Source organism: Vicugna pacos, chromosome 4, assembly GCF_048564905.1.
Source record: "Vicugna pacos chromosome 4, VicPac4, whole genome shotgun sequence".
Lineage (NCBI taxonomy): Eukaryota > Metazoa > Chordata > Mammalia > Artiodactyla > Camelidae > Vicugna > Vicugna pacos.
The window spans coordinates 30,514,504-30,658,682 of NC_132990.1; the positions used below are offsets into that span (position 1 = coordinate 30,514,504).

A 144,179-nucleotide genomic window follows, 5' to 3' on the forward strand; every position below is an offset into this window, starting at 1 on the left:
GGATACTTTGGTCCCATTTAAATCAGTTGCTTATCTAAAGCAGGTTGCTGATGGCAGAACTCCAAGCAAATTTCACACTTGCAATTCTCTCAGTGGATTATAATAACTTGTCACAACAATATCCATTATAAAGGTCACTTTATGCTTTTCTTTTGTAATATGACCTTGTTACTGGGCTGAGGCTTTGCATGCAGTAAGAGAAGATTGGCTCTTAAGAATTGAAGTCATCAATAAGTTTGATCTTACGGTCTTGGAAACCTTGGGGTGACTTAGTTTAATTGGGAAAGAGATGCTGCTGACATAAATCGAAACAAACTTATGAGAGGCAAGTCATTAAAATAACCCAAGAGCTTATATCCACAAACAAAAGTATCTCGGGAAAAATAATTCTGCACTAAAAGGTAATAAACATTTGAGATAACTTGAAAAAAAAAACAGAAATGGCAGAAACACTTGTCCAAAAGATAGAACTGGCAAATGAGTTTATTAAGGAAAAAAATGGTGGAGAAATCAACTACAGAATAGAAACTAAGATTGAAATAAAGATAAAAATATAAGTGGTCATTTTCTTTTTCTCAACCGTCTTTATTAATCTTTCTTATTTGGTGTATAGAATCTACATTGCAGCTGACTTTCAGATAACATTACTGAGAGTAATAACATGGCATACACATCTCTGGGCAAGACTGTTTACCCAGTGGACTTAATAAAAGTGAATAGTGGGTGATAATAGTATGGTAGAGATAATACAAAGGATATTTAACCAGATGACCAGGAGAACTGGATTGTAATACCAATTTTTCCACTAGCTAACTGTTCTATAATGTGTGAATCACTCAGTGTATACATATTGATGGTATATATATCTTACATATATGTACTGGTATATGTGTATATATGCATATACACATACATGATATATTATAAATTTTATATATATATATATAATTGAGTCTAAAACTGCCTTGGGGTGGGTCATAATTACTAACCCAAGTACAGTTTGGAAGAAAGATATTAAAGAGACAGACCAGCTACCCTCAGACAGGATATTTCCCTTTGTGGTATAGAAGACTAATTGCGCAAGTCAGAATATTTCAGGCTTTTGGAACTGACTCATGATAGTCAAATAGCAAGCGACCAATTTATACTGAGAAATTATGAATTCAGCAATTAAAAAAATCAAACTCTCAAGAAGCCCAGAATACTTAGGCTAACTGCTCAGTGTGTTCTCTTCTCCATGAATGTCCAAATCCTCTGGGACTGCTATGTGCTTAGCTCAGAGCCAGAGTCAAGGGACCTCAATTATTTTTTAACATCAAGATTTGAAGGCCAGACACACCCATTTCCAGTCTAGCTAGGTAAAGATTAAGTGGATGCTTGTGCTAGCTGAAAAGAGTGCTCTTCTTTGGACAGGACTGGAGACAGAGATTTACTCTTTCTCTCTATTTACCCCTTCTCTAGTTTCTATGAAGACTACCACCCTTTTATTATCATAGCATATCCACTTAAAGTTGGCAGAGAGCAATGTTACTACTTAGATTAACTCTTTCTGAAGTTCTAGTTTAGTCCTGGGGACAATGTGTTGACTATCCTAATCTGTGAGTCTCCTCAGCAAAATAACTAGAAATCATCTGACAGTGAGGCACTTTGTGTGAAACATGCACCCCATGTTGTGTGCTCCTATCTCTCTTAGAGGCTTACCTTTCCCTGATCCTTTCCCTAAATTCTGAGAGTACCTCAGAGAAGCTGTGTATGCACCTACTACAGCCTTGAGTAAATGTGGACTAAAATAATCTGTTTGTCATTGATCTTGCCCTGTAATAATTTGAGGAAGCACACTATGCAAAATTCTTCATTAGTATGGGGTGACTACAGACCCCAAGGATCTGGGAGAAATTGAGTGAAAATCTGAAGCATCAAGCTCACTACCAATACTCCCCAGGAGATGCCATGGGGAAGCACTGAACTTACTCTTGGAGGATTCTGGCTTGCAGAAGATGCTGACTGGGTGTGCATGGGCTCTGGGTCTGCCATGAGGCAGGAGGAATATGCCCCAAGATCTGTTTGTGAGCTACTCTGTTGACATTAATTTGCTGCTGTGTGGAAACCTGGAGGATTCTCCACACTGCTTAGAACTAAATGGCATTAAAAACACCCTCAGGATCTTTAGTTGGGCAATGAACTTTATCTTTGATTCCGGAGGGTGGCTCTTCATTGGCACTGCTGAGCTAATTCTCTCTTGCTGCCTGACAAAGTGGAGATGAGCTTGTAGGGCCCAGAATTCCACATGCAAGGATGCATACTTCCCCAACAAGGGCAGATTGTGTTGTTATTTTATAGTCACCACAACAGCTGGAGAAAAAAAATTAGAGCATCCTCATTTCCCTTCCAGAAGTGTCTCTCGCAGCGACCTATTTGGAAGCTGTCCATGAATCTGTCGACTTCTTCCATCAGAGAATCCTCTCCAGACTTACATCCTATCACTTTCCCCATAGACTTGCTCAACTTCTTCATCAGCACACTGTAATGTCTCCTAAAGATCCCATGCTTCGTTTTTCTATTTACCATTTATCACTGCTTGAAAGATATATACACATATACATATATAATTTTTCATTATCTGGCTCCTCCAACTAGAGTGTAAGTTTCACAAGAGCAGGGACTTTAATTGTTCTATTTCCTGCTGTATTTCAAGCATCTAGAACAGAATCTGGTAGATGATCAGCATTCAACAAATATTTGTTGGAGCAAAGGATGAATCTGTTTGAGTTCCTAGTGTGGTGCAGTGATCACGATCAGCAGTTCCTGACCCTGGGTGTCCGTCAGAACCACCAGCGGGAACTTAAAAATGTATCCGATTCCATGGCTCTTCCCCAGATCTGCTAAGTCAAAATATTAAAGGGAAGACTGTGCAGAAATCTTATGTTTTTAATAAGCCTGCTGATGCTTCTGATGTGCGGTCTGGCCTAGGAACCAGGGGTCTAGGCCACAGCTCAGGAACACAGGTAGTGTGATTAGCATGTGGATGTTGAGGTCAGCCTGGATTGGACTCCCCACTTTGCCATCTACTTACTATGATAGATTACTAAATTTTCTGAGCCTCTCAACTTCCTCATACTTAGTATGGGTCAATACCAGTTTTATAAAATGCCCAAAATTTCATTTTCCTAGGGCATGGAAGAGTCCAGAAAAGGCTTGGCTTTCCCATGGGAAACATCCCATCAGGGTGCAGGTGCAGGAGTGGGACTGCAGAACATGAGCACCAGCAATGCTGTGAAGTCTTGGTGCATCAGCCCAGGGGTGGGGCATAGGTTATTGCTGAACCTCTCTGTTTAACAACATGAGAACCATGACATGGTGTCCAAATGGCTTTGGTGGTGGATGGAACTAGGTCTGAATCAGGGGCCAACATCCACAGTTCAACTATATAGACAATCCTTCTTCATCCACTACTCAGGCTACAGAATAAGGTCCTCTCCCATGCCTGCCCATGGCTGTGTCACTCAAGCTGGAACGTAATGCAAGAAATGAACATTACTTCAAGCTTAACTCACAATCCCAACATTACTTTCTCTCTCTAGTTGGAACCTTAGGAAGCATTTCACTATTTATTCCTACTTGATAGAAAATCTCTATGAAACCTGCTCAGCAGATTATTAGAGGTGCAACACTCTTGTTTAGCCAGTAATGGCAAGAGTATTAACTGTAACTAATGCATGTAGTATTAGTAAATATAATACCAGTGTAATTCCATAGCAATCCTCACATTTTTTTCTATTAAAATTTCATTAGATTTCCATGTGTCAAGACTTAGTACAGTCTCACAGGTACGTATATTATAGATAGTATTTATTTATATGAATATACTGAATAAAAAGAGTCTGGACGGCTTCCTGGTTTTTTCCTCATTATTTATCTTGTATGTTAATATCACAATTTACATTTCTGCAGTGGAATCTGAGCTGTGTCTGGTTCATTGACTTTCCAAAGGAATTGAAGGGAAATGCATTTTGAGGAAGGATAAGTGAGTACGTCCTGCCACTCACAAAGTAGACTCTAGTGGCACCTCAGTTACAGCATGGTCATTTTTTAACAAACATATTAATTGTGTCCTGTGTGGTCTGTCTTTTCTCCCACTACAGTACAGCTCAACTGCACAGAGGCACTTGGAGATACAATCTGATTTTTTTTTTAAAGTGTGTCTTGATGAGAAATTACTAGAGATCAGAAGAATACATTTCCAGTGACCCAATTTGAGATCAGCAATTAATTAACTATGCACAGAAATGTCACTTAAAGAAAAGTCTGTGTCAATATGCTGAAATTTCTTTTATAGATTTGTGGTTAACTTCTAATTATAGACTAATTATCCTCTTCATTATCACCAAGGATCTTGAGTGTTGATGCAGAATCTATAAACGATGCCAAGGAGACAAGTGTGGTGGTAATACACTCCTGTGTTGCCTAATGTACTTCCCTCACCATATGAACAAAGATAAAAGGAGGAAGGTGGTCCCCCTGTTACTTCAGGAACAGAGCTGGCAGCTTGAGAATCCTGATGTGAAAATACAGTGATGGGATTTCCAGCAACCAGGAAAATGACTCCAGTGAACTTTCTGGCTTTACTTCAAAGAGAAGTTTAAGGTGATTGATAAGAGGGAGAAAAATGGACTTTGTTTCTTGATAGCAGTTTTGAGATGAATCACTGAAGCAGCTGGCTTGGCAAAGAGAGTGTGTGTGTGTGTGTGTGTGTGTGTGAGAGAGAGAGAGAGAGAGAGAGAAAGAGAGAGAGAGAGATACAGAGAGAGAGGGCAGGGACAGAGAAATAGGAACAGAGAGAATGCCCACGTGTGTTTGAGATTTTGTCTGCCAGTGAAAGTTGGACAGAGAATACATGTGTCCTTAGAAAATGGAATGGAAGTTTCAATAGGACAGAAGACAATGTTATCACCACTGAGAAAGGATTCCATCATATTTTGTGGCTGCTTTCTAGCTACTTGTATGCTACCTTAATAGATCTAATCTCACTACTCTATAGATATACTTCTTTTTCTACAGTAAATAATACCATCATCTTCTTCTGCTCATTGGCCACAAGCTGTATTACCACTACACACCTGAAAGTCACTTCTTGTTTCATTTAAATCAACTAGAGAGACAAAGGACCCAGCCAGGTTGTATTTGACACAAGAAAGCAAAAGGCTTCAACTCCCTTAGGTTTCCCAGTCATGTATTGAAAATTCTGGAAAAGCTGGAGAGATAGACAGTCAGGTGCCACCTACCAGAATGCAAGTTTCCACGACAGCAGGGTCTTCTAAAGTCTGTTTTATGTGAGACTGTGTGCCCAATACCCAGTGCAGTGCCTTCTTTCTATTAGATGCTCAATAAATACTTTTGGAATAAATGAACTGTCCTGTTTTTGTGTCTGATGTTTCTGCTGAGTTCCGTTTTGCAAGAAACACCCTACGACAACAACAAATCTTTATTTCCTCCTTCTCTCTCTCACACACACATACACACACACGTTCACAAGGGCTATGATAGAAGAAATTTACTGTAGCTTTGTTTATCTAGAACCCACAATCATTTTCCTGCATTTTTGACAGAAAAATATATGAAGTCTTAAAAAGAATGATTACCATAATGATTTATTGAGAAGTTACAGAAGGGAGTAGCAAAAGAATCCCATCAAAAAAAAAAAAAAACACAAAGAAAAAGAAACCTGTACTCTCTTTCTCTGGATGGTCATTATTTACTCAGTTTAAAAGCAAAAACAAACAAACAAAAAACTGCACGGTAGCATTTCCATGAATGTTTGGAAATCAAAATCTTCTTGATGATGGGAGCAGGGTGATGACCAGTGCTTGGGCCACCCAGGGTATTTATAACCTGCAGTTACGTATTCTGATACAGTACCAACTCTTTCATCCCTCCTCTATTTTTCAACAATTATGAACCCATTGGCTGACATTCTGTAAATCTTCAAGGGAAATGTAGACGCATAATGTACCTGATAATGAGGAAAAGTTCCCTTAATTCTCAGGCTAATTTCAGAGCTTCCTTATTTCTCCCTATTGTTTGTTGACTTGTGTTATTTCTACAGGAATTGAAAAGCAGAAATTTTTCCATTGCAAGATAAAGGGTGAGAGTGTCTGGGGGTACAAAACAATGCTTCTTTAAGACTATGAAGTAGTGATCATAACCAGTGATTCTCCAGGTCCATAGTTCTAAGCGATACAATGCATGGTCTATTGTGAGCCTAAATGAATGATCCTTACTACTTACTCCTCTAACTCAGGTAAATGATATAAACTTTACTAGTGTTTAATAGAAAGATGCTAAATAAGTCAAGGATTTTGCCAGGAGAACCATATACAAAGTTGATAAAGTTGCCATATTTCAGATTGCACTTCTGAAGATCTGGACTTCTCTGCATCCCTGAGTTGACCAGGTTGGCTCACAAAAACAAACTCACAAGAGATATTTTACTGGGAGAATTCTAACTTCCCCTGGGCTGTCACTTGAGCCTCTGCCCTGCACATCTTCTCTCTGTCAGCAAATTCAACAGGAAGCCCAATTACAACCAGAAGGTTGCTTAGTAAGCATAAAGTCCCCTAAAGGGAAGCTAAGTATCTAATTCAAATGAGACTAGAATTTCATGTCCTCTTCTCTTTCTTTAAACTTCCCACTAACCCTAGTTGATGACTTTACATAATTCATTGAGGAATAGTAGCCATTAGGTGGGAACAACATCATCTTTCTGTCATTGACCCTGCCTCCTTACTGTCCCTGCTACTGAAGGTCAAGCTCATATTCTTCCCTATTTTCTCAAGAATGTTCCTCTTGCAGGTACCTACTCTCTCATGCATCAACAATGTCTCTCCATCCACTTGCTTATTCTCCTCAGCACACAGATGTGTTTTATCATCTCTAATCTTACACACACAAAAATCTCCATTGTCTGCATATTCCCTGCCAGCTTCTGCTCCATTTATCTGTCCCCTATTATAACCAAATTTCTTGAAAAAAGTGTCTATACACAAATGCTCTCTGTACTTCCTCACTTTACAGTCACTTGCTAACACACTGTAATCTACCTTGTGACCTAGATGTACCTTCATCTGGTCAGGGTTATCAGTTCCCATGTTGGCTAATCCATACTATACTATCTGTCTTTGCTACACTCAAACCCTTAGCATCACTTGACAGAGATGCCTCCTCCCTCCTGCTCTGGCACTCTGCCCTCTTGACTGCAGCCCACACCATACACCTGGCTGTCTTACTCCCTCACTGCCCACTCTCCTTCTGTCCCCATGGCTCCTGCTCCTTCTCTGTCTGACATCTAATGTGGCAATTCTCCAGGGCTTCATCTTGAGCTGTCCTCTTGCTTTATACATATTTTCCAGCTGTATCACAAATCACTTGACTTTAAGGACCATAAGTATGCTAATGGTTTCCATATTTATATCTCTGGCTCAGACCTGTTCCTTGAACTCCAGGCTTATATACACATCCAACTTCCAACCTGACAGCTCCACTTGGATAATTCCCAGACTTCTGAAACCTCAATGCACAAAATGTAACTCCCAATTCCTTTGTCAAAATTATTTCCTCTTCATCTCTATCATCTCCATCTCAACTGGAATGGCACCCCAACCACGCAGATACTCAAGCCAGGAGCCCTCCACCATATTTAGTCTATTTATAGATTCTTTCTATCATATTTACAAACAGATTTGACTTCCACCACCCTAGATCAGACCTTCATCAGCTCTCACCTGGGATACTGCAAAGCATATCAACCAGTCTCCCCATTTCCAGTCCTGCTCCTCTCAAATCCATTTTGCAAATAAACACAAGCACGGCAGATTTAAACATGTATCTGTTTATGTCACTGCTTGTTTTAAATTTCTAACTGCTTTCCACTACACACAAAATCAAATCAAATTCCCTCCTACTGCCTACAAGACCCTCCTTGAGCTAAAACTGCAGGGGCTCCAAACACATCTCACTATATTCTAACCGCACCACCATCTTTCAATTCTTGGACATTTTAAGCTTCTCTCTGCTTCAAGCCTTTGTACACTCTGTGCTCTTTCTCTGGGATGCTCTCCACAACAGTCTCATTCTTCACAAGGTTCTTTCTACTCATCTTTTCAGGTACTCTCAGCTAAAATGTCTGGGATCTTCCCTTAACTAACATACCCAAAGCAACCCTCTCCCCTTGCCCATTTCCTGTACACCCTATCAGCTATCTCAGCCCTTAGTTCATGACCTTAGTAATGTTTAGCACTATTTGCAATTCTTTTGACAAACATTTTAAATATGTTTGCTTGCATTGGTCTATTTCTCCCACTGGAATATAAGTGCATGAGGGAAGGAACTTTATCTGACCTGTTCGCTCACCGTTGGATTCCTCAGAAGAGTGTTTGGCACATGCAAAATTCTCCAAATGTATTTTCTTGAATTAAAAAGTGAATAAGTAATTGACTATCTCTAAATAAAGATTAGAGATGTCCCCGCATATTTACTACAATAACCATTTTTTAGTTAAGGCATTCTTGAAGGAACACAATGGAAAAAGCTGTGCAGGGGATTTGGAGTTAAAACCTAAGACTCCATTAGAGGATTTGTCCAGTTTTCCAAAGTGCTCTGGGTTTGTGTGTAGGGGTTGGGAAAGAGGCATGTAGAAACATATTTGGGAAGAAGTGGAAAAAATCACAATCCTTTAAAAAGAGGCCCACATTTTCTAGCTTAGAGAAACAACCCACAGGTACAGAGGATCTACCTTTCCTCAAAAAACTCTTATTACTGCCAGTGGTTCCTTTATTTTTCCCCTCCCCCTTTTCTCTCTCTTTCCATGTAAGTTAGTGGCCACAGAAGAAGCAATCAGACAGAGGAAACAGACGTGTCAAGTCATTTGGCCATGAGAGAAGAAAGAGCAAGCAGGTTAAGAGAATAGGAACTCAAAAGAAAACCAGCTCTAGTCTGCCAAATATTAGGTTTCTTTCTTATTTAATTCTGTATTTGCAGAAGGCAGCAAGACACAGAGGTAAAAGCATGTGCTGATGAACTGGTTTGCTGTGGCTGCTGTAACAAATCACCACAAAGCTGAAGCCGTGCAAATTTATTCTGAAAGTCAGAAGTCCAAAATGGGTCTCACTGAGCTAAAATCAAGATATTGGCAGGGCTGCCTTCCTTCTGGATGTTCCAGGGAAATATTAGTTCTTTGCCCTTTTCCAGCTTCTAGAGGCTGCTTGAACTTCTTTACTTGTGGCTACATCACTTTGACTTTGACATTGTCACATCTCCTTCTCTGACCCTGACCTTCTTATCTCCCTAAGGACCCATGTCATTACCTTGGGTCCACTCACATAATTCAGGAAAATCTCTCTATCTGAAGAGCCTTAACTTAATCACATCTACAAAGTTCCTTTTGTCATTCACAGGTTCTGGGGGTTAGAACATGGACATCTATGGGGGAACACTATTTATTCTGCCACAGCTGAGTTCCCATTTTAGTTCTGTCACTTAGATACTACTCTGTGCCACATACCTTACATATTTTTCATTTAATTCTTATAAGATCCCTGAAATAGAGGTATTTTCAACTGTATTTTATACATGAAGAACCTGTAGCTTGGCAATGTGGAGCCATTCACTTGGTCTTATGATCCTGGGTTGGTAATTCCAGCAGAGCAAAAATATAAACCCGTGTCTGGTTAGTGCCAGAGCTCATGCACCTGGCTACTGAGCTGATCGAATTTTTGCACTAACAGGTCTGGGCACATGGGAAGTGCTCAATAAATTATGAGCCATTATTATTTTTACACTTGTAAGTTCTACCTAATCTCAAACAGCTATGTGACTCCTCTGAATTTTTGATTCCTCATAGGATGATACATTGCCTTTCACTTGGCAGGTTTTTATGAAGGTCTAGTACTCCGCTAGGCACTGTCCTAGGAGTTGAAAACTGTTCTAAATGTTATTGTGCAGTTAAAACAAAACCATGAATCGGCTCAGGGTCACAAAGATACCACTAAACACTAGTTTCTATCTCTCTTTTTGTCTTTAAATTATAAACTTCTTGAGGCTTCATCTGATTTCCTGATTGTTCTGATTTATCTGTGAGTGTTTCTTTCATTGCAATTTAGCACATAGCATTGATTCCATATAACATTTGCCAGGTTGAGTTGATTTCAATGTGGATTTTATGTGACCTATGATAAGGCAATGACTTTGAATAATTCTATCCTTCTCATGGGTTGGTGGTGATTTAATTATAATCTGTTGAAGTCCAAAAATCATGTTTTCAAGAAACAACTGCACACTAAAACTGGGGTAATATCTCTCCAAAGTGACTTAACCCTGTTTTCCAATATGTGGAAAAAAATGTGTACATGTGAATATGTGGGAATGTGTAATGGGGTGGAGGATAGAAAGATGAAGGAATCCTATACTCTGGTGAAGAAATACCAGAGTAAGACAAAGGACTCTCTAAAGCTTAGCCAAGGGGTAGCTTTGAGAATCAATTACAGATGGACTCATATGTGCAAAGGAGAGGAAGACACAGTATGAATGGACCCACACATGGTTTAAATGTTCTCTGTGGTTTAGGGCAAGAGGTATTTCATCGATTTCCTATCATCCATTCTTTGACCCATTTTTACTCCCTACCCTTCTATATCACCATTTCCTTTTTTTCCTCTTTATTTCTTATTTTGCTGTATCATATTGTCCATCTAAGCACACCAAACTATAAAAATAAAATACAATAAAGATATATTGGCTCTTTTTCTTTTTTTCAAAAGGAATATCTGTAAACAAAAGTTTCTCAACTCATATTTCTAAAATAAATCTGGGCAGTAGGACCCTGATGAAGTAACTATCCAACCTCTGGTGGAGTACCCTGGCACCACTGATAGACCACTCAATAGTCTGGCACCACTTGTCAGGGACTCATTTAGATCTTGCAAATGTAATATAAAAATTTTTGTAATTTAAAGAACTGCTGGCGAAAAAGGTTATGAGATGAGCAAAGAAAGTCACACCACTGCCAGTAAGATTAGAGTAGATCAGAGCAGGAGGCTACATCGAAAAGTAGAAACTGAAATTTTTAGTATTAACAAATATCTTCTCTAAAGATGAAATTCAACGGCCATGTTTTAGGTTTTAACATTATAGCCATTAATATTAAATGACTAAGTCTGAATATATGTTACATGCCTAAGTCACAAATAATTGCTTTAATGAAACTGAAGAGAAACTAGAATGGCTCTAAGTAAAATTCCTAACGACCTGTCATTCCTTTTTCTAGTTTGTTGCATGACTAAATTCGCATAGTTCCGGGTTTAGGGAAGTAATAGATGGACATGGGGAGATCACTTGACTAGACATTAGAAGAGCTGATTTTTAGTCTGCTTTCTGCTGATAACTAATTGTGTGATCTTAGAAAGGACACTTAACCACTGTGGCTTGTTCTTTGCTAACTGAGTGGTTTAAATTATATAAATTTTAACACTCCTTCAGACTCTAAGACATTAAATATGTGTGGCCAATGTGTTTCAGAAAAGTTTTTTGCTTGTTTTAATGTGTGTTTTTTAGAACTCTTACTCTTGCAGGGTGTTAATGAGAGTTACATGGGGGAAAAAGGGTCTGTGGCTCAAACCAATGTGGGAAGTCTATAGAGTTCTAGAGTTAAGCAAAGTTAATCAGATTTCTTTACCGCAAGATATTTCTGAGCCACTGAGATAGATATATATGTGTGTGTGTGTGTGTGTGTGTGTATAAAACGCCTATAGTCATTCATTCCATCAACAACTATTTATTAAGTGCCCACTTTGTATCAGATACAAAGACACTCTGATGGGCAAAAACTGGTATAGTCTTGTCCTCATAGAGTTTACAGTCTATTACATTTATTACATAATTACACAAATAAAATATAGAATGATCATTGTAGCACTGCTTTGGAAGGTACATAATGCTATAAGCATACACAGAGGAGCTTTCCATCTGGTCAGGGAAGATCAGGAGAGAGAATGGTGCTGAGAATTGGAAGATAGGTTTAGGTGAGGAGGAAAGAAGAGATTTTCAAGCAAAAAAGAATAATACTTTTAAAGTCCCTGTGGTTGCTAGGAACATACAAGGAACTGGAAAAAAAATCCCTTAAAATAAGACGATGTAGTATACAATGTTTCTTTCATAATTTGCTCTTGAGACACTTTTTCTTTCTTTTTTCCCTCAAAAGTGCCTAATGGGAATCATGTCCCTGTAGCCGACTTTGTATAACATTTCTTTAGGGTAACGTAATATGGGCTGGCTCTGTCTCGGACCCTGCCTAAGGGGTCTTGTTTCTGGAATGCCAGTGGATCCTACTGCATGTGCCCTTGGCATGGGCCTAGAGTTGACAATTTTCCCACATTGTTTATAGGACTCCTTAGTTTCATGATGTAGAGGAGAGAATAAGATGATGAATATTCATGTGAATATGCGAATCTTTTTGTTTTTCATTTTATTTTATTTTAAAATAAAAACTATATACATTTAAGATATACAGCATGATGATTTGGTATACATATACTTACTAAGATGATTGCTACAGTCAAGCCAATGAACATATCTTCTCCTTACAAAGTTACCATTTTTTTTGTGTGTGATGAGACAACCCGAAGTGTACTCTCTTAGCAAATTTTCAGTATTCAGTGTAGTGTTAACTACAGTAATCATGCTATGTGATAGATCTCTAGACTCATTCATCCTGCAATTTGGTATCCTCTGACCAACATCTCCCCATTTCCCACACCAGTTCACCCTTTTCCACCCTTGATAACCAGCATTCTATTCTCTGCTTCTTTGCAATTGACTTTTTTAGGTTCCACATGTAAGTGAGGTGACACAGTTTTTTTTTCTCTCTGTATCTGACTTACTTCATTTAGCATAATGACTGATAAGCTTATCCATGTTGTTGCAAAAGGAAGGATCTCTTCCTTTTTCAAGGCTGAATAGTATTCCTATATATATATATTTTTTTTTCCTTTCTTTATCCACTCATTCATCAGCAGACATTTAGACTGTCTCCATATCTTGGCCACTGTGAACAATGCTGCAATGAATGTGGGAATGAAGGTATCTTTTTGATGGACTGATTTCATCTCCTTTATGTATATAACCAGAATAAGGACTGCTGGATCATATGGTAGATCTGTTTTTAGTTTTTTGAGGAACTTCTGTACTGTTTTCCATGATGACTGCACCAATTTACACTCCCACCAACAGTGTATCAGGGTTCCCTTTTCTCCACATTCTTGTCAACGCTTGTTATTTTTTTGTCTTTTTGGTAACAGCCATTCTGACAGGCATGAGGTGATATCTCACTATGATTTTAATTTGCCTTTCCCTGATAATCAGTGATATTGAGCACCTTTTTATTTACCAGTTGGCCATTTGTATGTCTTCTTTGGAAAATGTCTATTCAGTTTTTATTCTCTTTTTTTTGTCAGGTTGTGTGTTGAGTTGTATGAATTCCTTAAATACTTTGGATATTAACCCCTTATCTGATGTATGACTTGTAAATATTTTCTCAGATATGGGAGCATTTCTTAGGAGACTGTGGATAATACCAGTGAAGATTTTTACATACTTAGGGTGCTCAGTCTCTGAAACTATGAACGGGAGTGTGTGTGTAAGGGATCAGGGGAGATGAGATAAAGAGAAAAGTCTTACTTCAAAGCCTTTTCTTCTTATGTGGAGGGCAAAACACTTTCAGAGCAAACTTCTAAGGACAAACCTCTTTGTCAATTAGGAGGGAAAAAAACAATGAGAGTTTTGAAAAAGCCAAGATTCTCTTTTGAAATGGAGATATTTGCAATAATGAGGAGCTAAATAGGTCATGTCATATAAAAGGCTATCATCACTGTGGTTAGCACTGAAATAATATTATCCTTACGGGGAGGACAGCCTGAGACTGAGAACGTTTTTAGTGGCCAAAACAAATCAGAACAAAGAAACAGCTACAGTGACCCAAAAAGAGGGTTTCATTTTCTCCCATCAAAGGAAGACTAGGGGTAAAGCAGATGCTGACTTTGCTCTAGGAACCGACAATGTTTCTACAATTTTCTTTTCCTTTCCTTCATGGTCAGAAGTTGATTGTCACAGATCCAATTATTCATTTATCACATCTATATTCAAGATAGAAAAGCAAAAAAAATTTCCCAGAGATTCTTCCCCTCAAAGTCTCTTGTTGCCTTTTATTGCCTGCAATTGGATCAGATGGCTACTCTTGGCTGTAAAGGGAGGCTAAGAAAGACGGGGCAGAATAGTCAAAACTGACTTGGACCAGTCCTGATTAATCACCAGAAACTAGGCATGACATTGTTTGACCACATAGTATTCCATCAGCAAGGAAGAAGAAGGAAGATGAATGTGGAGTATGCAGATAACAGAGTTCTCCCCAAGGGGGCATTTTAAAGAGTTTGTTGTTCCCGCTACTGTTGTTATTGTATATTTTGTTTGTTTGTTTGTTTGTTTGTTTAGTCTGGTCCTGCAGAAGTTCGGAGGCTCTTATTCCAGGTCAGGGAAATATGATCAAATTATTCTTTTTGGTTGGATGTAATCTGGTTCCTGCAACAGGGAATTAAGGGCACAAGTTCCCAAACAATTCCTTTCCAATGTTCTGAGAACCCACTTCATAAATATTTCATATGGGGTTTATTACAGTATACATTCCTGTGCACCCACTCTCAGAGATTCTAATTCACTAGGTCTGTGTTTAACAGAGAACTCTGTTCATTTCATACAGAGACCATTTGGAAAACATTGGGTCTGAGGATTCTAAGAACTTAATGGGCATGTAAATCCTGCCTCCCCAACCCCACCTCCCACCAAGCTGAAATCTTTTTCTGTTGTCCCTAAGCCTCCAAGATAAGCTTGTCAGAGCCTGTCTTTGCTGTGCTGGGGGGAATAAAGAGACAGACCTGGGTCAAATTTTGAGAAAAAGCACTGTAGGGCTAAAGAACTGGAGGGGAGAGTTACACAACAGCAAGGGGGACTTGCAGAGCATCACAGCAGGAATCTGGTGCCAGAGAGCAGGCTAAGGTGATGAGAACAGCCAGGATACGTTTGTGAAATATGCACACATCCTGCAGAGATTCTCAGGAAAGCTGAGGAGTAGAATGAGGGAAAACATTGGACTTCTTGGATTAGGTGAGGATGGAAGTTTAGATTATTGCTGATTGGGCATTGAAGGAAAATGTGACCCTTGAAGGCTATAGATACCTGGACACCTGGATTATAGGAATGTTTATTAAATATGAAAAAAAGAACATGGAAAAAGCATTGAATGAGATCCCATTTTCTGAAATACACCTTCAGGGTTACCATGGAAGGCAGGCGTCACTGCACCCATGGATATTGGCGAATGATTTGGGCTTGGGTTAAGCAGATACTTACAACCACAATGCTGATAAATGGTAGAGACTGCTTTTGAGACGAGATCACTTATTCCAAATTCTTTGTTCTTCTCATGACAACATTTGCCTCTCTACCTATATATTATCTTCTGTCAGATTAAAAAGTGACACTGGTGAATTGCTGGGGTCTAAGAATTAGCTCTTCATCACTTGTGCCTGTCACTTTTTACGACTGGTTCAATTCGTGCCTGCTAATAGTGAAAGTACTTTCCCCAACCTCTTTCCCACTGTGGTCAAGCCTGTGATGGATACACTGTAAAGGATCCTGAGGGACTCTTCTGTTCATAAGGAAAAAAAGAGGGAGGTGGGAGATAATGCACGAGGAAGAGGCTCTGGGACTTCATGACCCAACAAGACCTGCAGATTATTAAACAGTTTCAAGTGACTTAACCATGACATGGAGGCTCCAGAGATCAACAGGATCATTGTCACCACTGTCCCAGTGGAGGAAGCTGAATGACTCTCTAGCTCTCAGAGAAAATGAAAGGGGAAAGGAAGCAAATAGTGTTTATTTGCCTGGGCCACTGGGCCAGCACAGCCATTGTGAATTCTTTAAGGCTTCATTCCTATAGACACGCACACACATGTTTGCTTTGCTGAACAGCAAAGAATCCCAGGACTGGATAAGATGCTCCTACAAAGAACAGGCCTGCCATTAAAAGTAAAGCACCACTAATTTCCGCTTTTACATTATATCATCTACTTACTAGCTCATTAGTCTGTTTATGTTATTTAAATAAAAGTTGTATCAAGTTTACTAGATATCAACAGCAGGTGTAACAGGCTAGGTTGTATTGTTACAGCAAAAACCCCTAAATTTCAATGGTTTATAACAACCAACGTGTTTTTCCTTCTTTAGCTATGGATCCATTGCCAGTTGGCAGTGGCCTCTGCCCCATGTCAGCCTCAGTTAGGGACCAAAGACGATGGAGGTACCACCATTGGGAATTCCACAGGTCAGTGAGAAGGGGGAAGTAGAGAATCGAGGGTGTTAAATTTCATTTCACTTACATTTTGCTGTCCAAAGAAAATCAAATGGTCTCAACTAATTTCAAGGGGTGGGGGTGGAAAGTGCAATCTTTTCTTGAGCCCAAAATGAAAGGGAAATAGTATATCAATGAGAAATAGTAATTCCTGTTACAAAAATTGATATGCTACTACCAAAAAACTAAAACAAAACCAAAAAACCTGTTGATTAATTTGATCCAACATACCACAAACAAGAAACAGCCTCAGAGTTTGTCTATTTACAGATTAAGGTTTTCTGTGGTACCAGTTCAAGCTTTAAGCCTGAAGGCAAACTTTACTAGGGACACAATATGTAAGCCACTGATCCCAGAAGTACTCTTCACAGTACCCAATACATTGGCAAATCTCCACCACCATTCATGCCTAACTTGAGCTGAGACACAAAAGATACATCAAAATGTAAAATCACTGTTTTTTAAAAAAATTGATATGTTTGAGGGCTCCCCTTAAGTTCTTCATCCCAAGCTCATATCTGAGCCCCATCCTCATCCATTCTCCACAAATGGGGCTCAATGACTCAGTGAGGCTCAAGGAAAGAGTGAGACTGCTTGTTTCATGTTATTTGATTATTTTAAGAAACTTGAGGTTTTATTAACTGTGTCTAATTCAAAATTTTCCAAACCAGAGTAGATATGTCAAATGATTTCATTAAAAGGACTGATTGACTGCTAATCCACAAGGATTATGCGCCCCATTTCTTTTTCTTCAGTCAGTGAAGGGTTTGAATGAGACTAGAGTTACAGTGAATTAGGAGATGGGATTGAGCTGTGAAGTGATGGATTAATTCACATCTCATACTCATAGTTTGAGGAGCATAAAGAAATACCTATGAAACCTACTATATAGTAGGGTTGGTTTCAAGTTGTTCTTAACCCTAGGAGGTCCAGAGGGTGGTGCCAAGAAGTTCATGAGTCCCTAGCATGAAATGCAAAATTACTGACATGCATATGTCTATTCTTCTCACAAGAAACTGTGTAGCTTTCATCAAATTCTCAAAGGGATCATGATCCATAAAGTATCGAGAATCTCAGTATGAAGATAAATAATAAAGAAGGTCTATGTTCTCCACAAACTTACATAAACATCACTAAAGGTCAGGTGCAAGTTGCTTTACATAATGGATGTGTCTCTAAAATCCACATATAAATCACACACTATTTAAGTTATGATGGCAATTATGTAAACAAAATAATCCTTCAATAAGATGATCATGGTCTATTTTATAAATTTTATATAAGTTCAAATTTTGTAACAGGGAAATACATAAGATATTTCAGATACATTGTACTTCCTAGGTAGTATCAAATTATGTGTTAAAATTCAGAGGACATAGACACATGCATGCATGCACGCATCTACACACACACAGATGCACACAGACACATTTCTTTCATGTTTCCAAACTAATAGTCACAGATATCAAGGGAACATGCTCATTGCACTATACTCCCCTTCTTCTATGACCATGCAATCCCTTACACCTCCTCTTCCCATAGTCCAGGACACTCTGACGATTTTCTCAACACTTCTTCCAATGGCAGGGTCCTCATGTTCAACACTATGACGTATGTAACAGGATGCATAAATATAGTTTAATTTCTACATGATGGAGGACAGAAATGTATGAGCCTAATTCAATAACAAATATCTGATTTCACAGGAGTCTTATCCTAGATGTAATTTTTCATTTTCCTTTAGAAGTTTAGACATAAGGACCACGGATAGCAGAAAGGACACAAGACTTACAGTCAGGAGATCTGGGTCCAATGCCTGGCTTCCATGCTTGGCTCCACTTTCTATCTGTTCAATGTGACCAAGTCACTTATCTTCTCTGAATCTGCTTCCCCATCTGTAGAATGAAAAAATAATACCTAACTAATAGTGTAAGGTTACATAAAGAGTTACTGTTAGATTAAAGAACATAATGTATGAATAATAATAAATGAACTTATTACATGGACTGGTAAGTAGACATGCTCACGTACCTAATAAACAAATGTTACTTAAATCTGATCACAGCAGGTGCATTCAACCAAAACATGGAATATTTCACATTAGGCTGGTTTCCTAGCATTTCCAATTGTGTCTAGACACAAAATGCCTGAGGAGCCTATTTTCAGAATTTCCTAAAACTTTGTCTGAGAGTTTTGAATAGCTCTCTGGGATATAGAACCAAAACAAGACAAAAGTCTTGATGGTTTACACCCCATTTGCTGTGCACAGTAATAGCCTTATGTGAAAAAAATGTTTCCCATATTGCATTAGAAAAAAAATTGAACTCATCAGTTATCTAAAATGACATACTGAAAATATGTGACATATTTCTAAAATCTTTTTTTCCAATGGCTAAGAAATTGAGGAGGCTCTGAAAGTTGCATTATGATTACCATATGATATTGGCATTTCACATGGTTCAATCTAATATGTGAGCATACTACATTATGGTTTTGAAACAGGCATTTATGATTCTAAATACTATCAAATTAACTGTGAATTTTAAAATACATCATTCTCAGCATTTTCCATAAAACTAGATGAATGGAAACTGCTTCTTCTCCCACACGTATTGATGTTAGCCTTGATCTCTGCTTCCCTCCCTTACCTTACCCACTGGTACCATGAGACTTCTATCTACAGCATGCTGCAATTACCTTCTGAAACTTCGGGTCTTATTTTCCCTTTGGCTTAAAAAAAGTTGTGGTATATTTATACAATGGAATACTACTCATCCATAAAAAAGAATGAAATAATGTCACTTGCAGCAACATGGATGGACCTGGAGATCATCATTCTAACTGAAGTAAGTCAGAAAGAGAAAGAAAAATACTGTATGCTATTACTTATATGTGGAATCTAAAAAAAAGACAAATAAACTTATTTATAAAACAGAAATAGCCTCACAGACATAGAAAACAAACTTATGGTTACCAGGGGTAGAACAGGGTGGGAAGGGATAAATTGGGAGTTCGTGATTTGGAGATACTAACTACTATATAAAAAATAGATAAACAACAAGTTTATACTGTATAGGACAGGGAACTATATCCAATATCTTGAAGTAACCTATAATGAAAAAGAGCATGAAAATAAATATATGTATATATATGTATGACTGAACTATTATGCTGTACACCAGAAACTGACACAACATTGTAAACTGACTATACTTCAATTAAAGAAAAGAATGTACTGGATCCAATCAACATGGATTTAATGGAAACTCTCAGTTGACTGAAAGTGGGATATGAAGAAACAGATGGTGGAAATATCCCAGTGTTGATAATGGGATTAGTAGAAGATCAAGATGGTAGAGGATTCTTGAGAGTTGTTGAGACCATTGTTAATATGGCCAATCATAGTTCAGCTTTCATGGGGTTTTAGGAAAAGCGAAAAAGAGTTGGTCTAATTTTGGTGTCTGACGAGCTGATTTAGAGGAATCATTGTGTAAAAGGAGAGCAAGGGACAGATCCAGTGGAAATGACAGAAAATAATGAAGACAAGAAAGGTTGCGGTCAGTGAGGTATATTTTAAATTTTCAGACCCTGATACAGAGCAATTTTGTTTGATAATGGAGTCCAAAGTATTGGTTTCTGAAATGGAGAAGGTTTAAGTGTGTTGGAGTTGAGGAAATTAAGGAACCTTGAATGGACGGTGATAGAAATGGTTACCAGCCTGGTCTGTGATGTCACTGATGAGGATGCCATTTCTCTTCTGTTTTAAAAACCCTTTAAGAGTGGCAATAAGGTTCACAATGCATAATTAACATTTTTTGGATTTAACTACCAGTTTTACTAGATTTTTTGCTCAGTATTCTTTTCCTCTAACACATATTTTCCTTTCATAGATTATCTGTTGGTTAGGGGATTGTGATAAGATAAAATAAAATTTTCTATTTTAAGGGTACAGTTCAACGGCTTTAAGTATTTTCACATTGTTGTGCATTCAACCAAAAGACAGAATGTTTCACATTAGGCTGATTTCCTAATATTTCCTGTTGGATCTAGAAACAAAATACCTCCGCTATCCAACACCACTATCCTTCTGTAGAAATTTTTCATCTTCCCCAAACTAAAACTACATACTCATTAAACAGTAAGTTCTCATTCTCCCTACCAGCAGCCCTTGGCAGCCACCATTCTACTTTTTTCTTATAAGTCTGACTCTTCTAGGTAGGCCATGTAAGTTGCATTATACAGTATTTCTTCTTTTGTGCCTGCCTTATTTCACTTAGCATAATGTCTTTAAGTTTCATGCATTTTGCAGCATATGGCAGAATTTCTTTCCCTGTTAAGATCAAATAATATTTCATTGTTAAGTACATACTGCATTTTGCTAATCCACTCATCTCATCTTTTATTTTAGTAGACACCACCTTGAAAACTTTTTTCGACAAAGGACACACAGGAGTCATATACTTCTGAATATGGATTATGCTTTAATTTTGATTCCTGTTTGAAGAATACTGAATATGAGATTCAAAACCAATGTCTTCAGATTGTTTATATATTGTTTTATCATCTTATAGCTTACTGACTTTCTGTCTCTCTTTCTGTCCCTTGGTAGGTTGCTTCTCCTTTTTTCTATGGAAGCATGTTACCTTTTTTAATTTTTGAAGCTCTACAAAGAAAAAATATAGATATAAAAATACCACTTTTCAATATGCCTTCTAGGTGAGTCATTTTCATTTAAAGATATGGGAGTGTCTTCAGCTCAGAAAACCTGTATTTCTTCCTCTCTATCTTCTATCACTCCTTCTGGGTCATTTATTAGACAGATATTGAATATCATCAATAACTTTAACATTTCCCTCAAAATTTCTGTCCCTTTGCCAAAGTTAGCTCTATATTAAGGGAGACATCTATTTTTTTCCTAATACAATTCACTATATATGAATACTTTTTTAAAATATTCTTTTATAATAATATCTTTTCTTATTTCTTGAATAAAGTATCTTATCTTCATAAATATATTAATTAGAGTTTTTTAGAGTCTTATTTTTCCTATTTTATTCATTGTTTCTGTATTTTTCTAGCTTTCTTATTTTATTATATACATTTTTTGCCTGTGTTGTTCATGTTAGATGTTTTCTTCAAAAGTCTGACAATTCTTCCTCCTTGTTCATATTTAAGAGTGAGGCACTGACAATTTAGAAAATGTTTGGTGGACTTCACTGGAGGATGCTAAGATGGTGAGCAGATTTTTTAAAGGGGACTTCTGTAGTTTTCAGCATCTGCACACCTTTTCCCTTGGACCAACTGGTTACTCTAGCGAGAAAGTCTCTATAACCTCTGACCTGGGCATGTGTGAGTCAAAGGGCAAGAGGGTTGGTGAAGGGAGGAGAGTGATGTGGAATCAGCCTAGGTGCCAGCATTCTGGAAGCTGAGTAGGAGAGACAGGAAGGATGATGGTGGGTCATTCTTACATTCTCTTCTGGTTTTCTGTTTGGTGGCTCACCCTCATCCCAGCCCTAGCAGGGCTTAGGGGTCCCCACATCAGCGATTCTCTGAGTCATTTTCTCCTGAGATTAAACTTTCATCTTCTGTCTGGTTAGGAAGGCACATACCCCCCACTACCAAAAACAGAAAAGTGTATTCACAGTTATAACCATTCCTTCCACAGACTTCAAGGCAATTCTACTTTTAGCTCTAGTGCTCACTCTTGCCTTCAGAACTTTCTGATGACTCTTCTTTCTCAGCATTTCCAGAGTTCTGTGGACACAAACTGGCTTCCTTCTTCACTGTTCATTCTGTGGGTTTCAGTTTCTGGTTTCTTTACTTGACTTGGTCAGTTACTGTTGGCACATCTGCTTCCCATCCCCAAAACTTTGTTGACATCTCTCTTTTGCCATTCTTCATTCTGCTGCTATCTCTGCCTTTGTGGCTTTTATTTTTTATTCTGTAATGGTTATTTGGAAAGACTCTGCTTGTGCTCATCCCTCCTAGTTTAACTGGAACCACTGATATAAATTTTTCCCATTTCTGGGAAACAGGAAATTTCCCTTTGGTCAGGAAATATTCAATGTAAAAGCCAAAGAAAGAATTTATTCCTTTTTTTTATGTATTCCTTCTAGCCTATCTCAAATCTTTAATTTCATTAGATTTCTACATTAGTTCTAGCAGCGGCACAGGATTTTAGAGTTGGAAGGAACTTAAAATAGCCAGATTCATCCCCTCTTTGAACAGATGGTCTCTCTGCTGCAGGACTATCTAAATACATAAGGTTACCTACATTTTAAATCAATAATCTGACAAAATATGTATTTTCCTGTAGAAGTCATTCTGAATTCTTATCTTTTCCTCACAATCCACCTCCAAAATCTGTTCAATCTTATTCTTTTGTTTATAAATGTTCCTTGAATGCAGCTTGGTTCAGGCACTATCCATACCTCCACCATCCTTTCATCTTCCTTCTTCACGTAGAAAACCACTCTTATCCTTTAAAATCCAGTTTACAAAGTCATCTTTTCTATAAGATCTTCCCTAACTACTCCTTTCTTTGCCTTTCATGGCATTTTCCCATAGATTTTGTAGCTTTTATTACACGTTACCATAAATATTTGTTTTCATGTCATCCCCTTTCCCCATTAAGACCATACTTTCTTCTCAGGAAGGGAGGGAATAACCATTTCTCCCTGTAGCTGTGAGACAGACTTGAGGAAACACTTTGTGAAAATGTGCTTTGTGTCTGAAAAAGAGCATTCATGACATTATAAGTGAAAAATGTAGAATTTGTCAACAAAGATAAAATAGTAACAGGGAGAGATCATTCCAAGCAACAACTCTGAAGTAACACTTGCTGTTGGCTATACAACTAAAATAGTTATTTTTCATGCTACTACAAGGATAATAAATTACTTACTACACTATCCCATGTTGCAACCCACTTTTTGCCATCTTGCTTGTTCCTTATTCTCCTTCTTCATCCCAGAGACCACTAACTCTAAACAAAATTCTTAATCCTAGTTTTTAGCCAAATGTTATTCCTGAACTATCTGAATCAGAATGACCTAGATGCTTATTTAAAATGTGGATTCCATGGGAAGTGACCAAGATGGGTTGCGTAGGAAGACCCTGAGCTCACATCCCACCACGAGCACACCAAAATTACAGTTATATATGGAGAAATTATTAATGAGAACAACCCAAAGACTCACAGAGAAAATATTCTACAACTAAAGTTACAAAGAAGGAATCACGAGATATGTAGGAGTGGTAAAGATGCAATATAGTCAAAACCCAAAACCCTTAGGCAAAGAGTGACCCACAAATGAGAGATAATCATAAATGTAGAGGTTCTCCCCAAGGAGCAAGGGGTCCAAACCCTAGAAGAGGAACTCAATGAAGTGGAGACAGGGAGTTCAAGGTAATTATCATAAAGATGCTCAAAGTGGAGAAGAAAGGAGGAACACAGTGAGAAGTTAGAAGTTTCTAGCAAAGAATTTAAAAATATAAATAACCAGAGCTGAAGGATACAATAAATGAAATAAAAATATGCTAGAAGTAATCAACAGTAGATTAGATGATGAAGAGGAAGAGAGCAACAAAATGAAAGACAGAATATGAAAATCACTCAAGTTGAACAGAAAAGGAAAAGAAAAGAATGAAGACAGTTTAAGAGACCTCTAGAGGAACATCAAGGACACTAGCACTGGCATCACAGGGGCCCCAGGGGAAGAGCAACAGAAAGGGGCAGAGAACATATGTGTTTATATTTATTTTTTATTTATATTTATAATATTCATTAAAGACTTAAATGTAAGACCAAAAACCATAAAACTGCTAGGAAAAAATCATAGCATCGTCTTTGACATTGATCTTAGCAATATTTTTTGGATATGTCTCCTCAAGAAAGGAAGATAAAAGTAAAAATAAATAGAATTGCACACAACTGAAAAGGTTTTGCATAGTAAAGGAAACTATCAAAAAAGTGAAAGGGCCACCTACTGAATGGGAGAAGATATTTGCAAATGGTGTATTTGAAAAGGAGTTAATATCCAAAATATACAAATAATTCATATAACTCAACATAAGAAAAAACAAACAATCCAATTAAAATATGGGCAGTGAACTTGAATAAACGTCTTTCCAGAGGACCTACAGATGGCCAACAGGCATATGAAAAGATGTCCAACATCACCAATCTTTGCGGAAACGCAAATCAAAACCACAATGAGCTATCACCTCACAACTGTCAAAATGGTTATCATCAAAAAGACAACAAAAAGATGCCGGAAAGGATTTGGAGAAAAGAGAACCCTCATGCACTGTTGGTAGGAATATAGATTGGTGCAGAAAAAGTAAAAATAAAAATAGAACTACATACAATCCAGCAATTCTACTACTGAGTATTTATCCAAAGAAAAAGAAAACACTACTTCAAAAAGATATGCAACCCAATGTTCATAGCAGCATTATTTACAGTAGCCAAGATATAGAAGTAATCTGACTATCCACTGATAGATCAATAAAGATATGGTATGTATGCGTGTGCGCGTATGTACAGCTATCACTTTCTCTCCTGAGTTCTCTATCCCATCAAATGACAGTTTCAACTTATTTTCAAAATCTACAACCCTCTGAATCTTCTTTCTCCCTCATCCTCGACTTCCAGTGAATGCCTAAGTTATCGATTTCAACCCTTGAAATATTTTTGAAATCCCTTCTATACTTCTAGTACCCCCTTCTCCCCTCTACCCATCTCTTACCTTGAATACAGTCATTGTATCTTAATAGGTCTCCTTAGCTTCAGCCATTTCCTCCTCTAAGCCTCCCCCTAATTTAATGCCCAAGAAAAGTTTTGGAAATCTGCCTCAAGAGTCTGGAGAACTGGAAAGAGTCTGCTATTTGGGCTAGACCTAAATTTTTAGTCTTTTCATTGTAATGACATGGTAATATCAGGATATCAAGGAATAGGAAACAGTCAACAGATTTACTAACACCCTTTTATTTCTTACTAAATGCAATGCCCAAATTATAATTAGTCCCAAATTGCTTTCAGCGTTTTGCCTGAAGGGGAAAAACATCGAGTGTCCACATTTCCTCTGGTTTGCAAATACCATAGATCAAATACTGAATAACATACAGTTTATGATGAGAACTAGCCCCTGGGGTTAAATCTCACTGATCAAGTGAGCAAGGACCAGAATCCCAGGAGAGAAAAAGATTTGCAGATGACCTTATTCTCTCAGGGGCAAAAATGTAGATATATTACATGAACAAGCAAAAAACAGTTTGACAAATCCCACTCAGGAAAAAATAGTCAAAATCTAATAATATCCTCCACTATCATAAGAAGGACAATTGTTAAAACATGAGGTGACAAGTGATGCAGGACCCTCTGCAGGGATTTCACTAGAATTATCCCACAACATACTGCTTATAATAAAATCTTAATTCTAGAACCTAGAACTTTCACAATCATTACAGCAAAATATTTTGGCCTGATCTTTCACTTCCACCAAAGGGTATCAACACATACCCTTTTCACACTCACGTACTAACCAATGGCAGAAATACGCTATATATTTTATGACTTCATTCCTTTATTTAGGCTGTTCCCTCTGCGTTAGTGCCCTTCCTATCCAACACATAGAAATCCTGTTCACTCTTTAAGGCACTTCATCTCCCTTGTGAAAGACATTCATTTTCCATCAAAAAATATATATAACAATAATTAATCCTTTATGTTCCAGTGGCATTCCATTTATATCAATAGTTCACCACTTAGTATATTGCATTGAACAGAGGATTCCTAGGAGGGCAAAGCCTGCAGCTTCTTCCTCTTTAAGTCTATAGTACCTGACACACAGGAGCCAGTCCGTAAGTGTTTATGAACCTGAACTGTGTTATTAGCTATCTTCTGTCTCTCAGATGTTGTTTGAGAAATATTAGTGACCTCAGATCTGGAAGACTGGTAGAATCTACGCTGTCTCTGGCAGTCCTACAGTGTTTCAAAAACTAAATAAAACTAAGTAAGAACTTGTGAACAGAGAGTAAAACACAAAAGCAAGAGGTAATCACCATCAGAATCACCCTAAACCTATGACCATTATTTTTTAAAGACTTAAAGAAAATCGCAAAAGGGGCCAACATTCTCTGCTTTAGAATGATAGAGCCTAGAAAATGATAGCCACCCTGTTTAAACTTTAAAGAATAAACCTCTTCCTCTCTCAATGAATGTCTGGAAAAGGGTAAGAGAAAAAGAAAAATGGGAGAAAAGAAAGGAGAAAACCAGTTGAAGAGAAAAGATGTAAGACAAGAGCTAGAAAAGAAGAAAATTGAAAAAGAGGAGAAGCAACAGAGGGATGGATGAAGAAAGGAAGGGGTAAGAGAAAAGAAGAAAGAAAACTAATATATTTATGGGAGTGGTTGCTCTCTGCTTATTTAGGCAGCATGTTTCTTTAACTAAAGACATTCAGAAGGTTGAGGGAGACAGCAAAGCCATGGCAGGTCGTACTGAGGTGAGAATCCTCCAGGTTCATTTGGGCTGCACTCTTCCCCAGATGTCCTGTTCAGGTGAGTCTCCTAGGCATGCATGTTCAGTGACACCATATATACACCCGCTTTATGAGATTTCATACTGTCTACTTAAAGAGGGGGAGCTTAAAATGCAGTAGGAAGGATTTATTAGTAACATTGTAAATAAAATATGTTTCCTTTTGCTTGAACGATCTCAGAGATTTGATTTGTCTCTTGCCCTGTTGTCACGCAGGACTTTCCGAAGAGGGTCTCCGGAGAGCACTTTTAGAATAAGATCAGCCAGGCATCTTTCCCTGGGCACCGTTAACTAAGACACAACCCCAATTTGGACTGGGAAAAACTTAAACCTTTTTAAAAAGATGGTCTTTTTGATAAGGCCCAAGAGGGGAAAATATGTACATGTATACATATATACTTTAAACCTAATAGCATACTTTCTCTGTCCAAGAAGTCAGTGTCCTCCCTGAGAAAGGCGCTCAGATTTCACAAGTTGTAAACCTTTGCCCTGTCGCATTTGTTCACACGGTGGGGCTGGTGTGGTCACCCACACCTGGGCTCGCCTGCCTAAGAATTGCTCAGCTCATGACCCTTTGTTTGGCAGATGTGTTCTGTAAAGATTCCACTTTCACAGATGGATTCCATCCCCACCCCCGCCTCTCTCTGAGATGACTTCCCTCTACTTCAAAATCTTCATAGTTGAAAACATGACCTATTTTGAACAGTAAAGAAGGATTTGGAATTAGGGAATACAGGAGAGAAAAAGGAAGGGGAAGAAGCCAAAGAGCTACAGACGTAAAGAAGCAGAGTAAATTCAGATGATGACACAAACAGCCTTCACAATCTTGATGGTGCACTGGCCCCATGAAATGCCTGGGTTTCAGGAAAGGAACCACAAGCACGTGGTATTTGCTGAGCATGACAGGGAGACCGGTAAGGAGCCTGCTGAAGATACTATTGTGTGAATGGATGAAATTAAATGGGTTTGTGAGGCAGTAGTGAGTTAGGAATGATGGGACTTGGTTAACTACAAATGTGGAGGAAGAGGAAATACTCATGGAAATGAATGTCCAGGGTTTTGGCAAAAGAGGTTGGCTGATGGCTCCTTTCTTGTATATTTTACATAATTCTGCCTGTTTCCATATTACAGCAGTCATCTGATGGTACCTAAATTGCTCTTCTTCAAGTCCATTTTCCCTTTAAGACTATAATGCCCTTGAAGGTGGGGAGCATGTTTGACTTACAGCCACAGTCCCTAATGCGAAATGTCTGTTGTAAGATGGTGAGAATAAGAGAATAAATTAGACACCCCCTCGGGCCAGGTGGACATCAATTCCTTCCTTGGCCCTTTGTTCCCCAGGCCACCTTCCCTGTACTAGCACAGACTTTTGCAAAAATGAAATCCCTCAGGTTAGATTCTGTCCGAAGGGAGTTCCTATAATACACCACAAAAATGAGTACAGGCCTGGAGGCCTGAGGCCTAAATAAAAATCAGCCTCTGGACAAATAGTAACCTTCACTTGAGTGGAGAATACAAGGCCCAAACTGATTCTGCACCTGCCAATGCATCATTGCTATGCCGTGAATAATAAGGCAAGGCCTGGGAGAGAGCTGCAGACAAGTAGGAATGGCATGGGTCTAAAGATGTTTTTCTATCTTTCTGTAAAGTGAATCGAACCAGCCTCCTTTCATTGTCCTGTGCTGAACAAAAGCTGTGAGTTTGTGTGTGTGTGTGTGTGTGTAATCCCTCAAAATAGAATAAAGAAAGCAGCAAATTAGTTTAATTTCCCATTTTCCTAATTTCGTAATTTCTACCTAATTTCATTATATATATTCATATCTCCTTAAATAGAAAAAATAGAAATGTGAATTTTCTTTGAGGATTTAAAGCTTGAAATTGTCATACTCAGGGCATATATTGTGCACAGTCTTTATTTTTCACTAGGTAGAAAACTGCAGCTCAACAGAACCAAAAAATTGCTTCTGTTATACGGGGACTTCAATTTCTAATAGTGCAATGGGAAATAGTCATTTTCCCCTGCCCATTGAACGTATTTATACTGAGCAAGGCAAGAAACCAGCCAGTGCTTGAAGCTACTTATTCAGGATCAAGTCTAGCCAGACAGCAAGGGGAAGGCCACAGAAAACATATAAATAGCCTGATAACTCTTCTTTTCTCCCACTACCATCTCCTGCCCCTCACCTCTTCCTTTTATTCCATTTTACTGCAAACTAACATTTATTCACTTAATACTTCTGTATCAATGTTCTTGTCACAAACAGCTAGAGGTGCATTATGGGAATTTTCCTTTTTTTTTTCTTCAAAAGCTCCTCACTCAGAAAGGGGGAGAAATCTCTGCTCTAGACAGCTCTGCAGGTTGACACTAACTGCCCACTTCAAAGCATGATGATTTCAGTGCATCAGAAGACACTTTTAATAAAGAAAAGGAGAAATCACTAAGTGTTAGATACAGTATCAGCTAAAACATCAGCACTGAGCAGGCACACAGTCATTCAATATTATTTAATATTACCAGTGGAGGGTCAGTGTAGAGATTTGGGGTCAGATAGATAAGGGCTCAAATTCACAAGGTCTATGACCTATGGCAAGTAACTTAACCTCCAAGAGTCTCAGTGCTACTATTTGTAAAACTGGATACTAATAGCTACCTTGCGTGTATGTGGGTATATGTGACATAATATTTGGTCAATATTAGGTATGCCATCATTGGTAGCTAATATTAATGTTGTTATTATTAAATCAGAATCTTCCATTCACACAGAAGGATTTATTATCTTCTGCTATTGGCTGATTTCTTTCCCATCAGTGGGGATAGATTATTCACCTTGATGTCTTCTTTTAGGCAGCACTCTCTCCCAACCACCTAGGGCCCCTAAAGCTCTCTTTTTGCAAACATGGAGTTGACAAGAACACTAAAGTGTCCCTGTTTACAGACTCCAGGGACTAGATCTCTCTGAGGGAATCTTAAGACAATTTCCTTTGCACACAGCTTCGTCACCTCTAAGCGTCAAAAATCCCCTCACGACAGGATCATAGAGTGAGGTTTCCTCTCCTCACCACCTGCCAAAACCTGATACAATGACGTATGAGCTTTCGCCCTTAAGATCTGCTTTTCCAGTTTGCATCTACAGAGTGTGGCAAGGAGCTTGGCATGTGGTGGGTACTCAGTAAATGTTAAATTAATTGACTGACTGATTGACTCATTGACTGATTAAATGTCTTTCCCAGAGAGTCAGTCTCCTAAACTAGGGAGTTAGGGAATAATGTGGAAAGAAAAGGTACGAGAACTGGGTAGGGAGTCCAGTGGTATCTACTGCATTGTTTTATCCACAGTCTCCTAAAAGACCCACTTCACTTGTTATTATTCCATGTCTGTGGTAATGTTGGCCATTCTGATCCTGTGCTACCACCAAACCTTCTAAGATTGGCATGCTGGAGTTGCTTATTTCAATCCAAGGGCTATACTGGCAATTTGTTTAAGCTGCCACCTGGTGGCGCTTGATTTACAGCCTCATGATGTGAAAAGCCTAACTCCCCAGAGGCATGAGTAACTGAATCACAAAGAATAGGATACGTTTGCAACACACTTTTGAATTAGCCTAAACTACTTCTTTTAAAAAATTAAGACAATTGAAACAGCAACACTGGATTTCTATTACTTTATATGATTTAACAATCATATTAAGCACTTATCATTTAAGGTGCACTCATGATAAATGGCCCTAAAAGGACTCAGGATAAAGTTGTTGAAACCACATGAAGCAGAATTTTGAAATCCTTCACTGTCAGTTCCTTTCTGGTAAAATTTGGAAGATGTTACTTGCTTTGCCTACCTCACAGACCACTTTTGAGGATTCAGTGAGATAGTGATGTAAAAGTCTTTATAAGCTGAGAAGTGATACTCAGGTAGGAGTTGTTAATATTATTCCCACAGTCCTCTCCAGGGCAATGGTGAGAGGCTTCCAGACACACAGAGCTTTAGCCACAAGGCTTTCTGTGTTGAGCCCTATGTGCTATGAGCACACATGGAGACCTGCAGCTTATGTGACTCTTAGCATCAAACTGCTAAAGACTGAGCACCCACACACTCTGGGCCAGGAAAGGGGTGAGTGTCCAAAGATATTTATCCACAGGAAGTCAGGAGTATGACAGCATCCATATTTCTTCCCAAAGTAGGGAAGCAGTTTTCAATTTGTAATTTGATTAGGGAGTGACATTTTCCTAAAATGGGAGTTTAAACTACAGCATCCTTTGCCATAGTGTGTTGAGAAAGATGTGCACACACCCAGGGAGAGCGCCCAGATTAGGAAGCAGCAATAGTGACATTGTGTACTTACTCCCGGTTCACACAGGAAGGCGGAGCTTCTGCTTCTACCTCAGTGAGTTACTAGTACCAGACATGACCTGCTACCCCACCAGAAACAACTAGGAAACTGAGCAGAATGTAGGAAACAACCGGTTTCAGACAACAGGCAACCTGCAGGCTAGGACATGATCCCTGAGAGAAAAGGAACCACAAGCCCATAAAATCCCCGGCTTTCCTCCTGGAGGCACCTTGCTAGTGTGGAGCAGGTAGAGCTAGCTCAGCAGAGTCCAACCATCTCACCGAGTTGAGAAGAGATCAGAGGTGCTGAAAGTCGAGTGGGCTGGGATTTGAGGGCAGAGTACTGGCAAAGAGGGAGATACAGAGAGAAAGAGTGCCAGAAAACTGCAGGAAGATTCCCTTGCCTCTGTTGCCCCCTATGAAGCCGTGCACATGTAGGCTGACACTACACAAGTCAGGCCAAGAACTGCTTCTATCAGAAGCTGTAAGCTGAACAACTCCAAGCAGTCACATGGGTTGGAAGGTGAGGGGTGTGTGTGTGTCTGTGACAGAGATGAATGAGAACCACTATGTGACATCCTGGAGCACAATGGTGTGCAACAATTGGAATCCAGAAAAGTATCAATGGAATCTAAACCCAGACGGAAGAAATTTAAACCAAAAGATAGACTATTTTCTTGATAAGATGCCCACATTAAGCTAGAACTTTATTACATTTAATTTATAGTATTGCAAAGTGTAGGGCCAGTGATTCTCAACAAATCTTTGGATGGCTTTGAAAAGTCCTAATTTATAAAATCATTGGGTTACTGTTAGAAATATAGACTTTGTGAAACTATTCTGGTAGCAGCCAGAATGATGTGCCTAGAGTTGGAAAAGCCAAATGAGTATGGAGTTGATACTGAGCTGGTGTGAATTTGTTCATCTGTATCAGTTACTAATACTAACATGCTTCCAATTTGAGGCCCTGGCTCTTCCCCAGGGCCTCTTGAATCTTCCTGGAACTCAGAACCTAAAGGACCAAGACAAGGTGAAGCAGGGGTCCTCCAGGACTCCAGACACCTGTGTTGATTATCGCTGCCTATGCTGTAGTTTTGCTGTAAATTTTCAGCAGAACCTTACCAGAACCTTACTTACACTGTGTATGCTTTCTCTGGATATCCGATACATAAAATACACACAACACGTTAGACAAGTGTGGCTAAGTCAATGTCATACTCTATAGAGATGAAAATTCTGAAGAGCCCAAGACCACAAACCGGCTTATGCCAATGAAATGGCCTATCTGCTAAAATATTATGTCAGCCAGCAAAGAGCCAGAGCCCTATCTAGAGTTCCCTATTTGGTCAGAATGTTCCTTGTGGAAGGGATTAGTAAGAGAATAGAATCTGGTCAGTGTGGCTAGCCCCTCCTCACTGGCACCCAATCAGGTCTGTTGCACACTTCATTCATTCTCAGTGTATACTATGAGCCAAATATGATGTCAAGGTGTAGGAAAAGAAAAGAAAAGTGTGGATATTTCATTTGCCTTCTCTAATAACCTCAACATTATCTATATGCCATGTTGCCTTTAAATGATTATCATCAGGAATCCAGGAAAGCTATCAACAAGGATAAATAAAGCCACCGAACTGCAACTGTCATGAATACAATGAACTTCATCTGACTTTTATGCAACTGTATCCTCACACACAGCATAGTTTCTGGCATATAGTAGGTGCTCAGTAAACTTAAGTTCCTCACTTTCTCCATCTTCATCCAGGCCAGTAAGTCTGTGTCATCCATCCATTCATCCACCCATTTATCTACTATTGTATGCCTTCTGTAATCCTAGTACTTTACACTATATATGTCCTATCTGTCAGCTAAGGTTCAATCACTTAAACCACTAAAAGATATAACCCTGATTTTTTACAGAAATTTGAGTTACGTAGCTTCAGGAGCTGATTAACAGTAAAGCTGCTGTCTCCAGATCTGGTGTCAAAGTTGAAGTCTACAGGGAACACACTGGGCAGGAAGAGATGGATATAAGGTGAAGGACAGCATGGACGAGCCAGAAGGCACAAGCTACAAACCAGAGCCCATGATAATGGGCTGAAGCTTGCAAGTTGCTGCTTTCTCTGAGATTGATAATATGGGTGTCCTCCAGAAGCTTGAGCCCTTTGGCACAGAACTCAGCATAGAGCCTGGGCCAAGAATCTGAGAAACTTAAGGAGGAACCAGAGGGAGCAGTTACAGACCTGGTGGATGAGGTGAGCCAGGATAAGCAATAGTATCTTTGAGCTATAAAAATGGTTTTGATTATAATTCTACTCTGCTTTCACCCTCTAAAACACACTCAAGAATCTCTCCTGTGGTCCACCCTAAACATACAAGGAAGGAAATTCTGGGAAGTGTAGTTTAGCCAAGTTGACACTTTACAGAGCCACAATAGCAGCTTCACCATCCTGGGAGGTTGGTGCTAATTATTTCCATTGTACAGACAGAGAAATTGAGACTGGAGAGTTTATGATCTCATAGTAATGTACACAGCTGGGATTTAATTGCAAAGTTCCTTTCCCACTTCCCCATTATGGAAAAAACAAACAGATGTTAACAGGAAGCATAGTGGGTGGACCAACACACTGTTTCAGGAGACAAAAAAGCACCATGGTAGGCAATGGGGAAGAGCTGATCACTGTGGGGCACAGTCACAGCTAAAAGCCTAGCTGGTGAGGCAGACACTGGAGGCGCTTCTAGTAAGACATGGAAGACCTTAAACTGTTTTCTATGAGAAGGCCTGCTTTTGAAAAGCAGCATCAAATTGGCTGCAGGAATCAAGACAGCCAGAGCCATAATACAACTGCAGGAGGCACAGTTCACAATATCATGTACCTGTGGCCACTAGAATTGTGCCACCAATGGTTCTGAAGTCAGCAGGTCATCCACTAGACTGTTGAGCTACACATACACCACAGAGAACGCCACCACTTCAAAAAAGTTGAGACAATTCAATGGGGAGATAAATGCAATTTAATGAGTAGATAAATGAGGAAGTACCCTCATTTACAGAGTATTTCATCAGTTCTTCATACCCAAAAGTATGTACACACACACACACACACACACACCCCACATGAAACTTCCCCTAGGAGAGAAATTGAGATGTCACTTGAATTTGTTCATTCCCCTTGGCTACTGTTACTGCTAGTGCTGTCACACCTGGGTTTGGCAGGTTGTCTAGCAGTGAAGTTCTTGATGGCAATTAAACTCTTTAAATAAGTCTCATCTCATCTAATTGTGAAATTTGAGTCTCTTAATGGCATATCATCACAGCACATAGCTGCAGTTATTAGGAACTGTCCATCTCACATTCTAAGTGAGAATAGGAAGGAAATATCTGCTGTTAAGAGGAAGAGTTGTTCCATTTATAGAAATGATGAATGGCATCAAAAAAGCAGGGTCATTTATAACAATAGGTGTCGGAAGGTTTGGTGCATGGACAATAGACTGAGTCTGACAATATCCTGAAGGAAAGGCCAGCATTGTGTCAGGGGGACAGTCAGTCCCAGCGATGCTGCATTATTAAACACTCCTTGCATCAGGCAAGCAATCTGTTTATCGTCATGAGCTCTGGAAGGATCTCTCCTCCACTTTGTTGTAGCTAGGCTGGAAGTGCAAAGTGGGAGGGGTGGGGTGGATGCCTCATTTCCATCAACACACACCTGCCAGGCATGGAATGGACTACCCATTCACTAAAAAAATTGGATAATCCATTCCATTCACTTTTCATGCACTCGCATCTGGGATAACTCAATTCACTTAAAAATAAGTAAAGTGCTTTTCAAGAATTTTACACATCATCCTTATTTGGCATATTCCTGAGCTTTATCATTTTCCTTGAAACTACTGTGTATAGGGATGCTAGAAAGTGGGTCTGAGCTCTCAGGGTGACACATCCTTATGGTGCATCCAAGAAAAGAAACCAAGACTCTCCTTCCCAAAACCAATCTTCAGATTTACCTCCTCAGCCTTGCAACTTGGTATATCCTCAAACCAGTGTTGTTAATGCTTCTGGGAATGTCCTTTATTTTACCCAAGGAAAAAAGTTCAGATGTTCAAAGGGGACTGGAATTATCTGTTCTCTCTCAAAACGGATGAACAACTTCTCCAACACGAGAATCATTTTCATTTTGTCCTATTGTAACTTATAATGATTATACTGGAGAAGGCTCATTAAATACACTGGATATAAAACGAATCCAATTTTACTGTTCTTAAACTTGGCCAGCATTTGAAAATGTAAATAATGTGAGGATAGTGCAGTGTAAGCAGTCTCAAGAACGTGGGGTGAAGTGTGCAGAGCAGGGCTGTGTCAAACATTTACTAGTGAAGCTTTCAAACACCAGGTATGGGCTTGTTACAACACCTCCAAGCTCCTAACTCATTTCACCGTTAGATTATTGATAATTAAAACAGATAATTGCAGGGGAAATCATCCAGTGCAACCTCCTTCTATATGAAGTAACTTAATTTAAGCCAAGAAACTTAGCCAAGGACACCCAGAGATGTAGAAATCCCAGGCCAAGCCTTTTCCACTGACTTTGCTCTGTCCTTCTTGTTAGGAAACATAAAAAGCTGGTGGTCTTTAAGATAAGGATAATCTACTTTTTTTCTTTACGAAGGTTTTTTAAGAAATGGCCTTGAGGTAGGGCATCGAACCCACTTTTCTACTCTAAGGTCATTTTTCTCTATTCCTACAATGTAATTTTTCAAATGTTTAGTATTCTTTAGTACTGGATTCCAGGAGAAAGAGGTTGAAGAGTACACTTCACCTCTGTGATTCAAAGCTTCATTGTCTCTTTTCTTCATTAACAGAAATGTCTAAATAATCACGGGATTTTAGTTTAAAGGACCAGAAGACAATAGTTCAGCCTATGTAGTCAGATCACAATATAAATTGGAGGATCTGGTTGCATAGCAACTACATTTCACACTAGCTAACATGCTTCTGATCTGCTTCCTGTGCCTGTTCCACATACCTCTCCTCACTGCCAACCTGCAGTCACTAAATGTCTCTAGTGGTCATCTAACCTCACAATAGGACTTCTGAAAAATGTAAACACCCATGCAGTAAAAATATGGACAATTTTATGATTTAACAGATTTATAAAGGCTTAATTAACATAAAATAAACTGAATGTATTCTGAAGTGTACAATTTGGTAAGTTTTCACATATTTATGATCCTGTGAAAGCGTCAGCACAATCAAGGTAAGTATCTTTGTCTGCTTGAGCTACTATAACCAAAAATGATAGACTGGGTGCCTTAAACAACAGGTATTTATTTCCCATAGTTCTGGAGGATTGAAAGTCCAAGATCAAGGTACCAGCAGATTCAGTTCTTGGTGAAGGCTCTCCTCCTGGCTTACAGATGGCCACCAATGCACTGTTGGCACCTATGGCCTCTTGGTATACACACACACACACACACAGAGGGAGAGAGAAAGAGCAAGATCTTCTTCTTCTAAGGGCATTAATCCTATCATGAGGACCCACACTTATTATCTAGTCTAAATCTAATCACCTCCCAAAGGCCCCTCCTCCAAATAATACTGTCACAGTGGGGCTTAGGGCTTCCACACACGAATTTTAGGGAGACACATTCAGTCCATAACAATACCAAATAGATCCATCTCTCTCACAAGTTTTTTTGTGCCCTTTTAGAATTCCTTCATCCCACTTCTGCCCACAATCACCACCCCAGTTCCTTAGCAACCATGAATCTGGCTTTCTTTCACTACAGATTAGTTTCTGTTTTCTCAAGTTACATAAATGAAACCACATAGTATGTGTTCACTTTTTTCTAAGTCCGCTTTCTTTTACTCAGCATGTTATGTTGAGAATTCTCCATGTTGAGATTTTTCCAAGTTACTATATGAGTCAATGGTTCTTTCTTTGTTTTATTTCACTGAGTAGTTTTCTGTTGTACAGATATCCCACAATTGTTTATGCATCCATTGTTGATGGACATTGGATTTTTTCTAGTTTGGGGCTATTATAAATAAAGCTACTTTGAACATTTACGTACAAATATTTGTATGGATATATGTGTTTGTTTCTCTTGGGTAAATACCTAGGAGAGGGGTGGCAGGATAATATGGCAGGTGAATGTTTAACTCTTTAAGAGCCTGTCAATCTATTTTCCAAAGTGATTAGACTATTTTACAATCCTACTATCAGTGTACTTCTTCTGCATCTTTGGCAACACCAGTTATTTGTTTGTTTTATAATGTTATCAAATGTTTTTTCCAGATTTATGGAGATAATTACTGATATATAAGATATATAAGTTTAAGGAATACAACATGCTGATTTGATACATATGTATATTGCAAAATGATTATCATAACTAATGATGGTAGTTATCACTTCCATCCCCTCTCACAATTACCAATTTTTGTCTATATGTGGCGATTTGAAAACTACTATTTAAAATCATTCATTTAACAACTATTCAGTATATAACACAAAAGTGTTCATTATAGTCACCATGCTATACAAGACAGTGATTTCCATTTTTCTCCAGATATGTATTTCATTGAGAATTTCTGCATCTATATTCATCAGGGATATTGGACTGTAGTTTTCTTTTCTTGTATTGTTCTTGTCTGCTTTGGTATTAAGGTAATGACATCTTCATAAAATTAGTTTTGGAGTGTTGTTTCCCTTCACATTTTTTGGGAGAGTTTGACAAAGACTGATATTAATTCTTCTTTAAATGTTTGGCAGAATTCACCAGTGAATTGTGAATTCATCTGGTTCTGAACTTTTTTGGGGGGAAATTCTTGATTACTGATTCAGTCTCCCTACTAGTAATTGTTCTGTTCAAATTTTTTATTTATTCAAGATTTAGTCTTGGTAGGTTGCATGTTTCTAGTAATTTATCCATTTATTCTAGGTTATCTAATTTGTTAGCACATAATTGTTCATAGTAATATCTTCTGATCTTTTGTATTTCTGTGGAGTTGGTTGTAATGTCTTCTCCTTCATGGCTGATTTTATTTATTAGAGTCTTCTCTCTCTCTCTTTTTTTTTTTTCAGTCAGACATAATTTTATCAATTTTATTTATCTTTTAAAAAACCAGCCCTTAGTTTTCTTGATATTTTATATTGCTTCTCATGTCTCTTTTTCATTTATTTTTTGCTTCTTTCTTTTTTATTTCCTTCCTTCAGCTAACTTTGGGCATAATTTGTTTTACCTTTTCCAAAAGGTATAGTGTTAGATTATTTACTTTTGATCAATTTTTTTTCCTTAATGTAGGCATTTACTGCTCTAAATTTCCTTCATAGAACTGCTTTATGTTGCCCATAAGTTTTGTATGTTTTGTTTCCATTTTTGTTTCAAAATATTTCTTGATTTCCCTTTTCATTTCTTTTTTTTTTGACCCATTTATTGTTCAAGCCATGTGTTTAATTTTTAACAATTGCAAATTTCCCAGTTTTCCTCCCATTACTGATTTCTAGTTTTATATCTTTGTGGTTAGAAAACATATATGATATAATTTCAATCTTCTTATATTTGCTAAGGCTTGTTTTGTGACTTAACATATGATCTATCCTGAAGAATGTCCCACGTGCACTTGAGAAGAATGTGTATGGTGCTGCTGTTGTGTGGAGTGTCCTGAATATGTACGTCAAGACTGTAGGTCAAGTCCAGTGCTTCCTCATAGATTTTCTATCTGAATGATCTATCCTCTGTTGAGATCCCCTACTATTGTATTGTTGTCTATTTCTCCCTTCAAATCTGTTAGTATTTGCTTAATTCAACTTAATTATCTCTTTAAATACCATATTTTCACATATAGTCACATTTTGAGGTATTGGAAGTTAGGATTTCAACATAATAATTTTGAGTTAAGAATCTAATATGGGGAGATTAACCTGGATTATCTGAGTGGTACCAATGTAATCATAAATATCCTTATAAGAAGGATGCAGGAGGCTACAGGGTTAGGAGAAGGCCATGTGATGATATGAAAGATTGGAGTGATGCAGCCATGAGCCTAGGGAATGCCAGATTCTAGACACTAAAAGAGGTTAAAAAGTAGAATTTTTCTTAGAGCTTCCAGAAGAAACAAACCCTATTGACACCATGATTTTAGGGCCTTAGCCTCATTTTGGACTTTTGGCCTCTAGAACTGTAAGAGAATAAATTTATATTGTCTTAACCACTAAGTTTATGGTAAATGATTATAGCAGGACTCAGAATCTAATACACCTAGGTCACCACAGGTCAGAGGAGCAAATATCTTTCCCTTTCTTGTTGGTCATCACTGCTGATCTAGTTTGTTATGTATAATTTATAAGGGGGAACCTGCAAGTCTTAAAAGAATATTTTGACAGGGAACTCAATCCCATGCAGCCATCCCCATATTAATAAACTCCTCCAGACAGCAGCATTACCGTGCCTTTCCCTCTGCTCCCTGCTCGCTCCCCAATAAGAAGGGTTTTTTTTTTTCTCTTCCTCCTTCCCTTGTCCCAGTCTACTTTCCATACCTCTCCGAAACCAAACACTCAAGAAGTGAGCCATGACCACTCTGCCTGGACTTATCACTAATCCACCTCTCCACAGTGCTCTTTTCCTCACTCCAGGAGCGTCAGGTCACATCAGGAAGTCTGGCATCTTATTGATTAGCCCAATGAGGAACGAATGACAGTCTTCTCTTACAGCAGATACCCATAAATGTTGTGAATACTTTTACTTGCTCACCAACCTCAAATTACATTTGATTGAGGGAAAGAGACCAGTGGTTTGCTTTCTTCCCCTTCCTTCTCCACATGAACACCATTCCCCTGACTCTTCCAGTCCCCCACTTATTGCTCCCACTGTCAAAGACCATCAAACAAGTTTAATTCTGCTTACACCAGGAACTGAGTGGGAGTCTCACAGAAGAACCAGGCGTTTTCTCTTAAACTCAGGCTTGGAGAATTTAATAGCTTTGTTCTCTACAGGGTACCACTTCTACTATAATCTTTGCACTCCTCAGTGTTCTATAAGGAAAGAAAAGATCTCAGTCAGCATCTCACATTGTCCTATTATACTCTCATATTATCCTTATTTGAGATACTTTTTAGATGTGTCTTTTGTGTCTCAAGTCACTATATGGCTTAACTGATCAGAGAATCACATGGATGAAGCCCAGTCCTTGAATCTAACCCCCTCATTCTGATGCACTTTCTGTTACCAGGTATCTCAAAAGTGGTTCTTCTTTGCCATTAAGGGGTCCAGGTCAGCTAGCGTGAATAAACAAATACAAACATATTGCCACTACTGTGGAGAACAACTCAAACATAACACAAGAACTTGGCTGATGACGACAAGGGGCTGAACTGCCCCTGTGATGAGCAAAGCTATATTTTTATAGCTCTTAAGTCACATGCAATTCTGAAACAGGGGCTTTTATTGGCCTTTCTCAACCCCCTCAGTTATATCACCACATGCTTGCAAATACTTGGTGGAATAGAAAGGTCTTACAAATAACCAGTAAGTTAGAAAAGGCCTTTGAAATATCCGCCTCACAAATACAACTGGCCAATTTCTATACCCTACAGATGCCCAGTAAATGTTGTTGATCATCTGACTAAGAGTTTAAAGTATCTCTGGAGACTCCTTAGGAAAATAAAATCTGGCCCATGAATCTTCACTTTTATACTGACTAGAGTGCTTAGCACAAAGGTTGGTACAAAATAGGCACTTGGGAAATGCTGATTGTGTTAAAAGGAATTGAACAGAATTATTTATACACCTATGTCTGAACCTATGCCAAAATCCGGGCAGAGTGAACTAATGGATGGGGAAGGAAAAAAAAAAGAGGATGGATGATGTATCTCTAAGTACTGATTGGAGGAGGAAACAGTGGCCTACGTTAAGTGGAGGGTAAAGGACTGAGCTGGGGGAATCACTGACTTTGGGGGCCTTAATGCTTTACATGTAAAACTGGCTACTTAATATGAGGTAGAAAATAAGCTTCTGTTTGGAAATAAGTCAGGAAATTCCCCTTTTCTGAGGAAACTTGATACTTTTCAACCACCACTAGTGTTCTAACCACACGTCTGTGTGCATGTGCGGACTGTACAGCACTGGAGGGATGATGAATGTTGCAATGACTGAGGATTCTAATTTAACACACTCCTTCATTTAGACAGATAACACTGTTTTGACAAGTCTTCCTATCTGCACATCCAAGTGCAAATGCCAAAGGACAAAGTTTCAGAGCTAACAAGGCATGATGATTGTTGGTATCAAGACATATGTCTGCTCACTACACACACATGCATGTGTACACATACCCAAACATGTACCAAAAACAAGAGCAGAAAGAAATGGGCCGGAGAGAAAACCTCATTGCTTGTACTCATCTAAAGGAATGGATTCTGTTCTACTGTAGATGAAATCATTGGGCTATGGTGACAGAAAACTTCCCAGTGGCCTTTTATCCTATAGTTCACCTGGAGCTCCCTGTCAACATTCCTATGTCTTGAACTGAGTCAGGAAATATCCCTAGTGCAAGCAGAAAATATTCTGGTCTGAAGCCATGCACATCTGCAAAATGCAAACCCATCCGTGTTTATTCCCGTGGAACCCATCAAAGGATGATAGCTTAATACAGTTCTCCGTATGAGCTAAGCACATTTTTATCTTTGGCCAGGATTTGACCCTGGGATAACTTTCCCCCTATTTCCCAGAACTTTGGTGCCCAGACCTATGGAGTCATCAGACTCCACCTTATCATCCATCTCAGGTACATTCTTGGGGCTATTAAAGCAGAAATTTTCAAATGTTTACTAGTGAAGAAATTTGGTTATAGAGTCAACTGAGGTCATTAAAAATGTAGCAGAAAGTACAGTAAAGAATTGATGAAGGGGGAGTATATAATGAAATAAGTAAAGCCATTTCATAGGTGAATTTTGCCTCTCCAGTTATTTTAGGTGGATGAGTTACTGTAAACCAGTAGCAAAAGCCTTAATTTAGAGAAAGCTTCTCAACTTAATGAAATCCACTTCTGTGCCTCTGCACCTGTCTTTCTTGTGACAAATGTACTCTGTAGTACACCGTTTTGTTTATAAAATGACACACAAAAGCAACAACACTACAGAGCAAATGCCAGGGAAGCCTCAACCTTGGACCCAAAAGTAAACTTTGAATGAATGCTTCTTGAGGGAGTCTGGACAAGGTCTTATATGGCTCTCTTTCTTTTCAATTTAGTGAATTTTTCCCCCCAAAGATGGAAGGAGGCTACACATTGGACAAAAATGGAATGGAGCACATTAGAAAGTAAGCACTTAAAACCTCCATCTCTTTTGAGTACTGTGACTTTTATCCTCCAAGGTAACTCCTGGGTACCACTGGCCTTGAAAGACAAGACAATACCAAAACCATGACCACCTCAAAGTAGCCAAATGAAATTGTGTGTTCAAAGTCTTTACTCATACAGATCTCCTGCATGTCAACCATTAGTCAAACATTTACTCAGGGTGGAAATTAATACCTAAAGCTTCACCTTCTCAAACTAACCCTTCTCCTGGTAGAAAGTATAATTTATTTTTTATTACCTTCTCTGTGTCCAGCTGTGTTGTGAAAGTTCAAATGTGTGTTCCATATTTTTAGCTACATGTAACAGATTAACCAGGGGAATAGGAAAATCTTAAGTGTATATAATTAACCCCAAGCATTTTAAATAGTTTAATTACAGTTTTAGTTAAACTAAAGTGGTTAATATTGCTAATCTAGAGTGCATATACAATGAACCTACATAACTAAAATTCAACACCAAATGAAGGCCAACTCAAGATGGGAAATAAAAGGCAAAAACTTCAGAAGTTATGCAATGATATGAGTTTGTCCACTAACTAATGCCCCTAGATTTGTACTCTGTTTATTAGAGCAAAAGATAGAGAAAATTTTATCTTCTTAAGACTTAAGTCCCTGTTTGTAAGGTGAGAGTTTTGGGAAGCTGTGTATTCTTCTGAAGCCACCAGCATCTGCTGCTTCTTGAAATTTGCAGAAACAGAACCCTAACTGGCCTGGGTTGTGGAGTCATGGTGTGGGAATAGGATAATCTGACAATGGTGTCCATCACATACACTGATCACTAGGGCTCATACAACATACCTGGCAGTCTGAGTTAGTGCAACTCATAAAAGTACTGTGATGTCCTGACTCCCCCCAAATGTTCTCCACCAGCCCAATACTTGTCCTAAAGTGTCCTTCCATTTTGAGTTGTCCCTTTGCCTGTGGTTAGTAAACATAGCTACCCATCAGATTCACCTGGGGAACTTGTTAAGAAACAGATTCCTAGATCTTATCCTAGACCTACTGAATCAGACTCTCTAGAGCCAGGGCAAAGGGAATCTATATTTTTGACCAGTTTTCCAGATGTGATACAGTTAGTCCAGATGATCCAGGATTTGGCACTATTGGTTTAGAAAACAAACAGGAAATATAGGGGGAAAAAAAAAGAAGAAAACCTGTTAAAACACACATGGCAGAGAGTGTCCTAAACCTCACTGTATGAACAGAGATAAGTTCATCAGATCGGCTAGTTTCCACCTTGAAAGGCTCACAGAATGTTTCTATCCCTGAAATCACAAACTCAGATGCCTTCAGGGAAGGCAGATAACATAAATGAACGAGGCCAGCTGAGTGGAACGCTCATAGCTTCCTCATTCTGCATTTCATTTCCCGCTTTTAATAGAAACATGGGAACAATAAATATCCCAGATGCCTCTTAACTCTTTTTTGAGAAAAGCAATGGTGTAAGAATGATCATAAAAACACCACAGGCACTCAGTTGTAGCACCCAATGTAATAGGGAGAAGTGGTGACTTTGGCATCTGAAGATTCCCTACCACATCTCAAGTGGACAGCTTGCAAGATACCCAACTCCTGTCAGGCAAAGCCTGAGCAAAAGGAGCCAGGTCTGATAAAGGGAAGTTTAGAGAAAGGTTAGGCAGAAATGGGGAAGCATTCAGTTTACACTCGATCTAGCCTAACAGGGAAGGAAGTCTTGTCTAGTGTTCTCTCCATAGGAAGGTAAAGACAAATAACCTATCATTTTAGTACATTGAGATTTTCATGAAAAAAACTGAAATTTGGAATCAGGCAAATCTGAAATGGACTTCCAGCAGTCAAATTATTGAACCCTGTCTGAGTCCCAGTGTTTTCATTTTTTAAATACCTAGCTTGTATGGGTGTTTTGAGGATTCTATGTGAAAAAGCATATGAAGGCAATAAGCGCATATCCTGACACATAGGAACACTTGATGAGAAACAATTTGCTTTTATTTGTTTTTTTTCTTCAGCTTCCTATGTTTGGGCCATAGCACTCTCCCATATTATCCTCTATGCGTCTATGGCTCTATGAATATTTTAGGGAAGTGGTTGCTTTATCTCAACTGTTTATGTCATTTGTAAAACTGAGCCAACACAGGCAGTGTTTCCTTAGATTTTTAGAGTCTTTTTAAGATTTCTCCCAAATATTTAAGATTTGAAAAGCAATCAAGCATTGGAAAATACATTCTGTGGGGTTTTAGAAATTATTTTTCATTTGGAAGTCAGTGATAAAACTTTGCAACAAAAATTTATGATCTCATGTTTCCCTCGACATAACCTGGAATTTATCTGGTCTTTCTCACTCGACCGTCACATACATACTCAGAAGATACATGACATCATTCATTATTACCAGGTCTTCAGGATTTATTTTGTCTTTGTATTTCTTTTTGTGGCATTTTAGAGTTTTTTTCTTTCCCTAACTTTGTTCTTTATCCTCTAACAAAGAGAAGTAGTAAAACAGAAACCACGTTCTCATATAGATGAAGTAATTTCCCAGTTTGTTAATCTGGGAAAAACCAAGAGTGCTAGTAACAAATGCTCGTTGGATTCATTCATTTGCAAGCACTAACTGAGGGACTACCAGGGGTTAGAGACAGTGCTTGATGCATTCGTATACATGGGAAAGTGATACTATAAGGCCTTCCACAAACAAGCAATCTAAGACAGATTCTGTTCAGGAATCAATTATGTATCAGTTGGCTGCATAACATGTTGTGTTGCCTAACAATTCTTATGAAGGCACCATGATTACATCCTGTTAATAAGTTACACTACTTATGTCTGCTCTATATGACATACATTCCCTAGATTTAGGACCTAAGAAGAAAACCAAAACAATGTGGCATTAGATGCAGATTCATTGTATTATTGTATTCCATCATTCTCATCTTCACTTGGTTGACATCACCTTCCTGATAGCAATGCCTATAGAATTATATCAGCACATGTCCAATGACAACTTTTGCATTTGTTGATGTAGTTGTTATTCATTCATCATTTACCTTTTTTTCCCATTTGTATTTATTTATTTAAGTTGCATACCCTTCTATATGTGACAGAGATTGTTAGCTATTCACAAAAATGTACTTCCTATTCTTCCTGGGCATACAGCTAAACTATATATGCCAGCCTCCACCAGAGCTGCATATGACCATGTAACTGAGGTCTGGATTTGACCTATAAAATCATCTACTGCTGGCCCCTTAACAACCTTCCACATACACCACCTATTTACATCCATGGCTCAATGATAGGCAATAGGATGTCCACAGAGATGCTCAGAATGGTCTTAAAAGCCACATATTGAAAACGTCAGTGTGACTCTGAATTGGTCTTCATTTCTTACCAATATAAACATATTTCCTGGACGAGAAATAGAATTCTTGTTGTTTAAGCCACTTAAGTTGGCAATTCATTTGTCACTACAGTCTAATCTACCCTAGTTAATCTATCTAATTACTCAAGCCTATAAATTACCTTGGAACATTTATTGAAAATCAATTGGTCATCTCAATGTGCATCTATTTTTAGACCCTATGCTATTCATTGATCTGTTTGTCAATTCTTACCAATACCACAATGCTTTGATTAATGTAGTTTTATAATAAGTTTTGAAATCCATTTGTGTAAGTTCCCCGATTTTGTTCCTTTTCAAAATAGTGTTAAGCTTTTTAGTCCTTTATAGTTGCACATAAATTTTAAAACCAGCTTGCCAGTCTCTTTTTTAAAGCCTCTTGACATTGTATTGAGTATCTAGGACAATTTGGGGGAAATTACTGTCTTGAAATATTAAGCCTTTCAATCCATGAAATACATATGTGTGTGTATTTTTCTCTTTAATTTCCCTTTGCAATGTTTTACAGTTTTCAGTGTGCTGATTTTTCATATCATTTGTTAAGTGTATCCTTAAGTATTTTATGTTATTGTGAATGGTGTTTTTATTTAATTTTACTTTCTAGTTGATTGTTGTATATTCATCATGAATCTTGCAAAAACACTGAGTTGATTTTGATGCTACTAACTTTTTGTGGATTCTCTATAGTTTTCTACATGCACAGAATGCATTTAAACCCTATCTAAGAGCTCCAGATATGGGAATCTACTATATATTTGCCATCTTACCTCCTCCCACATTGATATAAACTTCCCACCAGAATCTGCAAGCTCTCTCCTCTTTTTAGTATCTTCAGGGTGGCTACCCCAGTATCAGTTCAGATTTTTTATCTTTGGATGAACTTCTTAGTCTGTTCCATGCACATGTGGTTCAGGGGTCAGAGATGTGGGTAGACAGAGATTAGAGGTGTCTTCATTGGCTCTTTCCCTTATGCGATTTCCCCATTCTCTTCAGCATTCAGTTTCCCACATTAACTTTTCCTGTTCTCCAAGCTGGAAACGGCAGTTTTCACACTTGTACTCCACTGGTTCTGTGCCCTGTAAGGGCTGCACTTAGCCCTAGCCTAAAAGCAACGGGGGTTAGAACTGACTTGAGTGGTGTACCATCTCCTTCCCTCTGAGAGTACACTCCCCAGTTGAATCTGTCTGCTTCTACTCATTCTCCAGCACCATCAGATAGCTGCTTTTTGTGTTGTGACCAAATTGTGTAGTTGTTTTTCTGCCCAGAGCAGTTATCTCATAGGGTTTTAGTTTGTCATACCCAGAAGAGGAAACTACTCAAATGTCTAAAAGTAAGGAATTTCTGCACTTAGGGAGATTTCCGAGTTCATCTAGGTGAATAAACTCAGACCCAGGGAAGTTAGGTGACGTGACTACAGTCACACAGCAACTTAGTGATGAAAGCCATTAAATAAATATACAGCTTGGCCCTAGTCTTACTGCATGATGTGCCAAAAATAGCATTGTGACCTGTTTGGTTAAATGAGGTGAACCAGTAGAGCAGGTCACTGGAAGACCATTCTTGTGAGGAACTAGAAAACCTTCTTGAAAAGCATGTACCCTAAGAGAAAAGGAGTCAAGACAGATAGGCCTGGTCCCATGTGGGGGTATGATTATTTATCCAAATGTACCTTCCTTCCAGCTCCCCAAGGATCACGTCTGAGTCCTGTGATAATTTATGCTGTGGATACAACAAGAAAGACTCTGGAACAAGAGCCACATTGTTTTGGCACTCTCCTAAGAGAAGGTAACAAAATGGCAGGGGATTAGGCATTTTCTCCAACAGTGCACAAGACAGTTTGTGGCTCTGGCACGTCTAGTTCTCCAGGACACCAGTAGTGGCAAAGGCAGAGCCCGGAGGAGGAGGGTACCGCCTGTCAAGAGCAGCAAGAGAACCTGGAGGAAGCACAACGTTCCACTTTACGCAGCAGTGCATGGCAGGAACAGAGGTTTCCAGAAGGGGTAGTAGTACCTGAAAGACATGGCAGCATCTAGCAGAGGGCTTCCAGAATGGGAAAGGAGATTGTCATTGATGAAATTTGGTTTTGAGAACACTGGAGAGGCTCCTCGGGAGGAGCAGCTTTTCCTGGACCTAGGAGTCCTGCATTAATTGGTAGCACAAGACCCATAAAACATACATGTTAACTGTCAGTGTGATCCGATTTCAAGCTCTTGGCTGATGTGGGCCTAAGTAAGCACAGGTTACAAATATACATGAGCCAATTGATTGAATGCAACTGTCAGTTGGAATCAGGATGCATAGTCAGAAAAGATGCAAGGGACACTTTCGAACAAATGGAATATTATATATAAAGACATGGAAGTAGGAAAAACATGTAGAAATAGAAGCAGTGTTTTGGTGGTGGTATTTGCCCAGTCAACATCTCAACTCCTTCAGATCATATCAAAATTGACTAGCATGCATTCCAATAAATAAATATCCAGCCACTCAGGTATCTTTATTTATATAAAAATAAATTCCACATGCAAGGGAGAATAGGAGAATAATAGGTGATTCAATCAAAGAAAGGCTAGAGAAATGTTCTCTAGTATTTCACAGTGTAGATGCCAATGCCTACTTGTAACGACAAGCGCTCTATTCAGGTAGCTCAGTAAGGAAGCCCCGTGACTGAAGCAGGGATACCGATGTGGGTATGAAGGGAAGATGAGGTTGGATGTGTGATCACAGGAGAAGGTGCTTTAAGGAGGAGAGTCTCAACTACAAGGCCATAGAGTTCAGAGTCCATTCAACAGGCAATAGGGAGATTTCTGTTGCTTCTTCAGCAAGGACACAATGTGATAAATATGCTGCTGGGAGGAGATAATAGTAGAGCAGTGTGTAGGGTGAAGGAAGCAAAGAGGATCCCTGAAGCTTTTTCAATGACTCACATTGGAGATTATGAGGACAGGCTTGGGATGCTGGCAGGGGGAGCTAAGAGAGAAACCACACGTGTTGAGACTTATGGATGGAATACAGCCACGATGAGAATCTGTACAGCTTCTACAGGGCAAGCCTGCATGTCATTCAGGATGTATCCCAGGAAGCAGCATCATTCTGGTGCTTAAGGCAAGAGGCAGCCAGGATAATTTCTAGAACATCTCTGTGTTTTCTTATAATCATTCTTTTCCCTTTTCTCAAGCTGAAGATGCTTTACTTTTCATATGGTGCTTGTTTGTAAGCACAGAGGCCAGAAAATAATTAGGGGGTATGCAGACTCTGCCATGTGTTTGTCTAATGCTCTTAAAAGAGAACACATTTCAAAGATCCCCGCATCCTTTGTTTCTGCCATACTTTTTAGCTTCTGTCTCTCTGGTGCTTCTACTAGAGTTTTGTCGGCTCTGCCTTCTTGTAGGAATTTTCAAAGCAAGACAGTTCTATCAACACCTCTGCCTCCTGTTAAATGAATATCTAAGATGTTATTTTCTGGCAGCTTATCTGATGGTGTTGAGATCAGAGGCACGATGATTTTCAGCAATAGGAGGTTTGATTCCAATATGACATACACTAGGGCTTCAGCTTCAGCAGAATCCACCCCCCTCAATGGCACACTGCCAGCTAAGCCAGCCTCATCCGACTCCCTCTCAGCACAAGCCTATACTCCCTCAGCAGCCATTAACATCAGGTAGATTCACACACACACTCATTCATGGGGAAGAGCAGGCTGAAAGGGTAAAATGATCTCTTGGAGTCCATGGATAGAGAATACATAGTAATCAATATGGACCCAATCATTTGGTTTTGCTATCAATGGCCATCATTTTTGAAATGCTTGCCAATCAACAGCCTAACATCTCCCTCTGATGAGATGGAGTTGTGGGCATGGCTAACCTGAGTACTGGCCTTGGTCTGTCACCACCTGCACCACCATGGTCATTTTTGTCACTGCAGCTGTTGTTTTGCTGCCTGCAGTGGGGAAACCTCTCTTTTGTCAAGGAATATGTTTCAATACAGCATCATGAGGGAGCCTGTCTATTAAAGGTAGGTTGGTAAAGAAGCCATTACTGAAGCAAGGGAACTACCATGTAATGAAAGGATGATGAGGCTGGTATGCAAAAGGTGCTCTTTGGAGGAGGATCCTAAATATTGGGCCCTAAGCATAGAGAAGCAGGCTGGTTGTCCAAAGGCTTACTAAAGATAATACAACAGAGGAATACGGTGCCAGAGATAATCACCATTTCACCTCTGCTCACATCCTCTGATATATTCATACATCAACATGGGGAGTCCTATATATCAGGTAACCCCAAACCACATCACAGCTAATGGACCCAACCAATAATACCCTCTCTTCTGGGAATTGGGAACAGGGACACAAGATCAAGACAGGGAGACATGAGCTGAAGAGCCATGCACCCAAAGGGACCACTTTGAATTGGCCCTGAAAGGGCCATGGGAAGGCATGAGAAAAGGAGAAAACCCAGAATGGAGAGAGAGCATAAAGCAGATGTGCAGAGAAGGCCAGGGATAAGACACTACACAGCTGCAAAACGAGAAACAGAGATTCGGTGAGGCCTTGCAGCTCCCCAAGGGACTAGCAATGCTTTCTACAATTGGGTTCCATTGCAAACTGTTGGAATAAATCCCTTTTCACCTGAGCTTCTACACAAATAAAAATTCTGTCCCTTATAAAAAAAAAAAACCTTAACTAAAGGGGCAGCCTTGAATGTTATCGTTGGGCTCTAAGGAAGAAGGGAAAGCCATGGAAATGAGTCCTCCCTTTGGTATCACAAACTCCTGGAAGAAAAGCACCATATTTAATTAGCAATTAGATTCCCCCAAATGCTTCACAGAATGCCTGATGCAGAGTAGGTGCTTGATAAATATTTGTGGTTGAAATTAGTTGTTTCTAAGCCACTGAGATGGGTATAGGTATGAGTAAGGACCAATTAATTTTAAGTGGCTTACTTCCAGGTTGAAGCAGCTCAGGGAGGTTTTGAAGCCTGGTGAAAACACCCAGCATCCAGTAAGGGCGGGGTCCATACCTCCTTCTTTCTTGAATCAACACAGCCTTTTACGTGTTGCTGAGCACAGGGCACCACTCAGGGAAAAAGTCTGGTCTGTGATTGACTGAATGCACACCAGGAACCCTGGCTGATCCCACTTTGGGATGGAGTATTTCCTGAGACATGTCAGAAATGGACCACTGCTCACCGCCTCTACTGCTCTACCCTCGTTCGAACCACCACCACACTTTCCCTCCTAGATGTCCATGTGGCTTCCCTCTCCACTTACTTCAGTTTCTGCTCAAACCATCCTCTCTAGAAAGCATCCCCAATCCACACAATCAAAAAAATTACACCGTTATTTTATCTCCTTTTATTTTGCTTTATTTTCCTACATTGTGCTTATCACTCTCTGATATTCCATGTATTTATCAGTTTGTTTGTTGTTTCTTCTAGTGGGATATGTTTCATAAGAGCAGGGAGCACTCTGTTTCATTCACTACTGTAACCCCAGAGTCTAGAATGACTGGCATATTACAGGTGCCCAACAAGGACTGGCCGAATGAATGAATGAATAAGTGAACCTGCCTTACGAGGTCCTTAAGGAAAGCGTCCAAATCTAGTTTATCTCTGATATTCTTACTGTACTGATACAGAACTTCGTACATAGTAGGTGCTCAATAATGCCTATTGTCACATGAAGTTCAGCATTGTACTAAGCTGCAAATCATACTCTTCCTGAATCTGCAAATTCAGCCAGCAAATACCAGGCCACGGTCATGCTAAGAGCTCCGGTAATTTGACGTGGTTTTCAAGTTCCGGGGTGAACAATGAAGCTTGAGAGTAACAGATCATGTTCATTTTTTTTAAGAGTTAAAAAAAAAAGCTTTTTGGATGAAAGTTTCATTCAGATCTATCATTTAATGGAAAAATCATTGTGAAAATGGAAGAATTGTAAACTGCATTTTATCATCCTCACGATATATTTCAATGAATATCTGACCTTAATATGTAAAGTAAGAGATAACAGATCATGTTGATCTCCTGGACGGTTTAACATAATTAAATAATTGCAACTGAGGACGACTCAGAGAACATGCTTCTCTTTTTTGCTACCAGATCCATATTTATTCCCTTGTACGTGGGACCCTTCTGCCAGCCACAGTCACTTTAGCATAATAATCTCATCTTTCATCCTTGACTTGTGTTCTCCCCAAGTTTTGATGGTTTGGTTATTTCACCCACCACTCCAGCTCTCCCACATGGAAATGTTGTTACTCTTGAATTGGGAAAATAAAAGGAAGTAACATTGCTTCAAGAGCTTCTCAGCAGAGAGTCTCACCTCAGCTGCACATGAGAGCTCCCTGGGAAATTTTAAAAGTCCCAGTATCCAGCCCAATTAAATCAAAACCTCTGGGGCTGGGGCCCAGCCATCAGTATTTTTTTAAGTTCTCCAGGCAATTTCAATGAGTGTCTGGCTTGAGAACCACTGGAGAGACACTCTCCTTCTGGACAGAGTCTCTAGGATTCAGCAGAACATGGGGCCACGCAAACCAAGTTTCACACCGTCTGATGAAGAAACAGACAGGTTAACTTTCCTGAATAACTAGGTGTCTAGTCCTCTTTCAACTTCCAAGCAGGAGCTGCAGTTTCCCCTTGCATTTAAGAGGTTTGTATTTTCTCCATCAAATGTGGAGGTCCTGTAGACCACAAAATATGGCCACAAATGATATATATGCATTATAAGCAAAGAGTCCTATGGGTAATCTCTGTTTTCTTCTTTCTGTTCCTATCTTTACCCACACACTATCCAAACCTTTCCTCTCCTTCTTTGAAGCTCTGTTTCCAACTCTCTCTCCATGGAAATCTATATGTATTTCAAGAACAACATTATTCTGTGTACTATATTGGCTGGAAACAACAATGAGAAATTCATGAAATTTCTCTTCAGGGTCTTGGACTGATACTTTTAAGACCTCACCCCATATCCCTTAAGCCATCTCAGAGTTCATCTGTTGTGGTGGTCACCTGGCATGCTGATAGTGACACACCTCTCGTGCATGCATCCCTCTGCTTCTGGCCTCAGGTTTTCTACAGCACCACAGGAACTCACCCAACTGCCATATGGGGCATAAGAGAAGTGTCAAGGATGCAGCATTGCCAGCAGCAACTTCAACCAATAAGAGGTGGATAAACCTCAGTTTTTCCATCCTTCATTTCTGAAGCACATCCAACATGGTTTCTCAGAAACTCCTTGGTAGGACTGAGTCTCAGTTGCCCATAGCATTAGCCTCACTAATCAATGCATTCTTTATTATCTTCTCTCCCTTCCCTGTGTCACTATTCCCACTCTCTGTCTTGTGCTTATGGGGGTGACTTACCACGTAAACTGCCTGCACCCAAGTTCTTATTTTACTCCAGCTCATCCATTTGGAAAAAACCCTAACTAAAACAAGTGCCAGACTCTGGAGTTTCCTCTCTCTCTCTCCACCTTCCTACTATCAAAATTTATTTCCCAGAGGGCCAGAAATTATAGCAGATAAGAAAAAAGAAAAAAAGAAAAATGTGTATTATAAGAAGAGAAAAGTCAGATTTACAAGCTCTCTTTGCATTTACGGGCAGTGCTGGAATGGAGAAGGTGGAAAGAACTGTGGGAAATTGAAAGTTCTTTAGTTTAAAACAGCTTAGGGCCCTTTTTCAGTGAGGGTGAAGCTAGAGAGATCCCGGCCAGAAGAGGACATCAGATCTAATTTCCTCCCACCCCTTAGCCCCTCCCCCAAATCTCCTCAATAAAATGGTTTGATCCCTCTCACAACAGATAGATAGATAGATAGACAGATAGACAGATAGATAGATAGATGATAGATAAAAGAGCTTAGGACCAGATTCTATGGATGAGCAGCTCCAGGAAGCAGCTAGAATCTCCTTAAGCTTGGAGGACAGTATGGATTCTACACTTCCTCACCAAAGACACATGCCTTCAGAAAGACACATCTTTCTCTTAGTCAACAGGAATGACAGTGTGGGGCCAACTGTCTGCTGTGCTGTGTGGAAAGACCATTTCTTAGGCTAAGAAAATAGGATTAGAATGTTTCTGGGCCCTCTCAGTGAGGAGCCTGAGGCCCTCCTGTTTGCTGAAAGCCTCAGTTCACCAATAGCTTGCACCTCTCTGTCTGACACCTAGAAGCCAATTCCAGGACACAAGACCTCATGCTCCAGCTGAATCTAAGTCCCGACACAATTATAGTCAATTGTGTAGAAGTCTACAAAGCTTATTTAAAACACTCACACATTCAAACACAAATGCTTGAAATTTACCATTTTAAATATATGATTCCCACCTTTCACCTTAGTACCATCTTTATAATCACATCCTAGTTCTGAAAAAAAAAAATGGAAGTTCTGGCTGGTACTGATGAAGACGTAGGGAAATAGAGACTTTCTCACTCTGGTAGGAATATATATATATGTGCACTAGTGTAATTTCTGGAGCACAATTTGGCAATAGCTATAAAAACTGAATGTGCAACAGTTCTTGGAGTGGGGGAAGCAAGGATAGAAAAATTAAATGGAAGCAAGATAGTCAAGTGGAAGGAATGTAGATCCAGGTTAAACTCATAATGTCATTGCATGACCTCGAATACATATTTAGATAATCTCTGATCTTCACTTCCATCATCCTAAATCAGGAAATGTATTTCCTACGTCCTTCATTTGTTTTGAAGTTTAGAGAGAATGCACACAAAGCACCTACTGTAGAGTCTGCCACTTTATCAGGACAAGTCAAAGAGGAGGAAATTTTCATCCCTAGGGAACATAACTGCTTGGCAGAACCAGGGTTGGGTAAAACTTAAGAAAATTCTGAAATTACTATCATTGTCTTAAGGAACTTAAAAATTTTGTGAGGAAAGATTTGAGCAGGAGAACTGAGATCTTGTATGTATTTGTGAGAAGCCTTATAAATATTTTTATTTTCTGAAATAAAATGATCAAAAGAAGCCCAATAATTAGATATAAATACCCATAAGAGCCTATACAGACTAAATAAATATATTATTAATTTCTTATATTTCGCCCACCAAAAATTTTTGTGTATCCTCCTCCAAGGTTTCAGTAAAAATGTTTTAAAATTCATTTTGCTTTGTTGCAGAAAATATACACATTGTAAGTCTGGGAATTTTGTGTTTGTTTCTATTGTTTTCTATTTTTTGGTTATGGTGGTTATTGTGTTTATTGTTGCTGTTACATTGTCTAATCTGTCATTCAGATATCCAATGCCTTTCTGATTTTATGGCATGCATCACTGACTTCTACAGTCTAGATTTCAACAAAATGCTAGAAGTCAAGACAAACATGGAAGCTTGAAATGGGAAAAGTTTGAACATGCAGTATTTAACAACCTTCCCCACTGCACCAAAATAGGTCCAGGAATTATTCCAAACTCCCTTTCTCAAAACATAGGGTTATAAATTCTCAATTCTACCCATGCTAATTGCATATCAGAGCAAATTAGAACAAAATTACTTATTACAACATTACATTACTAATACGAATTTGCCAGCAACTTACATAGCCCCATCATACACACACACACACACACACACACACACAGACTTACATAACATTCATCAAACATCTACTACATGCCAGCTGTTCTGGTAGTTTCTGTACCAGCTAGGGTTCAGATAGGGAGCCAGAAGCATTGTACTTTGTGTGGGGTAAGGAATTTATTAGACCTTATACAATTATGGCAGTAGATGGGAAAGGAAAGGCCCGGAAGAAGACATTGCAGATTTAGAGGAAGTCACTAACCAGTCTCCCCAAAGTACTGGTGCAGGTAGACAAGTTGGGGCATCTGGGGAAATCTCAGAAGCCAGTAGCAGAAGTTTCTGAGGGATTTGTTCTTTGTGTAGCTGCTATTTCTATGCGTTCACAGCCAAGCATCTGGTGGAGATGCTTGGATAACAGGCCAAGCAGTTGGAAAGAAGAGTTGGATGCAGAGCAGGAGAGAATGAGGACAAGCTGGGCGTTTCTGTGCATGTTTTTTCCACCTTCCAAATCTCACACAAGCTCTTGTTTTGGCCAGCTGTAACTTGGACAGGAGATTCTTGGAAATGTACTGCCCAGATTAACCAACCCAAATAAGTCCATAGCCTGTCAACTTGCTGTCTGTATAAACCTCTTTAACCTCACTTAATTTCCAAAGAAATCCAATGGCAAAAGATGTTTCTACCTAATATGAGGCAACTATCCCTAAAATAACCAACAATGCACAACATCCCCAGAAGAGGATACCCTAAGTTCCCTATCTCTTTATCCATCTTTGGATGTTCATTCCTCTTCTATCTGTGTCACGCTCCTCCTTTGATATCTATGCATTAAACATTATTACTACACTTTATATTGGAGAGAAAAAAGGGAAAATGAAAAATGAAAGAAAACAAATGGCGTTTTACATATACACACACATATTCACATCAGAGTAAGGAAGAAATAATTACTAGAGGACTTCTGTAACTTGTTGGGCCATCATAACTGGGATTTATAATGTCTCTTTTCCACTACCCATCTGTATTCTCTTTGTCCTCATCAAATAGCTTGGATGATCATGATTTCTTGCCTAGTGGCAAGGTGGCTCAAACATTTGTTCCTTAAAGGTTGTGCCATTAGCAGTCTTGCCTCTATTGGACAGTTGTAGTAGTCCATTAATTTCAACATAAGACATGGGGGAGCACTAAGGCATCCAGAAATCTGCTCTCCAGACGTTCTCTCCCTTGCCCTTATTGTGTTGCAGCAGCCCAATTTCCTCACAGTCAGTATCAGCCACCTCTTCCAATGCAAAGAGTCTCTCTTTGCCTGTTGGTTTACTGGGATGAGGAGTCCAAAACGACCTGGTAATAGTCTCAACTTCCAATCTAGTGAGTCTCCGTGTGCCCTTTAATAAAAATAGTCTTCCACTGCTCAGTAAGAACTCTAAATCAACAGAGCCCAAAGCTGTGGGAACAAATTTTGCCAGTGGACCACAAGAGGTAACAGGGAAGAACCATTCCCATCGGTCACTGATTCAGAGCATATATTCATCTTAAAGAATTTTACATTAACCCTGCAAAGTAGTACAACACATTTGGTGCCACAACTGAGTTTTCAAAAGGATATCAGATGGATTGCTTCAGAATGATGAGGATCATAACAACACTAGTGAAAATGATATTTGAATAATTTCCATGGCAAAAAGTAATGTTGTGGAAAACTGTAACACTAAATAAGGAATTCTGGAAATCTATGGGTGGTGGTTTGGGCAGAATCATCATAGGCCAGGAAGACAAATTCATATCCAGGATATGTGTCTATTCCACTGAGAACAATGATGGAAGTGGTCCAGTGTAATCAACCTTTCACCAAGTGGTTGGCTGATGTCCCTTGGGAGTGGTGACATATTGTAGATTCAGTGTTGGTCTCTGATTCTGGTAGGTTGCACACTCAGTAATGGATCTTTGTGAACAGAAGTTCACATTGCTGAGCCCATGAATAACCTCCATTTCTGCCACATGGCCACCTTTATCTACTAGGCAAAGAGAGGGTGGCTAGGGAAAGAGGCTAACATCCATAGCATGAGTCATCTTGTCCACCTAGTTATTAAGATTTACCTCTGCAGGAGGTGCTTTTTGGTAAACAAGCACATGGGACACAAATACTTTGTACCCATTTTGAAGAGTTCTATCCATGTACTGCTTCTGGACTATTTGATACAATTATTCAGTTGTGTTCCTTCCAAGTCTCTGACTACCCAGTCAAACCATTAGCCACAGCCCATGAATCAGTACAGAGCCACAGGTTTTGCCATTTCTCCTACGCAAAATGGACAATCAGAAGTATTGCTGTAGAACTGGAAGAGGGGCCAGATGCAGCAGCTTTCCCCTTTCCTTGGGATATTGATGAGAGACAAATCCAGATGGACTTGGGGGCTCATCTCCTTCCCCCTTTTGGAAGCTGAGCAGAAAGTAGGCTTAGCTCCACTGAGTCAGCCTACAGAGATCAGGCCTTTGGCTAATTTCAGCACTTCATTCAGCAGGCATGGTTGTTTCCTGAGCCCTCAGTGTGCAGACCTTGGTTTCCAGTGTGCATCTCCCCTAGAGTATTCCTGGACCCAGAGATCTCCTGTTTTACTTCTTTTCACTACAAGAAACCTGGCACTCCCTTCCCCTTGAGGCTAACTTACATAATGGGGTGAGTAAGCAGGAGTTCTTTTTTGCACATCTAGCAGCTTTTTGGCTACAGCAAGTCTCTGCTGAGCTTTTAGTCATGGTGCATCTAGGACATCTATGTTCAGCCTGTGCTACAGAGTGATGAGAAAATGGGGGAATGCATACACTCTGCAACTTCTCTGATTTTAAGTTTTTCACCCAGTAAATCCTATGTTATATCTGCAATCCATGATACTATGCCGAATATCTATGACCCCTCTCATAGCAGATATCTTGATATGCCTCAGACCACTGGATGCCTAAAAGCTTGACCAAATTGGCACGTTCCTGCATTTTTGTAAGAAATATTTTCGACACTCTGGCACACATATGTCTAGGGAAATGTTTACTTCCCACTCAATAGGTCCAAGGAACATAATGTCCTCAACATAGTAAACCAGCATGATGTCTCTTGGAATCAGAAAGCAGAGAGATTCCTGAGGAAAAAGTTATGAAAAGGTGATGAAGAGTTGACACAATCCTGAGATGGAACAGTGCATTGCTAACCACCAGCTGACAGCAAACGTCTTCTGGTGTCTTTACTTATAGGTATTTATCACGTTGCTAGATGCATACTGATTCGGGGATGTGTTATAAGCCCAGTAAAGATACCACGTGTGTAACAAGTTACAGATGGAGTTCTCCACATCTGATTAAGTTTAGGATAATCCACTGTCATCCTCCAAGATCTGTCTGTCATCTGCACAGCCCTTCATCTCAGAACTGGGACAATAGCTATTGCTTGACACAGGCTACAAGTGTCCCATTAGCCGCTGACAACAAGTTAATCAATGCCTTTCAATCTACTCAGATCAGAGTTCTAGTGCCAAATTGCTATCCTTAGTGCTGTGTTTCTCTAGAACCACTTCTAGCAATACCAACACTTCTCTCAGGGTTCAAATAGGAGTGATATAGGATAAGAGATTTATTATAGGAATTAGACTCTACACAATTGTTGGAGGAGCTGGAGCAGTAAAAGTTGAGGAGAGGGACTGGAGGATTTGAGGAAGTTACTAGCCAATCTCCTCATAGCGTTGGCATCAGTAGACAAGATGGAGCTTTAACGGAAATGTGATTAAACTAGGCTTATCCAATCACTGAAGTGAAACTCCAGATGGGGACTCCTCTTCGTGCGGAACGGCAGCTACTACACCTGTGTAACTACCACTTTGGTACATCTACAGCCAAGCATATGGTAGCATGCTGGGGACCACTGTTAGTCAAGAGACCCACAAGTCAGGAGGCAGAATCAAATGCAAGCTGGAATCTGCCAGGAACTTCTTTGTCTTTTCACCACTGTATCAGGCCCTGAAGTTCTTCAGAGAGTTAGGTCTCTTTTTTTAGTGCCATTTTAAAATCCCACACAAGTTCCTCTTTTGAGCAGCTCTAACCTGGAGCCATAGCAGAAAGGCGATCCTGGAAAATGTAGTTCCCAGCTTAACCAAGCTGACAATAGAGCAACCCAGCATAGTAATACCGACACAAGATGAATGAAACATAGTATGGAAGAGGATGGGGAGCCAGCAGAGGAGGCTAAGAGCAGTCAGGAAGAAGACAGGAAAACCAGGAGGATAGGACACCACATGCAGAAGAAATAAGTTATCAGTTCTGCCAAATGCAGGTAAAAAGTCAAACAAAATGAAGTTTGAAAGCTGGCCATAGAACTTGAGAACGTGGAGATCACTGTGGATCTTCAAGGGAGTAAGACATTTATGGTGATGACAAAAGCCTGACTGAAATGGCGTAAAGAGAAAAAAAAAACCAAAAACGGAAATAGGAGGAACAATTGTTGCAAGGATTTTTGCTATAAGAAGTTTTAGATAAGTAGACTAGTAGTGAGGGCTGTGCCCTGCATCAAAGAAGATTTTCATTCATCTGTGTATTAATCAAGATGAGAACTCACGGTATCTTTGGAGGCTGATTAAGGATAGAGGCAAAAATTAATGATGCAAGAGAAGGAACGGGGAATAACTGAAGGAACAAAGTCCTTGAGCAGGCAAAGAAAAACGGAACCAAGTACAGATGAAGAGGAGTTACTTTACTAGGCATATGGGCAGGTGATCACTTTTCAGGAGGGAAGGCAGAATACCTGAGCACGTGTACAAGTAGATAGCTAGGTTTGTCAGCTATGAGAAGATGACAACATTCCTTCCTCACTGCTTCTGTTTTCCCAGTGGAATAAAAATCCGGGTCATTAGATGAGAGTGACAAGGGGAGGGAGTGTTGAAAGCTTGAGGAAAGAGGAGAAGCCATGAAGTGGTTGACTTGGAGAATGAAATATAAATCGATTCAGGGAAACAGAGCTGCATGCTTGGCAGCACTGGAGCCTCACTCAAGATCTGTGGGTATAATTTAAATTGAGAACTGTCACATTATCTTCACATTCTTCCGCAGCCATGCCTGCTGTTTGGGTACAGGAGGGGAACTGCCCTTGTCTTAAACTGAGTTGGCTTTGTTTTTTCTAAGAACCGAATGCTGCTCACACTAAATTAAGCCCCAATGGGGATTTATGAGCAAATACTGATGCACTTTATGTGGTTATTGAACCAGGAACGGAAGGTCAGGACTCCAAGTTACCTCTTTCCATCTCTTTAGGACCATACGAGCCTCATCTGTGCTTTCTGAATACTGTTTGCTTTATTTTTTTCTCTCTCTGCCAACACAATTTTCTTCTTGTACACTTCATAGAAAATGGTCATCCTAGCCCAGGCTAGGTGAACCTCCCAGCTCCAAAGCCCAGAAGAGGGTAACTAGAGCCCCTATGTACCAATTCTAGATTGCTACGGGGGAGAAATCAGATTAGCCTACCTTGGGTCAGCCCTTGGGAGAGAAACAGAGGAAAGGTGGTGCCCAGTGTGGCTAAATTAACTGGGCCAATTCCTAAAATCCTCGAGAGGAGTAGATGGTATGGTTCTAGAAATTTATGGGCAATCCAAAATCTTCAGTGTTACAGAAATGGAATATTGAAGTAAATTTACATTTCCAAGAATTTCTCGTAACTAGAGAATTAAGTTTTAGAGGTGGGAGACGTATTAGAATAGGGATTTCTGCGTTCTTATGAGTTCCAGTGGACTTTCAATCTCATCTAGATACAGTTTCAAAAGGTATGGAATTAAGTGTGGGCCTCAAAGAAATGAATGTAGCAGAGAAATGAGGCTTCTTTCAAGAATGAGGGTGCTTTATTTTAGCAAAGGTTCTCAGTCAAACGTGAGGGTCAGAACAGGTTTAAGAATGAACACTGCTAACTTTAGCTATACGCTGATGACTGCTTTTTGCCACATACATTGACAGAAGAATATCTGTTTTGAATTTATCTTTACAGTTGCAAATAACATAGAACTGCTACTATGTTCTTACACATAAGAACATGTAAGAGGTTGCATAGAGCAGTGGAAACACCAGGATAATACTTAAATATTTGTTCTGTCCAGTCCTGACTAGGCGACTAGTCAGCTGAATGATCTTCCTTAACCTGCCTGAGACTTTTAGAACACTGTGTCTTCAGATTTCCCCCTAGTGTCAAAACCTTGAGTTGAGGAACTCCCAGAGAGAATGGTCCTGAGAGCATGAGCAATCACAGTAAAATATGCCCTAAGGACTTTCAGTAGAGCTCACACCTAATTCACAAGTCTGTTGCATCCAGCCATGCCCAACAAGCAGAATGACCCAGAAGCTTGATTGAGGCAGCGAGTGCTTACAATGTGATTTCTGAATGAACAGTAAATTCAAACTCAGAGAACCCCTGCAGTTGATTTGGATGAATAGCAATGGGGCAACTTTGTATGTTTAGGGTGTAGAAGCTCCTAAAAAATGCAAAGCCCTCTTGTTTGCTCAGTATCTTTTTTATTGAAATATAATGAGTAGTAATAATACAAGAGCGTACTCTCAATATCATAAGAGTGAGAGGAGGATTTTAGTAGCTATGATACTGATTTAAGAAATAACCACACTGATTTTTCTAAGACATACAAGAATAAAGAGGAGAGATATTTGTGGGATGAGGATAGTTATTGAATCCCAATACACTAAACAAAGTATCTGCTTACATTATCACTCAGAAATGCAGACATACAGATCCATTGGATTGGTTTTCTTTTTAAATTAAAAAAAAAAAGGTGGTTCCTCAAGATACATGTGAAAATCAGATCATATGTGCTCTGAAAAGACTAATTTACCCTCCTGGCTACAATCAGATCCAAAACTATGTCTGCCCAGCCTCTATGCTGTTATTGAAGACAACCAGGGTAAACAGTTCCACAGTTGGCCTCAAGAATATAACTTCAACTTAGAAAACAGTCACTCTCCAGCCTGTTCCGTGTCAAAAAAAAAAAAAAAAAAGTCAAAGCTGGTAAAACTATTAGGTATCAGAGTTCCTGTAGAAAGTGCTATGAAACATGTAAAGTGCTATTCAAAAGTTATCTTGGATTTATTTAGACATACGTGGGCAGCAAACTTCATCTGGGTTAGAGTCAGAAGGAATTAGATATGCAAGGTGGTAGAGACAAGAAAGACCTAACCCAGGACTGATAAGGACTCTCTCCAAAGGCACATTCCTTGGAAAGTAGCCAAGGTCCTGAGAAGCAAGAAACTGAAGGCTTCCAAGAACACTCCATCACAGTGGTAACTCAGGAATGTGCTGAAACATTGGATGGATGTCCCAATCTGTTCCAGGATCAGGAGAAAGTGAGGCAATAATATAAACATTTGTTAGAATGACTTGAGTGAGCTGTGAGATGATATATGAATATGGGCAGGCCTCGTGACAATCTCAACTGCATATAGAAATAAAGCCACAGAGGATTTCAACATCACAAAGCTGAATCAATAACCACAAACTGAGGTATTACTTTTCTTCTGTGATAGTCCAACCATGTACTGGGCCACCTCCATACATGTGAAGATAATTAGCATTTACTGCCAAGTAGAGGAAGTCCTTTTGTAATGCTGTGCTAAAGGAAAGGACTTTTAAGATACTAAAAGTGGTTTCAATAAACATTAAACTCTGAACAGACAGGAAGGCCATTATAATGATGATAATGATAAAACTCAGTGCTGTAAACACATACTAATGGGCCTATTCCATTCCTCCCCTGATGAAAGAACCAGTTTTCACAGCCATGAAGGAGATGAACATCTAACTTTGTGATTTCAGGGATGGGGGAAGTATTCAAAGGATGTCTAGTCATGAGAGAGTTGGACAGGAAAGGGAGAATGGAGATTTTTTTTTCCTAGTTTAGAGTTTTAGGGGGTAAAGGGGTTTTCTGTTTTCATTTTTGCAAGGTCCTGTCCATAAGAGTCCAATATTCCATTGTAGCCCCAGTCTCTTCCTGACTTGACGGCCACTCTAACTACCCAACTCATTAAGAAGCAAGTCATGAGCCCAGCATGATCTATGACTTCACCACGAGAAGCGCAGCATGCAGTTGGATGAGTTACTCCTCCTAACCCCACCCTTGAACCCTCTGAAAATCCCACAGCCAGAACTATGAATCATTTCCTGCAATTCCAAGGAGGTATGGTCTGCAGTTCTTAATCCAGGATAAATCTCTCTTCATTGTGTTCTGTTTGTGGTTATTTCACAGCCTCTTAATGAGAGGTTGGTTAAGCTGATCTAATCCTCCAATTCCAGCAAAAAGAGGTTAGGAACGGATGACGGGCTGCATCATCCACCACTGATTTCCAAAATTACTAAAAGGTAAAGCCAAGCCAGTGGTAATGAGTATTCATATCCAGCCAGAAACGATTTCATTTCTGCATCCAGCAAGCATGTGCTACTGTGTTGTAAACACTATTATTTGATACCCCAATTATTCCCCCTGGAAAGTCAATTTTCATCACCATTTTTAGGTTTGGATATGTTTCCTTTCCTACGTGTTTGGAGAACGTCTTTACTAGAAATAATTGGGTAAAGTCCATCACACAGATCTAGGGCATCTAGGACCCACTGCCTCCTTCCAAGAGACAGCATTAAATTTCCCAGCGCAAAGATTCCAATGTGACTGCAAAGGGTTGCGTCACTGCCCCACAGTGTCCCAACCCTTCTTTGCCTCCTTGTTTTCTCTATTTGTGAAACGCACAGACAGGCACACATACCCATATTGCAAGGCATTTTACCCCTCCCCACAGCCCTATGAGTTAGGCACTATTTTTATCCTTCTGTAGATAAATCTCAGTGAGTCTGTGTGCCATAACCACACAGCTAGCAATTGGTAGAGTTCGGTTAGAGCCATATTGGTTTTTTTAACCTCCACACTCTCCTAATTGCCTTCTGAAATATTGTGTCCAGGCTCTTACTTTATAGATAAGAAATTGGGCCCATGGAGATGAAACTGACTCTCTCAAGAGCGCATGGCTTTTTGAACCCTTGGCTGGAGCTTTCTCTCGATTCAACATTGCTTTCCTCATGTTTGTTTAGCTATTGAGGTTTTTGGAAAGTAAGTGTGCTATTATCACAAAGTCACCACGTATGTTATTAAAGGCAGTCAAAAGCAGTTACGTAGCAGCAGCCATCTCCCTTCGTATACTGTCTACCTCATTTGCACTACAGAAACGTTTCCGTAACAGGAGAAAACGTAAATTAACTGTGGACCCACGTCTAGTAAGTCCTGACCTGGTGACCTGACAGATTTTGAGGAAGAAATCTGTTCCATTTGTTTCTCCCAAATACTGTCTGAAATTGAAGTGTTACTTTTCTTAAGTAAGACAAAAAACATTTGTTTGAGGCAGTGGCTGGGGTCTGAGTGAAGTTGACTAGGACAGCGGAAATCACTTATGTGGTAAGTCAGCCCAATGGCGGGATAGCACAGAGTTTCCTGAGAAGTGAAGGGAGAGACATTGGTCATCCTCCTACCATCAGAAGGGAACTCTCAGAGTTAAGCTGCTCCAGTACACATGTGTGTCTGTGTGTATGTGCATGTGTACGCACATGCATGGGTGTGTAAGTTTGAAGAGACTAGGGGGTACAGAGAGAAAGAAGTCAAGAACCAAATGAGGTTAAAAAAAAAAACCTGCCATGTGTTTTCCCTCAGGGAATTCAGAGTTTGTGATTTTTTTCAGTGGTTTTCTTTCACGTTTTCTTTTGGTATATAAAATTCCATTTAAAAATGGGCAGAGCAAGGTATGTGGGGGCATAAGACAGAAACTAACTTTAAGGGATAGAAATGTCTATATTATGGAAGCAGTCACTAGTTTCACACATTTTGCTTATTTTTACGTTGTTTTTAAAAGTGTATTTATAGTCAACATTATTTCTACAGACCTTACCAACTGTTTTCATGAGCTTATGAAATCAATTCTAAAACCACACACATACACACACACCATTCAAGACCCCTTATAAATATGACCCACCCTATCGTGCCTCAAGCCCCCACCCCACAGCACCACATGCCCTAAGCATCCTCTATTCTGACAAGATGGAATTTCTCACTATTCCCTGAATGCCAAGCCTTTGATCTCCCCTGTCCTCATGCCATTTCCTCTGCTTTGGGGGCCCTCTATCCCTTTTCAGACTAGAAAAGTCCTACATGTATGTCAAATCCCAGCTTAAGTACCACCTTCTCTGTGAACACTCTCTCCCCACCTCCACTACCCTTGATCTCCACCCTATGCCCTCTCCTTTCAGACATGCATACAGCCCAGATGCATGGATTATGGATGGCTGTATGCGTCTGCCTCTCCATCTTGTCTCAGCTCCGCCTCTACTCTGCATATTTTAAATTCTTCCAGAACAAAGGCAATGTTTTCTATTTTCCTGTATCCAACTCCACCTCACGCCCACTTGTTCCTTGTGCGGGTGAAGAGTAAGTCTTTCAAGTAGATTTGTTGAATGATGACTATCTTAATTGATTGATCTATTGGATTTACATATCTGTTCTCTAGGTGTAGCAATGAAATATATTGAGCTAATCCAAACCCTAGCCTGAAAGGAGGTCCTTGGCAATGCTTCCTGCCAGGACCTCCTCTTCATGATAGTGAATGAAATCAAGTTAAGCACACCACTTGAAACCTCCACTCTGAAGTTTAACCTCTGTGCTGGCTCATCTCTGTTTGCTCCTGCGGATCCGTTCTCCACCCTGGCTGCCCTGCTCTGTGCTCTGGGAGACTAAATGCTAGAAACTGCATCACCCAAGCTGTTTTGCCCTGGAGTTTTCAGCTAATAGGTTCACTAATGGGAGGCGCTGGAGAGGCCCCAGAGGGCAGGAGGAGGGCAGGCTATTCATTTTCCTCCGTAACTTTGCTGGAATACAGTCGGGCAGTAGCTGCAATCCTCTGTTTAGGCCCGTAGCTCCTATAAAGCACCCTCTCTTACTAGGTATATTAGTTTCCTGTGGCTGTTAAACGAAATGACAACAAACTTGGTGGTTTAAAACACTCAAATATATCCTCTTACTGTTCTGTAGTCAGATATCTGACAAGATCTCAATGGGCTAAAATCAAGATGGTGGCTAGGCTGGGTTCCAAACTGGAGGCTCTAGGGGAGAATCCATTTCCCTTCCATTCTCAGCCACTAGGGGTTGCTCATATTCTTTTGCTAATGGCCTCCTTTATCTTGAAAGCCAGCAATGTGGCATTGCATGGATCCTCCTTGCTTCATCACACCTCTCTCTGCAGCAGGGAGAGGTTCTCTGCCTTTAAGGAGTCATGTGATTAGGCTGGACCCGTCAGGATAATTTAGAATAATGTCCCCATCTCAAGATCCTTAACCTTAATTACATCTGCGAAGTCCCTTTTGCCACGTAGGTAACATATTCACAGGCTCTAGGGATTAGGGCACAACAACTTTGAGGGGCCATTATTCTTACTACTACACATGGTGTTAGTTCTTATCAGTTCCAGTAACTCTGTTCCCTCTATTTGCCCCTTCAAATCTAGAAGTGGCAATGGAGTTTTGATGGTGCTAATCTCAGATGCCTCACCATTTAATGTTGGTTCACCTATCCTACTTTCAGCTATACAAACAATTTCTTTATTAAATTCTCTCCTATCAACCCTTCAAGCATACCATATGTTTCTTGCCAGGACCCTGACAGCACAATGCTCACACACTCACCCCAGGTAAAACAGTGTGGCTGGAGTCCTGATGCAATTAAAAGGACATCAGTGATCCCATTAACCTATGATAGTCCTCAGCAGAGTCTGCATCATCAGCTGTCTGGATGAGTTAGGACCAGTTCCACCCACCACTCGCTTTCCTAATACATCTGTGTGAGTGAAGGGGTGAGATGTATTTTCATACTTGGGAAATATGAGGAGGTGGCTGACTCAGCAAAGCTGAGAGCTGGGCAGCTCCATTACTTAAGGTACTATTTAAAGATTAGTTCACCTAGTTCCTCCGCCACAACCAAAAGGATGAAGGAACGGAATTTCTATTGGAAAGTCAGTACAGTCAAGGCTCTGCTGGATCTGAGAGCAAGCCAAGGGAGGTTCGGTTCACTCCAATACATTCTGCCTTTCAGAAGACCTATTCCTCATAGTTTCACCTCAACATGATTGCTTCATGATTAAGAACATCTGCTTTGGCAAGGAGAAAACCTTGCCATAGGGTATGAATCCAAATTATTTAACAGCCCCACGACTCAGTTTCCTTATTTATAAAGTGGAGATACCATCCACAGGGTGAATGCAATGGGCTACATAAATCTTCACATTATGTCTCGTGCATAGTAAACTCAGTAAATTCTTAGTAGTTGTATTAAATCCTGCCCATTTATCAAGGTTAAGACCAAATCCTCACCTTCAGGAACCCTTCCTAAAATTCTCCAGACTTCAGAAATCTCCCTCTCCTTTAAATTTTTACAAACCTCATAGCTAATACAATAAATATTTAGAACTTGTTTACAATAAAGGACATAGTCTCCTCCAGAGCGGGGTCTGGTTTCTGCTGCTCTGGCACCTCTCTTTGTACCCAACCTAGTGGTGGGTATAGAATAAGCACTCAGGTAACATTCGTCAATTTATGTTCTTCTAGATGGATTATCATCTGTACTGCAGTGCCCATCCATCTCTATAAGGAAACAAAGCCCCCCCCCCTTATAAAAAGTCACAAAGGTGTCTCACAATTTTCCAAACCATGGAGGATGTTCTACTTTTAAATGTTCTACCCTATACATTAATAATGATCTATTAAAAAAAGAAATGAGGAACACAATCTCACTTACAATTTCATCAAAAAGAATCAAATACCTTTAACAAAGGAGGTGAAAGACCTGTACTCTGAAAACTTTAAGACAGCGATGAAATTAGTTGAAGATGACACACACAAATGGAAATATATCCTGTGCTTATGGACTGGAAGAATTAATATTGTCAAAATGTCCATACTACCAAAAGAAATCTACAGATTCAATGCAATTCCTATCAAAATACCAACACAATTATTTACAGAACTAGAACAAATACTCCTAAAATTTGTATGGAATCACAAAAGACCCTAAATAGCTAAAGCAATCTTGAGAAAGAAGAACAAAGCTGGAGGGTCACACTCTGATTTCAAACTATACTGCAAAGCTATAGTAATCAAAACAGTATGATACTGGTACAAAAACAGACACATAGATCAATGAAACAGAAAAGAGAGCCCAGAAATAAACCTATGCGTATATGATCAAGTAATCTATGACAAAGGCAGCAAGAATATACAATGGGGAAAAGACAGCCTTTTTAATAAATGCTGTTGGGAAAACCAGATACCTACATGCAAAAGAAACAAACTGGGACATTTTCTTACAAAACATGTGAAAATAAATTCAAAACATATTGAAGTCTTAGGTGTAAGCCCTGAAACCATAAAAGGTGATACACACTTTGACACTGGTCTTATGAATCCTTTTTGGATCTGTCTCTTCAGGCAAGCACAACAAAAGCAAAAATGAACAAATAAGACTACATCAAACTAAAAAGATTTTTCACAGTGAAGGAAGCTACCAACAAAACAAAAAGGCAACCTACTGAATGGGAGAAGGTATTTGCAATTGACATATCCAATAAGGAGCTAATATGCAAATTATATAAATTATACAACTCAATATCAGAAAAACAAACAATTTTATTTTAAAATGGGAAGGGGACCAACAAATAGCCAATAGACACATGAAAAGATGCTCAATATCACTAATCATCAAGGAAATACACATCAAAATCACAATGAGATATCATTTCACATCTGTCAGAATGGCTATTATCAAAAAGACAAGAGATAACAAATGCTGAGGAAGATGTGGGGAAAGGGAGCACTTGGTCTCTGTTGGTGGGAATGTAGACTGGTGCAGCTGCTATGGAAAATAGTATAGAGGTTCCTCAAAATATTAAAAATAGAACTACCACACAAACTAGCATTTCCATTTCTGGGTATTTACCTGAATAAAACAAAAATACTAATTTGAAAAGATATATGCACCCCTATGTTTATTGCATTGCAGCATTATTTACAATAGTCAAGATATGGAAGCAATCTAAATTTACATTGATAGATGAATGGATAAAGATACATATATATATCTTTATATATATATATATATATATATATATATATATATATATATAGTCCATTCTATAATGGAATATTACTTAGCCATAAAAAAGAATGATCTCTTTTGTGACAACACAGATGAACCTACAGGGTATTACACTAAGTGAGATAAATCAGAAAGAGAAAGCTCTGTGTGATCTCATTTACATGTGTACATGTAGAACTTAAAGAACAAAAACAAATGAACAAGACAAAACAGAAACAGACTTACAGACACAGAGAGCAAATTTATCGTTGTCAGAGGGGAGGGGGTCAGGAGGTTGGTCAAAATAGGTGAAGGATATTAAGAAGTACAAAATCCCAGGCAGAAAATAAGTAAGTCACAGGGATGTAATATACAGCACAAGGAATGTAGTCAATGACACTGTAATAATTTTGTATGGTGACAGACTGTTATGATCTGGTGATCATGTCACAATGTATTTGACTGTAAAATCTCTATGTTGTACATCTGAAACTATACTTCAATTAGAGGGAGAGAGAAAAATAAATGACTGCAGCTAATACCAGACTATGTGTCAGTCTATGTACCATAATTCTGACTTCAGGAAAAGTGATATCTTCTGTATTCCTTAAATTAATTAGGATAGTGTAGCTTATGCTGCAGGATCAGATAAGCCCAAGATCTCAGGTACTTGACACAACAAAGGCTTATTTTTCTCTTCTATAAAATCTGTTGCAGATTGAGATGACTCTCTAGGGCATCCATCCTCCATGCAGCCCCTTATCAACCCAGGCTGATGCCGAATTCTCCATTTTCAAGCTCCGCTGTCTGGAACATGCTGCCTCTTCAGTTGCTATAGTAGCAAAAGAGACTGATAGAGAGTCTTGCATTCACTTTTAAACTTTTAGGTGATACACATCCCGTCTGTTTACAACCCAGTGGTCAGAACAATATTCACAAGTCCCTCCCTACAGCAAAGGGTGGGAGAGATTGTGATTCTGTTGGTCTGGAAGGAGACGAGAAGCTGACAGAGGTAAGCACCAGAAGTCTTTTCCACACTCTCCAAGACACTTGTCTGACTCCACACTGAATGACAATTTTCTCTCCTCCTAAACTACAAATCCCTTGAAGGCAGAGATTCTATCTGATACACCCCCAATTCCACCTTCCAGTGCATCTCTGGCATAATCCCTTGCACACTATCCAAACATATTAATTAATGTCGTTTCTTAATTTACCAGGTAGTTACTGAATGTTCACCACGTGCTTACCATTGTTCTAGGTGAGGGAGATACAGTCCTCAACAAAATATACTTCTATCTCCAGCCTCATGAAACTTAGATTTTAGTGTTGAAGGAAAATAAACAAAAAACAGGCAAACAAAAATAAGGTGGCTGTTGATAAGTACTACAAAAAAAAAAAAAGCAAAGAAAGAAGTTATTAAATGTCTATGTGTCAGGGGTACAAGCAGGTAATGACCATGTGGAGCCAAACAGGAATGAAGACTGGCTAGGGAGTCCTGGGTTGCTTGTGGTGACAGATAAACAAGGAAAATGATATAATAAGATTAGTTTTGACGGTCTCAAGGCAGATGGTGGTAGTGAGGATGTGAGTCTTGAAAGTAGAAGGAAGAGGTGAGGGTCTTGTCAGAATCATGAAGGGTTTGGAGCTTCCCTTTTCACTTCTCCAAATACTGATGTCATGTCCAAAAAGAGCTGACGTTTCTGATTGCCCTCTTGACTTGCCAACAGAGGTATGGAGATGAACCAGAGGGCATTTTAACTGAATCCCATGCATAAATTGAGTTGGTTGCCTCCATTATACTTTTCAGGGTTCTTTTTATATTTTCTTTTCCTTTTTTGACTCAAATAGAAATTCCAAATGGCATCTGTAGAGTCCATTAAGATGTTCTTTCTTAAGGCTATTAGCTGCTTCCAGATGCTCTCTCTTCACCCTCATGTCAAATTTCTGCCTTATGATTAGTTGGAGAGAAGACTTTTTAAAAATCGGTGAATTAAAGGCTCCTTTGAAGAATGCTCCTGCTGTGTTGATTTTTTTTCATTTTTCTTTCATGCTTTTATCCCCTTAACCCCACCCAGATAATCATCTGGACTATGGTACTTATGAATGCAACACTGATATGTGTCTTTTGTTCAACTCTCTATGTCAAGTGGGTGATCTTTGTTCAACTCCTGACAACTACAAATTTCTTGAAAAGGCTGGGTCTTCAGAAGTTTCCATCCTTTGTATTAACACCTATAACACTTAAGTACTCCTTGAATGAGAAAAGGAAAGTAGAGAAGCAGGTAGTCCCTAATATGTCTCTGAGCTCTAGATATTGAAGCTTCATGCATGTTCTAGAATTCAGTTTCCTCCTCTAAAAGGTTAAGTTGATTAGTTTTATGATTATTAGTAAATCATTATCATCATCAGTTTTATAGTAATTACTGTCATTTTTGTTATTCTATGCAGACATTAAACTAAGCACACTATATACATTATATTTTGTAATTTATTTAACAGTGGAGTAGGTGCATGTTATTATTATCCTCATTTTATCTATGAGAATACTGATGTTCCTAGAAGTTAATAATTGGTCCAAGGTTACACAGCTAAGAAGTGGTTGTTTTGCTCACTACTGTATCCCAAGGACCTGCAGTACCAAGTATTCAGGTATTAAATAAATACATATATATATACTTTAGTATATGTATGTGTATATAAAAAAAAACAGGCAAACTGAATCAAACATAGAATATATGAGTTTAGAATCTGCCCTCCTACCTCCTAAGTCCTTAGAAAATCGGTAGTTCCTACATAAACAAGATTATTTTAAGCTCTAATCTTCCCATACGTAACTCATTTGTTGACAGTGTTCATTCACAGTTTAGTCTTAACTGTCCACTTAGCATAACAGTGGATAATATAAACAGGGTTCCTGCCATTACTGACTTTACTATTTGGTAGACTGTAACTTGAGACTCCATGACAGATTTTCTAAAAAGGATTTTAAAAATTGGTTGCCTTCAATCACTTTGGCCTTGCCCTAAACCGGTGGTTGCAAATAAGCAATTTTGTTCCCTGGGGTATACTGGGCAATATCTGAAGATATTTTACGTTGTCACAACAAGGGAGGACGTGTTACTGGCATCTAAAGAGCACAGGCCAAAGATGCTGCTAAACATCTTACTATGCACAGGGCAGCTCTCCACAACAGAATTACCCAGCGCAAAGTGTTAAAGTACCGAGGCTGAAAAATCCTGCCCTGGACAAACGAAAACTGATGCAGAGGAAGCTTGCTTTCCTGATCTATCTCTCAGTATCACCCTCCTCACACCACCATAACTCCTATATAGACAGACAATCATATATTTCCAGGGCCCTTATGTTCAGCGTTCCTCTGGGATGCCTTTTTCTAACCACAACTCATTCTTCATATCCTTCTGACCCCTTCAAAAGAATCATTTCTCTTTTGAGCCCATTTTTAAAGAGGCTTGCAAGATAATTGACTAACCAATCTCATATACTAAGTACCTTCAACTTAGCTTTGAGCTTAAAATGAGTCATACTGGCCAATTACCCATTGAATGGATGAGGTCTAAAAAAAATCTTAGAACAATATTTTTTCTATCATTTCCCCTCCAGAGTATAATATTTTATTTTCATTGGCCAAACAGAACCCGTCCTCCAGCCTAATCATTCAAAATGAAAGTTATCCCAAGGGGCCCTCCAGGATAGCAGGTGGATGGTGTAATTCAGCCAGAAGATAAGGAAAGAAGTTTTATCTCCCCAAATTGCCAAGAATTTTCCCCCTGATTAGGAAAGAGAATTCTGAAACTCTGCATAATTTAAAAATACTTCATGTGCTAATGGAAAAGGACTGAGAATAGAAATAAATCTTTGCTATAAATAATCAATGCTATCAAAATGTCATGGTAAAATGCTGCTCTGATAGGGACAAAGACAGACAGCTTTCTAGAGTTTTATCTGGAGGCCATCAGGCTGTGCACCAGAATGACTTCTTATTCATTTTACTTATTTATGGGTTTGGATGTCTGTCTCCAACTACTTCCATAAATGACTCTATCCAGATCCAAAGAGAAACGCAATGTGTGTGTGTGTGTGTGTACACAAACTGGAGCAAAACTAGACCAAAGAGACATAGGAAAAAACAGTAGCCATTGACAGGCAATTGAGAGGGCGGTAACATTCTCAAAGCCCTTACCAAGAGACAGTACAATTATTTGTTAAATTGTTCATCTTACCAATGGACTTGCTGTTCTTTGAAACAGCTTTTTTCTTATTCATCTTTTTACTTAATTTGCCCAGCACAGTGGCCAGCATATGGTAGAGGTTCAATAAATGTTTATTGCCACTGTGAATAAATACATGAGTTCATTAATTTGAACTGATAAATACTAAATCTCCAAATTTCCTGGAAGCCTGAGATCAGAAACAGAAAGAAAAAAAATACATTAAAAGGAAACAATGATATATTCCAGGAATGTATCATTTCAGAAAGAATGATGCGGTAAACATAGAATACAGCTTAATTAAATCAGTGGGAAGAACAAGCTGGAAAAAAATGGAATTATTTGAATGAGTTAACAAAGAAGGAAGGAAGAAAGAAACAAATACATGAATGAGGAAGTGATTGCACGGCCATTTGTGTTCCTCCAAACAACCCAAATTTGAGTGCCCATACTGAGATGCTCCACTGGGTCCTGGGGTTGCAAAGATGAGTAAAACAAAACCACGGCCCTTACAAAACTTTGGGGTGAGGGGTGTTCCTCAGCCTTTGCCTATACATTTGAATCACCTAGAGAGATTTTTAAGTACCACTACTCAAGTACTTTCCTCCCCTAGAGCAATTAAATCAGAGCTTCTGGGAATGAGGCATCAAGAGCTTTTAAAGCTCCCCAGGTGATGCCAGTTATAGTCAAGGTTGAGAACCGCTGGCTTCTAGTCTAGTGGAAGAAACTGATGAAACCAAGTTCATTGAAGAAATGTCTGTAGAACATACCTCGAGTAAAGGACTGAATGGGAATTAGTGTTTATTTACCATCTACTTCAGCCTAAGCCAGGTGCTATGTGTTTCCCATTTGTCTCATTTCTGTCCCATGGCATCCCTAGGAGTTAAGTATTATTACCCACAATTTAAAGACTAGAAAACTAAGGCACAGATGATGGAGACAAAGTCCCTGCTGTAAAAGAATCCTCAGAGAGCATAAAGAAAGGCAGGTCATAAGAAATAGATGTTGTGGGGAAAAGAAGAGGAAGCTCAAATGAAACACAGGGGACTTGGGTTCAAATCTAAAATTTGTCACTAATTGTATGACAGTCGCTTCACTGGTCAGGCTACCAGAATGGGAATAATAGGGTTAAAATAAATTTAGCAAAAGTACACTATAGACAAAAGTATTAGTACTGTGATAGTTGCAATCAAAGAGAGATGACAGCTGTCACAGATGGAGGGCTGTCCACCAGTCTAGCCCTCAAGAGGTGTTAGAATCTGGCTGAGGTTGCCATGGTTTACAGTTAGTCCTTGGATTTGCAAATTCAGTGTCCTTTGTGAAGACATTGGTTTGACTCTGAGGGATTGACACACAATAACTCAACATTTAATAGCCTGATGTATAAACCTGTCTGCCAAAGGACTGCTGCAAAGTGAGACAGATGTTTCTACTAACTTTGTTCAGACAAAGGGCACCAGGGTACAAAGAAAGTCAAAGGAGATGGTGTGAAGAAATTTTCTTCTTGGTCCCTATGGGCATTATTTACTTCTTTTGCCCTCTAGGAACTGTGCACCCTTCCTAGAATAAAGCAGATAAAAAAATACTATGTGTTTTTTTTTCCTCTTTGAGATTTCTTTTACTACATTCCATTAATTCTATCTCTTTCTATCAATCTTGTCTTTTTATATTACAATTGCTATTTCAGCCTTCCATTAATCAGCTTCAGCTGTTTCACTATAAAAGCTTTAGTTTATACTTGGTTGTGTTACATCTTTAATCATATAATTACAAAGCATCAGGTTACAGTGTCAGCTGTATTCATAGATTCATGTCCATTCCACTTCAAGTTCTTAAGGAAATAAAAATAGAATGGAGAAGATGAGGAGATAGAGGGTCCTTGCCTAGGCTCTGCCCCCAATGGCTGTAGTGCCTTGGACAAACCATTTAATATTTCTAAGCATGAATACTCCCTTTGTGGGAGGAGGAGAAAAAAACTACCACTATCTCATTTTGCATATAAAAATTTTAAATAATACATTAATTTAACCACACAGTAGAACAGGGTAACTTAGTAATATGCTTTTCCTAATTTTCCACCTGATCATCTTGACTGGGGTTAATATACTCAATCTCTACCACTGATTTACTGCAGCAAATCACCAATCTCATTTGCTGTAACGTAAATTTTCTCTCATTGCACTTTTAACTTTCTCCTAAGATTCTGAAGGCATTTTACTTTTTCTCTTAGGTTCTGACAACCCTCTGTATAGAGCTTTACACTTTCCCATTTTCTCTATGGTCTCTTATGAACTTGATGATGTCTCTGAAACAGAGGCAAAATATGCAGTATTATGATTTCCACTTCCCAAATGACAGATAAGTAACACAGCCAGTAGGTGATGAACTCAAACCCCTCTCTCTTGATGCCAAGTGTTCTCTCCACTGAGCTGTGAATTTCTAGGTTCTAGGCAGTCATTCCATCCCTAAGGTTCTACTTTTCCCCTTTAAAGAGGAAGATAAGAAGTTGTTTCTCCATGACACTAAGCTTTGTGAGACGTTTCAGGGCATTGTTTAAAGAAAAGGGCAGAAAAATGGAGAAAAACTAAAAAACAAATAGAATATCAACTAAAATTAATTAACAAGTCTATGAAATAGTTCCATGGGCACAAAGTTTAAGGGACTAGCGATCTCTTAATCTAGAAAGAAAGAAGACCAAGCAGCAAACTCGTTAATTTTCTTCCTCTACATGAAAGGTTAGGACAAGGGACAGTGAACAGCTGTTCCCAGAACTAAGCATTAGAGGATATGCAACCACAGGGATTTCAATCAGAGCTTCCTTATTAAAGGATAATCAAACAGGAGAACAGAACTCAAAAAGCAAGCTTCAGGGAGGAGGGTATAGCTCAGTGGTAGAGCACATGTTAGCATGCATGAGGTCCTAGGTTCAATCCCCAGTACCTCCATTAAGTAAATACATACATACATACATACATACATACATACACACACACACCTAATTACCTCCCCCCAAAAAAGAACCCCAAACAAAATAAACTTTTTTTAACGCAAGCTTCCTCTGTATTCACTCTTCCTGATGATCTGAAAAGCCTTCACTCTCATGAGTGGGAGAAGGGGGACACAGGTGATTGAAAGACATATCCTTCCATTACCTTGAGGCACATACCATCTTCTTGGACTAGCAGAGATGGGGTAGGGTGGCTTATAAGGTGTATTTAATATTACAATATTATATATTTGGAAAACTCAGATGGCTTATTTTCATAATGTAAACTAAAAAGGTCAAGTGTAGCAAAGACATGTGTACTCTGAGCCAGGCAGATTCTTCATGGAGTATGGATAAGAACCATGGTAATATCTTGTGTTTACACACTGAGAACAGAAGTGGACAGGTTGTTTTTAAAAATGCCTTGATGCACGCTTCCATCTTTTTTCCAGTGACAGGTAGAATCAGCTCTGAGGCAGAAGACCAGACTAGAGGTCCAGAACCCCTCATTGTCAGAGATCCTCCTACCAGGTTGTATGAACACCTGCCTTCTACCAGCCAATTAACCAACACTCCATGAGTGCCCAGTTACAGCAGACCCAGAGTGAGGCACTCAAGGAAAGGCAAATAAAATACAATCTCTGACCTCAAAAAATATAAATAAAAAACTTACGGTCTACTGTTGGAAGCAGACACCACGATATATGTAACAATAGAGGAAGGAGAGGACCAAGAGATGGGCCCTGGAAGAACAAGAGCAAGTAACAGAGAAGTCTCAGGGCTGAGATTTACTCAGTAAAAGTAAAGCTTAACCTTCCTTGAGCACAAGAAATAAAGAACATGAGTTTGGAAAGAAGTAAAAACAATAACAAAAAAAACTCAAAAAAACCTCTCAATTCCTTCTTGTTGACACATGATGAAGTATCCCTAACCTCAAACACATTTATAATCAAATATACAAAAAGCCATACACTAAGTATTAAATAGAGCTATCATGTTTTCATGTTTTTACCAAGCACAGAACCATGGAAACAGTTCCTTAAACCTAGGCTCTGTCTATATGAAATAAGCTTTTGGTCACTTGAAATTGCTTTGGATATGCAATTTTTTAAAGAAAATTTTCCAGAATGACCCTGCTTCCTCCCCTGTGAGAAGCAGATGCATGGAAAGTTTCAAATTTTAAATTTACTCCGTGTTGGAGTTATTCATGTGCAAAAATAATCTTAAATGATTCTTATAGCAGAAAGCTGAGGGTTGGCTCCTTTTTCTTCTTCTTCATCTGCCCAAGTGTCAGAAACAGCCGAACAGATGTTTCTCTCAACATTCAACAACCAAAAAACTCACCTTTGGGATGAAATCAAGCATGAAAATTTAAAGCCCAAAGGAAAAATTTTCAGCAAGCTCCAAGCGAGTGAAACATGTTAGGGAAGCCAATGACTCTGAAATCTCAGGAGTAGGATCCCTCTTGGCGAAGAGCCTGACAGTCAAGCCAGGTCAAGTCACTGTACTGATCCAGCATGTACAACGTGATATATAGTAAGAATGGATGGTCCCTCCCCTCAAGTGGCTTGGGTCCTAATGAGCAATTAAACAACGTCAGTCATTGTTGTGAAGGCAAATTAAGTTCTCTCTTACTTTTTTAATACATATGTTTTTTACAATTTGGATACAAATGAGTAACTTATATTCATGGTCAATCCTATGTGGGAAGCAAATTGAAGATGCTCTCTGTGTATTGTGTCCACATTGAAGAGGGCTCAAGATACTTTGTTAAGCATGAGTTGACGGATATTCAAGGTACTACCTGTGTGCTATGTGCAAGCTGAAGGATGCTCGAGGTACTACCGTGCCTAGGCTGAAGGATGCTACAATGATTAATTTTATGTGTCAGCTTGACTGGGCCATGGGGTCCCCAGATTTTGGTCAAACATTGTTCTGGGTGTTTCTTTGAGGGTTTTTTTTTTTTTTGGAAGAGATTAACATTTTAATTGATAAGGTAGATTGTCCTCTATAATGTGAGTGGGCCTCATCCAATTAGTTGAAGACCTGAATAGAAAAAAAAGACCACTTCCCACCCCTCCAAGTAAGAGAGAATTTGCCAGCAGATGGACATTGGACTTCATCTGCAACATTGGCTTTTCCTGCCTGATGGCTCTTGGGCACATTAGCTCTCTCCCTGAGCCTCCAGTCTGCTGCCCCACCTGCAGATTGGACCTGAAAACCTCCATAATCACATGAGCCAATTTCTTCTTGTCTGTCTGTCTGTCTATCTATCTATCTATCTATCTATTTCCCATTGGTTCTGTTTCTCTGGAGAGCCCCAACATAAATGCTAAGGTTTTTAACAGTGTATTGAGCATGAGTTGAAGGATGCCTTTCACATCACCCTCTTCTTCCTCCCAACCCTCCTACCCCTACTGCCACGTGCTTCCTCACAAGTTAGGATTTGCCCTTCTACTCAACCTAGCACGAAATCCCCACAGTTAGTCAATCTTGGGTTAGACAATAACATCAGTCCACACAAATACACTGCCAAGCACAATACACATATAAAAAAGAACTGGACAAGCAGGTGAAAGAACCGGGTTCTAATGGCTAATCTGCTGTAATTCAAAATGGATTAACCTTGGGAAATCTCTAAAGTGACTACCCTGCAGTTTAGCTTTGATCAGTCAAACAAGGGTGTTTGAAGAAATAATGTGTAACTTCTCATAAAAGGCGGAAGATGAAAAGGGAATTAGGCGAAATGAGGAGCCCTGGGTCCCCTTACTCACTTTCCTCTTGGGCCCCATGCACCTCTAGGACCCGGTGCTGAACTTGAGGCTCCACAGTGAGAAACTCACTGCTTTTGTTGAACTCAGAGGAGGAATTGTGCTTCTGGGTTCTTCTCCAAGTTCTGTGGCTGACTTGCTGGATAATAGACCAAGCATTGCCTGACCAACCTGTACTCTGGTGTCTTCAACAGGAAAATGCAGATGCAGACAGGTCCAGGATGACTTGCCTCCCATCAATCCTGGGAGGCTAAATTAGGCTCCACCTGCTAGGTTCCTTGAGCTCCAAGAAAAGAAGAAGTAGGTGGGCCTGGAGGGCGGGTAGGAGTGCTTCCTGAGACCTAATTACCAGCCGGGCTTTGGCAATCCCACTGAGTGAAACATGTTGCCCTCATCACTGCAGGCAATGGTGCTTCCTTGGAATAGAAGGTTTGTTTTGACACTTGGGTCCAAGGCAGAGCATTTTCAGATAAGAAGGATAATTTAGAGTCAAGAATACAGTGATTTATTTGAGGGTAGAAAGAAAGAGATGGCAGGAAAAAATGCCTTTTTAAAGATCAGCTCTTCCCAATGGGGTATGCACTCAGTCCCCTTCCAGGCTGGGGAAGGCAATTTAAATGTTCATAACTGTATTGACTTGATGAGGCAAACCATTGTTGCTTCTTCCCTTTCCCTAACCCTCAATATAATCAACCACTAAATCCTTACCAAGTCATTCCCCACCCTGAGGCTAGAATGATCTTCCAAAAACATAAATACGGCTCTGTCACCCCCCAACTTAAGAGTGTCATAATGAATTCCCATTCTTATTGACTATAAAGACGCTCAAGTGTTCTCAACCTGGCTTACTGAAAAACAATGGGGCTCTCGCCTCTGTCTCCAAGTCTCCTTTGTACCAGCCTTCCTGGTGGCTGTCAGTTCCTTGAAAACCTCATTCAGGGGCAGGTTCTCTCACCTCTGACACTTCTAGTACACTGTTTCCTTGCTCAGAACAATCTGTGACACTTTCTGTATCATTCTTCAGGGTCCAGGTAAAAAGTCACCCCTTCAAGGGGTGACTTCTCACAACTGGACCATGTCTTTGAATAACCTGCCTGTGACTCTTTGTATCCCTGGCTAGGAGGATCATCACACCTTACTGTTAACACCTGCTAATTGTCTTCGTTGCCACACTGTAAGTCCCATGAGAGCAAGTATCTTATCTGTCTGATTTGTCATGAGAGTAATTGGAAACAGAAAGTTCTGAGTACTCATTTGTTATATGAATGAGTGTATCCATCTTACTCCAGGAAAGAGAAGCTTGAAAGAGTAAAGAGAACACAGAGAAACAGGTACAGAGGAAACTCAGAGAATTCTGACTTCCCTCTCATCACTTTTCCATGGAGAGCAGAGTGTAGAAAGCTGAGGTGGTTGTGAAGACGTGCATGTGCCGGTAAGGAAGGGGATTGTACGCATGTCATCCTGGTGTGAGGAAGAGACAAAGAGGAAGACTGAACAGGTAAGAATGGAAAGGTCATGGCATTGCACTGACCAGGGCCTTGCACGATATTACCAGTGATAGATGGCCCTGTTATGATTGTTACCTATTGCAGATTTAAGACTAGGTCTCATTCTACAAGTTTAGAGAGGCCTTCACAATGTACACTTTCTTTTAGTTAGACTCTTGCTTAGCTAAGTCAAGCCAAAAGCAAAACTATATGCCCAGCTGGATTGACAGGAAAGAAAAGGCATCTGCTAGCTGCGCATATAGGTTCCATGATGCTTCTGAACATTTATGGCTCTTATAAGACTGTACTGCCAGGGGCATGCGTGGGAATTAAAGCCTTTTCCCAAGGCACCCAGGGAGGAGTAACTCTGACCTTTTCAAGTAGGTACCTCAAGGGCATTCTAATTTGCATTTACAGCTAAAGAGATCATTCACTTTAGATGTCTGGTTTGAGATAACAGAGTGAATGAATAAATAGGACTTAGTCCAGGGGTATGAAGGCCATTTACACTCAAAAACAGCAGGAAAAAAAAAAAAAAACACCCAAAGGGAAATTGCAGCATCTGAGAGTGAAGAAAAGGCTTCAGGCGCCAAAGTGCTCAGGAAGCGCTTCCTCTGTAGGTCAGTTTGTTTCAAACCAAGAGTTGTAACTTATTAGCCGGTCATGAAACCAACTTGGAGAGTCAACTGTTGCATTTTTCGTGTTGTTGTTGATTGTTTCGTATTTTTCAGGATTTTTGTATGTCAATAAATGTTTAGACTTAAATTAATTCTGTTGTTTTTACTTTTTCATAGATACTAAAGTATAATTTTGTAAGTTTTTTGGTTTTATATATATTGATTATGCCTATATACTGAGCTGTAATATAAAATATAATTCTTTGTAGGGGATCATAATGTTTGTGAAGCACCACAAGTGTGTGGTTATGTTATAACCTCCTCTGCCTACTGGGATCAGGCTGCAGAAAGACTTGGGTTGATACACTCATGATCTCCTGTACCACATTCTTGGTCAATCTGGATGAAAACTGATTGTTCCTAAAACTTCAGTGCTATGATCAGAAGGATTAAGAAAAAGGCACCAGCTAAAAGAAGATGCTGAGATAGCCCAACATCAAGATACAGAGAAAGGTTCTCAAGGCAAAGAGTCAGGGCATGGGCAGGTAAGCACTAGCTAATTACCCACCTTGGGTTTAGTCAGCTCTAGTGGATGTGAGACACTCATGCGGGAACCCTGGAGTGTACACAGGAGGTGTCATGTGGAGAGTAAGATCACATCCTTAGAGTCTGGAGCAAGGGGATTACTTATTATGCAAAAAATCACAGCAGAACTGATGGGAATGCCATTCCTAGTTAATTATCCTCATTCTACAGCTTGGATCTAAGCAGTGAATAAATGAATAAGGCACCCCAGAACTGTAAGACACATGGCCTAGGAAAGCCATACAGAGAATGAACATGTTATGGATTAGGCTAGTATGTACAAATATGTAAATATTATGTAAATAAGAACTGGGAAGTTGTGGGTCTGTTCTTGTCCCCCTGCTATGGGCCTTTCTCAAGCTATGGATTGCATTAATGGGTGTTTGGGGATTTAAAAGAAATAGAGGAGATCTTCTGGGAGTCCCACCAACATCCTTCCCCAGAAGGTTTATTATAAGGTTTCACAGGAGGTTTTATATGCTTATGAACATGATTTTGTCCACAACCCATGACTGTCCCATCCCTCCAGGATAATCCGGCCCACAAGTGGTGAATGGAAGAAACTGAATGCCTAAGAAATGGTTCACAGGGGCAACTGTAACTAGTGAGAAAGGCAGGTATTCAAGTTATCCAGGCCATGTAATGCCTACCTACACGACCTATACCATAATCTCATTGGTAAACTAGGTAATTATCAGAAGCTGTCTGAATGAGCTTGTTCTCAGAGCAGGGGATTGAGTTGTAGAATTTGATAGTTTGTTTTGTTCAGGTTTTGGTGGCCTTAAGTGTCTCAATAAGGAATAAACCAACCAGGGGTACTAGACAGTGAAGACTGAAGACAAGTGCCATGGTCTTCTCTGTCCATTTACTCATCATTTGCTGTTCTCTGACTTTGCTGTCACTCATTCTCCTTCTTTCTCCCTCTTCCGAATCCCTTCCTCACTAGTAGAATTATTCATAAGAAAGGACCTCCTAAAGCATAAACATCCTGTACATGATTTAAAGAGAACTTTTAACAGATGTCTGTGATTTCATTCCAAACCACTCATTGTAGTTTGAAACAAGTGTATAGAATCATACCAACAACACATTATCATTGCATATTCCTCTTCCTAGAAAGACCTTATCTATTTTCAAGTCAAAACCATTTTATGTTTTTGCTGTTTAAATAATGACTTTATAAAGTTTTTTTAAAAAGTTGTCTCTGTGGAATCTGGCTGGAAATAGGAAAAAGACAATTGCTGTTTATCGTAAGCCATCATGTACTATTTGATATAGTACCAAGTATTTTGTTACTTTGATAAAATAAAGTCATTCTCATTTTATCTTGATTCAGCTAAATAACTCTCATATAACTAGATTTTTCCATCTCAATAGCAAAGAAACATACGATAGTATAACAAGCTATTCACTAAAAAATTTAACATAACTAAAGTCCATAGCATAGTAAGCAACTGATAATTTCTATATATATTGCTCAATTAACATGTATGTAGTGATTTTTTAAAATTTGCATTAATTATTCTGAGGAAACACAAGTGGTCACTACACGTTACATTTTGATGATTCACTCTTCTTATACATCTTTTTTAAAAATCACATATACTTCAACAGCCTTTAACTTTTAAACACTCATTTCAAGATTTTCCCATGACTCCTCCACAAGTTCAGAGGAAAAGTCAACCAGCCAGCATTTTGCCTTTCCACCTAATGTGTGCCACCTAGTGGTCAAAACAGAACCAGCGGCATAAAGGTCAAAAGATGGTGCTGATTGGAACCATGGACACTGCCATCCCAGTTAACGGTCAGTATCTAGGAATCCAAAGTTTCATGAATATGATGGTTTCCTCTGCCCTCTCATAAAATAGCAGAAAATGTTAATTTTATACTGAAAGTATTGGGAATGAAACTCAGGGAAAAAAAGCAATAAGCTTTAAGTAATCAGCTGATTGACCAGTGCCAGGAAAACCAACGTCTAGTAGCTTATTTGAACAAAATGCTCTCTTGGAAAAAAGTCAAATACTAAAGGTTACAATCATGCAAATTACACAATCCATCATGAAATTTTACTCCATAAAAATAGTCACTTGATTGATTATGCTCCAAGGTAAAGCAGTGAGCAAAACTCTGTAGTACAGAGGCCTGGGGCAGGAAAAGCCTAAAAACAATCACAGGACTAAAGATCTTCTAAATGATTTTCAGGAAACATTTTTGTTGGTTTTTAGTCCTTGCCCAGCACCAATCTATTCCAAAGGGAATCTCCATTCATTCATTCAGCAACTATATTTTGAATAACTACCATGTGACCGGCATTCTTCTGGGAGCAAAGATACAATAGGAAATAAGAGTTGCTCTCTCTTGAAAATTGTATGTCAATGCAGGAAGACAGTAAAAAATAAGCAGATTATAAATTCATGAAATAATTTTAGATGGTGGTAAATGCTATCAAGAAAACAAAGCTGGCTGTACTAAGATGGAGAATGTTGGTGGAGGTGGAGGAGACTCTTACAGATGAGGTGATCAGGCAAGGCCTTTTGCGGGCATGGTCTTTGAACTGTGACCTGAATGTTGAGAAGGAGCCACACATGTTATGAGATAGAGAACAGAATTCCAGGCAAATGGAACAGCAAACATGAATGTCCTCAAGTTGGACTGAATACTGTGCAGCTGAAGAATTGCAAGGTGGCCCTCATTATGGCTGGTAATCATCAAGAGAGGGGAGGGGAGGAGTAAGAAATGAGAGTGAAGTTGCAGGTAAGAAGCCATGGTAAAGAATAGGATTTTGTATTAATGGTAAGATCAAGCCAAGAAAGCAAAGTTTGAGTAAAGGCATGATATGGTCTACATGTTCTATATAAAGTCTGTCAGCCATTCTGTAATGATCAGACCAAGGGAGCCAGGCTTAGAAACAGGGACACCAGTAAGGAGCTTATTGAAGTTGCACAGGTGAGAGAGATTTATGGTCGGAAATAGGATGATAGCAGAAGAGGTAAGAAGAATCAGATTCCAGGTGTATTTTTACAATAGAGCCAATATCCTTTGCTGATAGACTGGATTTGGTTGAGGAGAGAAGGAAAGAAGCTAAGTTTGACTTCAAGGATGAGAGCCATTAGAGGGGATTGCTAGGAAAGGGATATATTGTTTAATGGGGGGAAAGAGGAGGGTTCCAAGAGTTCTGTTTGTTAGAATTACGTGAAGTAATTACTATAATCAAGGACTTCTAAAAACGTGGGATATTTCTCACCAACTAACAGCTGAATTTGTATTATGACCAAAGACTAAATATTAAGAACAAGATTTTAATTTCTTTAGATTGCTTCTACTCTACTGCTTTACTAAGGAATCCTGGGTTGCATGGAACTATAGAAGCATGCACCCATTCCACTAGTGTTTATTGAGCCTGGTTCTAAGCAGGTGCCCCTGGAACCAGAATGAACAAAGAGTTTACTCTCTAGAGCAGGAGACAGACACAAGTCAAACGATCACACAATTGTACAACTAAATTCTATGATATGAAGAGGAAATACAGCAGCCTCTGATCTCATCTGGAAGGCTGGGAGAGTTGTCCTCGAGTAAGAGATGTTTGAGCTGAGATCAAAGTATGAGTCACAGTATAAAAAGCTAAAGGGACAGAAGGAGAACAGCTCTGCAGGGAGAGGAATAAATGACAGCTCATGTTCTCTGAGGGAAATGACAAAGATCAATATGACTGAACCCAAGAGAGAAAAGGAGAACATGGTGGGGCGTGAGGTAGCAGATGCAGGCAGGGACGAGAGTGCATGTGGCCATAATAAGCAGTTGGGGCTTTATCCTAAGGGGGTAGGAAGCAGGGAATGACAAGATCAAATCCTGCTTTTAAAGGAGTATTCTGATTTATATGCTTAATTTCTAAGTATATCCTTATTTTAAAAAAATAGGTAATACCAATGTAAATTTACTCTCACTTCATGAATCAAGATGGTTAACGCAGTCTGAATGAGTGAGATTTCACTGTGTTCTCAAAAAAAATTTTTAAAAAAAGGATTATTCTACTACACTATGAATTGGAGGTAGGGTGAGAATCAGGACTTCAGAGACACTATTCCCTAACATAATACTATGCTCTCCAACTGAGCCCCCTGCAAAACACACACGTTAAGAATACTGTTCTGTAATGCAAAATAAAAGCAATCATATAAGATTATATATCATTTTATTTCACCTTTAAATGACCCCAATGAACATGAGTGCTGATATTAAAATAGTTTTCACCCCTTTTCTACTCTCTTTTGTATGTTTATGTAGTGGGGGAGGAAATGTGCCCCCAACTTGCTGGTACCCTAAGCACATGCTTAGTCTACCTGCTGGGTAACCCAGTATAAGTAAAAGGAGGCAGTGATTAGGTGAGAGGGGCTGAAATCTTGGATGAGGATGGTGGTAAAGAACTATTCAGGAGGTAAATAGATTTTGGTGATAAGTTGCTAATGGGAAGATGAGGGAAGGGAAAGGGTCAAGAATGACCACCAAGCTGTGGGCTGGCAACTAGATGAAAAAAGTTACTCAGTGAGACAGGGAACAGTGGAGGAGGGCTATATTTAGAAGGTACTCTTAATGATGGTCTGGCCCAAGCTCAAGAAACGGATGACATTGAGAGCTTCTCTTACCCTTGATAGATACTGGTTGTTAACCACAGCAAGCATTCTTTCCCACTGAGCCTCAAAGTCAGTACTTCATATAGTCCTATTTGTCATTTCAGATTAAGAACAAGCCACTCATTTAGAAGGTAACTAAACTGAGACCCAATTAAAAAAAATACAGTTCCAAAGAAAAGACATTTTGAATAAAAGTATCCCCTTAAACTACTTTTTCATTTAAAATTATAATGAAAATATCTCATCTAAATTGTACTTATTTGCATTATGCTCAACTATTTTCTTATATCTATAATTCAAGATACTTGCCTGGATTCACATTGGAAAGCATTGGAAAACCACTGGAAAAATAAAGATAAATCAACATTAAATGTACAGGTATTGCTTGAGTATAAATACCAATCAAAAGATGTCAATAAACAGCTCTATGTTTCCATCTAATGTCCTTAGATCTCTCAGTATTGTATACGCTGCTGGAAAGAAAATGAGAGATCATCTAGTTCATCACTTTGAAGACAAGGATTGAGTTCCAGAGAGGTGGAACTCCAGACTTGGGGTCACAAAGCCTGTTTGTGATGGAAGCCAAGCAGAAACCAGTGCCTCCTAATTCCTGGTTGATCACAGCTCCCTGTGGACTGCACTGCCTCTACAAGCTCACAAACACCCTCTCTAACATGAACTGGAAGACACACAGGAAAACTCAGGAGCAGTCAACTGGCGGATTGGGAGTATCCATCATTGTTTAAAATTCCCTACAACGTTATTTTAACAGAAGACATTCCTCATTCTTCCTACCATGCTGCCAATACTCTCAGCCAAGCCCTCCTTCCCAATAACCTAACCAGAGGTAATAGGATTAATACGTTCACCTCTGTACCAGTTTGTAATAGGGGTAGAAAAACATAACAAAGTGATAGGTGAGGAAACAACTCCATTTAGGAAAATTCAATATTCAGATATATCCAAACTTACAAAGAGATACATTAAGAGAGATTACTCAGATAATACCAGACTTCCTAATAGGTCTGCTTTTAATAGCATGCTCCATTAGAACTTTCTAAATATTTATAGATCACGAAGTATTTGACATGAAGATTGGGGGTGGAGAGAACAGAGCCTTAAAATTAGAGTGTTAAAATATTCAACTAACTGATGGAGAGGAATTTTTAAAAATAAAATCTACTTAAATTACATTCTAAAACAATAGAAAATATAATCTTTGACATGAAAATAATTTTGTATGAATTGAAAATGTTGGTTCCTTAGGAGCGAGGTGGATGAAAAACTGCTTGTCTGATCCTTGCATTATGCCCATCATAATTCAGTGAGTTTAAACATGAACAGTGCTTTGAAGGAGCAATATGTGTTCTAGGAGCTTATGGAAATAGCCTTATTCCTCACTTTTGGAATCTTTTTTGCTTTTGTCCTAACTGCATGAAAATTATAAGATAAGGTTTCCAATACAATTATATTTGACATGGAGATGTGCTGATTTGATGATTCCTTTTATTAAGATTCCCTCTGAAGTGTTATATATATTCACTCTCAGAACTCACACTCTGAAAACCTCCTGCTCAGTAGCATACCTGGTTTTCAAATTATACTTCTTTGTTTTTGGCTTTGTTGATCTTGACACAGCTTTCAGGCAAAAGCAATCAAATTTGATCTATAATAGAGTTTAGAAAGTTTTCCAATGAAACAGTAAGGAAAAAAAAAACCTAAGTTTGACTTTTTGATGGTTTCTAAGTATTTGGAAGTAATAGAAACAGCCCCTTTAAGAAACAAGCCAGGAAAAGTGGATCCTTCTCAAGAGAGGCCTTAAAGTTTAGGAGTTCCTGCCACCCATGCTCTGTTGTGAAATAGTTCAAAAACACTTGGAGTAAAGGAAAGGAGAAGAGACTCAGAACGCCAAATGAGAGGAAAACTGTTTTAGGCGAGAGACAGAGTGAATGTTTGAGGGCATTTCATGCTCAAAGCACACACAAGGCATAGCAACTAAATGCAAAACATGTTCCTGCACTAGATTCTGGGGAGCAGAGAGAGACAGAAAGACTGGAGGACGTTGGAAAGGACAAGAGAGGTGAAGAAGGGAGCGAAAAAATGTAGAGGGAAGGAAAAAAAGAACCGAGAGAGACAAATACTCAAAGTATATTTGGGGGTAACTGATGAAATTTGAATGGCACTGTTATCAATGTCAAATTCCTTGAATTTGATAATCATATAGTGTAAGATGTCTTTGTTCTTCAAAGATACATGTTGACATATTCAATGGCGAAGGGTCAAGATGTCTATAACTTAATTTCAAATAGTTTAGAAAATAAGAAGAGTAATAATAATGATGATACAGATGTAAATAAAAGTGGTAAAAAAAAAAGATGTGAAAAAAAAAGTGGTAAACTGAATACATATAACAAAAATCTAAACAATTGTTGAATCTAGGAGAAAAGTACCCAAGGGTTTACTTTTTTTTATTCTTGGAAGTCTTCCATAAGCTTGAATTTGTTCAAAATAAAAAGTTTACTAAGAAAAGCATATAGCAGAGAGATATTAAGGTATCAAATAGTCCTTGTAGTTTAAATATAAATTTGGAGCAGAAGAAAAAATTAAATAAATGCATACATGTATCTCTCTCACTCCTGAAAGAATTTGAAATGGTTTATATAAAGACTGGGAAAATTATGTTATACTAATGCATTCAAACAAAACTCATATTGATAAAGGTCATACTGGCTAAAAACATTAACTTAGAAGTAAGGGTGGCTGGGTTCAAATTGTGGCTCTATCATTACTTGAGCATGGGCAAATTACTGAATTACTTCAGGCCTCAGTGTCTTCATCTGTAAAACAGGGATAATAAATTGGTACAATTGTTTTAAGGGTTAAATGGGATAATCTTCAGTAAGTTCTTAGAATGTACCTGTTACATGGTAAGCAGTCAGTAAGTGTTAACTTTTTACTTTAAAATATGAGCTAGATGATTGTGGCTAAAAAAGTTATGAATAAAAGTAGAAGATCAATTCCAAGGTAAAGAAGACAATAAAAAGGAAAGCTGCTATGACTGAATGTTTGTGTACCCCCAAAATTCCTATGTTGAAACACTAACCCTTAGAATGATGGTATGAGGAGGCAGGGCTTTTGGGAGGTGATTAGTTCACAATGGTGGATCCCTTATGAAAGAGATTGGTGCCCTTATAAAAGGGGCCCCAGAGAGCTCTCTTTTCCCTTCTGCCATGTGAGGTTACAGTGAAGAGGTGGCTGTCCAGGAAGCTTGTTCTCACCAGATACTGAACCTGCTAGTGCCTTGGTCTTGGGCTTCCCATTCTCCAGAATTGTGAGATATAAATGTTTGTTATCTATAAGTGATGCAGTTTATAGTATGTTTGTTAGAGTAGCCGAAACAGACTAAGGCACAAACTGCAGTTAACACAGGTGTTAGAGATATGCTTCAAATTTGGATCTGAGCATCCTGAACACCAAAGTAAAAAGAGGATGCAGACAATAGGATATATATAGAGAGAAAAGAGATTTACTATAAGGAATTGTATCATGTGATAATGGAGACTGAAGTCCAACAGCCTGAGAACCAGGAGAACCAATGGTGTGAGTTCCCATCTGAGTACAAAGGCAGGGGAAGACAGATATCCCAGCTCAGAGATGATCAGGCAAAGAGTGAATTCTCTCTTGCTCAGCCTTTTGTTCTACTGAGGCCTTCAATAGATCAGGTGAGGCTCACCCACATTGGGGAAGGTCATCTGCTTCACTGTCAACCAACCCAGAGGTTAATCTCATCCAGAAACATCCTCACAGACACATCCAGAACAATGTTTAACTAAATATCTTGTCACCCCATAGTCCAGTCAAGTTGACACATAAAATTAACCACCACAAGATAACTCACAACTATTCCCCAAGGGAGGTAAAATTTTTCCTAGGACTACTAAATTCTAAAAGAATTAATTTAGGAAGCACTGAATATTCAAGAGGGAATGTCTTGAGCAAAAAGTCTTTAATAGATACCGTTACGAATTTGATTCGGCTTTTAAAAAAACACTATTTTCTTATTAAAGCTAAGGGAGTGCTATTAAAAGAAAACTCAGTAAGATATAATTCTAAGGTTAAAAAGAGTTCAACTGTGCATTATTCTGGGAATAACTTGATCCAAGAATAGAACCTGTAGTATCTAGGAGAATAGGTGAATAGCAGATCCTTTGAACCATGCTTCATAAACATCTTTTCTCTTCGCATGGCTTTGTGAAAAAGCAAGGGGCACACAATTAAAGATTTTATTCTGTCCCAGGCCCAGAGTGGAGATGTTCTGTTTTGCTCCTGGAAAGTGGGTCCTTATGTTTAGGAGCAGGGCTGGGACTTGCATGACCCTAAGAGTATCTCCTTAAATTCTGTGCCTGAGGAGCCTCTCTTGCCCTCACCTAGACCTGATTCTATTTAGGGAAATCAAATAGTAAAAACAAGAATCAGTGACAAATGGTAGTCCCACCACTTTTCATATATGTGACAGTTGTTAGGAGGGGACCATTAATGCCCCTCCCTCGACCGAAAAACAAAACAAAATCCATTTAGAGAGCAGACAGAGCAGGCGGAGGATCAAGAATACCGCATTCTACTTCATGCTGACATTACAGTAATGATTAGAGTAATTTCCCAGTCAAAGATTGAAGTGCCTTCCAAATACCGATCATTGATACTCTTCTTAACAAGAGCTAAGAAGGACTAGCATTGTGCTTGTGAAAAGTGGGCATCTCCATAAACAATATGCATGTCTACGTACACACCGCAGTTAGAACAGCGCCTATTAAACTTCAATACTTTTAACCATGAAATCAGAAATTGGTGTGGCCACTTTCAAAAGCAACCTTTCAGTGAGAAAAAAGGAATCCTACTAGCCTAGAACCATGCTTTTCCCCACCCAAAGCTCTGGGACAGAGGCCCTTCCCACCACCCTCACTACCATCTGGGCTCACTTATTTCATTCAGGGACAACACCAGACACAGGGCTAGATGACCTGAACCACCCGAAAAGAGGGATGTCTAGTTGAGGAAGTGCAGACTACTTGGGCCTGTCTCCCCTTTCACGAGGGCTTGCGTCCAAGACCCACAGGTCCTCCAGACGTGCTGAAGCAGCACTCCAGTGGGAAGCAAATTCTAGTTTGTGGTTTTGTGGTCCTAACAGAAAAAAGGAAAATCAACAATCGCTGCAGAAAGGAATTAGGTTTTCACAACTTTGGAAGACAAAGAACTTTTGTCAAAATGGAGCAGTTTCAGCCCTCAGTGTGCTCTGGATGGGGGTGCAATAAAGCTGGTATCTTTAATATCTTCTATTTATTCCAGATTGCATCAGGAGAAAATTAAATGGTACCCAGAAATGTGTAATGATCAACTGCCCTCATGTTTGTCCTGGGTGGCAATGAAGAACTACCAATTTAGAGTTACATTTCCAATAGATTAGCTTTTTAGCTAGAAATTATATGAGTGTGTGTGTGTCTTTATGGGCTTGTTTGCTTTCATTTATTCAGATCATTTCTAAATATTGCCATATGGTAATTGAGTTGTAATGTTGCAGCCTCTCTGAAAGGAAGATGGAGTATGAAACGGGCCTCTAAACAATTCAACCCAGCCAGCATCGGCCATAAAGGGGAGGGAAGAGGAGGGAAACATTCTATTTACCATCTCTCCCTTTGGAAAAATGCCGTTTCCGGGGAGGTCAGAATCCCACACTCCAGTGCCAGTCAGAATTAGAACAATCTATTCCAATGTCCTTTATGAGCCCAGAACAACTGTGGAGCTCAGTAGAAATTGTGTGGATCAGCAAGTATTTGGAATAAAACAGCTGTGCCTGGTGGTTGCTTTATTCAGTTAACACCGTTAATGGCCCCAAACAAAACAGGAGCCTAGGAAACACCTTCCCTTCTTCCCTTGAAAGCCTCAATATGCCCTCAGCCTTCAAGTGGCCCTTTCTGGCAAAGGTTTAGCAGGAAGGGTGGGGGTGGGGGCTGAGTATACTTGGGGCACATGTCCCCCTGGGGGTGGGGAGGAGTAGGGGGCTGTGCATGTTTCTTTGTCCTTTCCCACTCTTTATACCCTTCCCCCAAGCCCTCCTTGCCCTGGAAACATCAGAGAAGACACGATGCCACATGTTTAGAAGAAAGGATGGGCAAAAGAAGAGAAGACACGTTATAAAATCCTGCTTGTTTTCTTTCTGGTACATTCCTTATACCTCACAGTGGGGCCGCTGGGTTCCCCAAAGGCTGATTGGCTTCAACAGTTCCAGTCAGCTGAAAACAAAACAAGCCAAAACCAAACACAGAGCAGTCCTGGTGCTTTTGAAACAGGAACCACAACCAGGCAGCAAAATTAACAATCCAAAAACAACAGCTGGGGGCGAAGAGAGGGCAAGGAGGCTGGGGTGGGCCAGGGCTTCTGTTCCCGGAGGATTGTGAAGAGCCCTTTGTATGTACGCCAGTCATTCCGGTGATAAAATGTTATCTGCAATAAAAGGCGTTCTCCCATGGCTTCCGCATGCTAATGAGCTCCTGATCCTCACTGTCTGGGCTTGGAGGGAGGAAGGAGAGTGGAAGCATCTCTCTAAACCCAAGCCAATTCTTCTCAGTAGCTGCTAACAAGAGTTTCAGTTGAAGACTGATTAAGTAGTAACTGCTCACTGGCACTGAAAGACTTAATGCGACTTCTAGAAACAAACAAACAGGGAAGCAGGAGACTATTCCTTGCTTAACAAAGTAGCCAGCCTCACCTACTGACCCTTCCTAAGCCAGCCAGGTCTCCAGGAGGACCCTGCAGTCCTGACCGCTGCCTTTAACTGTTGCCTTCCTGTGGCCTTTGGAACAGGCCTCAGAGAACTGATGGGAGAGTCTGATGAACCTGCCTCTAGTTCTGTCATTTCTCCAAGAGCATCAAGGACCCAAAATACACCGATCCCCTAGGCGAAGTCATCCAGACAGATGTCTGACAATCTCCTTGGGAACACTCCACCGAAAGAAATAAAATGGCTATGAATAAAAAGAGAGTGATCAAATCAGGGATCATCTTTTCTTCCTCTCAACAGAAGTATTTTTAGCAAAAATCGCCATCTACCCACTCACAATCAAACACATTAACCTTAAAATGTGTGGTCTCACACTTTCTCTTGGAAATTGAAATGAGGTGTTTTTGGGGAGGGCATCCTTGCCCTCCCGTTCTCTTTCCAGATGCTTGTTTCTCTTTTCTGCCTGTTTGCCTCTCCAACTCGTTCTTTCTTGGACAATACACTTAGAAGGGAAGAGCACAGCCTTTGAAGTACTCTCAAGTCAAGGGCTGTTTGTTTGCAGGGATCTAAGACAACTCATGAGAAGCAGATCTACAAGATTTAGTGGATTTTTTTTAAGTGAATAAAGAGACATAAAATGACTACTGCTTTAAAGAGGTACTAAAGTCAAACTCGGAAGATGAGCACATGTTATACTCGGCATAAATCAAACTTAACTAATCAGTTACCCCAAATCCTGCCCCTCTGCCTCCTACGTTTCCCACCTGTGCAAATGGAACCATCACCTGCCTGAGTCGTAGCCCTGTTAGTTATCCTCATTTCATACGTCTCACCTTCTACATTGACTCATTCAGTACAATACATCTTCCTAAATGTCTCAGTTGTGGTCCTTCAGGGTCATCATCACAGGAGAACAAACTGTAAGATGTGCGTAGCAGACAGTGCTGAGAGGCGCCACTGATGGCTCCATTCAAGTTATTGAGCATTTTTTCACTCGGTGCTCAGTGTGACATGGGCATCCTAGTTAGTCTGAGCTGTTATAACAGAATCCCATAGACTGGGAAGCTTAAACAACAAACATGTATTTCTCACAGCTCTAGAGGCTAGAAGTCTGAGATCAGGGTGCCAGCATAGGTGGGTCCTTGGTGAGCCCCTCTCCCCAGTTTACCTCTTCCTGCCTCCCTTCTCTGCATCCTCACATGTTGGGGAGAAAGAGAGAGCACACACAACCTTGCTCTCCTAATAAGGATGCTGATTTTACCATCAAGGCTCCCCTCTCATGGCCTAATTACCTCCTAAAGGCTCCACCATCATGTTAACACTTGGACAGATGAATTTTGGAGGGACACAGATAGCCATGGAAACTACAGGAAAGAGTAGGCAGTGTATTTACCTTGTCAAAGCCTGTATTCACTTGCTAGAGCTGCCATACAAAGTGCCACAGACTGAGAGGCTTAAACAACGGAAATTTTATTTTCACACAATTCTGGAGGCTACTAGCCTGAATGTAAGAGGTTAGCAGGCTTGGTTTCTTTTGAGGGTCCTCTCCTCGCCTTGCAGATGGCCATCTCCTCCCTGTATCTTTACATGGTCTTTCCCGAGTGTGTCTGTCTCCTGATTTCCCTTCTTATAAGGATACTTGACATATTGGATTAGGGTCCATCCTAATGACCCCATTTTAACTTAATTATCTCTTTAAAGACCCTGTCTCCAAATACAGTCACAATTTGAGGTATTGGGGGTTAGGACTTTAACCTATGAACCGGGGGGCCCATAATAAAGCCATTTCATTCTCTTTATCTTTTTTTGTTGTTGTTCTCATAAATCTTCAGGACAATTTCTGGGGATCAGAGCAAGCATCAGTATTCGACTGATGAAAAAACTGGAACTCAGACAGATTGAACGATGCCCAAAGTCACCAGGCTGCTGCTAGTCAGAGCCCAGACTTGACTTTTTTCTCTCCAACACTATCACCTTTCTCCATTGCAGAGTAAAATTCTGTTGCCATGATTACACCACACTGCCCACATTTATACCCTACTTTTCACTTCAAATCTTGTCTAAGCACCCCCGTTATTTTTCTTATTGATTCTAATTCTTGAGTGTTCTTCAGTCTCTTTCTATTAATTTCATTTTTTTTCTATTTGGTGTACATTCACTCTTTCCACCCTCACTCGTATCAGATTTCAAATGGACATAAAGTCAGCACCTTTGTATCTGCTGTTCTGCTTCTGTGGCATAATTGTTCAGTCAGCAGCTTGTCATCAGAGTGTGTTACCCACTGAGAAAGCCTACATCCTACATGCTTATAAAATAGTAACCTAGTCCCCCATTAATCCTCTCAGCTCCAGGGGAGGAGGAGATGACATGCACTCTGATTTCCATTCCCTGAATGGAAAAACAAACACAGAAATTTTAGCTAATTTATCTTAAACCCGGTTCCCCAGCCAAGCTGTCAGTCTTTTGGGGGATATAGTAATTTTATTATTGGCATTTTATAATAGCTTAACTTTCTTCATTCTGTGTCCCATTCTGTACAGGAGTTAGGAGGTGAAACTGACAGTGATTTGGAACAGAGAGAAACTGCTGGTCCTCATACAGTTGGGAAAGAGACAGTTGGGAAATAGCTGTGAAAATTCATCTAAATAACTACAACTAATACAACAAGCATTGTGAATTATTGTGTGCTCACTTGAGTCAGGCATTGTACTGAACTTTATTTTCTTTCTCACTTATCCTAACAATACTCCGATAAGGTAGTTTACTCTAGTTCGATGAGCAATTATATCAGAATAGAAGCTCTCTGGAGGCAAGGACTGTTTGGCTTTCTCCACCACTTTAGAGACCCCTCTTCTGTAGATCACTGTCAGTTTCATCCCTAGGCTCCTGTACAAAATGGTAAATAGAATGAAGAAACCTAGGCCACTGTAAAATGTCGATAATAAAATTATAGTACCTCCAGACATACTGACGTTTTGGCTTGGGAACATAGCCTTAGATAAATCACCTGTACCTAGTAATGCCTAACACATTGTAGGTGCTTGATAAATATTTGTTGATGGTACAAATGAACAGAGGAATGAATGCCTACTATGTGCAGGTGGAAAAAGCAATAAGACATCACTCCTGCCAAAAAGCAGTTCACTGTTACAGGAGGTATGAATGGTTATTGCCCACAGGTATGAGGGCAAGATTTAACTTATTATGTCTGAATTTCTAGTTTATTTGTCTTATTTCTAGTATGTACATTGTAAAAATTACTATATGAGTAAATAACAAGATTACAGTGAAATTCAAAAAGGTTCAAAAGCTTGATTCTCAGAGAAAGGTGATTGTGGCTGAATTCTAGACTGGAAAGAGGCAACCTACTCATTAAATCTACTTTCTGTTCAGCCGAAAAACATTCTTTTCCAAAGTAAGAACTAATCACTGATCCCTGCACAATTAGTCATGCACCAGGAATCCTGGTGACAATTTAAGAGTCTCAAAAACATTTGCAAAAGTTTCTAGTTTAATCTAGAACTCCACAGAAAGGAAAATATCATGGCAGAGACAAAAGCTACAGCAAGTGAGGTGTCCTTTTGAGACATGATAGCAAGTAAGTTACTGCTTAGCAATTAAATGTAATGAGGAAGAATTTTAAGCTCCCTGTGTGCACTGAGGAATAAACATCTCAGGATGGAGTAACCACACTGAGAACAAAGTCAAATGCCAAGCCAGCATATCTCCAATCACTTTTTTATTCAGCAAGATTCTCTGACTCAGATAATATACAAAACATTTAACAATTGGTACAGCACAAATAATGAGCAGTCAGAACTGACCCTGCCCATATGCAGAACAAAAAAAAATAAAACAGCAGTCTGGCCATTTAGGTGCATGTGGACTGAATATCAGATAACTGGTAGACCTGCTTCCAGCTCCTTCTCTTCTTAATTCCATTTCCATGCCTACCTTCTGGCTCCCTAGGTCAGTTGGTGACATCAGAGAACCTCTCCTATTATGATGAAGGGAGACCTCTGCCCTGGGAGTCAGAAGGCCTGGGTTTTGGTCATAATGCTAGGAGTTCTTGGACCTTAGGAAAATTATTTCATTCATGCTCCACTTGCTTCCTTGGTAAAGCATGGAGACTGAACTAGTGTTTCCCAACAGGAATGCTCTGGCCACTGGTGGGCAAGGAGCAATTGTTCATGGTGTAGATCTCTCCCACACATGGCAGGAGGTTTAGCATCCATGGCCTCTGGGCACTAAATGGCAGGAGCACTCCCCAGTCATTGTGACAGCCTAGGATTTCCCATAAATTTTCACTTTGAGAACAACTGAACTAAACGGTGTCTAGGGACTTTTCCAGTGTTAACCTTTCTTTCTTACATGAGCAGTTACAGTTCTACAACAGCGAAGTCTGTTTTATACTGAGCTACTATGGTCTTTGCTTATTCTCCACAATGACAGGCTTACCTGTGCACCAGGTCAAACATTTTCTAATAGTTCCCTGACATAGATATTAAAGAGAACTTTCCATTTAGGTAAATGAGTCTCTGCAGTGAAAGAAAGAATCAACAGCCCATCAGGGCAGAAGCCCAGCAAATCAGTGATACTAAACTTTCAGCAGGATTCAGTTGGAAGAAACAAATACCTGTCTCAACATGTTAAGTAGAATGGGACTTAGTACAGGGAATAAGGCGCTTTCAAAAATTTCGATGGGATGGAGGGACAAGTTCTAAGCTGGGCCTCCAGAAATGACTCCTAGAAAAATATTCCAAACATTGTCCACCAGAGAATCTGCTCTTTTTGCCTTTATGGTAAACACGGTGGCTTCTGAAAGTGTGGACTTAAAGAACATACTCTTGTAAGGATGATCCAAGACAAGAAAACCCCTGTCTTCACTGACACTGTCACTACACTGCCTCTGACAACACATGAAGCTCTCGGCTGATCCCTGGAAAGATAATGCGGAGAACCCAACCTGACCACCAATAGCAGAAAACAACCCGAGCAGCAGGAACATGGCCCCTGTGTCACTTTGGCCTTACATATTCCTGGAAGAACTGAATTTATACCCAATACTATAGCAAGTGAGTTTGGAGAAAACCGATTGACGCCACTCAGCCTCTGCAACGCAGGAAGACAAGACAGAAGAAGCATGATATATACTAAGTGTCAACCTGCCACACCTACCACAGAGAGTGTGTATCTCTGCCACAATCTGACAAAAGCCACGGACTCTTTGCAGAAAAAAAAAAGAACAAAATGTATATATAAAATTTTACATATATGTTCATTGTATTCTGTACAGATACCCCAAAACCCACCTTAGACCCTAAGAACCCTTATACTAGGACAGTTTCTGAACCTTGACAAAACTGACACTTGGGACTGGATAATTTTTTTTTAACTGAAGTACAGTCAGTTACAATGTGTCAGTTTCTGGTGTACAGCATAATGTTTCAGGGATGGATAATTCTTTATTGTGGGCGCTGTTATCTGCCTTGCAGGATCTTCAGCAGCATCCCTGGCCTCTGCCCTCTAGAAGCCAGAAGTCTCTCCTCTCCACCCCATCCCCTACCACAGTTGTGATGGCTAAACATGTTTGACATGGCCATGCGTCCCCTCGTGAGCAAAAATGTCCCCCAGTTGAGCCCATACGTATATATCTTAGGTCATTTTGAGTTTGGGAGATATGTATCTATCTCTTCTGTTTCTCAGGAAAACCCTTACTAATACAGCCTCATTTAAGTGTTAGCTATATGTTCAATCTGTGAACAAATCAACAAGTCAGTTAACCTCTCTGCACTTCAGCCCCCCCCCCCCATAAAATGGGGTAATGGCAACAACTTCATCACAAGATCACTGTTCAACTGAGGCGATGTAAACTGGGTAGTACTTTTTGCACGTAACTTATAAGAACTATGTGTTTTTTAAAAGCTTCTCCCCTGACTTCCTTAGCCATCTGAGTCACTGAGAACAAGTATCGATGGCCATGTTTGTCCCTGACCTCAAAGAGTGGAACCAAGTTTATTCTGCTTCACTTTACTGAAGGTTCATTCTTTCTGATTCATAATTCTATGGGGATTATTTCCACTCAGCATCATTCTTAAGGATGAATTTAGATGAGTTAAACACTCAAGTCTTAGCAAGTTTTCATCTTCTGGAATAAGATTTTGTTTTTAAATTGGAGACTATTAAAGAAAACAATTATTTGGGACCAAAAAAAAAATTCATTTCTCTGCCAAGCCATAAGCATTGAAATTGTTTCGATCAGTGGAAATAGTCCAAGAATTTGAAAAACAAATCCCAGTGAAAACTGACAAAATCAAGTTAGCAATTTCTTCTTTTAGATTTTTTTAAATATACCATAAACCAGAAGATGCTGTTTCTTTCTTTTTTTTGTTTTAATGAAATTCTCATCTTCCAGTGGGAGCCATTATTTTCTCAAATCAATGCTTACTGCTAAAAAGAGAAAGCTTAATGGATGAATATTGTGGTAAAAGCAAAGGCCCCTCCAAACATTTAAAAGGAAATTACCACTCAGTAAACTCTCTTTCCTCTTCTGTCCTTTTTGCATTTCCTTTCTCTAATGTTACTAACTCCAAAAGCCAGATTTTCTCTCCACTTCTCATTCTGTTCCTCTTCGCAACATGGATAAGCCTTTTTGATACAAAAGATTTTATACCATGGGAAAGAGGTTCTGGCTTCCGGATTTAAAGTCTAATTTGGAATCCTCCTGTGCCAAATTCATCCACCTCTTCAAATACATTGTAATGAAATATTGACGACATTATTAAATCTTGGTATAATCCACAGCTGTTCAAACGTATCTGGAGGGGCAAGGGTTTTCTCTTAGGTTTGAATTGTCCCAAGACCATAATAAAGGTCCTTTCCTATTAAAACAAACAAGCCGATAAAAAAAAAAAAACCTGTATCTCAAAGAAAGCAACACTCCAGGGTATATTTATCAAAAGCTATTCCCCTCTAGGGAATATTTTTGAAAATTATTTATAGAACTATACTAATTACCATAATCAATTCCACCAAAATAATGAAATAATAAAATCATAAGGATTGGTTAGAACAGCATTCTCTAACCTATGTTATACATGGTGTTACTTAACAAACATTCAAGGAAAAAAATAATAGGTAATGGTACCAATTACCTTTGAAAACTACTGATCCCCTCTTGAAGGGTCATATTTAGCATATTAAAGGACCTGAGAAGTCTTGGAGTAAAGAAATTTGTTTCCCAATGCTCCCTTAACTAATTAGACTGCAGAAATCCTCTTTTAAAAAACATGTCTTAACATATGTCAGATTAGAACTCTTTGCAGAGCACAGTTTGGAAAATTCTGGAATAGAATCTCAACCTCCTATATCACCTTGCAGGACATTTGGTCCATGCCAAAAAGTCCTTGATATGTGGTCCTGTCCAAAATGTTCATAAGACATTTAATGCATGCCAAAAGTTGCTTGAAATTTGGCCCTATCCAAAACATCCATGGCCATATTTGGTCCATGACAAACTGTTTGGGACAGGCCATATATTAAGGACATTTTGGTGTGGACCAAACATCTTCATGGATATTTTGGACAGGGCAAAAAAAAAAAAAAAAAAACTAAATATCAAGCACATTTTGGCACAGACCAAATGTCTTACAGATGTTTTAAACATGATCAAATGGTCCTGCAAATATCAAGACCTTTTGGTGTAGACCTCAATCTGGTATACGTGCACACACACACACACAATCATGGTTGTTCCTTCAGAAGCATCCACTTTCTGCTTTTTAGTTTACCCTTTTATCATCTTCTCACCATCAAAACATATTAACTCTACGTACAACCTCAGGATACTCTCTGCTAAGAGTCAACTTATTCAATAAACTAGTCAGAAATTCTAAGGTAAAAAAGTAAGGGCACTGGAAGAAGAATGCCTAGATTTAAATCCTGGTTTTATAATTTACGAGCTATGTAATTCTGAGCAAATTATTTGACCTCACTAATCCTTAATTTTCTGTTCCATAAGTTGGACATGATAATGGCATACTTCATTGGGTGACTGTGATGTTTAAGTGAGGTGATGCCTGTAGGAAGATATCTGACACACTGTAAGTGTTCAGAAAACAAATACATAGATGAATCATGTCAATAAATCTTAGTTGATGCATTTCTTCTTCTGCTTTCCAAATATCCTCTTTAGGTAAGACTGTTATACAAATCCTTTGGGGGAAGACTTTGTGAGTCTTGATGGCAAGACAGAGAGACAACTGAATTGGTCCACCTTCAATTATAATCATTGCTGCTACTTTAACGTTCTGATTGTGAGCTAGTCATCTACCCTTTCTGAACCTCAGTATTTCTGAACCTAACGTTTCAACTATCTGGCACATCCCAACACCCCAGCCCCATCTCATGCCCCTCTCCTTTTTTGTTGTTTATGCAAGAATTAATGACATCCCAAGGCCAGCCAAAAACCAAACTCTCTGGCCAGGCTCAATGAAAGGACATTAAGTTTGGACCCACAAGTTGGAAATGTGAGGCTTGCTAGAGATCTAAAAAGGGGAACAACTGGGAGCCTCCATTTGACACTCTTTCCACTGAAGGGCTATCTTTGCCACATAGTTCTCAGGAGCAACCCAACAAAGCCTCTGTAAGGGAGTCTGGCTCCACACATCGAATGCCTATTGATTACATGAGTAACTCTTTAAAAGTTTCCATTAATGGTGAGAAAGAAAGCAAAAATGTGTCTAAACAGTGGGAAAAGCCAGATCCAAAAACAGTGAAGCTGGGAGTTTCAGCCCTCCTTAAGTATGATAAGGATCAGAATAACAGAGTCAATTATGTCATTAAGACAGCTTACTAAAGGGTAAAGAGAAGAAATGCGGGACATTATGGACAAAAACAAGACCATGCATGACAAAAATGGTGTTTCCTCAGTTCTTCAGGAAGATATACTGTATCTTTCTCCCTCAGTGGCCATATCTATCTCACATTTTTTAAAAGTTACAGACAACCAATTCCAGACACTGGCTTTCATTCTACTTTTGTTTATTAAAAACATGTGCTTGTATATTTAGTTTTAGACCCTGAGCTAGAGCTGCAGAAGAAAATGTGAGCAAAAAATAGACCCAATCTTGCTCTCAGAAAATTCAAATTCTAATTGGGAAGATAGACATTCATCAAATAATCACTTTCATGAAAGTTTGATTACAGATACGTAAGTGTTCTCTGAACAAAGAGAACTGGAAATATAAAGGGAAATTGATCTATACAGGGGAGAGGTACCATGAAAATCTTCCCCAAGGAAGTGACTCAGGAGCTGACATCACAAGTATGAGTAATGAAGCAAAAGTGCCTCAAAAGAGGAATGAATGTGTGAGAAGGATGTCAGGTGACCCCCTGAACTGATAGGAAGACTGAAGGAATAAGCTCAGAACATTAGGAATCAAGGGAAGATGACAGCAGAAACACTTCAGGACCTGCAGCCACTCCTGCTCAGTGATGCTGCCACTGAGGCGGGCTACTGAACCTCATTGTCCTTTGTCTTTTTAACACTAACTCCAGATTCAAAGTGTAGAATGGAAATGCCCAGATGTACAAGCTTAGGTCAGACATCGAGAAGAAAGGGGCTCCTCTTTTATTAATCCACACAATGAGAGCTCCCAAATCTAGGAGGGTGGGTGAAATGCTAGACAGCTAAAAACAAAACAAAACAAAACAAAACAAAACAAAACAAAACAAAACAAAACAGTCTACCACTGAGGCAGAAGACAGTAGAGTATTTCTGAGAATGAGAAAAATATTCACAGTGGTCCCTGCGCCTGAAGCTTAGAGAGACGGTGAAAGGTGAACGAGGCTGGAAATCTAGGCTAGGTCATACTGATTCAGGAGTGTCGCTTCCGACAACTCATAAGTTAAACCCTCTCTGGGAGTAGCCCTTGACTAAAGGAAGCTGCCACTGGGAGGCTATGTTCCTGCCTGGGGAGAGCTGGCATCAGACGACTGATCGATGCTGCAACAAAGGCATCTACTCGGGGTGGCTCTGATGGGCTAGCTGAGCTCTGAAGGTCCCTGTGCCATCACCTGAGACCTTGTTGCAGAGACATCACAGCCGAACTTCTCCATCTGCCCAGCCCTGCAACCCTCACTCATCACAGGCAGTGACCTCCAGAGCACTCCTCAATAATCCTGCATGCAAATCTCCATCTCAAAGTCTGCTTCCCAGGGAACCCAACCCAAGTCAGCAGAGCAATCAGAAGACTATAGGAGGCTGGCAATGAAAAACAGTAGCCTCAACAGTAGATACTGGGGAGAGAAGTGTACTGAGTGAACTTTTCAAGGCCTAGGGGGCCCCACAATAATAGTGAGAGAACAGACAATTTGCAGAGTCAATGAAAGAAACACTCTAATTCCTTCCTAGATTAGATGCTCCCAACTTCCCTAGTGCTTCAGAGGAAGAGAGGTACAGTCATTCCTTAGCACGCTGGCCCCCAACACAATTTCAAACTTTGTCCCCATTCTAATAACCACTAATCTGCTACAATCGGCATCTGTCATAGTGTGTGATGTGCTAGGAGCAGGCTGCCTCCAGAGCTCAGACTCTGAAGGCTGGAACAGCTGTTCTAGCTCAGGCTCTCCTGTCTGATTCTTTGTAGCCACTTCACTAAATTTCCAAGAGTCAGTTCACTTTATGGCTCCCCCCACCTCCTTTTTAAAGCTGCTGCCGCCCAAGCACAGGCTGCCAAGAGGCTTGATTCCAAACATGGGGCTTTTAAAAGGTGACAGAGGAGATGATGTCATGGCATCTAAGGTAAAAAGCTCTTTCTTCCCCCAGAGTGGCTTCACTAATAAAATTAATTTGGCTATTTAAAATTTAAAATAAAGACAAGATGTTTCGATTTTTCAATAAAGAAATTTGGCAGGAACAAAGGGAGTTATTTGCATGCTGATGGGGCTGGTGGGAAGCCAAAGTGCAGACAGATCTTCCTGACCCCACGAGGAAGAACGTTTGGTTGCAGAGGGAGCTGCTCTCCGTTTCCACCTCCCAGCTCTCTGCAGTGGAGAAATGGGCAGGGTCAGGTGGGAGCTTGTGGAAGCTTCGGCCATTTGGGAATTTTGAGCAGTTGACCCTGTCGGGCCATTAAGAGAAGTGATCAATTCATAACCGTTCTCAAAAGTCATCACATGGGTCTGGCAGTGATGATCTCCCAGTGGTCTCCGTCTCCATAGCTGAGGCCCGGCTCTCTTTGCCATTTTTGGCAACCATCAAACAGATGAACTCTGCAAAGCCTCATGGATTCCTGGCAGTAACTCTGTACTGCCCATCTCTTACTTTCTCTCCGCAACTTACTATGGATGGACTCAGCATTTCCTCCACAGCCAGGATGTCAGAACTGAGCCTCAAAGGGGCAACTCCATTTTCCCATCCTCTGTTTCCGCCTTCCAGCCTCCCCACAATCCACTGTTCAATGGGATGGCTATAGCTCTCAAATGGAGGATAATATTGACATTGAATTTGAATTTGAAGTCACAGAATCTTGAAAAAGCCTAGAGATTTGTAAGGACTTTCCAAAGACCCTCTTCATCCCTAGCAGCCCATATTTCACCAGAATATAATTAATCCTTGCAAGTTTGTAACACATTCTACTTTACAAAGTGCTCTCACCTACATTATTGCATTTGATGAACACATTATTAGCCCATTTTATAGGTGAGTAAACTGATGATCATGGGAAAGATGAGGGCAATGAAAATATTTCTTTGCAACTCATGCATCAGAAACTGTGTGGAAATTTTACTACCTTATCCAACTGAATCTTCACAAGAGCCCTGAGAATTAGAGAACTGTACCAAAATGTATCCCATTTACACTTGAGAAAAGAAAGACCTGGCATTTACACGACCACTCAAACTCACAAAGGTGACCTTGGATTTGTACTTAGGCCAGGTTGGCTTCAAATTCTTCCTCTATACCAGCTGAAGGTTTTCTTCATTTTCCTGGCAGTCCATTTGGTTCATTCACTCCTCAGCTGCCCTTCCAGGCTAGAATGTCTAACAAACTCTCTCCTGTAAGCACCTTCCTTTGTGCCCCTATTAAATACATACACACACACACACACACACACACACACACACACACTCACTCACTCACTCCCTTTAACACACCACAGTTCTCATCTTCAGTTGGCATCAAAACAGGGACTGGAGCCAATATTGTCATCACCATCAATGCCATCTCCACCACCATTATCATCATCATTATCTTCATCAAATCCTGTCTTTGGAGCTCCCTCAAGTACTTTTCCTTCCTTACAGGGCATTTTTTAGAACACGAAGCAGACACAGTCCTTGCTTTCGAACTGCACTTTCTGGTAATGTTCAGGAAGAATTTAGTCTCTAGAGTGGGTGGAAATTAATGGACATTTAGGTTAAGTGACTTAGGGAAATTCAATGGTGAACCAAAGTAATAGGAATCTGTTTACTAGACAACCCTCATAAATAGCATAAAATGAATATGCTACTTAAAAAAGGAATTAATTAACATTTAACTACTGTGTGTTTTTCTATTCATTAACTAAACATCTCTACAAATGATTTGTGGAACGGACAATTGATTCCTACCCTTTTGGTTTTCATCACTAATGGTGGAAGTGAGAGGAGGAAAATGCTTGATGCAACAGCAAAACCACCACTCAGTCAAGGGTCAGAAGAGTCCTATAAGAATGTGAGTAAAGCAGAAATGGATGTAACCCTCTCTTGACAGCCCCCTTCCCCGTGAAGTTCACTTTGCAGGACAGGAGTGCTCCCTGGCAATGCTGATAATCCCCTGGCATCCCCTCCCTGGGCCAGCTGTGTCCTCACACCTAGCAGAGTTCCTTCCTTACAGTGCACATGTAATAAATATATGTTGAGTTAATTAACTAATGACCTAACTTACCTTGATAGAAAGTCTCTTTGCCCACATTATTTCTCATTCCATATTCCAATTTCCACTGTTTCTCACCTGAAAAAGCAACCCTGAAATATGTCAGGGGCCAACAGTACATCACTTCTCCATTTTCAATCTTTTTATCTCATTAGCATTCTGAAAACAGAGAAAGTTAACTTGACATTTCTTCCATCCCCTCCAAACTCCCCCTAAAGCACTTTTTTTCCTTCTCTCCAATGCTACTTGTTACTGGTTTTCCTTCCCCCTACTGAGCATGAGTTGAGAGGCAGGGACACTACACAGAGGCATCCTCAGCTATGGCTCAGGAGGGCATGCGTAGTGGGTGCTTAATGCAGGCTGTTCTCTATTTAATAGGATCAAACATGGCTTGTTCTCTGGAAACCTAAAGCGTTTCTTTATTTGAAGCATTTGAGATGCAGTCCTTGCTAGAAGCAGGAAGATGACCTCAATGTGTATGAACTGACCCTTCGCATCAGACGTGCCCATGACTCCACTCTCCCTATCATCTGTGAGGCCTGGGTGAGAGAGGACCAACTCCACAATCCAGTCTTTCAGGTTTTAAGGATGTAAGTGATAACACTGTGAGCTGAGTTAATGGGGCTCATCTCAGTGTGACTTCTACTCACTGTGTGGGCAAAATACAAGAGCAAGGCCATCCAAGCAGCGTTGCAGTTGGGTGGAGAGCAGGGAGGTCTGGAAAGCCGGGTGGGTGAACTGATTAGCACATTTTCATTACCTTACAGAAAACCATTACTGTTTTACTTAAGGACAAAAAGTTCTCTTTGGCCAAATTAGTTCATTTCCCAGATTAGGCTCTGTGGGGTGTGTCTGTGTGCATGTGTGCTGGTGTGTGCGGGAGTCTTTCTCCCTTCTGCAGCACAGTTGATGGGTGTGTGTGTGTCTGGGACTCATTACATGACTGAAAATTGAAAGCAGCTGGAAATTCATGGGGCAAAAAGGCAGATCCCATTACTAGAAACATTAGAGACATGCCCCATTGGGAGGTAAATTGTATGCTGATAGTCATAGAGATATTTGGCCTTTAACCCCCCTGGCCACCCTGTCAGATGTACAATTCTGTCTCCTTTTGGCTTCTACCACCCCAATATCTCTTGGTTCTTCTCTCATCATTCAGCTCCCTCCTTCCTCAAATCACAGTCCTCAACTCACCTAAAGATATCAATGTACCCCAAGTTTCTATAGTGTTCTTCTCTTCTAACTACCTAATTTTGTTGGGTGAGCTCCTTCATTTCCATTACTTTCCAAGATACACTTTTCAAATTACGTCTCCATCCCAGACCTTCTCCCAGACACCAGACTTATCATGAAAGACCCCAAACCTGTCTCTCTTTCTGTGTTTCTAGGTTAACTGATGGCACCACCATGCACTCAATTTCCCAAGACAGGGCCTAAGATCTATCTTCCATTCCTCCTGTCCTCCTAGATTGTGGTCAAGTGAAACTTACTCTTTTATGAATGATATTCATGTCTAAAGTGTTCATGTGCCAGGTACTAGACAGCCCTGTGAAGGAAGGCACTAAAAGTATCCCCATTTTAGAGATAAGCAATGAGATGTCAAGAGGTTAAGCATTTTGCCCCAGGCCCCACAGTTCATAACTGGCACAGTCAAGAGTTAATCTCAGGAGCAGGATCCAGCATCTCTGTTCTTGAACCATATATTCTATTGTATCTACAGACCCAATGCTACTTCCCCATCAAGTCACTGTCTCTCAATTAACAGTCATCTCTTCCTATTCGGCACATCACATTTTTCTTTCTAAATTACAAACCTCTTTTCTAATATCTCTAATCTAGTCTTTTTGCTTTTCCTTAACCTAATAATAATCATTCTAGGAATTGTTATGTTGAGTATCTAGAATGAGCTATCTATCTTTCAATGGGCATTATACATACATACATATATATATATATATATATATACACACATACATAGTCTCAGTAATTATCATAGCAATTCTACAATTATGCATTATTCTTATCTCCTTCTTGCCAATGAGAAAACTTGGACTCTGGAAAATTAAAACTTGCCTAAGGTCCCTTTAGAAATGAGTGGTGAGTCAAGATTTGAACACAGAAATCAAAATTCACATACATTTTCCTAGTCAACCAATAAATAAGTTTATGTAAAAGCTTCCAAATAATTCCTGGAGGTACTCGCTGGATTGCAGACTTGCTCTTTGTCATGAACTGTGTTGTATTGTGTCTTCTGGGTACTCAATAATATGCTTTCTGTTCAAAACATCTGAAAGAATCACTGATTTGATGATGAACCAGCCATGGGTCACCTCCCTCTTTCTTCAGGTAAATCTGCCTTCTGACTATGTCTTACCCAGGTCTTCAGGGCTCGATCAATGACGAAGACGGCTTCATCTCCTCACCCCTACTATTTCTCTCTGTTTCTCACTTTCCCCTACTCCCTGGGTCTCTTGTCTTTTTTTTTTTTTTTTAAGGGTAAGAGGGAGAATTTGCTTATGAACTAGCAAGTATAGTGATTACAAAACAACATCACGATAGAGTTCAGCTTTCTTATATTTACACCTGAGGCAAAAAAAAAATCTATTACTGAATATTAAGTACCAGTAGTCATCCATCGGGTGAGAGCTAGACTCAGGATGGCCAGAAGATACCCCTGTCTTCTCTCTGAGTTAGTTCCACAGCTATGAGAGCGGTGGTTGCGGTGATGTGGATGATGTTGCAAACATTTGTTAATTGTCTGCCATACATCATGTACTGTGATAGCCTTTATATAGAGTCTCTTAGTCCTCTTCAGTTCTGTATAACAGCTATTACTATGCTCATTTCAAAAGAGGACACTGAAGTTGACTTGTACAACAGCCAGGAAATAGCTGAGACAGAATTTGAATTAGTTCGGACTTTGAAATCCATGACCTTTCCTCTTTGCCACCCTCCGTCTCTTAGATGTAGGGCTACCACTCTTACTTCCCCTTTCATTTGCTCTCCCTTCTTTCCTGAGCTCTTCATCCTCATTTCTTTCCTCAAAAAGGATAATAATATTTCTTTTTCTAAATCTCCTTGTTCCTTTTCTCCATTTCCCTTTCTTAGAACACATCTGAGAAATCACTTTTAATGCCATCAAATCATTTTTTATTGGTGCTCTGCAAAAATGATAGTGGTGTCACCCCAGGCACTCTGAAAGGCTGGTATATTATAGAGGGAAACTACTCAAATGGCAGCCTCATGCTGTGGCGCTGCTCACAACTGCTTCTTAATCCGCAACCCTGGGGCTATGAATGACAACCCATAAAAGTTCTTAGAAAGTTAAAGCTAGGGAAAAAAAAGGTCCAAATACACATTTATTTATTTAACCAATATATATTAAACTTGCACTCTCTTTCAGGCTCAGTACTAGGCCCTAGAGGTAAACCGATAATCAAACCATTCTATGAGCCCTCAGAAAGCATGTAATCTACCTCAGTGGGGAATAAATTGGTAATTAAAATACAATATATTGACTGCCTTAATAGATTAATGCTGAGTGCTAGGGGAGAAGAAAGGAAACGGCCCAGTCATGAGAAGTTACTTGGGTCATGAGCACAAGCTCTTAGGACAGGAAATTTGAGCTAAAATATGAAGGATACCTTCACATCAGCCAGATATGCTGGATAGCTTCCACTTGCCCCTTGTCCTGGGTAAAAAAATTCTAAAACGTAAGGACTTAAAAACAGTTATTTATTATGATGACAAACCTGCAATTTGGACAGAGTTTGGGAAACTCATGGGAAACACATGTCTGCTCCATGAGGTGTAAACTGGGGTAGTTCAACCAAAGGCTAAAGGATTTTCCACCAAGATGGCTCACTCACAAAGGCTGACAGTTGGTACCAATGGGAGTTCAACCAAGGTTCAGGGCCAGAAGCCTCAATTCCTCTTCTGTGGATCTCTCCACATGCCCTGGGCCTCCTTGAAGCATAGAGGCCAGGTTCCAAGGGTGAGCATCCAAAAAGAGAGAGCCAGACAGAAGTTGTATTTCCTTTTATGACTTGAACTTAAAAGTCACATAACCTCACTTCCACGTCATCCTATTAGTTCAGATAGTCATAAAGGCGCTAAGGAGGTATGACCAGACTCCAGCTCTTGACGAGGGCATGACAGTGATCTAGAAGAACATGTGAGACAGGAACTAGTAGTGCAGTCATTTCTGAAAAACTTTATCAACTACACTGCTCTAAATACACTAGCCATACTTCACTCTTACATGAAAAAGCTAAATATATAGACTACACCAATGACAGGCTCTCTTGTCTTCTGGTTTCCTATTGGGTTTGATTAAAGGGAATATTGGCAAGAGATCAAAGGGAGAGAGAGAATTCAGTATATTCATTCCCCCAGCCTTTTGTAAACGAGTGTAGCTTGGCTGGCTGTACCCTTCAACTGAGAACCCCAGATCCTAACAGGTGACCCCCCCATCCTTCTTTCTTTCCCTAGGCTTTGATACCCTCTCCTTCCCTTGCTTTTTCAGACTCAGAGGTGGTAACCACTCCATCTAGTACTAGTCCCAAGGTACTGCACCAGCTCTTGTGCTTTCCTATACTCCACAGTATTCCTTGATGTTTCCTAGTCTCCAATTATACTGATATAAGTAATCTCTTCATTAATTATTCTCAAATTATCTAATTTGAGTACATAATCTGTTTTTTGTTTTTGTGTGATCCTAATATATAAAGAGCTATCAGGAAAATGGAATGAAGTAAATTCATGGTTTGACACATATCTTCTGCCCTAAACATTTAGCAATCTTAGATAAATTTATAAGCAGTCTGAAAGAAATGAGGATCATCTGTTTCCATGGACCAATAATGGGAAGAAAATGCAAAGTGGTGATCAGCGCATAAGCCATGGGAGTCAAAAGCTTGAAATGCAGAAGGAGATACTGGGACATTGGGGACAAAAATTATCCATCACTGGGATCAGACTCCATGAAATAAGGAGATGAAATACAGTTCTCCCACTCATGAAAGGAAACAGATAAAATACTACAGCTTACCACAGCCTCATGCTATGGATTATAGGAACCTGTGGGTTCAAGGAAGGTGGGGGACATGACACTGCCTCCACTCAAGGAACTGAACCAAGCTACCTGCTAGCTCAATGTCAGAACTTGCGCTATTTCCAATACCATCATGGACTGGGGGCTCCACACCACTGTTAGAAATACTGGCTTTGGTCTGGTCATAAAAGGCCAAACAGAGGCAAACACAAAAATACTATATAGAGCAGAGTGATGATGTAGAGAAATAGATAAAAAACCCAAGTAATATCCAGGTCAAAATGAAACCTGAAAAACAGAATTCAAAAAGATATGAAGTCAGATAATGCAAAAGTCAGCAGTTCCCTCTATACCTCTGCCCACAAAATGAACTACACAAGTATAAATTGACTTTAGAAAAGACATATTTTAAAGGATATTTTGAGAAAAAAATTATAATAAATATGCTTAAGATGCTCAAAAGAGTAAATAAAGGATTAAAAATCTTAAAAATTTTAGAAATTTAAAAGGTACAAGTAGATCAAAAAATTGGAAATCTTAGAAATAAAAAATATCATCACTGATAAAAAAAATTAATAGAATAAATTTCAGATTGGCATAAACAAAGAATTAGTAGGAAAGAAAAATTTCCTGAGGAATTCACTCACACACAGTTCAATGACACAAGGAAATAAAATGTGAAAGAGTAATTAATTTAATTAAAAGAAATGGAAGAATATTTGAGGCTCTACCATATATCTACCAGAGTTTTAGAAAGAAAAAACAAAAGAATTGGTAAATATATATATAGATACACACACACACACACACACACACATACATATATAATTGCAGACAATTTTTCAAAATTGAAGAACATCTAAGCCCTCAGATGTAAAGTACACTTCAAATGTCCAGATGTATAAATAAAACAATCCACATCTTGACCCATTATAGCAAAATATAGATCATCAAAGGTAAAGCAAAAAACTTAAAAATTATTGGAGAGGTCTGTTGACCCTGACATAAAGGCAGCTTTCTACACATCCTCCCCAAAAGTCTTAAGCACAATAAGGAGCTCAAATAGAATCAAATATAAACTACATCTTCAGAATTACTTGGAGAAAAATAACAGCACAAATTTCAAATGACCTTTAAGTATAAAAGCAATCATCAAATTCCAACAGACCTTCCACTATTGCAAGCTTCAGAGAGTGGGGCATTGCCTTAGGAGTCTCCAGGGAAAAGAGAAGATGGGTATATAAGACTTATATAAAAGCTACACAAAAATAACTTTTAGGAAGAAAGTGCATACTAAGTGCTCAAATACTGAACATGGGTCTAAGGTTTCCTAGTTTATAGTAAAACCAATAGAAAAGAGGCTTGACCGTGAGTAAAATCAGAGGTTCCACTGATGCCTCTGCAAAGCATTTTGGGGGAAGATGATAAATGGAGAAGGGGTACACCCTTGATGATATGGCATTAAAGTAACCTACTGAAATTAGAAGGAAAAAAATAAGGATCCTGCAGAAAAAAAGAGAGAGACAGAAAGAGAAAAGAGTGACAGAAAAACAAGAGCTATACCAATGCCTCCCCCCAACACCTTCATCAATAAGGTTATCCACTAAAGAAATTGCACTTCACTATTCTGGCATGAGTGGGTACTCTTCAGTGATGAACTCTGTCTCTGAAATAGCTTGAAATAGAAAAAATCAAAATAAAAACTAACAAACAAACAACAACAACAACAAAAAACCTCTCAGGCTAATTCTATGTGAAGCCATGGTAAAAAGAAAACAAGTGAGACTTTAAACATTTCAGCTGATGTTAAGCTCTCTAAAGAAAAGCAATCATGAGATAAAAAGTGTAAACCAATGCTTCAGATTTAATTAGGAATTTCCTCAAATAGTCATTTGGAGATTCAAAAATACCCAAAATCAGAAATGCAAAAATTTAAGAATAAAAGTGAAAACTAATAAAAAGAAATGCAATGAACCCCAGAAGAAATAAAGAAAAAGAAAAAAATCTCATGTTCATGTATGACTGAAGCATTATGATATACACCAGAAACTGACACAACATTGTAAACTGACTATACTTCAATGTAAATATATTTTAAAATCTCAAAAATATTACAAGATGTCTAAGGGAGAATAGAATCAAATGAATATAAGGGATGATTAACAAAGACAAGAAAACAACTAAAAGAATGAAAATGGAAAAAAAGAAAGAGAAAGAAAGAAAGAGAGAAAGAGAGAAAGAGAAGAAAGAAAGAAAGAAAGAAAGAAAGAAAGAAAGAAAGAAAGAAAGAAAGAAAGAAAGAAAGAAAGAAAGAAAGAAAGAAAGGAAGGAAGAAAGGAAGAAAGGAAGGAAGGAAGGAAGGAAGGAAGGAAGGAAGGAAGGAAGGAAGGATGAAAGGAAGAAAGGAAGAAAGGAAGAAAGGAAGAAAGGAAGAAAGGAAGAAAGAAAGAAAGAAAGGGGCCCAGAGAGAAAATTGTTGAGAAAGGAGGAAAAAGAAAATCCAGTATGTGTACAATCGGAGTAACTAAAAGGAAAAATATATATATACATATTTCTTTCAAGCGAAAGAAATACTTAAAAAGAAAAAAACACTGTAAGATGAAAAGTAGATTTGAACAAATGGAAAGATATTCCTTATTTCAAGATAGGACACCTCTCAATTGAGCAATCTCAGTTGATGCCTCATGGTTATTCCGACATGGAGTAGAAATAAGTCTTCCCCACAAAGCCCTGCCCAAATTGCAGATATATGCCCAGATCTTGGTTTTGACATACCATTCTCCACTAAAAGGAACCATAGTTCCTCAGAAAATGGCTGATTTCAGGGCTGGGGCAAGAATGTCACAAATATATAGGAATAAGCTTGAAGGAATACCAACTAACCAAATCCAGGGAATTTGATCATTGAAATAAAGGACAGTAATAGATTACAACCTACTAAATAAAATTGGATCCATCAATCAATACTATGAACTAATAAACAACACATAGAACAATAAAAGGGAAGACTCTTCCTTATAATATAGTACTGACATAAAAATAGCACAAAAGGGAATAAATTTAGAAAACCACTGTTTTTCAGCCATCATTGTAAAAAATTGAGGCAAAAATAATCAATAGATGCTAAATTTGGGGAGCAGGAGAGTTTGATGGGGAAAACAGTATTACATTTCGAAGTATCCCTCCACAATTACTTTTTAACTACAAAAGGGTAAAACAGTAACTGTACAGTGGAAAAATTAGGCAATACCTTAACCAGATGATCAAAATTAACAATACCTAATAGGGGCAGACATGATGTCACTGCAGATGTTAATACCCTGAGGATAATAAAGCATCGTTTATACAGTAGTCCTTCTAAAACGCACAACATGATTTCAACCTTGAGGAATCATCAGACGAACCAAATTCAGGAACATATTAAATTAACAGTTAGTATTTTTTTTTCCAAAAATGCCAATGGTATGAAAGACAAAGAAAGACTGAGGAATTATCCCAGAGTAAAGAAGACCAAAAAGACCATGACAACTAAATGCAATTCATGATTGAGAGTGGATCTTATAAGAGAAAAATTAATTCACAGTTTTAAAAAATCACATTATTGGTACAATTGACAAAATTGGAATTTGACTGTAGATTAAAGATAACATGTTAAACTTTTTTAATTTGATGGAGTTCAGGATGATGGCAAAGGTTATATCTGATGAGCAGAATGTAAGACAGGGTCCCAATTCTCAAAGACATTACATCCTAATTAAGAAAAGAAAACCAGCATATGAAAGAAAGTGTAATACCAAAAAAAAAAAAAAAGTGGCAAATTATCAAAACAAAAAGTAACTACATGAACTGTGGTGGTCTTAAAAATCTTCACAGGGAGATGGAATATAAATGAGGCCTTTAAGGGATGATGGGTTTGAGGTGAGAAGCAAAGAGAAGGAAAGGCTTTTCTATGTAGAGGTACCACCAATATGAGCAAAGAAGTAAGAATAAATGCAGCGCACAGGGTAGACTATGCAAAAGACTTGGGTAGAAGGTCAGTGATGGGGAACAACAGGAACATTATTTGATATGTAGGAGGAAAGCACCAAAAACTTCAAACAAATCTTTAATACACATCAATTTAATTAGAATAAATTAGATCATGCAAACATATCGGTTTTTAATTAATTTTTTAATTTGGGAATCTTTAAATATGTAGCACAAAACTTTTTCTCCCAAGTGCATTCTTATAGAAGAAAGATCTATCCACTGCTGTCCAAAAGAACTTTCTGTGAGGATGAAAATATTGTGTATCTGCATGTCCAATACAGTGGCCACATGTGACTAGTGAAAGGTGGTTAGTGTGACTGACGAATTGAATGTTTTATTATATTTACTTGTTTCTTTTTTTTATTAAAGTATTGTTGATTTATAATATTACTTAGTTTTAGGGATAAAATATAAGGATTCAATGTTGTATAGATCATACTCCATTTAAAGTTATTATAAAATATTGGTTATATTCTCTGTGCTGTATGATATACCCTTGTAGTTTATTTATTTTATACATAGTTTGTATCTCTTAATCTTCTACCCCTTTCTTGCTTCTCTCTTCCTCCCTCTCCCCACTGGTGACCACTAGTTTGTTTTCTATATCTGAGAGTCTGTTTCTGTCGTTATATTCATCTGTTTCATTTGTTAGATTCCAAATATAAGTGATAACATACGATATTTGTCTTTCTCTGTCTGACTTATTTCACTAAGCATAATACCGTCCAGATTCACTCATGTTGTTGCAAATAGCAGAATTTCATTCTTTTCTATGGTTGAGTAAATTTCCATTTTGTGTATGTGTATATATATATACACACACACACAAATATACACATACACACACATATATACACTCCGCTTCTTCTTTATCCATTCATATGTTGATGGGCACTTAGATTGCTTCCATATTTTGGCAATTGTAAATTATGCTGCTATAAATATTGGAGTGTATGTGTCTTTTTGAATTAGTGTTTTATTTTCTTCTGATATATTCCCAGGAGTAGAATAGCTGGATCATATGATGGTTCGATTTTTACTTTTTTGAGGAACATCCTTACTGTTTCCCACAGTGACTGTACCAACTTACATTCCCACCAGCAGCATCCTAGGGAGCCCTTTCTCCACATCTTGACCAACACTTGTTATTTGTAGACTTTTTGATGACAGCCATTCTGAAAAGTGTGAGGTGATATCTCAGTGTGGCTTTGATTTCCATTTCTCTGGCGATTAGCAATGTTGAGATCTTTTCATGTGCCTATTGGCTACCTGTAGATCTTCTTTGGAACAATATCTATTCAGATCTTCTGCCCATTTTTTAAGCAGGTTTTTTTTTTTTGGTATTGTGTTGTTATGAGCTGCTTATGTATTTTGGGTATTAACTCCTTATCAGTCATATAATTTACAAATATTATCTCCCATTCAGTTGGTTGTATTTTCATTTTATCAATGGTTTTCTTTGCTATGCAAAAGCACTTAAGTTTAATTAGGTCCCATTTGTTTATTTTTACTTTTGCTTCCTTTGCCTTAGGAGACAGATCCACAAAAATATTGCTATGGTTTATGTCAAAGAGTGTTCTGCCTATGTTTTCTTCTAGGAGTATTATTGTTTCTAGTGTTCCAGGTTTTTATATTTAAATTGACATTTAACAATTATATTTAATTTTAATTTACTTAAATTCAAAGTCTTACGTGGCTATTGGCAATCTACTAGACATCACAGGTATGCACCAGAGCTCTCTCACAGCCGTCATAGATGATACAGATGCATACCCTCATTCCCCTTTTAGTCTGTCACATATAGATACAGCATTAGCTCTCTCTTCTAACCCTTATTTTTGTAAAGGCATCAGTGTATTACATAAGGTATGTCAGTTCCAGTGAGCTTAGAAAGTAATTAGGTCAGGGTTTCTCATTTCTGAAATGTAAAGTTCACCCTGAAACATCATGAAGATTGAAGCTCCCTCGAAAACTAAGCAAATATTTGGAATTCCAGTTTCTTTCCTTCTTTCCTTAAGCTCATTCTTCTGCTGTTGTAATGAAGCCTGCAGTGCATGTGATCAAAAACTGGAAGCAGCTCTCACAATGGCCTCCCACTAAGGTTCCTACAGGAAGGACACAGAGGGGTCATGATGCTGGGAACTCTTTCATTATGATCTTAGCCCCTTGAGCTTTATGGAAGAACAGCAAATTAAGCTTCCAAAATTCAGCTTCCAAAATATTGGCACATTTAGGCTTTTCCTTGGGTATAAAAATCTTCTAGGCCCTTATGCTCAAGAATGTACATTTTCTCTCCTAAAAATAAGTGAGCAGCAGGTGCCATACCAAACAAGGCTTAAATGATTTAAGCTGCAGTTGGGAAGACTCCATAATGTAATTCATTCCAGTTACTGCTCATTTGGAGCTCAGGGAGGCTTTTGATCTAGCTGCATGAATTTCAGATCATTTCTATTGGACAGTTATAATTTTGTTATCAGTCTTTGCAAGTTGAGCTTCCAGTCCATTTGGAGTAATGAGCATGCACAAGCACACGCACACATCCCTATCAAAGGTCAACATCACTCAATGCTGCTAAGAATAGGTAATATGCAATATTTAAGGGTTACTTCTCATTCCTTTCTAGCATTCCTTATGACATTTTATGCCCTGGCTCCATTTTATCACTGCTAGAAAAATGCCAGAAATAATTGTCTTGGGATGGGCAAGGGAATGTGCACAGCCTCTCCTCTGATTGCAAAATAATGCCAAGTGTTTTGTACGAAAGGCACAGCAAGCTACTTTGTGGATTCTTAGATGAAGTCAAAATTTGAAATATTTTGTCCAGTTGTTCCCATTATAATGTGCCAGAAATTCCCATGCTATTTTGCAAATCAGCATTACTACACCTGAAATATATTGACATCTCAAAAAAGGGGGAGGGAGGCAGTAAACAGGATAGACAATCACAACTCAAACAAAATGTGTAGTTATCTTTGAAAACTTGCCCATGTTAGCTCAGATTATTATGTATATAACTATGTAGATAACATTAATATGAAAACGATACATAGGAGGTCATGAAAACAGGAGACTTCCAGCAAGAAGATATTGAGTAGGAAGGATCAATTGCTGAAGCCTAGGAGGGGCTCAAGATCTAGCCTCTCAGTCTTTGATAATACCTGCAGTTCTCACAGGCAGGGAACAAGTTACACAGGAAAAGAGACCCAAAAGGGACATTTTGTTAATGAGCACAGCCTCTCATGTGAACTTGGCAATGAATGAAGAAGGCAGGGGATGGAAACCAGAGGAACATAGTGGGTGTGAGACAATGTGGAATGCTTCTCTTTCTTTGTACAACAGATCCCTGGGAGGAGATGTTAAACCAGTTTATTTCCAGTTTCAAGTTTATTCGCATGTGATTTCCTCTCAAAATGCCTTTCTCCGTGTCCCATATCTGAAGTGATCAGCTCTCTGAAGAGTTTATGTGAATATTTCAATTCCAAAATAATTCAAAATAATTGCATGATTTGGTATAACAGTTTCAAATCTCATTAGTTATATGATAAATGAACAAACAAACAAAAATATGTAGCTCCATCACTGTCCTCCTCCAAAATGATACGAGTTCCTAACGTTGGGAAACACTGGAGGATTTTTTTGTGAATTTGAAATGGTGCACATATGAAGACTAGTGATGACCTGACTGGGTTGGCTCGATGTGCCTCTTCCAGTGTGCCATTTCCCGATTGCAGATTTGACCACAGAGAACCTCCCTGCTGCTCTCAAAGCCATAGAAAATTAATGCCGTAGAAAATAGGATAAATATACACAAACCAACCAAAATCTAGTTAACATCATTTGAAATCAGGAAACTGAAAATCACTATTCAGCTGGTTTTTGTTTTGTTCTGTTTCAGATTGCAGTCTATCATATTTTACTATGATTTAGGTTTTTTCCCCAAAAAGAACAAAATGACATGGTATAAAAATTCAGGTATCAGAAAGACTCAAAAGGCTGTTTTTCGCTTTGTTCAAGTTCTGTTTCCAGCCATTGAGTGTGCCATACAGTTGTTTTCATTGTTGTTTTCCAAATGTATGGCGTGTGCTATAACTGACGACCACTTTTCTCTGGGTTTGATCAATTTTGCAGTAGACCATTGTAGTTCTTACTGCATCAGTAAGAAATGCTTCAACATCATAGCTCTAATCTGAAGTTCTTGTTTCATTGTGTCAAAAGAAATTTCTTTATTTTCCACTGCCATTCCCATAGGTAGTCTCATTACTGCCATATTCTGTTCTTGTAGTAGATTAAGTGACTCAATGAAGTCATTATTCTGTTAAAATTTGACATATGATGCTGTTTAGCACTCACAAAAATGGTTAAAAGATCACAAATAAGCTCACCTTCCAAAAACTTGATTGATTTTAAAGTAAGAAGATGGTCAAAGAGAAATGCATTTGGATTTTTCAATGCTTGCACAGTATACCTGTGGGCAACAACTCGAGCCTGGGCAGCACCGTCCTCTGTTTAACTTCCTAGCAATTCTACCATGACTTTCGATGCAGTATCACTTTGTATTGTTTCCCCCAATGCTTCACTCCTCTCAATATACACATCCTTTGACACTTGACTTTCAGTTTCTGCCACTAAAGGGGTAGTATATTTCTCCAACCCCTGACTTTGGGTTGAGACATGTGAATTGCTTTGGCCAATAACATGAGTGGGGAATGATAGAGTGTCAATTCCAAGCCTACACTTTCAGAAGACTTGTATGTTTCCACCTATCCTCTGATGCCTCCAGCATTGCTATGAGGAGAGCATCCCCCAGTTTGAACGCAGGTACTAAGCCTGTAAAGAGCCACATGGGGCAGAGCTTCACCAGCCACTGTAAACTGATCCCTGGCCAACCTTGATACCTGCAGTCAGTACAACCCCCAAGCTAAGCCCAGACTAGATCAATCAAAACCCAGTAAAATTGCTGGTGTGTGAGTAAGTCTAAGTGATTGCTGGTTTAAGTTACTGTATTTCTTTGTTTTACTCTGTGTGTGTGTGTGTATGTGTGTGCGCGCATGTGTGTGTGTATGTGTGTGTGTGTGGTGAAGACACTTAAGATCCACTCTGTAAGCAAATTTCAAGTATACACTGTAATATTATCATAGTATTATTAGCCATAGTAGAAGATGGGGGAAATGGGCAGATGTTGTTCAAAGGGTACAAACTTCAGTTAAACCACTTTCTTTTGCAGTCCTCTATGTAGGATTGTGGTTGCAATAGAAACCATTATCAGCCTCCACAGGATTCTCACAGCCAGAATTACTTTAGGTACTACTTGCAAGTGGAAAACAGCTCTCCACCGCTCTGAGAGATCTCTACTTCTCTCCTTTACCCTCCCCTACCTCCCTACCCGGGTGAGGCTACTCCCCTTCCTCCTGACCAAGTGTTAGAATCCTGCGTCCCCTACTCCCCATACTGCAACACAAATGTAATTCCTTGATGTAAACTTGATCTTCCTCTACATATATTTGCTACCTTACCTACTTCCTCTAAGCCTTTGTTCTTATTTCATAACTGGGGCTAATTATAACAAGATATATTATCATTAAATTAAGTCAGATAATGCATGTAAAGTGCCTAGAAAGTAGAAACTCAGAAAACCAGTAACTACTATTATCCTGACTCTAGGAAAAAAAATCATTCTCCTTATAACGATCTACCTTGAAACCCAGAGATAAGAAAATCTCTTTTGACAAGATCATGCAAAAGTAGTTAAGATAACAAGTTGGTATGAGTTAGCAATTATTTTTAATATACAGTATTTAATACATGACTTGGAAAAATTATTTTAAACATATGTTTTCTTGCTCTAAGTAATTCTGAAGTTTGGAGAATTTTAAATCACCTGAAAAATGTACTAATATCTTTGGAGGTATTCCACTCTTTCTTTTTTTTATTACTATTCAAGTTACTCAAACTAAAAAATAAAAACAGAAATAGTTCACCTACCCATTTTTCCCATCTCCCACCCCTCACATCTGGCAACAACCAATCTATTTTCTGTATCTGTGAGCTTACTTCTGTTTTTAGATTCCACATATAAAGGAGATCATATGGTATTTGTCTTTCTCTGTCTGACTTATTTCACTTAGCATAATGCCCTGGAGGTCCATCCCTGTCATCACAAATGGCAAGATTTCTTTCTTTTTTATGGCTGAATAACATTCCACTGTATATATATGTGTGTGTGTGTGTGTGTGTGTGTGTGTATACACGTATATATATCACAATTTATTTATTCACTTATCTATATGTTCCACTCTTGATTAGCTTGAAAATTTGAGATGTAACAGGCTAGTCATTCACTGAGCCAATATTTAGTAAGCACCTATAGTACACGAGGATCCATGCTAGTTGCTATGTGACATTAAAGGTGCACAAGATAATTTCTTCTCCCTGACAAATTACAAAATGTTGGGAAGTTGGTGCACTGACATAGTAACAACTACCTGAGGTGACACCTGCTGAGTCAATTGTAAGTGAAACTGGGCCTAACTACAGTAGAAACAAAGATAGAAAATAGAGGGAACACTTGAATTGGCAAAATTTAAGCAGAGATTAACAGAAGGACTATTTATAGAGACTAGAGAAGGGGACCTGGAAATGACAAAAAGAGCACAGCTCTGCAGGGGTAGTGACCCTGGGGCATGATCACCACCCCAGGTCGGATAGGGTGAGAGAAGCAAGCATTTACCTAGACCAGTGACACACAGCCATGTAGATAGAGCCGTCTGACAAGAGTTGTAATTTGATGAAGGAATCTAGCCAGGCACAGGGCAAAGGAGCCTGTTTGATGTTACCCATATTTGTCAACCTCCCAGAACAGAAAGCAAGGTAGACAGCAGATCTGTAAGATCAGGCATAGCCTATCCAGTACACCAGGTCACAGGAACAGACACCCCAAACAATATTCTCCTAGCCTACTGATAGATACAAACTTGTGAATGTAATGGTAATTCTTATCAGTGAAATTTTTCTTCTCTGGGCTCTCCTGTGCATTTGGAATATGAATGATGTCAGAATAGCCCCTGGAAAAACTCAGAGGGCATTAAAAAGATGAAACTTAGATGGGATTGTAGTAGGCTGGAAAGTGAACTATGAATGAGCCATTCTGGGCTCTTCCCATACCTTTTTCCCCGGGAAGAACAAGGTAATGGTCCTCAAATTATCTCCCCTCTAGCTCTGCTTGTTTATGGTCAGAAGCGGTTCTGCCAAAACATCCCATAAAAGAAAGAAAACGGAGATGATGAGAGATGATTTCTTAGCTAAACTGCTATGTGAACTTTTAAACATCATCGCACTGGACTACCTTCATGCTAGTTAAAATAGTTGGCACAGGATATTTTCATGACCCCATTGTACTAAGTCTGGTGGAAGGTGAAACTGCTTCCAGTGGGACGTTATACTTCCTGCCAACGTAATTCCAATGGCAGTAGTGCCATTTGGAAGTAACAATCATCTTCTGTGGGTTCAACATAGCTCTGAAGAGATAGTGATATTTTGGCATTTTCATTTCCTTGATTTGAAAATGCATTAACCTATATGCATACATAGTTGCTTTCCAATTCAAAATGATGCTTTTGTTTTGAATCCAAATAAGTTTTCCATCCTTGTCTGCAACCTCCAAATGATTTTCATTGCCATTATTTTTTAGCATCATCTGTGGGTGAGAATGCAAACAAAATTTCATAGCATCTCTGATTCTCTGAAGGCTTTATTTATACTAGCATAATAGGGATTGATTGTACTATAGGATAAATAACCTTCAGTTTATGTAGGAATATTTTCAACATCCCATTTTGCATTCACATATGTTCTCAATAAGTAACTCATCAACCAACTCTTATTTTCCGTGCTTTTCAATGCTCGCCCTAGGGCCTGTTCTTTTTCCTGATATTGCAAGGTGGTAGCAAACATTGTCATAGTTAAGATTTCACAGGCACAACAGTATAATCCCTTCATCTCTATTGCCCATAATGAAAATCTATATTGCAGCTTTAGTTTTCCAAGGGACTATCTCATAATCAAGCGATATGCTTCTAGAAATTCATCTTCTGCTTTTCTTCTTACATCTGGATTATCTACTTTAAAAATTTTGATGGCATCTAGCCCTTTATAGGGAAAATACCACCTCATTTGTATGCCATTTATGCATCACACAAACATTTATTGAGCACCATTTTTGTGACAGGTACTGTTACAAGTTCAGAGTGTATTTTTAACACCATTCACACTGAAATTCTTGTCTTTCTCTAGCATAAAACCTCTTCTCAATCTCTTGACTTTTCCCATGCTATGTGTCAAAGCACAATTCCAATCATTTCTCTTCCCTTTTTCTGCAAATTCCTATTCCTGTTTTAGAATTCTCCTGAGGAACACCTTCTGTGGGCTTCCTCCTTGACTCCCTCCGGCTGAGTTCATCACTCCTTCCTCTGATTCCACAGAGCAGAGTTCTTCTGTCTTTATTACAGCCTTTGTTACATTTGCTGAGATTGTGAGTATATCCTAATCTGCGAACTCCAGAAGAGAAAAGTTGGAATTTTGCTTGTCCTAGACATCCAGCATAGTGTACATACTCAAAGATCTGCTGAATGAATGAATGAATAAATAAATGAACCCAACAAGTAGTAAACAAAATGTAAGTTGAAATTCTGAGAAGAAACTATTTTACCCACAATTAAAAATTACTCAGCTGAAGATCTAATGTGTAACATGGTGAATACAGTTGATAACACTGTATTATGTAACTGAAATTTACAAAGAGAGTAGAACTTAAATGCTCTCACCAAAAAAAAAAAAAAAAAGTAAATATGTGAGGTAATGGATCTGTTCACCAACTTAATGGAGGGAATCCTTCCACAGTGAATATATCAAATCACCATAATGTACACTTTAAACACCTTATAATTTTATCTGTCAATACTATGTCAGCAAAGTTGGTGAAATTTCATTCATTCATTTATTCATTCATTCATTAAAAACAAAAGAATTACTCAGCTGGAACTAATAGCCACTCAGAAAAATATATGCACCCCAATGTTTATAGCAGTACTATATACAATAGCCAAGACATGGAAGCAACCTTAATGTCCATTGACAGATGACTGGATAAAGAAGTTGTGGTCTATTTATACAATGGAATACTACTCATCCATAAAGAAGAATAAAATAATGCCATTTGCAGCAACATGAATGGACCTAGAGATCGTCATTCTAAGTGAAGTAAGCCATAAAGAGAAAGAAAAATACTATATGATATCACTCATATGTGGAATCTTAAAAAAAAAAAGAATAAAAAGGACACTAATGAACTCATCTACAAAACAGAAATAGCAGACATGGTAAACAATCTTATGGTTACCAGAGAAAAGGAGGTGGGAAGGTATAAATTTGGGAGTTTGAGATTTGCAAATGTTAGCCACTATATATGAAAATAGATTAAAAAAAAAGTTTCTTCTGTATAGCTTAGGAAACTATACCAATATCTTATAATAATCTTTAATGAAAAAGAATATCAAAATGAATATATATATATATATGTGTGTGTGTGTGTGTGTGTATATATATATACACATATATATGTATATGCATGATTGGGACATTGTGCTGTGCACCAGAAATGGACACATTGTAACTGCTGTACTTCAATAAAAATTAGTTAATTAATTAATTAAATGAATGGTATCTCTTGATAAAAAAAAAGCCATCACTGCAGCCACCAATTAACTGGAGAATTTTCAGCACCAGGTGGCAGGCTGATAGGCTAGGGCTGGAGGGAATTACAAACCCTGGCATGTACATTACTTGTTCCACATCCATCCTGTCCTAAGCACAGTCAGTCAAAGTAGCTATGTCTCTTAGGAAGCTGCCCTGCAGAGCAGGTAAACCTCAAAGACTAGAATAAGCTGCAGAAGCTTAACCTCTATGTATATGTGCTCTGGGTCATTGTCTCTCCAACCAAACCATAGGCTTCTCAAAGAACAAGTATTATGTCTTGAACATCTCTGTTTTCCCTTCCTATAACCCCGTGTCTCACACAGGACTGAACCCTCAGCTAACAGAACTCTTTTAAGGAAGAAAATATTTATGGTAAAAGGAGATTGTGTTAGTTAGGGAATATCAGCTGCAGTAACAAATATATTCCAAAACATCAGTGTCTTATCATATAGTTGAGTCTTATCTCTCACTGTGTAATAGTCCAATCAGATTTCAGCACACACCTTTCCTTCAGGTGATGGTCCAGAGACCTTGGGTTCCCTTTTGTGATACAGGGGCTACAGCATGTTCTTCATCCATCTGGTGGAAAGGGAAAGAAAACCTGAAGGAGGCACACCCAATGCTTAAAAGCCTTGGCCCAGAATGGCACACATCATTTCTGTTCCCCTTTCTATTAGTAAAACTGGTCACATGGCCATGTGCAGAGGCAAACAGCTGAAGATGTAATCCTGGCTGGGCAGCCTCTTCCTCATAATAATGCTGGACACTAGAAGAGGGAGCCCCAATTTTGGTGTTCAATTAAGCTTTCCTGACACAGGATCCTTTACTGAAGAAACGGGAATAAAGAGATACTTCTATGAAATTAATCCCATTTCTCCAAAAACAAAGCTTATTGTGACCATAAAATACAAACTCCTGACTCATCCATCATTTCTATATAAGTCACTTCTCCTGCTACAGTTGTTGCTTAACTTCTGAGAATCTCCATAAAGAGTCAGAGCTTTGATTTAAGAATTCAGAGAACACTTTCTCTTCTTAAAGATTATTCTGGTAAGGTACTGCATTTCCCAAATTGTGTTCTGCAAAACACTGGCATATTCATGTGTAAATTTTTCCTAGCAATTCATTCACTTAAAAAAAAAAAGAATTACTCAGCTGGAACTAAAAGTCATCACTGCAGCCACCAGTTGAGTGGGAAACCCAGCACACTTACTTCTTTTCCTCTTGAAGTTTCGTAATGCATATTAGCACAAAGATTCTGAGAAGTCCTCTAGTAAAGAAACCTGTTTCACTTGGTTCAAACATTTCTCAAACTTATTTAAATTTATATTTTGAAAAAATATAAACTTTATATTACAAAAAGTTTGTATTTTGGAAAACATCTATTTACTACAAATGTTGTATAAGAGGACAAAATAATAAAAATAAGAATTATCATTTATTGAAATCCCTCATGTGTCAGATACCACTCTGTCTGGTTAAAAGAGAACAACCCCTGATGAAGTAAGAACCATTTCTCCATTTAAAGATGAAGAAAATTAAACTCAAAGAGGTTAAGTGTCAAAGTTCAACCATTAAATGTAACCTGTTTGGGTCACTGAGAAACATGACTAAAAGATTATGTATTTCTGTCCTTTTAGAGATGCCATCTATCTATGAAAACAACACAAATGATGTCCAAGTCCTCACCTTAATGTCAGACGCATGGTAGGGATTCACCCAAAGATCTGCAAGGCCAGTCTAGCAAACACTACAAGAAATTACCTCTAACTTTTCTAGCCAGGTGTTACTGTTAGTGTTCTAACTCAGCTTTACCGACATGTGGGTTCAGTAGTGAGACTGAAAGAAAAACAGAGGGAGGTCCAGAGCCCAGAATATAGAATTTCCCATAGAAAGAAGTTTCTCCCTCTGGGACCAATAAGTTTCAGTTCCCAAGACGTGCTGGGACTATATGGGAACTAAATGTCTACTAAGAGCCTTGCTAGGTAATGGTAACACCTCATTAAGTTGGATAGGCCCACTATTAAAATGCTTAGCTGTCCACTTGGGAAACCCAAAGAGTAGACCTTTTGTTCCCATTTACCACAGCTGTCTCCTAGAAATGCCTGAATTTCCTGAAATTATGACTGTGCCATTTCCATCATTGCATTCATTTTGGGAATGAAATGGTTTAGAGGATTGGAAAGGGCCCTCTGATTAGAAATCAATAGATCATGATTCTAGTCTCAGTTCTACCAAAAATGTCTGTGTGACTCTGAACAAGTCTTATACTAACTACAACAACTACTATTAATCTCTATTTCTGCTCTTATTTTCATCTGCTAGATGTTATGGTAAGGATTCTTCATTTAGTATCTCATTCAATTGTTACTTCCCTTTAAATAGGTATTTATTTATCATGACTATTTTATTGATAAGAAAACTGAGGGTTGGAGAGGTCAAATAACTTGCACAAAGTCAAACAGACAGTGAGTGAACTTTGGCTCTAGAAGTCTATGATCCAGATGGATGGATTCCAAGACCCATGGTTATAATCAGTTCTACTCCACCTCTTCCTCTCAAGGCTTCCTTTTTTATTCCAAAGTTGAGGGGTTTTTATTAGCCTTTCTCTAAGGTTTCTTCCCACTAAAACCCACTTAAACCTTCTGTGATCTAAACAAATAAACAAACAAAAAAAGCCCCATACTTTCAAAGTTTTTACTTCCTTCTAGGAACAAGCAATAATTTCTGGTAGCTGCCACTAATTGGATATTAGGAACTTTCTGAATTATGACATGAACTATTAAACATTAACTGTTATTACATGGAATCTCAGTTATTAACTATCTTCATAGAGAAAAGTTTGTGGATCAAGTAAATGCTGTCAAATATTGTCATTTCTCTAAAACTTTAACTCAATGAAAATGGTACACACAGTGGAGGATTTATTATAAATCTAATGAGCTTAAGTTCTTAAGGCCCTGAGAGGGGCCTTAGCAATTTTGTATCAATAATTTTTACATTTTTTCTTAAAGAGGGTCCTCTAATTATGTAAGCTTCAGGACTCACAAAACCCAGATCCATCACTGTTTAATGGCTCTAGGGTTAGTCTGCTTTGAATGTAAATCCAGGCTGTACCACTTAATAGCTTTGTAGCCTTGAGTGTGCTACTTAACTTCTCTGCGCCTCCATTTTCTCTTCTGAAACATGGGTGTTATAAAAGATGGATCATAAGATTATTGTGTGGATTAAATAACTTATTACAGCAAAGCACCTAGAACAGAGCACATAAAGTAAGCTATCATGTACTTATGTACTACTTTAATAGCATATGTGGATACTAACAACATATATGCTATTTGAGCAAAATTTGATGAGCTGCAATACTTATCCACAATTGCTGCTTTGTCTAGCTAGGGTGCCACTGTTATCAATCATCATTTAAAGAACTGTTTTCACCCAGACCTATTATGGAAACACACTCTGAGTCAAACTTCCTAGAATACACTCAGCATTGGTAGATGAACTGTATCAAATAATTCAAATCTAGTTGCTGACCTTAGACCAGGGCTACTGTGGGGTTCGTCATTTTCCTAATAAATTCTTCAACCAGCATTCCTCAATGCTGAGTTCTTGATCATTTGAATTAAAAATCCACCTATCTTTATCATCCAAAAGTGCGTTTAGACATGTTTTATTTTTGTTTCTTTTCCTGTTTAACTGGCAGCTTTCTAAGTTATTCACATGCTCAAAACTAAGTGGAAATAATGATTATTTTATGATAATTTAATCTAATTTTTATCATGTTCTGGGATGCAGTCTGGACAAGTATCACTATTCCATTTTATATGCAAAGAACTGAAGTTCCGAGTAGTGAAATGCTTTGCCCAAGATAACAGAGTAAGTAAGTATGAAACAGGAAGAAAAACCAGAATTCCCAACTCCAATTTCAAGACTTCAAGTTTACACTAAGCAGACTTTTCAAACCTCTAGTCCTTTAGTAGAATAATGCTTTTTATTTCATTTTTCAAACCTAGGTTCTCACTAGAGACTTGTATATTAAAGGGGATAAGACATTGCTTTCTCTACAAAATATATCCAACACTTGAGAACAGAGCAGAAGAAATGTCAATAAATGTATGTAGTGCACGTCTCATGATTGTTATTAATAATTTCAGGCATTGTGACCTCTGGGAAATCTTTCATTTAAGCAGCACCACTGTCAGGCCAGCTTTATGCATGTGTAGATGTAATGAGAAATGTCTTCTGAACATTATCTGTGGAACTGGGAAAAACCTTCTACCAAGAGAGCGTCTCTCCACAGTACTGCCATGCTAGAGAGTCTGCCATTATTCCTTTTGGTTTCTTCCCTTGCTGACCCAAGGAAACAGTTTTCAGATGCAAAAATCCCAGGAATAGTCAATTGTTTAAATACTAACAGAGACAATTATAGATTAATGCCACAGAAGTAGGCAAACTGGAGGATAATTAAGAAGGAGACATAACAAAAAAGAAAGGTTGTGGAATTTGAGTTAAAAGATCTGCATTTTAATCTCACTTGGTTTATTTTCCCACTCTAGCAAGCTGCTTCTCAGCTTAATGCACTGATTTTTTTAAAAGGCACTGCTTAGTGTGTCTCATTCAAACTAGTATTCCTGGATCTTTTAACCTTCAGAGTTTTTTTTTTCTAACTCTTTAATCAATTCCATTAGTGATCTTAATGAAGAAGTAAATAGTACATTGATGAAAATTTCAATTTCAATAGTTTAATTTTTCAAAAATTTTTTGAATTTTTTTTAAGAATTCAATTTTTTAGGAGGGAGTAGAAACACCACCAAGGACAAATAAATAATGCAGATTCTCTGGCAAAGATATATTGAGATCTAATTTAGGAGAGAAATGCAAGCTATTTTCCTAGGAAGCAATAATTTAAAATACCAGTCATCAGATGAAGTGAAATAAACTTGGTCATGAAATCAAGATACACAGGCTAGAAAAATAAAAGCATATTTGCCATCACTAATAACTAAAGAAGCCACAAAGCTTTTTTTAAGTCTGGAAGAATTTAGTATCGTATAACGTTATTCCAGGAATCTAGGGTCTGAGCAAAACCACTATTAACAGGAAGAGTGATGTACAGCCTAAGAGCCAAGACCAGATTATCACAGAGTTTGAGGAGGTAGAAGTATTAGTGATGCTTGTAATTGTCATAGTGATACTACTGCTACCACTAATAATGACAACAATAACAATAACAAAACCTCTGTTTGATTAGCACTTTATAATTTTAAAAGCACTTTCACATAGATGGTTTCATATGATCCTCAACATGACTTGGTGAGGAAAAGAGTAGAACATTTATATTCCCATTTTAGGAGAGAAAATTAGAAGTTAAGATGGGGAAGTAATTTCTACAAGGTTATTTAATTCATGAATCCAGGACCATTACAGAATTTTAGAACTTGATTGCTCCTTAAAAACATCTAGTCCAATCCCTTCTTTTACTTATTAGGAAACTGAAGTTTAGAGAGGGAAAATCACTCTCCCTGGGACAATACAGTTATTTGTTGCAAAGCAAGCACTTGAAACCAAAGCTTAGCACACCAAACTCCATTGCCTCCTAGATGGTCTTGAAAGGAAAGAATTATTAAGTAGGTCCAGGTCGGTTATGAAATTGTACAGGAAGATTCCAGGGCTGCCTTTGATGTTAGATGAGAAAGAAAGATTTTCTGCTAAGATGTTTACAGTAATAGTGACACTTGCAGTGGAATAAATGAATGCAGATTTGAACACCTCTGAATCAGAAAGATATAGATCAAATAGGCAGAAGAGCGAAAATGATGCCAGCAATGTGGGCATTGATTTATGAAGAGAGTCTAGAAGATTAAAAGTGCTAAATATGCATGACTTGGCTAATGACCGAGGAAAGACAAGGAAGTCTATAAATATTTGAAGGGTACAAATGCTATAGAGGAAGCAAAAATATTTCAAAAGCAAGGGGAAAAAAGCCAACACTGTTAGATTAATGGAACTCAATGAAGAAAAGAAAAAAAGAAAAGTTGAACATATGGAAATACTTTAAAATGAAATTTATTATTTTCTAGATTCATCTTCCAAGACCAGAGGTGGAGTCTGTCATTTGGGATATTTAAAATCTGACTGGACCTGGACCTGAAGTACCTAAGCCAATGACACAGGAAGTTATGTTCCATGGATACATAGGGGCTGGTACACACGCCCTCACAGGTCTTTCACATCTCTCATTCTGTAGTCCTGGAATCACAAAATATTGCCTTGATTTTCATTCATTTTGAAAGTGAGGCTGTGGAACCATATGTAGTAATAATAGTGGATTCTCTGAGTGCTTATAACTCCTATCCTCAGGGCAGGGCCCCAGAGATGAGTTTGCCAACCCAGCCAAAGAGGAGGAGATCCAAACTGACATTATAAAACTGCTTCCCAAATAAATGAAATAATTAACCATAGTCGCTTCCTGAGGTCAACTTCACCCACCTGCCTGCTTCCACATGAAGAGTCCAGGAGGACTAGCTCTTACAACAGTGAAGAGCATCTAAGAAGCACCCTGGCTGAGGCAGAGGAGGTGTCACTATCATTATCTCCTTGTGGCTAGTGTTTTACAATGTGTCTAGATTGTTAGCCTGGGCTCCAAGCTGATAGCTTTGCCATGCCCACCAGTATCTGAGATGCCTGACTGGGCGGGGCCTACCTTATCTTGTTCTCGACACCTAAGCTCTTCTGGATCCTGGTTCTGTGGTCAGCTATTGCCCTCCCCTGCCTCCCAGGACCCATGTGCTTTGATATTGAAATGTAGCTGGTGTTATCGTGGTAATAAAAGTAATAGAACTAAGAATTGGCAATATGCTTGCTAAAGGAAAGGAAAAAAGTAGTCAAATCTGCTGAAGTCCCTGCGTGTGCTAAGCTTCAAAGGCTTCCATCTGCCTTGCCTAGAGCTTTGACTCTTGCTGCCTGCTTACTCTTCCCTTCCCTGGGAGTGTCTATACCGCTTACCATCTGTACGTAGGAAGCACCACACCTGGCCCAGAGTGAGTATTTGTCAAGTGAATAAATGAATGCATGAACCTTAGACTGCTTGCTTGGCTGAGGCACAACCATACCAGTCTTTGTATTTCCAGACCTTGGGGATACGTTTCCTGGTCCCAAATCCTCACCCACTGGAAGGACCCTGACTGGACCACATGGAATACTGACACATAACTGGCTTTAAATAGCATTATTTCTCAGAAATCCTAGTGATTATGTTGAACTATGTTGATTCCAGACTAGCTTTCATTAAACTCTAGACTATCCCATTACTTTAGGCAACATGATTGGGCATCGGTCACCTCCAAGGTTCTCTGTGGGTTCATATTCCAGAGTTGGTTTCTCCAAGTTTTTCTTCTTCCCCAAATATTGCTGGGATGCCTCCCTTCTCCCAGCAGAACCCACATCAATTACTGAAACAAAACATTTTTCCTTTTTAAATCCTGTTTCTCCTTTTCTTCCTCTGGGACTCATTTATTCTTCCCAAAACAAAAGGATTACTGAGATGTTTCAGTCAGAATTCTGGTTGCCGTCACATCTTAGACTATTCATTAACTGGGGGCTGTATGGAAAACCACTGAAGATCATTACAGCTGTAGTCGGAAGCCAATGTGCCAGGATAATGAAAAACAACTCTGCAGTTCCCCATGCTCTGTTAGTTGTGTTTGTCAGAAATGAGTTGTGGAGATTCGGAGTGAATGATCCATATCATATTGAACTGTCCTTTTTTATCGCTGACAATTGAAGGTGACTGAGAAGCAGGGCCAGTGTCAGAATAAATCTAATTGGAAACTTTCTCTCATTAATGTCTGATGTTGACTTGTATTACTTGATGAAATTAGGACCACAGTAGAACGGATTTTATTATACAGAATGAGCTGGTTGAGCTCTCTTCCATTTCAGTGTTTTTTTAACCTCACCCCACCTCTAATTCTGTGGCAGAAGGGGCCTAACAGAGCAGGAATTTTGAGTAAGGCAGGTCTGGGCACCAACAAAGCAAAAAGAGTAATGTAGGGAAGGAAATTGAAACCATATGGACTTTTATGTCACATATGTTTGAGTAGTTCTTAGGTACTGCTGTGGAGTCAGGGGACCTCTGAGAAGTCACCTTGGCCCTAGGACTCCAGGCACAACTGCTCCTAACCTGTCAGGGGCAGATGAGTGCTTACCCTGCATGTAAGGGTGTGGATAGAGAAGACCCACAGCCTCCCTCCATCCCTGCCCAGTCATTGGCTGCCTTGATGAAATATACTCTTGGAAGCTCTCTTTAAGGGTTTGGGTATTCATCAGAGTATTATTTCCAAGAGGTAAAGTATTTGGCTCAAAGAATGGGAATTTTATTCTGGCTATGTCCCCTCTCCCCTGACCCTTATCATTTCTGGAGGAGATAGGAGAAATCAGGGGTGGATGAGGAGAGACAAAAAATCTGAGTGGAATATTGAGTACAATATTCCATACCCATGGAAGAAAAAACTGCAGACCCTCCAACAAAAGATAAGCAAGTAAACTCGTTTTGAATAACAAAAACATGGCCAATGCTTATGGTATGATTTTTATTAAGCATGTGATAGAGCTATAGAAGTTAAAGTCTTGCAGTCTGATTTTTGGAGACCCTAAGTCAGGCCTGTTTAGTTCTGTCTTTTTTCCCCATAGCTCTGTCAGTATGAGTAAACTAATGCTGATAATAGTGAATCACATTCTAAATGATTTCTTGAGCATTCTACAAATGTTAAAATGCTTTCAAAACGCTTAACAACAACCAGGAAGTTCAGAAATTTCATCTAGAAACATCACAAACCAGCACTTAAAGATATATTTACTTTCTCTAAAACCTCTGGTCTTAGAAAAATGGCTTTTTAGAATTCACATTTTATCTGCTCCGAAATATACACAATTCTCTTCAGTTTCAGAGGCTAAAGCAATGGCTAATTGAAGCTATTTTGATGGCTAATTAGTGCCCAGATTGTTTATGGTCTTTGACTCCTCTGACCCTGAGATACCATGATCCAGCAGAATTTAAGAGAGGGAGGGGGCCCGTTCTTGACAAAACTGTGATACTGGTAAAGTTAGACCTCTGGACCTCCCCATCCTCCTTCCATGTTTCCCCCCCCATCCTTTCCATTCCTCCTCACTCAGCGTCAGGCACCAGCTCCCTTCCCTCAACCCCATGGCAGTGCATAAAAACCATCTTTCCTATCTGAAGCCATTTGAATATTTCCTTATGTCCACTTTCAAACTGTATAAATCTTGTGCTTTTTGGTAAGGATTAAACTTCTTAACAAATCCACTCTTGGTTATTAATGATACTATCATATTTAATACATTGTCCATCCTAGGAACATTTGGAAGTACACAGAACCACTAACTCATTGTGCAAGGTCTTTTCTCACTTGGATGGATTTTTTTTCCTCAAGCAGCCATCTGAACTCAGTGTCATGACACTGATTATACCTCATCCATCACCCCCCTGGGTTTCAGCAAATTACAGAATGTTAGAGCCTTACAAACCTCAGTTGTATTTCACCACTTTTCAGACAGGAAATGGAAGCCTAGAAAGTTGAACTGATGCCCAGGTCACTTAGAGAGTCAATGATTGAACCGGTTCTACTGCCCAAATCCTGACTCCTAATCCAATGCTCTTTCCACCACACATGATCCCAACCCCACTCTGTACTGTCTCAGATCCCAAATGCTTCACTCAGTGCTACCAAGACATTCTCTCAGATATAGGCGAGTTCCCTGGTTAAACAGAGGTTGCTGGAAAGAACACTGTTATGCTAACACAAAATCTACTCCATTATGTCTAGAACCCAGAATGTCTATTTGATAAGTGACAGATATTCCCTGTAGTACTCTAAGGAAAACTCAATGTAAGGATGATTTGTGAGATATTCTTTTCCATGAAAATATACCTAACCATTGTGCTCATGCTAATACATTTTTTCATTGCTACAAACACCACTAGCATCTCTGCCAAAGATGTCTTTACAGAAGAAGGAATCAAACAAAGCTGGAAAGTTGTTGATGGGTAGTTGGTGAAAATGCAAAGAAAATATACAGTAAGCAAAGCAAGGAAGATTCCACCTTAGAATCATAAATTACATTAGAAAAGAATTTCCTATAAACTAGAAGTAATGGGGGGGTGTTCTCAGGAGAACCCTTTTAAAGGGTCTACTCACACACTGTGCTTGGTAGATACCAAACATCTGGCCTGAGAGAAGACCATTCAGTCAATCAACCAGATGTTTAGTCTACCCTCTGCCAAACATCTGGGCAATTGATGGGATCATTTCCCTTTCATTAGGGAGCTTGGCCACAGTGACCTGGAGGTGTAATCACAACATGAGAACACAGCATGAGGATGACAGATATCTTGACCCACCAGGATTCCCAGCATGGGACATTTTTCAGGTCTGTGTGGGTCAATTTAACATCACTTTACTTTGAGATTTGTTGGCTGTTTGTTGTTCTGAGACACTTTGATGCCAGCACAGTTTTTAATCCCTACTTCATAAAGAGCAGAGGCTCTGAGTTGAAAAGAAACACTTTATTGACATTCAAGGATAGGAGGCCATTGGCTACATTGGTTTCCTCCCACATTGTCATTAAGTGACCTTCCTCTGCTGTTTCAGCTTCTGTGGCAGAAAAGGTGCCGACATTTTGTTGGCACTGGCCTGGGGATTCATAATGAGTACAGAACTTGGCTCCATTATAAAACAGAATCCATCTGACAAAAGGAAATCATTTAATGGGCACTCTCTTAATTATAATAATTTGGAAGAGGGAAAAGTTGAGGACAATAGCAGAAAGCACAATAAGGCCACTTAATGAGAATTTTGTCTTTGGACTCCTTTCTGGTAGGCCAGCATCCCCAAGGGTTGGAGAGAAAAATCAACATTTACCAATATTTTCCTCATCAATTCTAATCAAAGGTGAGGGGAGAAAAAAAAGGAATAAGGGAATAAGGACAAGTAACAATGGGAGAAATAAAGGACTTGGTTGTCTTGTATACTGAGGAATGATAAGATAGGTATGACAATTGTAATTTATTATATTCTTCTCTGAAATTTTCTTCTAGGGTGCAGAAGTCTTTGGAGGAAGAGTATAGGCAGTCAGTAACGGTCACATCTCACTCAGGAACAGTGCAGGATGTGATCTAGGGATCTTCAGAGAGCTAAGTCTACAGCTCTACTGGAAGCCTCACAGGGAGACTGTCCCTCTAAAGAGTAGAGTACTACCTTAGTTTATCTTCCTTGCTTACAGTAATACAATGGTAATGCCTTATGGGTGTCCAGAACTCTGTAGTTTACAAAGTGCTTTCATACAGATGTCTTCTTTTGATCACCGCAGTTTAAAGCACAAGGTTCAGTTTAAAGAAAACAGAAGGTGGAAAGATATTCCATGCTCTTGGATTGGAAGAATCAATATTGTTAAAATGGTCACACTGCCCAAGGCAATCTACAGATTTAATGCAATCCCTATCCAATTACCCAGGACATATTTCACAGAACTAGAACAAATCATAATAAAATTTATATGGAACCATCAAAGACCTAGAATTGCTAAAGCATTACTGAAGAGAAAGAAAGAGGCTGGAGGAATAACTCTCCCAGACTTCAGACAATACTATAGAGCTACAGTCATCAAGACAGCATGGTATTGGTACCAAAACAGACATATAGACCAATGGAACAGAATAGAGAGCCCAGAAATGAACCCACAAACTTTCGGTCAACTCATCTTCGACAAAGGAGGCAAGAATATACAATGGAATAAAGACAGTCTCTTCAGCAAATGGTGTTGGGAAAACTGGACAGCAGCATGTAAAACAATGAAGCTAGAACACACCCTTACACCATATACAAAAATCAACTCAAAATGGATTAAAGACTTAAACATAAGACAAGATACAATAAACCTCCTAGAGGAAAACATAGGCAAAACATTATCTGACATACATTTCAAAAATTTTCTCCTAGAAGAAATAAAAGCAAGAATAAACAAATGGGACCTAATGAAACTTACAAGCTTCTGCAGAGCAAAGGAAACCAGAAATAAAACAAGAAGAAAACCTACGGAATGGGAGAAAATTTTTGCAAGTGAAACCGACAAAGGCTTGATCTCCAAAATATATAAGCAGCTCATACGACTCAATAAGAAAAAAATAAACAACCCAATCCAAAAATGGGCAGAAGACCTAAACAAGCAATTCTCCAAGGAAGACATACAAATGATCAAAAAACACATGAAAAAATGTTCAATATCACTAATTATCAGAGAAATGCAAATCAAAACTACAATGAGGTATCAACTCACACCAGTCAGAATGGTCGTCATTCAAAAATCCACAAATGACAAATGCTGGAGAGGCTGTGGAGAAAGGGGAACCCTCCTACACTGCTGGTGGGAATGCAGTTTGGTGCAGCCACTATGGAAAACAGTGTGGAGATTCCTCAAAAGACTAGGAATAGACTTACCATATGACCCAGGAATCCCACTCCTGGGCTTGTACCCAGAAGGAAATCTACTTCAGGATGACACTTGCACCCCAATGTTCATAGCAGCACTATTTACAATAGCCAAAACATGGAAACAACCTAAATATCCATCAACAGGTGACTGGATAAAGAAGAGGTGGTATATTTATACAATGGAATACTACTCAGCCATAAAAACCGACAACATAATGCCATTTGCAGCAACATGGATGCTCCTAGAGAATGTCATTCTAAGTGAAGTAAGCCAGAAAGAGAAAAAAAAATACCATATGAGATCGCTCATATGTGGAATCTAAAAAACAAAAACAAACAAACAAACAAAAACAAAGCATAAATACAGGACAGAAATAGACTCATGGACAGAGAATACAGACTTGTGGTTACCGGGGTGGGGGGCGGGGTAGAGGGTGGGAAGGGATAGACTGGGGTTTCAAAATTGTAGAATAGATAAACAAGATTACACTGTATAGCACAGGGAAATATACACAAAATGTTATGATAAAAAAAAATAAAGAAAGAAAACAGAAGGAATAATATAACAGAGTATATACTATTTGCCCATTACTTTCCAGACACTTGGCTAAGCACTTTCACATGGCATCATATTCAGCCTATATCAGGGCATATGTACTTTTATGGCCCATTTAATTGAAGAGAAGACTGGGCTCAGAGAGACTAAACAATTTGCCCAAAGTCACCCAGCCAGTGAAGGGCTAAATTGAAATTTGAACCCAAGTCTCTTCCCCAAGCCCATGTTTTATTCTATTATGTTACAACTATAATTAGCATTTTAAGTTTGTCAAGAAAAAAAAAAAAACTTCACTACAGCACTCATAAGCCAGAATATAACATAATGTAATTTATTCAGTAACATAAAATAGTTCTATATATATATATATGTATAGATCATATATATATATAGATCATCTACATTTTAAGCCTTCTTGTAGGCAATCTACTCTGACATTAGATCATCTCTGGAGACTCTGAGTAAAACTGAAGAGAGCCAGTTTGGTAACATATTTGTTTAGCTAGTCACTGAGAATCTGTAGAACCACCACTTTGTAGTTAGTAATGTATACTGTGCTAAGAATGAATAAGAACTATAAGAGATCATCCCTGCCTTAAAGAAATACATGATTTGGTTAAGGAGACTAATTAATATCTTGTATACAGTAATACAGTAGTATTTAGGTTAATATTTGAATTTTACAAATTGAATTAAGAAAACACTATAAGTGGAATAAGATGGAATATAAGTTTTAAATTGTTTGTGCATCAACAGATCAAACAGTACAGGAGTGAGACTTAAGAAGGAGGAAACTAATTGCTTAACTTCTGTCCTATGTGGAGGTGACTCTAAGGATAAAATTGAAGGGAGTCAGTTACAGGTCACATGCCAGGCCCTATAGCTAATCAATCCATAGCAATTCTGTGAAGGTGGTGTTATTACCCTCATTTTACATATGAGGAAACTGAAGTAAAGACAGAATTCAAACCAAGGCCTTTCTGATTCCAAAGATCAGGCTCTTTCTCATAAACTCACCCAAAGACATAGAACTTTAAAAAATAAGACGAAAAAGGAAGTGTATCTGGGGAGAAGTTTTCAGAGAATCTGTGAAGTAAGGCATGTTTGTCACACAACAGAGTTAGCAGGATTAGAATAAGGGTCTATACTTTGGGACAGTAATGTGGGCTAGTTAGGCTGGAGCCAGATGTTGGAGGGTCTTGAAAGAAAAATCAAAGGGTGTGCCCTAGGAAATAGGGAAACCATTGTCAGTTCTTAAGCAGGTTCTTACTTGGGTAGACTGCAAACAGTCTGCAGAATGGATTAGAATGTGAGAATATAGAAGTGAAAGAAACCCATTTTTGTTTTAAGGCCATCGTAATGATAATCTCTTCTTAACAATAGGGCAATCTATTCAGAACAGAGCTTTGCCCACATGTAATGCATAGCTCAGCCCAGATGTGTATGGCCAAATCTGAGGAGGGAGGTTTGGGGAAACCTAACCACTTGGAAGAATTGATTGATATTTTCAAGTCAGTTTTATTAAGGCATAGTTTATATACAGGAAAATTTATCCTTTTAAGTGTAGAGTTTTATTAGTTCAAATGTACTCATTTATAAAAATATAAACAGTTTCAGTGTATTTCTTGTTTGATTTTCTTTTACTCTAAATCTTAAGTGAAGATTTGAATCTCCACATCTACCTAGTCACTTTCTGAGCACTAATTATCATGTACAATGATCTCGGGGCAAAGTCACTGAAGAAAAATCTCCCTTAGAAGTTTTAATTTTCATTCTATTCTTTTCTGAACTACCTAGGCAACCTATTACAGTTACCTCTCAGGGACCATCCTCCTTCCCTCAAACATTCTCTAATCCCAGCCTTGCTCTGAAGCCAATCATGAAAACCTTCTGACCCTCAATTACATGAATATCACAGAACCCAGCACTTTCTTTCAATGGGAACTTATATCATCCAGACCAAAACCATTCACCTCCCACTCAGCACAGCTCTCCCCATGCATGTAACACAATCACTTGCTCCACTGAAACACTTTCTTCATCTGCCCCTAGGTACAACATGATTTCTGCTGATTTCTCCTCATCCTCCTGACCTTTACAGGTTAGAATACTGCACGGTTTAGAAGTCTTCAAATTTCTTCTCTTTTTGCATATTCTGAGAGAATCTCATTCAGTTCTGTAGCTCTAAGTATCATCTACACTTGGATGACTCCCAAATTTGTACTTCCAGAATTATCCTCTACATTGAACTTCAGACAAATATATACAGCTGTGTTGCTCAACATTTTCACTTGGATGTCTAAAAGTTATCACAAATTTAACACAACTGAAGTCACACTTTTGATACCACCATCCCACATGTTCCTTGTCATTCATATTTTCAATAGATAGCAGTTACATTTTACCAGATGCTCTTACCAAAATCCCCAGAGTCATTCATGACTCATGCCACATCTGATCCATCAGCAAATCTTACAAGATCTACTTTCAAAATAAATTCAAGCTCCCTCCTGCTTTTTTTATTTCCACTGTTTTCTTTGCCTGGAATGATCTTTCCCCAGATGCATGCATGGCTCATTCCTTTACTTCTCAACAAATTAAAGAGGGTAAAATTATATCAAACATTTTTTTCTGAACACAACAATATAAAACTAGGAATCAATTACAGGAACTAAAATAGGAAAAATATAAACACATGGAGACAATAAATATGCTACTAAAAACCAGTGAGTCAATGAAGAAATCAAAGAGTAAATCAGAAAATACCTCAAAATAAATGAAAATAAAAACACAACTTTCCAAAATCTATGGTATGCAGCAAAAACAATTCTAAGAGGGAAGTTTATAGTGATATAGGCTCACTTCAATATACAAAAAAAAACACCCTCAAATAAACAACCTAACCTACCACCTGAAGAAATTAGAAAAAGTACATACAAAGCCCAAAGTCAGAGGAAGAAAGGAAATAACAAAGTTCAGAGAGGAAATAAATAAAATAGATACCAAAAAAACCCAATAGAAAGATCAATAAAACCAAGAGCTATTTTTTTGAAAAAAATATAAAAATTATTAAGTATTTAGCCAGGCTCATTAAGAAAAAATGGTCAAGGACTCAAATAAACAAAATAAGAAATGAAAGAGGAGCAATTATAACCAACATCACAGAGATACCAAAAAAATCATAATAAAATACTACAAACAGTTGTGTGACAACAAGTTGGACAACCTAGAAGAAATGGATAAATGTATAGAAACATACAATCTTCCAAGACTAAATCAGCAAGAAATAGACAATCTGAACAGACAGATCACTAACAGTTTAATTGACATAATAATTAAAAAATACCCAGCAAACAAAAGTGCAGGATTGGATGGCTTCAAAGAATTCTATCAAGCATTTAAAAAAGAGCTCGTAACTATTTTTTCTCAAGCTATTCCAAAATATTGAAGAGGAGATAATGCTCCAATTTCCCTGATACCAAACTAAAAAAAGACACTACAAAACAATTACAGGCCAGTATCTCTGATGAATATAGATGCAAAAATCCTCAACAAAATATTAGCAAACCAAATTCAATAATATATAAAAAGGATCATACACCATGATCAAGTGGAATTTACTCCAGGGATGCAAGGATAGATCAATATCTGCAAATCAATCAATGTGAAACACCAAATTAACAAAAAGAATAAAGATCTCATGATCATCTCAATAGATACAGAAAGAGCATTTGACAAAATCCAACATTCACTCATGATAAAAACACTCATCAAAGTTGGTGTAGAAGGAACATATTTCAACATAATAAAGGCCATTTATGACAAACCCACAGCTAACATCATACTCAATGGTGAAAAGATGAAAGGTTTTCCTCTTAAATCAGGAACCAGACAAGTATGCCCACTCTTGCCACTGCTGTTTAACGTAGTATTGAAAGTCCTAGCCACAGCAATTAAACAAGAAAGAAAAATAAATAAATAAAAGGCAACCGAATTGGAAAAGAAGTAGAAATATTACTATTTGCAGATGACATGGTAACATATACAGAAAATTCTCAAGTCTTCAATAAAAAACTATTAGAACTAATAAATGAATTAAGTAAAGTTGCAGAATCTAAGATTAATATATAGATATCTGCTGCTTTTCTATATATTAATAATAAACTATCAGAAAGAAAAAGCAAATAGAACAATCCCAGTTAGAATTACATCCAAAAAACAATACCTAGGAATAAACTTAACCAAGGAGATAAAAGACCCATGCTTTGAAAACAAAAAGCAATGATGAAGGAAAGTAAAGATAATATAAAGAAATGGAAAGATATCTATGCTCATGGACTGGAAGAATTAATGTTAAAATGACCATACTACCCAGAGCAATCTACAGATTTAATGCAGTCCCTATCAAAATACCCATGACATTACTCACAGCAATAAAAACAGAATGGTATTAGTACAGAAACAGACACAGAGATCAAGAGAACAGAATAAAGAGCCCAGAAATAAACCCATCCATTTAAGGTCAATTAATCTCCAACAAAGAAGGCAAGAACATACAATGGGGGAAAGACAGTCTCTTTAATAAATAGTGCTATAAAAACTGGACAGCTACATGTCAAAGAATGAGATTAAAACATTCCTCACACCATGTACAAAAATAAATTCAAAATGGATTAAATACCTAAATGTAAGGCTGGAAACCATAAAACTCCTAGAAGAAAACATAGGCAGAATATTCTTTGACATAAATCAAAGCAATAGTTTCTGGATCTGTCTCCTAGGCAAAGGAAACAGAAGCAAAAATAAACAAATAGGACCTAATTAAACTTAAAAGCTTTCACACATCAAAGAAAACCACTGACCAAAATGAAAAGACAATGTACTGAGTGGGAGAAAATTATCTGCAAATGATATGATCAACAAAGGGTTAATATCTAAAATATAAAAACAGCTCATACAACTTAATATCAAAAAATCAAATAAAAAAACAGGCAAGGGGAAGGGTATAGCTCAATGGTAGAGTGCTTGCTTAGCATGTGTGAGGTCCTGAGTTCAGTCCCCAATACTGCCATTAAAATAATAATTGATCAATCAATCAATCTAATTCCACCCTACCCCAAAAATAGAATAAAAAAAAAATTTTAAACAGACAAAAGACCTGAAAAGACATTTTTTTTCCAAAGAAGACATACAGATAGCCAACAGTCACATGAAAAGATAGTCAACATTGCTAGTCACAAGAAATGCAAATCAAAACCACACTTCATATCTGTTAGAATAACTATCATCAAAAAACCCACAAATAATAAGTGTTGGTAGGGATGTGGAGAAAACGGAACCCTCAACAGTTGAATTAATAAAGAAGTGAGATCTATAAAGGAATATTACTCAGCCATAAAAATGAACTTTTGCCATTTGCAATAACTTAATTGGACCTAGAGGATATTGTGCTTAGTGAAATAAGTCAGAGAAAGATAAATACTACATATTACCACTTACGG

General features: G+C 38.9%; 1 long non-coding RNA gene and 1 pseudogene across 2 annotated transcripts; one reads left to right on the forward strand and one right to left on the reverse strand.

Annotated features, from left to right (window-relative positions):
• Positions 1–27,652: 27,652 nt before the first annotated feature.
• On the forward strand, positions 27,653–77,702 carry LOC140696030 (uncharacterized). 2 transcript variants are annotated; one of them, XR_012071958.1, is made up of 5 exons: positions 27,653–27,907; positions 33,238–33,572; positions 42,568–42,636; positions 47,732–47,836; positions 77,443–77,702. It is a non-coding gene; the product is annotated as an uncharacterized lncRNA (long non-coding RNA). The 2 variants fall into 2 exon arrangements; XR_012071959.1 differs by lacking the exon at positions 77,443–77,702 and adding an exon at positions 63,592–63,735.
• A 42,074-nt stretch (positions 77,703–119,776) lies between these two features.
• LOC102530291 (eukaryotic translation initiation factor 3 subunit M pseudogene) lies at positions 119,777–120,390 on the reverse strand (annotated as a pseudogene).
• Positions 120,391–144,179: the final 23,789 nt, after the last annotated feature.